Source organism: Aquarana catesbeiana, linkage group LG03, assembly GCF_042186555.1.
Source record: "Aquarana catesbeiana isolate 2022-GZ linkage group LG03, ASM4218655v1, whole genome shotgun sequence".
Classification (NCBI taxonomy): domain Eukaryota; kingdom Metazoa; phylum Chordata; class Amphibia; order Anura; family Ranidae; genus Aquarana; species Aquarana catesbeiana.
The window spans coordinates 671,105,887-671,250,065 of record NC_133326.1 but is presented as its reverse complement, the minus strand read 5'-3'; the positions used below and the strand labels follow the sequence as shown (position 1 = coordinate 671,250,065).

Below are 144,179 nucleotides of genomic sequence, written 5' to 3'. Positions count from 1 at the left end.
TTGTCGGAAATTCCGATCGTGTGTACACAATTCCAACGCACAAAATTCCACGCATGCTCAGAATCAAGCAGAAGAGCTGCACTGGCTATTGAACTTCATTTTTCTCGGCTCGTCGTACGTGTTGTACGTCACCGCGTTCATGACGTTCGGAATTTCCGACAACATTTGTGCGACCGTGTGTATGCAAGACAAGTTTAAGCCGACATTCCTCGGAAATAAATTCAGGATTTTGTTGTCGGAATGTCCGATCGTGTGTACACGGCATTAGTCTTGGTAATTATGCAAAAGGCCCTGCAATGCAAAGAAAATCACAATAAGTCAAACAGTAGTAACCAGTAGGTCCTGAAAGAACCTATGACCCCAGGTATAAAAAGGGAACAGAATGACCTTTTATGTCAGACTGTACCCTTCAAATCCTGGTTTCACGTGTCCAACAAACTTTGTGTCCCAAATATAAAACAAGTTACAAGAAATGCAATACTTAATCTCTGAGTTCCCCTTAAAGTGTGCAGATGTTGTGCACAAAGTCCTTTAAGTGGGGGGAAAATAGAAGAGTGGATGTAGATGTTCAGTGTCTTCAGTTAGTTCAACAAGGGCCCAGAAGGATTGCTGTGCAATGGCGACCAGCAAAAGAAAATAGCATGTGCACAGTGTTTCCTTTTTGAGGCTTTAACCAGTTGCCGACCGCCTACCGCATATTCACTGCGGCAGGGTGGCTCTATTGTGCAAAATCCCGTACCTATATGTGATTTTGTGCAATAGCCACTGGAGGGGCACGCAACCTGATTGGCCACAGGGGGAGCCAATCATGGGGGTCCAGCGGACCACAGGGGGAGCCAATCAGCTAGTCCGGTGGCCCCCTGTGGCCAATCAGGTCGCGAACGCGCCTCCGGCGGCCCGCGTGCCCCTCCAGTGGCTATTGCCACCCGCGATTGCTCCTCACAGAGGTAGAACGGCGGTCTGCCCATGTAAACAAGGCAGACCACTGTTCTGTCAGGCATGGACAATGTGAGCTTGTGTAACTGCTAATCAGAACACAGAACACTGTGTCCATGCAGTGAGCCCCCCAACAGGGAACACACTTAACCCTTTGATTGCGCCTGGTGTTAACCCCTTCCCTGCCATTTATACAGTGTCAGTGCATATTTTTAGCACTGATCACTGTAATAATGTCACTGGTTCCCAAAAAAGTGTCAATTAGGTGTCCGATCTGTGCGCCACAATGTCGCAGTCCCGCAAAAAAATCGCTGATCATCTCCATTAAACCACAAGTAAAAAAAAAAAAATAAATGAATAAAAATGCCATAAATATATCCCCTATTTTGTAGACGCTTTTGCGCAAACCAATCAATATACACTTATTGGGATTTTTTTTACCAAAAATATGTAGCAGAATACATATTGGCCTAAACTGATGAAGAAATTTGATTTTTAAAGTAACGCAGTGCCGTATATCAAAAAATGGCCTGGTAAGGAAGGGGGGTAAAACCTTCTGGGGCTGAAGTGGTTAATGTAAAGAGATGGGATAAAGGTGTATGCATGCAGTGTCTTTGTTGAGTGTACAAAAGGTAGGCTTCTGCCTGCTCACCAATCCTGATGATACTAATGCCACGTACACACAACCGGACTTTACGGCATACTTGGTTCGGCGGACCAGAGTCCGTCGGACAATTCGATCGTGTGTGGGCTCCAGCGGACTTTTTTTTCCCAAAAGTTCGACGGACCTGGAAATGAAACATGTTTCAAATCTTTTCGATGGACTCGAGTCCGGTCGAAAAGTCCGCTCGTCTGTATGCTAGTCCGACGGACAAAAAACGACGCTAGAGCAGCTATTGGCTACTGGCTATGAACTTCCTTGTTTTAGTCCGGTCGTACGTCATCACGTACGAATCCATCGGACTTTGGTTGATCGTGTGTAGGCAAGTCCGTTCATTCGGAAAGTCTGTCGTAAAGTCCGTCGAAAAGTCTGCAGGACAAAGTCTGTCGTAAAGTCCGCTCGTGTGTACGCAGCATAAGGTTCAAGGAAATAGGATGTCCCAGAACAGGCTCTTGAAAAATATGCAACCAGTGAAGGGTGCCTGGCCATGCACCTAGCGACGCTGGGATTCTGCTGTAACGGTGACGATGAGAGTTACCCCGACAGTCACCTGGCTGACAGGGAGCTGGCAATGGTGGATCTGCTCACTCACTCGCTGTAAACTCTCCATGCTGTCTAGGCCGCGACGCCTGCTCACATCCCCTGGAGCGGCCAGGTCTCTGCTCTCAGCTGAAGGCCCTGGTCCCAAGAGAAAGACTCCTCCCCGGAAAAGCCTTTTTATGTCTTCACCCAGCATTCTTTTCTCTCCCAGCTGGCTGGAACTTGTAGTCTGCAGCAGTCTGGCTCCAATGCAAATCCTGGCTCCTCGGACCACATATCCCATGATCCCTTGCTCTCAGCTGTGGTCTGCTTGCTCTGCATTCAGGAGATGATGACACATGTGTCCAGGCTGAGCACTAGAGGGAAACAGGCTCACTGCAGCTTATTTTACAGAATGTTCTATGACACAGGCAAAGTTAGCCAGCACCTGGCTACATGTAGTAGTAGCCAGTCATTCAAAGAGGTGTTAACTTGCAGGTAGCAGAGGGAAATAGACAAATAAATGTAAGCACCCTAGATGTGGGCCATGTGCACTCACTCCTACATCAGCAAGGGTGTAAGCACCCACAGTAACCCACAGACGCTGCAAAGATTAGCATGAATGGTTCTGGGACATCTAAAGCCTATGTCACATCTGAGAATTCTAGGTCAGGATTTTATGATGTCTCTGGAAGGGTGAGGGTTGGTAAGTGATGGGAGCAGGTTGGCAGACGATCAGACACTTGTAGGTGACAAAACAGAAGCATCATAATGGACACATGTTTCGTAAGTAAGCAGATGAGCTAAGCAGGTAAATGTGAATACAGTATAAAAGTGTAAAACAAATAAACAATAACCCAGGATGTTATTAGGTATGTATCAGGAACCATGAATCAGACCGAGACAGAAGTATAGTTAAATCACACTTGTTTAATAATAATAATAAGGTAAACAGAGTAAGCGTAGTCAAAACAAGCCAGAGTTCAGTAACCGGATTGCGTAGTCAGCCAAGCAAATGTCAGAGAGCCAGAGATAAACATAGTAGTACACCAAGCAGGATCAGGAGCCAGAAGGAACGTCAGCCGAGCAAGTCTTCAACAGGAACGCAGGAGAAAGTCTCTGTGATGTTGACAAAGGCGAAGGCAGAGATTAAGTGAGCTGGACGGCTTTAAGTAGGCAGGACTGACGAGCAGAATCAACAACAGCTGGGTAACTGTGGAGAAAGATGAGAGCTGGCAATTAGCCGACAGCTGAGCGGCCAGCTCAGAGAAGAAAGGGCTGAGCCCAGCCCTGACAGTATGTTGGCTTAGATGAGAGAGTGCGACAAATGTAATATCTGTGTGATTGCTGGTTACACTGTAGGTTGTATTGACAGTGCCAATAAAACTGAGAGGTGATGGTGCATATCAAGGTGCACTTGTAGCACATTGTAGCATATTGAACAGTGGGAGGAAACCTGACATGTGAGAGCTGCTGACCCATGGCCGGGCAATCTTCTGGGATCTGTGACGTGTCCCAGAAAATTGCAGGGAGGGAGGGGGAGAGGAGAACTTCGGCTCAAGTCACCTAGGTGGCCAGAGCAGAAGTGGGAGCTGGGTACCTGTCAAAACTAGGTACCCACTCCCTCCCGGTGGTGAGTGCAGACCTGGGTTTTTTTTTTTTGCTGCTTCCCTAAAAAGTTTAGCACCAGCCCCCACTGCCTCATACAGTATACTTTTTGTATAGTTTTATTGTGGTGCCTCCTTTATCTGTTGGGTCTTGTTACCTGTTTTGGTCATGGATGTATAGGAAGGATGTTTCTTGTGTCTGATTGCTTTGCTTACATCTTTGATTTTGCATTCCACCCTCTAGTGCCATCCTTGTCATCGTCACCAATAAAAGTGTCATTGTGTGTATTTATTTTAATTGTAGAGAGCTCCTGCTTATTAATAAATTGATGAATCCACAGGGGAGCAGATTGCTCTAGATGGCAAATGGTGTAGTTAATTGTTCCCTGTGGTTTTTGGTTTATTACGAGGATCACTGTTACAGTACAGATGGGGAATTTGTTCTTGTTTGAAAACAGATCCCCGTGAAGGTTTGCTATAGTAAACCTGTCACTACGCGAAGGGTGAAGGCAACATCATACACACATGCATCAAGGTGTGCTACATTGCAGCTGAACTATAACTTTAATGCCCTGTACACACAGTCGGACTTTCCGACGGAATATGTGCGATCGGAGCTTGTTGTCGGAGATTCCGACCGTGTGTGGGCTCCATCGGACTTTTTCCATCGGAATTTCTGACACACAAAGTTTGAGAGCAGGATATAAAATTTTCCCACAACAAAATCCGATCCTTTAAATTCCGATCGTGTGTACACAAATCCGACGGACAAAGTGCCACGCATGCTCAGAATAAATTAACCACTTCAGCCCCGGAAGGATTTACCCCCTTCCTGACCAGAGCGTTTTTTGCGATTCGGCACTGCGTCCCTTTAACTGACAATTGCGCGGTCGTGCAACATGGCTCCCAAACAAAATTGACGTCCTTTTTTTTCTCACAAATAGAGCTTTCTTTTGGTGGTATTTGATCGCCTCTGCGATTTTTATTTTTTGCACTATAAACAAAATAAGAGCGACAATTTTGAAAAAAACGCATTATTTTTTACATTTTGCTATAATAAATATCCCCCAAAAATATATAAAAAAAACATTTTTTTTGTTCAGTTTAGGCCGATCGTATTCTTCTACATATTTTTGGTAAAAAAAAATCGCAATAAGCGTTTATTAATTGGTTTGCGCAAACGTTATAGTGTTTACTAAATAGGGGATAGTTTTATGGCATTTTTATTAATAATTTTTTTTTTACTAGTAATGGCAGCGATCAGCGATTTTTATTGTGACTGCGACGTTATGGCGGACATGTCGGACATTTTTGACACATTTTTGGGACCATTGTCATTTATACAGCGATCAGTGCGATTAAAAATGCACTGATTACTGTGTAAATGACACTGGCAGTGAAGGGGTTAACCACTAGGGGGCGGGGAGGGGTTAAGTGTGTCCTAGGGAGTGATTACTAACTGTAGGGGGATGGGCTGTGTGGGTGACGTCACTGATCTCTGCTCCGATGACAGGGAGCAGAGATCGAGTGACACTTGTCACTAGGCAGAACGGGGAGATGCTGTTCACAACGGCATCTCCCCGTTCATCCGCTCCGTGAGGCGATCGCGGGTATCCCCGCGGCGATCGAGTCCGCGGGACCCGCGACCCAACTCACGGAGCTCCCAGCCGGCGCGCGCGCGCCGCCGGTGGCGCGCACACAATGGCACGGCGGGAAATTCAAATGGACGTACAGCCGTGCCGCTCTGCCGACGTACATCGGCGTGCGCCGGTCGGGAAGCGGTTAAGAGACGAAAGCTATTGGCTACTGCCCTGTTTATAGTCCCAACATACGTGTTTTACTTCACCGCGTTTGGAACGATCGGATTTTCCGACAACTTTGTGCGACCGTGTGTATGCAAGACAAGTTTGAGCCAACATCCGTCGGAAAAAATCCTAGGATTTTGTTGTCGGAATGTCCGATCAATGTCCGACCGTGTGTACAGGGCATAAGGCTGGGTTCACACTATTGTGAATTGGATGAGGGTTCCCCACATTAAATTCGCATAGGTCCGTTTCAGGTCCGAGTTCAGCCAAAAATTCGGACTGAAATCTGACCTGAAACTGTGAATAGAGACGCACCGGACCCCCTGCTGTGAGACGCTCTCTGCTGCAGTGTGAAGGGGATATAATGTTATTAATAACGTTCTTCTCCGGTGTCTCTGTTTTCAGAAAATATATGATGTCTGGGGGTTTAAGCTTATCTTCCGGCCTAAAATGTGCATTTTACCTTGAATGCAAAAAATGGGTCTGGTAGACAAGTGGTTAGAATCCATACCAGACCCCTATCTAAAATAAGGGCCTGCTATGGAGATTGTGGGAAACCCCAGAAAGATTTGTTTTTTTTTACTGAAATTCATGTGACCTTGTATAGTGCTGTTAAAAAGTTTTTACCTTCCTGATTTTTGATTTTTTTTTTTTGCAGATTTGTCACAGGGAGGTGACCTCTGGAACTTCACCTCATCCAATCAGAGAACGCTTTGCATTCATTGAGAAACTGCAGTGTTTTCTAAATGGCACCCGTGCCCAGCGAGTGACCTACCGTGTTCAATAAGCAGCAAGACAGCTGCTTGGCCTGGGATCCAGAAGCTAGTGGTGACCACTGTAGTAGCAGTGCCCATTGCAGTGATTTCCAGTTCCATGGGGATCCCACAGATTTGGCACATACGGTACATACTTACATTGGTCCAAAAGTATTTGCCCCCTTCCTGATTTTTAAATGTTTTTACATATTTGACCATCAAACAAATTTGAATACTACACAAAGATAATCCGAGTAATTACAAAATGCAGTTTTAAATGATGATTTCATTTAAAGAGAAAAAAAGCAGCGGACAGAAATTACACTAATGCCCCGTACACACGGTCGGATTTTCCGATGGGAAATGTTCGATGGGAGCTTGTTGTCGGAAATCCCGACCGTGTGTAGGCTCCATCGGACATTTTCCGTCGGAATTTCCGACAAACAAAATTTGAGATCTGGATCTCAAATTTTCCGACAACAAAATCTGTTGTCGGAAATTCCGATCGCGTGTACACAATTCCGACGCACAAAATTCCACTCATGCTCGGAATCAAGCAGAAGAGCCGAACTGGCTATTGAACTTAATTTTTCTCGGCTCGTCGTACATGTTGTACGTCACCGCGTTCTTGACGTTCGGAATTTCTGACAACATTTGTGTGAATGTGTGTATGCAAGACAAGTTTGAGCCAACATCCGTCGGAAAAAAACATGGGTTTTGTTGTCGGAATGTGCGATCGTGTGTACGCGGCATTAGTGTGGATTGCGACAAGTACACTATAGAGGGATAGGCTTGTTCACATTTCATGTCTGAGGTTTACAATCACTTTAACTTTGGTGAGATATGGATTTTAACCACCTCCCGCCCCCTGTATAGACAAATGATCGCGGGAGGGTGTCTCTCACATTCTGGAACGACATCATATGATGTTGTCCCAATCTTGTCGCGCGGGGACAGGCAGCGCGGCGAATTACACCATTCTGTGTCCCTGGGGTATGGCGCATCACCAATCTCGGTAAAGAGCCGATGACGAGGTTCCTTACCCATGTGATCAACTGTGTCCATTTACAGCTGATCACATGTAAACAAGGAAATGACGGTTATCGACATTCCTCTCCTCACACTGACAGCGTGAGAGGAGAGAAGAGCCGATCAGCGGCATTTTCCCACAGGGGAGACTTTCACAGGGCACTGATTATTAGTGCAGCCCCAACGATGCCAATCAGTGCCAGTCAGTGCTGCCTTTCAGTGCCCATCAGTGCCGCCTATCAGTGTTCTTCAGTTCTGCATTTTAGTGCCTCCTTATCAGTGCCACCTCTTAAGTGCCATCTCATCAGTGCAGCCTCATCAGCGCACATCGGTAAAGGAGAAAAATTTCTTTTTTAGAAAATTTTCTATCTATATTTTTTTTTAATTTTTTAGTTCATTTAGCAAAAAATTAAAAACCCAGCGGTGATTAAATACCACCAAAAGAAAGCTCTATCTGTCTCAAAAAAAATGTATTTGGGTACAGGATTGCATGACCGCGCAATTGTCATTCTAATGCCCCGTACACACGGTCGGATTTTCCGACGGAAAATGTGTGATAGGACCTTGTTGTCGGAAATTCCGACCGTGTGTAGGCTGCATCACACATTTTCCATCGGATTTTCCGACACACAAAGTTTGAGAGCAGGATATAAAATTTTCCGACAACAAAATCCGTTGTCGGAAATTCCGATCGTGTGTACACAAATCCGACGGACAAAGTGCCACGCGTGCTCAGAATAAATAAAGAGATGAAAGCTATTGGCTACTGCCCCGTTTATAGTCCCAACGTACGTGTTTTACGTCACCGTGTTCAGAATGATCGGATTTTCCGACAACTTTGTGTGACCATGTGTATGCAAGACAAGTTTGAGCCAACATCCGTCGGAAAAAATCCTAGGATTTTGTTGTCGGAATGTCCGAACAAAGTCCGACCGTGTGTACCGGGCATAAGTGTGACAGCGAAAGCTGAAAATTGGTCTGGTCAGGAAGGGGGGTGAAAGTGCCGGTATTGAAGTTGTTAAAGGGGGAATCCCAGGATAAAAAAAAAAAGAGTTCTGTCCAAAATAAACACCAAACTCCGTACACCATATCCGAGCATGCAGCCTAGCTCCACCTCAAATGGCTCCTTGTGATCTTTGTTTGACAACCCTTTACCTTTTAGCCTTGGCAATGAAGAGAATTTATTATATCTCTCATTAATTTCAAAGGGATTTGCATTAAAAGTTTGCAATTTGCGGATTAACCCCATACACTTATCAGATAATAATATTTTCCAAGATCTTTTAAATATTGAACTGGATCATGTATGGCACTGTTCACATCAGTTTGCTTTACTTTCAGATAAATGCTATACTGTATGTCTTTTTCCGCTGCAGTTGAACTGCTTTTATTCCTCTATACAGATCTATGGCAATGCAATGCAAAGACTTGTTAAAAGCATCATAAATGAATATCAAAAGGAATCAATTTTTCTCTAAAGGCAGCTAAAGGCATGCCTTTTCTTGCCCGTTTTTGATTTGATTCTGAGGATGATATCCAATTCCATTTCACATGCCTTCATTTACATTTTATCCACATTTATATGCAGTACGAACTGTCCAGCTAAAGTCACAACGACATCAGATTCTGGTTCAGATCCATAGGTGTGCGCAGCCTATTGCACTAGGGTGTGCACCCCAAAGCTCAAAAACACACTATTGATCACTCACCATGTTCATTCAGAAAGGGAAGGGGCCGGTAAAGTACATATTTACCAGCCCCTTCTCCTAGTCATCTTAAAACATCTCCTCATTAACAGCCAGTGGGAGGGGAGAGGGGGGAAGCCTGCAGTGCTGCGGTGGGAAGGGGGAAGGGAACCAGGGCAGTAGGGGGGATCTGTGCTGCACCGCGTGATTAGGGTGTGCCTGGGCACACCTGGCACACCCAGTGCTCACGCCTATGTTCAGATCTCTTTCCCAGATCCACCACCATTCCTTTCAAAGTGGAAACGGGAACTTAATGTATCTCCTGATGATATGGAATGGGGCAAAACACTGGCGCTTTCCTTTAACTTGTCTATCACATCTCATGCTCAAGAACGAAATTACCGAATTGTGTCCAGGTGGTATCGTTGCCCCACTATTCTACATATAATTGATCCTAACGTACCAGATACGTGCTGGAGATGCTTACAAGCCCCCGGCACCATGACACACATTTGGAGCACTTGCCCAAGAATTACTCCCTTTTGGGATAAAATCCTCCATCTCTATGACACACTTGTGGGGGACAAATTCCCAAATGAACCTCACATAATTATATGTCTATGTTGCCGGGCTCCTGTAAGCAAATCAAAAAGAGCTTAATTTGTCATTTTTTGATGGCTGCTCGATCAGTTATTGCTAGATTGTGGTGCCAAACGGCGATGCCTTTTTTAGCTGATTGAGCTTGTAAAATGAAAAAAGATCGAACACAATTTTTTTAGATGTTCACTCATCTTTAGATTTAAACCATGAAAAAAAAGGGGGACTCATCAAACTTTTTCTGCCACTGACATATGTAATAAGTCGGCAACAGCGGTGGATTTTACACACACTCCAAGCTGCTACAGCTGTTGGCTTTCAAATGGAAGCAATCTGGTGGCCTCACAGCCACTGAATTGCTTCCACGGAACCCAGAACCCTATCTCACCTTAAGACATGGAACCCGTATGGTGGGTGTTGCTGGGTAAAAAGGAAGGAAACCAGTGAACTTTTGTTTTCTGATCTCCTCTAGCTAGTAGGAACCTGGAAGCAACATATTACATGGCTGGTGAAGAAGCTAATGGAGTGCAATTTGTGCTTTAGTGGAGCACAAGGGAGACATTAAGGTAAAAAAATATTCTGCTAGCTGTTCCTCACCCCCCACCCCCCAAAAAAAAAAACACTTACTAAAGTCCCCTATCGATCCAGATCTGTGATCAGCTGCAGATCTTCGACCCCCCCCCCTTCCTGCTCCAGGCTACATTGTGAGCAGTGGTAGTCTTTGGCTCCTTCTGCTGTTAGTGAAATCCTTTGAAGAGGGAGCAGGGGACATGGCCAAGCCACGCTGTGTGTGTCCATGGATGCACAAAGCCTAGTTGGGGAGCATGCCTGCACGTGTGCCCCCATAGCGCACGGCTTGCTATGGGGGCACACGCCGTAGAGCCAAGGAGTGGACAGCTCCAGTGGGGGACTGGATAAGAGGAGGTAAGAGGCCAGTTGCACAGAGCAGGTAAGTATACCATCTTTTTTATTTTAATTTTAAGAAAAAAATTAAGTTACAAATGCTTTAAAGAGAACCTCCCATGTACCAGCATGCAGTTGCATGCTTTCCTATTTATTCCTAATCATCAGATGGTTTAGCGCTGAACATTATACCAATCTTGGTGTATGAGTTTGAAAAGAACCTGCCACTGTAACTATGGTATTACATAGGAAACTTTTAGACACCTATATAATAGTAATATAGTTAAGTGAAAAAAGCACCCAAACACCCCTATTGGGAACAAACTTTGAGTGGGTGGAGGCAGTTATAGCTGGAATTTTTCTTTTAATCTTACCGGTTCTCCGAGAAGTATATTCAAATCACTCCACTGTATGTCTCGGGTAACACACATTTTAGACTTATCATGGATGTACTGTAAGGGGGAATCCCCTGACCCTATGTTAAAGTGGAGTGGTGTACATTTTTAGCAGGTGTAGCTCTAAAGCCCATTGGAGAACCTTAGTTTATGTTATGGTGGGGGGGGGGGGGGGTATGGGGGATGTTGGGTGAAGTGTGTGTGCGTGCAGTTGATTGAGCAGACCAGGTATCCAGTACATTGTGGAAGCCCCCAGGTCAAGCTATTGAGATATGTTTGATAGACTGCGGAATTCTACAGATCCTGTGAAACGTATACCAGCAGGCCAAGACTTTATGGAATTTCGTCTGGGTCTCTCTCGCCTGGTGTACTAGCTCTTCCATTTCCAAAATCCTCCCTACTTGTTGAAGCCATTATGAGATGCTAGGGGGGGTGCTGTCTGAATGCCTATTTCTATTCTTGTTGGCAGTGTGAGTTAAAAGAGAAGTAAGGTTTTTTTTTTTCCCCTTTTATACTTACCTAAGTGGATCCAGCATGGGACCGATGCTGCATCTGTCCCCCGGCGTCTCTACACCACCAATGGCTCAGTTCTCACAGATCCCGAGAGGAGAGCTGCTGAGTGGCAATCAGCAGCTCTCCTCTCTGCTCCTCCACGCTCACTGGAGCGCTGAGCTGTGGAGGGGAGCGGCTGTCTCAGTCTCTCAGTGGCTCGCTGAGAGGCTGAGACAGGCATCAGTCCAGGCACCTGGTGGATCCAGACTTTATTGTTGTGATGACGCGGTGCCTGGACTGATTCCTGTGACATCAGCAGAGAGAGGACTTCAGCCCGCTCTCTGCTGAAAACGGGTCACAGGAGTGCAAAACGAATTGCACTCCTGTGACCCATAGGAGAAGCCCAGCCAAACAAGCTCAGGCTGGACTTATCTTTGAAATAGAAAAAAAACGCAGAGAACTTTGAATCTACAGTACAGGGGGATTGTTTGCAGATGCTTCTAACAGCATCCTATCAGCAGAGACAAATATTCCATAATTTATGACTCCATTATGGCTGGAGATGCTATAAAAAGATCTAGAGGTCTTCGCTGAGAAAACAGCTAGAATTATAAAGAGTCGCTCAAAGAATACCTGTCACCACACAATCTGGCCAGAAGAGAAGCTTTAAAGTGACCCTGTAAAATCTGTAAAGAAGAGACAAACTACTTATTGGCTCCCGTATTCCTGCACAGTCAGGCAACCCACATTTTCCACTAGCACCCCCACAAGAAGTCAGTTCCTTGGCTTTGGTTTTGTTAATTTATTAAAGGGGTAAGAACTTGGATGGGGTAGAGGAGTTTACAGGATGCCCAACTTGACAAAAACAACAGATGGGGGACAACTTCCTTCCTATGTACACACACAGTCCTTTGAGGATCAGTAGCAAAAGTCATTTCCAAACTAGGAGTCCTTAGCACCCTTTGGAAAATAGCACAAATGTTGAAAAATGCATGCAAGAGTATCTCTTCTCCTCGGTAGAACTGCTCCCAGTTCCACTGCTTGCAGGAACTACCAGCCCTCCTTGCTGTTGCACTGAAGATCTCCCAAGGCAAGGTAATATAGGGTTAAGCACAACACAGTCCTTTAGAAAGCTTGCGACATGTGGCAGTCTCTCCCCTGTAAATCCCTGGGTGTGCTGACATACTCACTCTGTGCTCCTTGCTCCTACTGCTCTCAATCAAGAATCCTGTTCAAACTGTGTTGCTGATTGGATGTTCCTAAGCCAGACCGAACCCAGCCTGGAGACAGAGTCCCCCCTGACCTAGGGGACCCCTTCCAGGTCACTGACAACCTCCTCAGCACTCCATCTTCCACTTGACTACTCTGCTGGCACGGCTCTCCCATATTTAAGGCCTGACCAGCCACCCTGTCAGACCCTCTGCTTGGGATTGGCCAATTTTCTTTAAGTATGAAGATCAGCCCTCCTGGCCTTCGCCCACTAACTTCTAGAAATTTCTCCAAAGCTCCAGCACCAGGGTGAGGTACCAGAAGCCTGCATCCGTGAGTCATCCAGCCTGACCCGCAGTAAACCATGACCAAAAGAGCAATTCACCAGACCACCAGACCTTCAAAAATATTCAGAGGTGAATATGGGTTTTGAATTATATGAATCCAAACAATGAGACTTCAATGTCAGGAGTGGAACTTGAAGTATAACTATGGGCAAAACATTTTTTTTCTAGTTTTGGATAGAGGGATTAAAGGGAAGAAAATCACAAATTTTGGGTTCTCTCCAGAAAAGTAATAGTAAGGAAATCTTACAATGGAGTCACTAGTTCTTGTGACCTAGGGGTCCCCAAGGAATTCCCTTAATTTGCGTGGATTTCCCCTCACTTCTTGTTTGGCTATGGGACAGGAAGTAAAGGGAAATCTTTGCAATGGTACACAGATGGTAAAAAAAAAACCTGACAGGGGTTATAACCCTCCCTAGCGCCATCCAAAATAAAAATACATAAAAACATTTTGCCTATAGTTTACTTAAACCATAGTGTGAACATAACCACCATGAACATACGGTATATGGAGGGCAACTCTCCAAATTGACTATAGGTCAATATAAGCTTATGTAGCACTATCTCTTGGTGGAGCTGCTGGTTTAAGCGGGCTTGTTACCTTCACTCTCGACACCTCTGTTTCACCGGCACCGGGTCTAAGGTTCCGTTGAGTTTACCTCTGGACTATGAAAACACCAACACTTTAGTAAGTTTTCAATGCTTTAATGAACCAAGTAACGAAGGAAGTAGCAGGAAAGAGGCAGGAGGGAAACTGTAGGGAAGCTCAAATACCTTTCTTTAGGATTCTTGAGAACGTCCTTTAAAGTTGAATATTGTAATCAGATGCAATCCCCTTGTGGGACACAATCTTTGCTCGCCTGGATAGGCCTCTCTCACTTGCCTAGCAGCCAGTACATAGCATGAACAAAAGTCTCTGCCACAGACTTAATTGAAATAAACCCGTACGATCCTCTGCCACAGGATGTATTGGTTTAGCGGTGAACGTCAGACACAGTACTTGGACCTCTGAGCCAACCCGGCAGTACTATGCTGTAGAACTATTTTAGGATACGTCCTCCAACCGAGTCACCAGGCCCCTCTCCAGACCAGCACTCTGCATGATCCTTCCATGACGGGTCCTCCCCTGGGATCTTCTCGGTTGTCCATCTTCTTCACTCTGGATAGACAGCTCAGGACCATTCCTCGGCTGCTGTGGTAGGCCCCAGACAGACTTCTGGGCCCACCCACACGCCGCAGCGATGCGGGCCCCCGGAACGGAGGACCGCGAGATAGCACTCTAATGCATACCTGTCGGCCAGGAGGGCCAGCAGGTGGCTGTAAAACGAACCCTAAAACATGGCGTCTGTCCCATAAATACCACCTCCACCGAGTTGTCACCGGGACAGAGGAGCACCCATACGCTTTGACACATTGCCCTTCCAACACCAGCCAATGGTAACAACGACACCCACTGGCTCAGTGTGGAACTACACGCAACGTCAGCCAAGCTGGAACAGAGGCAAATCTAACTCCCCCTAACGAGCAATTCACTAAATTTACCTAACAGATGGTAGATCATAGATCTACCAGCGCTACACTTATATACTGCATCATACTTCAATAGCTGTCATCCATAGGGCTATACTTTTCCCATGTACCGCAGTAGATCTTTGCTCAGCTTCAAAAACTCAAAGTCTGATGGTTAAACCCTCCAAGAATGTTTCTCACAGCAGGTAGTTAAAGTGTGATGGGTGATTCCCCCAAGTGCTTCTTGAGCAAGAAGCACTTGGAGGATTCATCTATCAGACTATAAGTTCTTGAGGCACAGTCAGGTCAGCAGGAGAAACCAGACATCATCCAAGATCAACATGATGAGCCAAGCATCATCCAGGGTCAGCAGGAGGAAATAGACATCATCCAGGGTGAGCAGGAGAAACCGGGCATCATCCAGATTCAGCAGGAGCAACCAGGCATCATCCAGGGTCAGCAGGAGCAACCAGGCATCATCCAGGGTCAGCAGGAAGAACCAAAGACTTGGGGGGCACATGCTAAAAAATGCATTCCATTAAAGATGGTACTGCTATAAGACCATATAAACAGAACAAAAGATTACAACGCACACCTACAAAAATGACATTTAAATCCTGCAAGGCTATTTAAAGCGCCTGTACATATTAAGCAAATAAGCAAAAATACAGGGATTTGGTCACACCATATGGCCATACAGTGCTTAAGCCCACTACTGCATCAAAGTACCCCATTATCAGTGGGTCCTACACTATTCATAGAATGAAAGATTCTACTTCTCAACCATGGAAAAAATACACTCCTCTTTATGGGAGTACTAAAAGGATTCCTCCTATAACTCAGGTGAACACTAATTAGAGGTAATGGTGAGGGGATGGTGTGCTCCAGCCCAAGGGATCTGGTCAGGACCCATATAACAGACAAACAAAGACTTGGGAGGCACACCCTAAAAAATGCATTCCATTAAAGACAGGCGCTTTAAATAGCCTTGCAGGATTTAAATGTCATTTTTGCATGTGTACGCTAAAATCTTTTGTTCAGCAGGAAGAACCAGGCACCATCCAGGGTCAGAAGGAGGAATCAGGCACCATCCAGGGTTAGAAGGAGGAACCAGGCACCATCCAGGGTCAGAAGGAGGAACCAGCCAGCATCCAGGGTCAGGAGGAACTAGGCATCATCCAGGGTCAGCAGGAAGAACCAGGCATCATCCAGGCTGAGCAGGAGGAACCGGCAACATTCTGGTTCAGCAGGAACAATCAGGCCTCAATAAGGGTCACCGGGGAGAACTAGGCATCATCCAGGGTCAGCAGGAAGAACTTGAAAAAGACTTGACATTTAAATCCTGCAAGGCTATTTGAAGCACCTTTACATATTAAGCAAATAAGCAAAAATACAGGAATATGGTCACACCATATGGCCATACAGTGCTTAAGCCCACTACTGCATCAAGTACCCCATTATCAGTGGGTCCTACACTACTACTTCTCAACCATGTAAAAAATACACTCCTCTTTATGGGAGAACTAAAAGGACTCCTATAACTCAGGTGGACACTGATTAGAGGTAATGGTGAGGGGATGGGGTGCTCCAGCCCAAGGGATCTGGTCAGGACCCATATAACAGGCAAACAAAGACTTGGGGGGCACACCCTAAAAATGCATTCCATTAAATACAGGTGCTTTAAATAGGCTTGCAGGATTTAAATGTCATTTTTGTATGTGTACGCTGTAATCTTTTGTTCAGCAGGAAAAAGCAGGCACCATCCAGGGTCAGCAATAGGAACCACGCATCATCCAGGGTCAGCAATAGGAACCACGCATCATCCAGGGTCAGCAATAGGAACCAGTCACCATCCAGGGTCAGAAGGAGGAACCAGGCACCATCCAGGGTCAGGAGGAACTACCCTGTTTCCCCGAAAATAAGACCTAGTTAAAGTCCTTGTAGGTCTTATTTTCAGGGTAGGGTTTATTTTTGGGGAAACAGGGTAGGGCTTATTTGGGGGGTAGGGCTTATATTGCAACCATCACTGACAATCACGCTAGGTCTTATTTTCGGGGAAACAGGGTAGGCATCATCCAGGGCAAGCAGGAGAAACCAGGCATCATATAGGGTCAGCAGGAGGAGCCAAACATCGTCCAGGGTCAGCAGGAAGAACCAGGCATCATAGAGGGTATGCAGGAGGAACCAGGCATCTTCCAGGTTCAGCAGGTGTAACCGGGCATTATCTGGGGTCAGCAGGATGAACCAGTCATTGTCCAAGGTCAGCATCAACTTTATGGACAGAAATGCTTGGCAGTGTTCACAGATCTGCTGTCATCTGCAGAATCCCCTCTTGCTACAATGTTACAATTTACAGATGACTGGTGGAGAGGAGAAATGATAAAATATGGGGCTTTTCTATAAAAATGTTACTGTTGCTGTCATAGGTGTGCGCAGCCCATTGCATTAGTGTGTACACCCCAAAAGTTCTAACACACATGAATGTCACCTACTGTCACAGGAAGGAGGCTCCGGTGGTGGGAGACAGTTGATTGGGAGCAAATTACGTTACCCCCGTATTTAGTGTTCCCAAAGTTAAACCTAGCCTTTAATATAATGGGGGCACTTACACTGGCACCCCCAACCACCCACCTGGTTCAGCCCTTGGATAATGCTTTTGGTCATGGGGTGATTAGGGAGTGCCCAGGCACATCGAGCAAACCCTGTGCACACACCTAAGGTTGATGTATATTGTGACAGGTTAGGAATGTAGGCAGGTGTAAAAGATTCCTATTTTATCCAGTTAACTGTTCAGTAATAATTACATGCTTTTTAGGCACTACTTCAATTTGTCTTCCTACTAAGCTAGTAACAGTATATGGGCCTGTGGAGCAAATAGGTAATGTGTTCTGTCGCTGCGGTCTCAGGCGATTTATTTCCCTGGTGCAGGCTTGGCCAGGGGTCATCATGGAGGACTTAAAGCAGACCTTCACTTTCAAAATAACTTTTATGCTTCTGGTTCCTCCCCCCCCCCCTTCCACAATTGGGGAACATTGGCTCATTTTTTAAAAGGTTTATTACCTTTTCTGTGCTGCAGCCCAGCAATTCCTCCTTTCTCACCTAGGCGAGAATGACGTAGGGAACCCCTTCCTACCCCACTGCCTTCTGGAATGTCCACATCACACATGCCAGGAGACAGTTTTACTGGGGAGCGTAATTGAATTTCGAGATTCTACAGCTGCTCTCTGCAAGGGTAATCAATTTCACACATGGCACAGACCTTTACAATGTCCCAGATGCCAGAAGCTAGTGTCCGCATGTACAAGAATCCCCCATACATGCTCAAACGTGCTGCAGTTCTCTGTCAGGTCCCAAACACTTGACAATGGTGGTGAGGAAGAGGAGTGGTGGGCTGAGACTATTACAGGGGTGAAGCTCCTCTTTAAAGCGGACCTTCACCCTCCCGTGGTACTTTCCTCCTCTCCATCCTGCTCCCCCTCCGCAGCACCGATATCGGGGTTATTTTTGCTTGTTTGTTTATTTACCTGTTTTTTTTTTTTTTTTTTTTTCATCAAAGGCAGAACTCCGCTTTAAATTTACATAGGGGGTTCACTTTAAGTACAGGAAGTGTTTTTGCATTCCCGTGTCTGTAAAGGTCTCCTTAGAAGCATCACATTTCTGCTGAATCAACTGAACTTTGAGCTGTCTATGGGGATCTTTACAGACACGGAATCTTCTCCTAATCGTACCATAAACCGCCTAACGACGCAAACGCTCCCGTTACTTAAAGTGAATCCCCCGTGTACAGTATTCTAAGTGCTTGTTCCAACAAAGCCCAGATCAGAAAGTTAAATGGCTGTGTCAGAGAGACAACAAATCCAGGAATCGTAGATGATACAGACGGATTTTCCGTTCCCCCCACCCCCCCAGGCTGCGGCGAGGACGCGGACTTCTCCGCTCCTCTCTGTTTGTTATGGCTTAATACCTTTTGCCGTCTTCCTCGGCACTTGAATCACTCATCTTGCCCACAGCAGAGCAGGCTGTGACTCATTCCGTATTAATGATCTGTATCGGAATTCTCACTCATCTGACTAATGTGTGTGATGTTTTTATTAACCGTGACATACAGATCATTTCTTGCCTGCCTGGGTATTAAAGAGGAACGTACGCTCCGCAAACATCAAATGGCCGTTAGATTAAAGCAAAACTCCGCCAGGCACTATTTGCATCTAAACTGGTCACGTAGCCGTCTGCTGGCAGACGAAAACGAGTTCTGCTTGGATGATCTGCCGCCGTTTTATCCTTGTCTGCTCGGTGTATGCTGTGCCATCCATCAGCGTGATGTGCTGGAGGGGGGTGGGCACAGACACAAAATTACTCTGGGTAATCAGGACTGTTGACTAGCACGCCGGTGAACTCCGGCCTGCCCTTCAGTTCTACCGGCTCCTTTCCTGTACTGACATCACTTACTCTGATCTCCATGCACACTGTGCATTAGAAGGTGCAGCGAGTCAGCTAGCGCCCACCTCATTTCTTGGCTGGGGATTGGCCAGCATCATTTATCTCATTCCTCCCCAGCCTGGCTGTCTCTGACCTACCCCTTTCTTTCATTTGATTTCAGTTCTTTTAATCATGGGGACTCAGCATCACATGTGGATGCTACCTAGGGTGGTCTGAATACAAATGTAGCTTGCCAAGGAACCCCCACTTCTTCACACAACATCCACCCATCAAGGCTTTTGATATTTGAACACCTCCTCCCAAGAGCCAGCCCACTGCTTACATCAAGGCATGAGAGTATGGCCCCTTCCACCAACCATGATCTGCCTGCATTGAATAGAGAAGCAGAGTGAGTGGTGATCAATGGCGGCTGGTGCTTAACTTTTTTTGGAGGGGGGTTGGGCGGCAAACAACCCCCCTAGGTCTGCACCCACTGTTCCATGGTCCTCCCGCACTCACCACTCCATGGAACCGTCCCCACATTTACTGCTCCAGGGTACGGTCCCTGCACTCACCGCTCCACAGCACAGTCCCCTCACTTACCACTCCAGGGCACAGTCCCCGCACTCACTGCTCCATGGCATGGTTCCCACACTTACCATTCCAGGGCACGGTCCCCGCACTCACCACTCCATGGCACAGTCCCCACACTTACTGCTCCAGGGCATGGTCCCTGCACTCACCGCTTCATGGCATGGTCCCCGCACTCACCGCTCCATGGCATGGTCCCCGCACTCACCGCTCCACGGCACGGTCCCCACACTTACCGCTCCAGGGCACGGTCCCCGCACTCACCACTCCATGGCACGGTCCCCACACTTACCGCTCCAGGGCACGGTCCCCACACTTACCACTCCAGGGCACGGTCCCCACACTAACCGCTCCAGGGCACGGTCCCCGCACTCACCATTCCACGGCACGGTCCCCGCACTCACCACTCCACAACATGGTCCCCCTCACCACTCCACGGCAGGGTCCCCGCACTCATCGCTCAATGCGACATGGTCCCCACACTCACCCCTCCACGCGACACAGTCCCCGCACTCACCGCTCCATGGCACAATCCCTGCAATCACCGCTCCATGTGGCACGGTCCCCACACTCACCGATCCACTGCACGATCCCTCTGCAGCTTCCTCAGCTTCTCCTCCCGGCCAACCTGATGTGCCTCCTGTGCTGACTTTTTTTGGAGGGGAGGTGGGCTCCCCCAGGTCCGCACTTACTGCTCCGTGGTCCCCCCACATTCACTGCTCCAGGCAGTACAGTCCCCGCACTCACTGCACAACGGTCCCCACACTCACCGCTCCACACAGCACGGTCCCAACACTTACCGCTCCAGGGCACCGCCCCCGCACTCACCGTTCCACGCGGCATAGTCCCCACACTCACTGCTTTATGGCATGGCCCCCGCACTCACCACTCCACGGCACGGTCCCCATACTCACCGCTCCACACGACCCGGTCCCCACACTCACCAATCCACCCACGGATCCTAAAAGAATTGAGCTCTGTAATTTCAAAGCTATTGTATCTAATTTTTAGGGACTCATTAATGAAGGGAATAGTACCACTGGATTGGCGCAGGGCGAACGTGGTGCCTATATTTAAAAAGGGATCAAAGTCTTTACCAAGTAACTATAGATCTGTTAGTTTAACTTCTATAGTCGGGAAGATACTGGAGCGTTTAATAAAAGACCACATAGACGAGTTCTTGCTGGAAAAAAGCATTTTAAGTAACAGACAGCATGGATTCATGAAAGACAGAAGTTGTCAGACAAACCTGATTTCTTTTTATGAAGAGGTAAGTAAAACCTTGGACAGAGGGGTGGCTGTGGACGTGGTATACTTGGATTTTGCAAAAGCGCTCGACACAGTTCCCCACACGCGGCTCATGTGTAAGGTAAAGTTTACAGGCTTGGATATATCAGTTTGTAAATGGATAGAAAACTGGCTAAAAGACAGAATTCAGAGAGTAGTGGTTAATGATTCTTACTCTGAATGGTCTAAGGTTATCAGTGGTGTACCCCAAGGTTCAATGCTGGGACCCTTACTTTTTAATATCTTTATAAATGATATTGGGTCTGGGATCGAAAGTAACATTTCTGTCTTTGCAGATGACACCAAGCTATGCAGTGGAATAACGTCCTTACAGGATGTCTCCAATTTACAAGCCGACCTCAATGCACTGTCTAATTGGGCAACTATGTGGCAGATGAGGTTTAATGTTGAGAAATGTAAAGTTATGCACTTGGGGGCTAAGAATATGCATGCATCATACATACTAGGGGGGGAGTACAACTGGGGAAATCCGTGGTGGAGAAGTATCTGGGGGTTTTGGTAGATCATAAGCTCAATAATAGCATGCAATGCCAAGCTGCGGTTTCCAAAGCGAGCAAAGTCCTTTCTTGTATTAGGTGAGGTATGGACTCCAGAGAGAGAGATATCATTTTGCCCCTGTACAAATCATTAGTAAGGCCTCATCTGGAATATGCAGTTCAGTTTTGGGCACCAGTTCTCAAAAAGGATATCGGGGGAACTGGAGAAAGTGCAGAGAAGGGCAACCAAACTGATAAGAGGCATGGAGGAGCTCAGCTATGAGGAAAGATTAGAGGAACTGAATTTATTCACTCTTGAGAAGAGGAGATTAAGGGGGGGGATATGATCAACATGTACAAATATATAAGGGGTCCATATAGTTAACTTGGTGTTGAGTTATTCACTTTACGGTCAACCCAGTGGACAAGGGGGCACTCTTTACGTCTAGAGGAAAAGAGATTTCATTTCCAAATACAGAAAGGTTTCTTCACAGTAAGAGCTGTGAAAATGTGGAATAGACTCCCTCCAGAGGTGGTTCTGGCCAGCTCAGTAGATTGCTTTAAGAAAGGCCTGGATACTTTCCTAAATGTACAGAATATAACTGGGTAATAGCATTTATAGGTAAAGTTGATCCGGGGAAAATCTGATTGCCTCTTGGGGGATCAGGAAGGAATTTTTTCCCCTGCTGGAGCAAATTGGAGCATGCTCTGCTGGGGTTTTTTGCCTTCCTCTGGATTAACTGAGGGTATAAAATTGGGTATATTGGATTGTACGATATTTTTTATTTTATTTATTTATTGTTTTTAAGGTTGAACTGGATGGATTTGTGTCTTTCTTCAACCTAACTATATAACTATGTAACTCACCGCTTCACGCGGCATGGTCCCTGCACTCACCGCTCCACGGCATGGTCCCCACACTCACCGCTCCACGGCACGGTCCCCACACTCACCGCTCCACGTGGCACGGTCCCCGCACTCACCGCTCCACGTGGCATGGTCCCCGCACTCACCGCTCTACGGCACGGTCCCTGCAATCACCGCTCCATGCGGCACAATCCTTACACTCACCGATCCACTGCACAGTCCCTCTGCAGCTTCTTCAGCTTCTCCTCCCAGCCAACCTGATCCACCTCCTGTCCTGATTGGCTGGGAGGAGAAGCCAGAAGAAAATAGCGAATATTGATTCGCTAGTGTCACAAGTGGGTGGGTTTAAGGCGCAGTGCTCTGCACCCTGAGCCCCACCTTTTTCAAGCCAATTAAAGTCTCAGGCTCTAATCATGTGCTTGGAAAAAAAAAAAAAACATGCAAACATATGAGTCTGGCGCCCTGCATGCCTCCCCGCATGCAAGCTATTGGGGCGGTGCCCCTGCACCCCTAATGGACCGGCTGCTCCTGCTGGTGATGTTGCTGGGTCTAAATTAGGAAATGTAATGAAAATGTAAAGTTTAAAAAATCCTCAATAGCATGTTGGTAAAGGGAGGAACCAGAGAAGGCAAAATATAAGCAAATTAAATTAAATCTTTAAGTGCAACTCTACCCCAGTTTCTCTTATGCAGGGTTTGATCCCCTCCCAGATCTATATTGTTGTTCATTAGCCACACTTGCCACGAGCCACCCCCCAATCTATGGGTCCTGAACTGAGCTCAGGACACTTATTTTAGTCTGCAATGCTTTGTGTCTCATGACGCTGCCCTGAACTTTGAGTATAGTGTTCAGGCCACCTTTTTCCGCTAATTTCATCCCCTTCCTAAAAGCATTTCCAGTGCATGTTGTATGGAACCAGTACTGGATGCTCTTATGCCTCCACCCTAACTGAATGATATTTTGGTGGCGCGATCTGTCACCGGCCACCAGACACAGTCCATGACTGATTACTACACCGGCCCACTACCGGTACCATGTGACCGCTGTAATCAATCACAGCAGGTCACATGACAGTTGTACACAAGGGATGGCTTCCTCCAAGCCATCCATTGTATACAACTGTGTTGCTAGCTGTGATTAGTCAGTGTGATCACATGGTACAGACTAGGCCAATCACAGCCCATCTGTACCATGTGACTAGCTCTGTCCAATCACAGCGAATCACAACAGAACATACTGAATTAATCAAATTGATTCAGTGAAATGCTTGATATAGCAATGAAATTCATTGCTATATGCAAACATAACGTGTAAAAAAAAAAAAAAACATCACTTCGCCAGAGTAGTACAGTATTACTATAGTAACATTATATTGCTCTGGTCAAAGTGTGGTTAAAAAAAAACAAAAAACATAATAAACAATAAAAAATTGAATTTTTTTTTTTTTCGTGCTGTCATCAGTCAGTGTCCCTAATCACCACCACACCTGTTATATGATGATGCTGTACTGCACTGGTGACAGTCTGTAAAAAAAAAAAAAATATATATATATATATATATATATATATATATATATATATATATATATATATATATATATATATATAAAATATGTTTTTTCAATTTAATTTTCCAAAAAATTATGACAAAAAAAATTACTACTTCAAAAAACTTACCATGCCTCTTACTAAATACCTTGGACTGTCTACTTTCCGAAAAAGAGTCATTTGAGGGATATCTGTAATGTCCTGATATTTTTGGGCCTCAAGAACATCAGTACATCAGGATTGATCAATTTTCAGATACAGGTATATACCATAGTTTGTAGACTCTATAACTTTCCTACAGACTAAATAATATACACTGATGTGGGTTATTTTCACCAAAGAAATGTAGCAGAATACATTTTGGCCTATATTCATGAAGAAAGATTATTAATTTGCAAAATTTTATTACAGAAACAAAGAAAAACGTGTTTATTTTTTTCAAAATTTTCTGTCTTTTTTCCATATATTTACCAAAAGAAAAAAAAAGAACCCAGTGGTAATTAAATACCACCAAAAGAAAGCTCTATTTGTGTGAACAGAATGATAAAAATTTAGTTTGGGTACAGTATTGCATGACCGCGCAATTGTCATTCAAAGTGTGACATCGCTGAAAGCTGAAAATTGGCCTTGGCAGGAAGGGGGTAAAAGTGCCCGATATTGAAGAGGTTAATGAATGCTGCACATTTAAAAAGACAATTAAATTTTAGTGATTTGGTTTACATCTACTTTATACATCTTGCAGGCATCATGAAATGTTCTGTTGTAGTTCTATGTGGGCAAAAAATGTCGCTCCAGAGAGGTCATAAAAGCAGCGGTCTGCAATTGAATTTGATATTTAGAAAAAAATGTACTTTACTTATAATCTAAATATGGTGTAAAATAGAATTTTTTGCACTTAGTGTAAAAATCCTTTTCTTTGAGTCCATTGAGGGTCACCGGGAACTTAGAGATTATACTGTCACTTACTGGAGCATTGGACACTGGCATTGGCAAAATTGTAGGCCAGCTCCAGGATAACGCCTCTTCTACCCTGCTTGTCTCAGTTTGAAGCAAGCAGTAGCAAAATAATGAACATAAACGAAGAGGTGTGGGACCAACGCCCTTCAATTAACACCAAGAAAATGGAAAATTGCTATTAAACACTTACCGCAATTTCATATGCTGCAATGGGTAGGCTTTGCCTTTGCTGCTTCCTCGTGGGACCCCTCTCCCATAATTATGAGGCTGATCCAGTCCACGTGTTCTTTAACTAAACTACTCAACAACTGGCAGGGATCTTATGCTGCCATGGAGTTAATCAACCCTTGCACACTGGGGCGGTTTGCAGGCACTATTGCGCTAATAATAGCGCCTGCAAACCGCCCCGAAAGTGCCGCTGCTGTCATCCCAGTGTGAAAGCCCCGAGGGCTTGCACACTGGAGCGATGCGCTGGCAGGACGGTAAAAAAAGTCCTGCCAGCAGCATCTTCGGAGCGGTGAAGGAGCGGTGTGTATACCGCTCCTTTACCGCTCCTGCCCATTGAAATCAATGGGACTGCGCGGCTATACCGCCGGCAATGCGCCTCTGCAGAGGCGCTTTGCGGTGGTATTTAACCCTTTCTCGCCCGCTAGCGGGGGGTAAAACCGCCCCACTAGCGGCCGCATACCGACGGTAAAACACCGCTAATAATAGCGGCATTTTACCGCCGATGCCGCCCCCCGCCCCAGTGTGCAAGGGCTCGAAAAGCAAATTGCGGTAAGTATTTGATCTCCAAACAAGGAAGGGATGCTTCAGCCAACAAAGTTTTAACACCAAAAAATGACCAGAAAAGTATGCTAACTTGCCACCAGTCGGCCATAAAAGGTATTAGTGGAGGACCATGATGCCCCACCCATTCTTGGAGATGGCCAATAATAAATAGATGCTGTAGCAATTTCAGCTAGAAACTGGTGACAACATCATTCAAAGCACTTATCATCAACACTTCATGGCTTCTGGTTGAGCGTGTTGCTATCGCTTCCATAAGAGTCAAACCTTAACCTTCTATCCAACGATAAATCTGGATATTGTTTTCTTCCCTCTGATTTTGAAAAAAAAAGTGATAAAGAAGGCCTAAATCTCTAATGAGGCCAAAGCTTGTGAGAAAGCTCAAAGCAGCTTGGCATCCTGTGAATAAATAGTCCTACACGCAGAGAGAAAAATACCTGAACTGGGAAAAACACGCAAAAGGAACAAAATGGGTTCCTTGTACAGTACCTGAAAGTGGATCTTCACCCTCCAGTCAATCTTCAATCCGATCTATGACTCCTGTCCTCCTCTCCTGAATTAGTGCTTTTTTTTTTTTTTAATGTTCAGTCCACCCCCAAGTTTACGTCATTCACCTAGGCAAATAACATGCACTGTGCTCCCTTTGCCTCTTGGCTCTCTATGAAGTCACAAGGCCCATACACACGATCAGACTTTTTGACAACAAACATGCAAATTAGCTGTTTTAAGGCAACATCTGACCATATGTATGCTCCATCGGACAAACTTTTTCGTTTTTTATCGGACAAATGTTGGCTGTGCGAAAAGACAAACTTGGCAGCAACAAAAATCCTACGTCAGCAAGTCCGATCGTGTGTACACAAAACCATCGGACTTTAGTACAAAGTACAAACACGCATGCTTAGAACCAATGCAAAAGATCAGACAACAATACAGAAGTTGACCAAAGGGTGACGTCGGAGAATTGAACGTCCTCTTTTGAAGTGTCGTCAGTACGTTGAAACGTCACTACGTTCGTGTTTGTTGCCTAAAAAGTCCTGCTGTGTGTATGCATACCAAGTTTACGGCCAACGCCCTTTGAACAGAAACCCACGGAAAAGTTTGTTTAAAGTCCGATCGTGTGTACGAGGCTTAAGACACAGCACCCTATTAAGGAATAGAATGTGCAAGTGGTAATTTACCCAAGAGACATTAAAAAAAGCCCAGAGAGCCAAGATCTAGACTCCAACAGAGCCAAAGATCAGCCCAATATTCAAGCTGGTCTCTAGGAATTTAAGAATGTATTGGACTTGAGGATTAAAACAGGAGAAGGCAGAAGCAGCCTAACTTTATGCACTTAGCTCAAATTCTGCTGTAAACTATATTAGTGCACAATCTAACTAGAGTATAGATACATCTATTAGTCAATAACTGGAGGAGATGAACAAGGGTGAAGTATTGCACCCTGCAACAGAATATCTCATCTGAGAGCTAGAGGGACTGGGTCCTGATAACTAAGTTCGAAATAGAAGAGGGAACCAATACTTGTGTGGCCAATAGAGAATCACTACGATGGTTTCCATTGTTTTTAACAGTAGTCTTAAGAAATTCAATATGGTGAAGACTGGAGAGAAAGCATACAGCTTAGGAAATCTCTCCTGATCTGTCAGAACATCCACTTCCAGGACTTGCTGGCCTAGGCCCCTTATGAAAAACTCTTGAATGCAATTGTAAAGAGATGCAAACATACCTAACTCTGGAATCCTGTGCAGAAAAAGAATCCACTTGAAGGAGCCTAGAAGTAGGGACCACTTGTTGTCCAAAAGAGACTAAGAACATGGAGTCCACCTAGTAGTTCTAAATCCTTGGCATGTAGATTGCTAAAATGTTGGAGAGATTCCTCTCAGTCCGGGTCAACTCTACCTCTCAGTAGACTAACGCTACAGGATCCAACTTGCTTCTTGATGTAGTACGCCACTGTCATGTTGTCCAGCCTCATCGAGACTGAAGAGCCTGAAGCCAAGTGACAAAAGTCAAGGGGAGCACAAACTGGCCGTAAATCTGGAATGTGTGTGATACAGGGAAGTTCTATTGACTTTTGAACCACTGTCAGGCAACTGAGGTGATTTTCTACTACGTCCACCACCATTGTCTGTAAGATATGAATACAGTGAACCTTGGTTACTGAGTAACGCGGTTAATGAGCGTTTTGAAAGACGAGCAACTTTTTTAAAAAAAATCTGAAGTGTTGTCTCGCAAAACAAGCAGAATTCAAGCTAATGGGGTGTGCAGTACGGCATTTGGCCAGAGGTGCGGGGGCGCCGGTGACACTCGGAACGGTTCAGAGCCGTTTGGAAATACTCAGAATCACTCGGAAATACAAGGTATCACTCGGAAATACTCTGTTCCCGAGTGTTTCCAAGCCTTTCCGAGTTCAGCAGAGCTGTCCCCGAGTATTTCCGAGGCTCTCCGGCGCCCTCCCACCTCTGGCCACATGCGGTATTGCATGCAATAGAAGTCAATGCGGAATGAATTATCTTCGTTTCCATCGACTTCTTTGAGGAAACTCACTTTGATATGCGAGTGCTTTGATTTACAAGCATTCTCCTGGAACAGATTATGCTCGTAATCCAAGGTTCCACTGTAGTTTGCCGCATGTCCATTGTTGGAGAAAAATCCTTCTGGAAAGGGTACTGCCTCCACAGAGCCTACTTAATACAGGGACAGGAAAGGCCATTGTCCTGATAATCATCAGGCATTCAGGTGCTGACAGGTGACGAGAGGACAATTTAGCACCTTACTATCGATATGTTCTTTAACCACTTGACGACCGCCTCACACAGATATACTGCGGCAGAATTTCACGGGCAGGCAAAATCACGTACCTGGTACGTGATTGCCTTCCCGCGGGCGGGGGGTCCGATCGGACCCCCCCGGTGCCCGAGGCGGTCGGCTTTGGCGGTCGGCTTTGGTCTGGGAGCCTTCAGAGATGAGGGGGAGGCCATCCATTCGTGCCCCCCCCTCGCGATCGCTCCCAGCCAATGAGAATCTTCCCCTGCCTCTGTGTAGTACACAGAGGCAGGAAATGTGATGTCATCTCTCCTCGGCACGGCAGTTTCCGTTCCGGCACCGAGGAGAGAAGACATCTGAGTGAGTTGCACAACACAACACACACAGTAGAACATGCCAGGCACACTTTACACCCCTCTTTACCCCCCGATCACCCCCCCCCTCCCCCCCTGTCACACTGACACCAAGCAGTTTTTTTTTTTTCTGATTACTGCATGGTGTCAGTTTGTGACATTTACTGTGTTAGGGCAGTTAGTATTAGCCCCCTTTAGGTCTAGGATACCCCCCTAACCCCCCCTAATAAAGTTTTAACCCCTTGATCACCCCCCATCGCCAGTGTCGCTAAGCGATCATTTTTCTGATCGCTGTATTAGTGTCACTGGTGATGCTAGTTAGGGAGGTAAATATTTAGGTTCGCCGTCAGCCTTTTATAGCGTCAGGGACCCCCATATACTACCAAATAAAGGTTTTAACCCCTTGATTGCCCCCTAGTTAACCCTTTCACCACTGATCACCGTATAAGTGTTACGGGTGACACTGGTTAGTTCGTTTATTTTTTATAGTGTCAGGGCACCCGCTGTTTATTACCGAATAAAGGTTTAGCCCCCTGATCGCCCAGCGGTGATATGCGTCACCCCAGGCAGCGTCAGATTAGCGCCAGTAGCGCTAACACCCACGCACGCAGCATACGCCTCCCTTAGTGGTATAGTATCTGAACGGATCAATATCTGATCCGATCAGATCTATACTAGCGTCCCCAGCAGTTTAGGGTTCCCAAAAACGCAGTGTTAGCGGGATCAGCCCAGATACCTGCTAGCACCTGCGTTTTGCCCCTCCTCCAGGCGCAGCCCAGCCCACCCAAGTGCAGTATTGATCGATCACTGTCACTTACAAAACACTAAACGCATAACTGCAGCGTTCGCAGAGTCAGGCCTGATCCCTGCGATCGCTAACAGTTTTTTTGGTAGCGTTTTGGTGAACTGGCAAGCACCAGCCCCAGGCAGCGTCAGGTTAGTGCCAGTACCGCTAACACCCATGCCGCACACACCGTACACCTCCCTTAGTGGTATAGTATCTGAACGGATCAATATCTGATCCGATCAGATCTATACTAGTGTCCCAAGCAGTTTAGGGTTCCCAAAAACGCAGTGTTAGCGGGATCAGCCCAGATACCTGCTAGCACCTGCGTTTTGCCCCTCCGCCCGGCCCAGCCCAGCCCACCCAAGTGCAGTATCGATCGATCACTGACACTTACAAAACACTAAACGCATAACTGCAGCGTTCGCAGAGTCAGGCCTGATCCCTGCGATCGCTAACAGTTTTTTTGGTAGCGTTTTGGTGAACTGGCAAGCACCAGCGGCCTAGTACACCCCGGTCGTAGTCAAACCAGCACTGCAGTAACACTTGGTGACGTGGCGAGTCCCATAAGTGCAGTTCAAGCTGGTGAGGTGGCAAGCACAAGTAGTGTCCCGCTGCCACCAAGAAGGAGACAAAAAGGCCCGTCGTGCCCATCATGCCCTTCCTGCTGCATTCGCCAATCCTAATTGGAGCGCCAATTTGCAGCGCCCGTACTTCCCCCATTCACATCCCCAACCAAATGCAGTCGGCTGCATGAGAGGCATTTTCTTTATGTCCTCCCGAGTACCCCTACCCAACGAACCCCCCCAAAAAAGATGTTGTGTCTGCAGCAAGCGCGGATATAGGCGTGACACCCGCTATTATTGTCCCTCCTGTCCTGACAATCCTGGTCTTTGCATTGGTGAATGTTTTGAACGCTACCATTCACTAGTTGAGTATTAGGGTAGGGTACAGCATTGCACAGACTAGGCACACTTTTACAGGGTCTCCCAAGATGCCATCGCATTTTGAGAGACCCAAACCTGGAACCGGTTACAGTTATAAAAGTTAGTTACAAAAAAAAGTGTAAAAAAAATATATATATATATAAAATTAAAAAAAAATAGTTGTTTTATTGTTCTCTCTCTCTCTATTCTCTCTCTATTGTTCTGCTCTTTTTTACTGTATTCTATTCTGCAATGTTTTATTGTTATTATGTTTTATCATGTTTGCTTTTCAGGTATGCAATTTTGTATACTTTACCGTTTACTGTGTTTTATCGTTAACCATTTTTTGTCTTCAGGTACGCCATTCACGACTTTGAGTGGTTATACCAGAATGATGCCTGCAGGTTTAGGTATCATCTTGGTATCATTCTTTTCAGCCAGCGGTCGGCTTTCATGTAAAAGCAATCCTAGCAGCTAATTAGCCTCTAGACTGCTTTTACAAGCAGTGGGAGGAAATGCCCCCCCCACCGTCTTTTGTGTTTTTCTCTGGCTCTCCTGTCCCAACAGTGAACCTGAGAATGCAGCCGGTAATTCAGCCAGCTCACCATAGAGCTGATCAGAGACCAGAGTGGCTCCAAACATCTCTATGGCCTAAGAAACCGGAAGCTACGAGCATTTCATGACTTAGATTTCGCCGGATGTAAACAGCGCCATTGGGAAATTGGGAAAGCATTTTATCACACCGATCTTGGTGTGGTCAGATGCTTTGAGGGCAGAGGAGAGATCTAGGGTCTAATAGACCCCAATTTTTTCAAAAAAGAGTACCTGTCACTACCTATTGCTATCATAGGGGATATTTACATTCCCTGAGATAACAATAAAAATGATAAAAAAAAAAAAAAAAAAAAGAAAGGAACAGTTTAAAAATAAGATAAAAAAGAAAAAAAAAGAAAAAAAAAAAAGAAGAAAAAAACCACCCCTGTCGCCCCCTGCTCTCGCGCTAAGGCGAACGCAAGCGGCGGTCTTTCGTCAAATGTAAATAGCAATTGCACCATGCATGTGAGGTATCACCGCGAAGGTCAGATCGAGGGCAGTAATTTTAGCAGTAGACCTCCTCTGTAAATCTAAAGTGGTAACCTGTAAAGGCTTTTAAAGACTTTTAAAAATGTATTTAGTTTGTCGCCACTGCACGTTTGTGCGCAATTTTAAAGCATGTTTGGTATCCATGTACTCGGCCTAAGATCATCTTTTTTATTTCCTCAAACATTTGGGCAATATAGTGTGTTTTAGTGCATTATAATTTAAAAAAGTGTGTTTTTTCCCCAAAAAATGCGTTTGAAAAATCGCTGCGCAAATACTGTGTGAAAAAAAAATGAAACACCCACCATTTTAATCTGTAGGGCATTTGCTTTAAAAAAATATATAATGTTTGGGGGTTCAAAGTAATTTTCTTGCAAAAAAAAATAATTTTTTCATGTAAACAAAAATGTCAGAAAGGGCTTTGTCTTCAAGTGGTTAGAAGAGTGGGTGATGTGTGACATAAGCTTCTAAATGTTGTGCATAAAATTCCAGTGCAGTTCAAACCCCCCCCAAATGACCCCATTTTGGAAAGTAGACACCCCAAGCTATTTGCTGAGAGTCATGTCGAGTCCATGGAATATTTTATATTGTGACACAAGTTGCGGAAAAGAGACAATTTTTTTTTTTTTTTTGCACAAAGTTGTCACTAAATGATATATTGCTCAAACATGCCATGAGAATATGTGAAATTACACCCCAAAATACATTCTGTTGCTTCTCTTGAGTACGGGGATACCACATGTGTGAGACTTTTTGGGAGCCTAGCCGCGTACGGGACCCTGAAAACCAAGCACTGCCTTCAGGCTTTCTAAGGGCGTAAATTTTTGATTTCACTCTTCACTGCCTATCACAGTTTCGGAGGCCATAGAATGCCCAGGTGGCACAAACCCCCCCCAAATGACCCCATTTTGGAAAGTAGACACCCCAAGCTATTTGCTGAGAGGTATAGTGAGTATTTTTCAGACCTCACTTTTTGTCACAAAGTTTTGAAAATTAAAAAAAGAAAAAAAAAAAAAGTTTTTTCTTGACTTTCTTCATTTTCAAAAACAAATGAGAGCTGCAAAATACTCACCATGCCTCTCAGCAAATAGCTTGGGGTGTCTACTTTCCAAAATAGGGTCATTTGGGGGGGGTTTGTGCCACCTGGGCATTCCATGGCCTCCGAAACTGTGATAGGCAGTGAAGAGTGAAATAAAAAATTTACACCCTTAGAAATCCTGAAGGCGGTGATTGGTTTTCGGGGCCCCCCGTACGCGGCTAGGCTCCCAAAAAGTCCCACACATGTGGTATCCCCATACTCAGGAGAAGCAGCTAAATGTATTTTGGGGTGCAATTCTACATATGCCCATGGCCTGTGTGAGCAATATATCATTTAGTGACAACTTTGTGCAAAAAAAAAAATTGTCACTTTCCCGCAACTTGTGTCAAAATATAAAATATTCCATGGACTCAACATGCCTCTCAGCAAATAGCTTGGGGTGTCTACTTTCCATGCCATCTGGGCATTTTATGGCCTTCAAAACTGTGACAGGTAGTGAGGAGTGAAATCAAAAATGTATCCCCTTAGAAATCCTGAAGGCGGTGATTGGTTTTCGGGGCCCCGTACGCGGCTAGGCTCCCAAAAAGTCCCACACATGTGGTATCCCTGTACTCAGGAGAAGCAGCTGAATGTATTTTGGGGTGCAATTCCACATATGCCCATGGCCTGTGTGAGCAATATATCATTTAGTGACAACTTTTTGTATTATTTTTTTTTTTTTGTCATTATTCAATCACTTGGGACAAAAAAAATAAATATTCAATGGGCTCAACATGCCTCTCAGCAATTTCCTTGGGGTGTCTACTTTCCAAAATGGGGTCATTTGGGGGGGGGGGGTTGTACTGCCCTGCCATTTTAGCACCTCAAGAAATTACATAGGCAGTCATAAACTAAAAGCTGTGTAAATTCCAGAAAATGTACCTTAGCTTGTAGACGCTATAAATTTTGCGCAAACCAGTAAATATACGCTTATTGACATTTTTTTTACCAAAGACATGTGGCCGAATACATTTTGGCCTAAATGTATGACTAAAATCGAGTTTATTGGATTTTTTTTATAACAAAAAGTAGAAAATATCATTTTCCTGACGCCTCCATGGCAGCACACACTGGGTTGTGACTCCGCCCCCACAACCTGACAGGATTGGTTAGCTATAAATTTGAAGGGGAGACACCCCGCTGCATTCTCTTTTTTATCCTCACCTGACAGATTGGGAAGCAAGCTGGCTCCTGTTGTCAAGATTAAGAAAAAGCCTCTTACCGCACTCGCCCCAGCAGGTTCAAGCCTCTCCTGTTTGGAAGTCCCTCCTGTATAGTCTCTAAAGGAGCTTCTATGGAGGGAACCCCCGGTCTGGTGGTCTCAGGGGGCGTCTGGACATCTGGCACAGTAAGCTTTAAAGAAGCTTCATATTTGCAGTGGTCTCCTTTCTTTTCGTTTTGCCTGTACCTTTCTTTCTGTATGTAGATTTGTTTCTCCTGCTCAGGGGGCTTGCTGGCACTTGCTGTCCACCGCTGTGGAACCGTCATGGCCGCCGGCGCTCCTCCTCTGCTCTGCAATTGGCCCCAGTGCTAGGTGCTGCCTTGGGAGGGCTATGCCCTTCTCCAAGATGGCGCCGAGGTGTTCGGGACACTCTGCGCATGCGCGGGAGCGTCATTTTGCCGCGACGGTGCGCCAAATTTAAAAACACAGGAAATTCTGTGTTCTTTGCTGAGGATTTTTACAAAACAAGCTGGATTTCGCCGTACGTTCCACTGCTTTGCAGAAAACAACTCAGCAAGCCCAGGTAAGTTGAATCATCTGATTTAGACTGTTTACAGATTTAAAAAAAAAAAAAAAAAAAGGTAATGGAATTTAAAAAAAAAAAAAAAAATTTTTTTTCTTATTACCCTTCAGTCTTACTGTCACTTTTACTATGGAGACCACTGCCCGCGCAGACCACCATCAGCAAACGAGGTAAGAGGCCATCCGTCATTGGTAAGTATTGAAGAAGGGGAGAGAAAAAGAGAGCCAACCACTAACGCTGCGTTTTTGGCAGCCCTACCAGGTCAAGAGCCGCAAGTTCCAGGCGTGAAGGGAGATCAAGTCACGTGTCAAGCAAGAAGTCTCGCAGAAGCCGTTCAAGGTCTTCTTCCCGCCAACGAAGACATAGCCGCTCACGTCACAGCCGCTCAAGACGCAGCCGCTCCCGTCATAGTCGGTCACACCGCAGACGGTCACCTTCATCACACCGCCAGAGCCGCCACACCCGTCCTGCAGCAAACGCTTGCTGGGTATGCGGCGCACCGGCCTTGCCAGAGAAATTAGTCTGCAGATCCTGCTTCAATGAAGCAGCAAAGGACAAGGAATTAGACGCAAGAGTCGCTACGGAGCTCATAAGAGAATCTGTGCGGGAATCCATAAGGGAGACAACAACACCACTAATGGATAGGCCTACGCCCAGCACATCGGTAACGGACGACCATCAACCCCAGGCATCAGAACCCTCCTCAGGAGATGAGGATCAGGACATGTCAGCAGGTTTTGATTTCTCCCTTGTACAGCCTTTCGCAAAGTCAGTTAAAGAGGCGATAGGCTGGGAAGAAGATAAAGCGGAACCGCAGAAAGTCCGGAAATATTTCCCAAATTTAAGGAAAGAACCAGAGAATTTTCCTTTTATAGGTGAACTGGAGGATCTAATTAAAGATGAGTGGGAGAGATCTGATAAGCGGACCAGTCTCACCAACAGACTGACAAAGATGTATCCTCTGAAGGAGTCAAAAGTCAATTCGTTGATGAACGCCCCAGTAGTTGACTCCTCCTTGATGCGTCTTGCACGGCATGTCACTCTGCCTATTGAAGACGCGGTTTCCTTTCGGGATGTTCTGGATCGGAAATTGGATCTGGAATTAAAAAAAGCATACTCCACTGCTGGGGGCACGTGCAGACCAGCAATTACCACAGCAGCAGTGGCTAAAGCCATATCAGGTTGGGCAACCAAGGTGGAGAAAGATCTGCAAGACGGTACGGAAGTAGACAAGATAATATCTTCTCTTCAGGAGATCAAGTTGGCAGGTGACTTCGTGGCAGAAGCTTCAGTGGATATTATAAAATCCTCGGCGAGATCAATGCTAGCCTCAGTCACGGCAAGAAGGGCCCTGTGGCTGAAACCATGGATGGCCGATACTGCATCGAAAACAAACTGGTGCAGAATTCCATATGATGGCTCAGACCTGTTCGGGTCTAAATTGGACACCGCTATCTCGAAGGTGACAGGAGGGAAGTCGGGATTAATTCCCTCAGACAGGAGACCCAAGGCCCAAAAGGGTCCGTCCTTCAGGCGCAACCTTCCTGAGAAATATAGGGAAGCTAGATCCTACCGTCCCGGTAGGGAGTTTAGAAACTGGACTGGAAAAACACAAGACCTTCCTTCCTTAGGATGCAAAAGTCCAAGACTAACCCGGCAGGGGAGCAGCAGAAGTCTTTTTGAAGGTTCGCCTGCCCACCCAGTACAGGTGGGCGCCAGGCTCAAGGACTTCGTACAGATTTGGTCAAGCCATATAAAGGACCTGTGGACTCTTTCCACAATCAAATTTGGACACAAGTGGAAGTTTATGGGCAAACTTCCGAAAAATCACTTCCAATCAACAAGACTGCCATCTTCTCCAATCAAGAGGAAGTTACTATTAAAATATATAGTGGAATTGAAGGAAAAAGGGGCAATCCTGGAGGTTCCATCAGATCAAAAGGGGAGGGGGTTCTATTCCCCACTATTTTTGGTAAAGAAGAAGACCGGAGACTTACGCCCTGTATTGGATTTAAAAAATCTCAACAAGAACATAAAAATAGAGGCCTTCAAAATGGAGAGTCTACAGTCCATACTTCTGGCTGTGAACCTGGGCGACTGGATGCTCTCTGTAGATTTATCGGACGCTTATCTACATATTCCAATTCATCCCGCCTTTCAAAAATTCCTCCGATTTGCCATCAACAAAAGCCACTTCCAATTCCAGTGCCTTCCTTTCGGCATTTCGTCGGCTCCCAGGACATTCACCAAGGTCCTCCTACCCGTGGTTGCATTCCTCAGGGAGAAGGGTCTGCGAGTCCACCATTATCTGGACGACATCCTGCTCTTGGCAGAAGATCAAAGAACCTTGCTATGTCATCAGAGAATCTTACTCACGACTCTCCAGGACTTCGGTTGGCTAATCAACTGGAAAAAGAGCAGTCTACGACCCACACAAAACATGGTATTTCTGGGAGCGGATCTGAACACCAAATTGAACAGGGTACAACTCCCTCAGGAGAAGATTCAGCCTCTAGTACAAAAGATGCGGAGATTACTATCAGCGAGGCATCTTCCAGCCAGAATCTGCTTGAGTGTGCTAGGGTCCATGGCTGCAACCCTGCCCATGGTGCAGTGGTCACAATGGCACATGAGAGTCCTGCAAAACTCCTTTCTGAGGCAGTGGGATGGAGTATCCATGCATCAGACCATTACCATCTCCAGACCAATGAAGCAATCAGTGTGGTGGTGGACACACTTGACCAACCTCAAGAAATACAAGCTGATAGTTCCCCTAGATCCGATAATAGTCACTTCGGATGCCTGTCAGAGCGGCTGGGGAGCCCACTGTCAAGATCGAGCAGCACAGGGCCGATGGCAGTTCCGGGCCCAGGGGATGGTATCGAATATACTGGAACTCAGGGCAGCCTTCCAGGCCCTCATGGCATTTGCACCAATCCTCAGAGGGAAGAACGTGCTTATCCGGATGGACAACAAGGTGGCAGTGTCCTACATCCAGAAGCAAGGGGGTACCAAGAGTCTCACACTGTTGGAGGAAGTCCGTCCTATCTTGGAATGGGCACAGGCACACCTAGCAGACTTAAAAGCAATATATGTTCCTGCGGCACAGAACATGTTAGCCGATTACTTGAGTCGAGAGACTCTTTCCAACAACGAATGGTCCCTGAGCCTCCAGGCCTTTTCTCTTCTTACGGAGACATGGGGAGTGCCAGAGATCGACCTAGCAGCCACTCCTGCGAATACGAAGTGTCGGAGGTTTCTGTCCAGAGCATCTTTCCCTTCAGCCGAAGGGATAGATTGTCTAATTCACCCATGGAACTTCAAGTTGGGGTACATATTCCCGCCAACTCCGTTAATTGCAAGATTCCTATCCAGGCTTCGGAGATCTTCAGCCACGGTAATCGCGGTAATCCCTCTTTGGCCGAGAAGACCATGGTTCACGACCCTATTGCAGCTCAGCCTTCAACCTCCAATCCTTCTTCCGGTAACTCCGGATTTACTATTTCAAGGCCAATTTCTACATCCAGCTCCAGAGAAGCTGCATCTGATGGCATGGAAGTTGAGAGGGTTAGGTTAAGGGAACAAGGCTGCTCACAGGAAGTAATATCAACCCTGATGCAAGCCAGGAAAAGTACCACCAACACCACCTATACAAGAATTTGGAACAAATTCTTTACAATGGCGCAGCAGAAGGGATGGGATCCTATTGCTCCAGAACCTTCTCAAATCCTAGAGTTCCTCCAGTCAGGAGTCAACAAAGGTCTAAGTTTAAGTACCCTTAAGGTACAAGTATCCGCCTTGTCGGCCAAAACAGGCACCAGATAGGCATTACATCCTCTGGTTATCCAATTCCTGAGAGCCTGTCTGAAAATCAAACCTCCTATGAAACCAGTTTTTCCATCATGGGATCTCTCAGTAGTTCTCGATGCCTTCACCAATCCTCCTTTTACTACATCCGAATCAATATCTCTGTGGGATCTGACCCTAAAACTGTCTTTTCTCATTGCAATTACATCAGCAAGGAGGGTATCTGAAATCCAAGCACTGATGGCATCAGAACCTTACTTAGTATTCTTCCCTGATAAGGTAGTACTAAGACCTTCAGACCACTTCATCCCGAAGGTAGCAACTTCCTTCCACTACAACCAAGATATTGTCTTACCATCCTTCACTAATGATCAGGGTGAACCTCATCCTCTGGATGTTAAAACTACCATAATTAGTTACCTGGCGGCTACAAATTCTTTTAGGAAGACGGATACCCTCATGGTCATTCCACATGGAAACAGACGAGGTCAAGCGGCTACTTCACGTACTATCGCCTCCTGGTTAGTCAAGTCCATCAAGAAGGCATACTCCATGCGGCATATGGCAATTCCTGAAGGCATCAGGGCTCACTCGACCAGGGCAGTGGCTACCTCCTGGGCAGCGTATTGCAGGGTTTCACCGGAGACTATTTGCAAAGCAGCAACTTGGTCCTCCAGACATACTTTCATTTCTCACTATAGAGTAGATTCTGCTCACTTGGCTATGGCAGACTTCGGTAGATCCGTTGTTAGAGCCAATTCTTCCGCATTATAAGGAATAAATATTATTTTCTTGCACCCACCCGACTGGCGAGTTATTTCCCAGTGTGTGCTGCCATGGAGGCGTCAGGAAAACGGAAAATTGTATACTCACCTTTCCGTAATTTTCCTTTCCTGACGCCTCTCCATGGCAGCACACAGATTCCCACCCTGTTTTATGGTGATATATTTACAGAGAATGCAGCGGGGTGTCTCCCCTTCAAATTTATAGCTAACCAATCCTGTCAGGTTGTGGGGGCGGAGTCACAACCCAGTGTGTGCTGCCATGGAGAGGCGCCAGGAAAGGAAAATTACGGAAAGGTGAGTATACAATTTTCCGTTTTTTTTCAAAATTTTCGGTCTTTTTCCGTTTATAGCGCAAAAAATAAAAACTGCAGAGGTGATCAAATACAATAAAAAAAGCTCTATTTGTGGGAAGAAAAAGACGCAAATTTCGTTTGGGTACAGCATTGCATGACCGCGCAATTAGCAGTTAAAGCGACGCAGTGCCAAATTGGAAAAAGTCCTCTGGTCTTTAGGCAGCCAAATGGTCCGGGGCTGAAGTGGTTAACAGCAAAAAAGGCATAATTCTGAACCATGATTAATTTGGCTCCAAAATACACAAGGAGGTTGATTTACTAAAACTAGAGAGTGCTAAGTCTGGTGCAGTTGTGCATGGTAGCCAATCAGCTGCTAACTTCAGCTTGTTCAATTAAGCCAGTGGTTCTCAACTCCTGTCCTCAGGACCCACCAACAGCCAAGGTTTGCAAGATAACTGAAATACATCACAGGTGATATCATTTGCTGCTCAGTGATTGCAGTATTCTAGTCTGCATCTCCCCAAGGTAATACATAAAATCTGGCCTGTTAGTGGGTCCTGAGGACAGGAGTTGAGAACCACTGAATTAAGCTTTGACAAAAAAAATGGAAGCTGATCGGTTTCTATGCAGAGCTGCACCAGATTTTGCACTCTTCAATTTTAGTAAATCAACCCCAAGGACTTGTGTAGTGGTCTTTATTCACTAACTAGCTGCATACTTGTAGTAGGCATGTAAACTGAATAATGACTCAAATTACAGAGAAACAGAGGTACTTCTGAAAAGAGACAACTTTGGAAAGGGAATAGATCAGTGTTTCTCAACTCCAGTCCTCAAGGCGCCCCAACAGGTCATGTTTTCAGGCCTTCCATTATTTTCACTGCCTTAGTAATTACCACAGCCGTTTCATCTGAGGGAAAACATGACCTGTTGGTGCGCCTTGAGGACTGGAGTTGAGAAACACTGGAGTAAATCACCCTATGAGTAACAATAGTACCTGTCCTAAAACCTTATCTGCTGGGATTGGAATTACCATCCCATAAGTAAGCAAGTCGATTTGTTTGACAAATTAGTAGAACTAATCTCTTGTTGCTGGAGCAACAAAATTATTTGTGGTACTATATGAGACGTGAAGGATGGATGATCTCCCAAACATGGCCTGAAGTGCTTGCCCTGAGGGCCCAAGCATCCGAGACCGAGGCTGTACCCTGTCAAAAGAAGATCAACCAAGCACCCATAAGACAAGAGTGGCACCATTCCCAAAATACCAGGAAGCATCTTGGCATGGAGCTCTTCGATGACTTCTTGGATGATGTATTGGCTTCCCAGTTTTTTCCTGAACTCCCAGCCAGAACTGCAGAAGCTAACCTCTCACGAGTAAGAGTGAAAATTGACTCTTGAACTGCGGGGGTCTCCTTTAACTCAACAGATGTTCTCTTGAGACAGAAAGCCAGACTAACCACAATCACAGACCCTTGCTGTCAATTTAAGCTACACCCTCTAAGATTAAGAACAATGCAGTGATTGAGTACTTCCTTGAAGAACACAACATCTTCTAATGGTAAAGTCATATATCTGGCCAATCTCATAAGGGACACGTACAAAGGGATGACTCCATAAATTGCACACCTTCCACTTCAATTTCAGTTTTTCGGCTTGCAAACCTTTTGTTGGTTTTATACCATGGATGGGTTTACACCCATATGTTGGGAATATATTTACTGTCTTTTTTTTTTAGCAAAAATTGAAAGAGCATTATTTGACATCCTGCTGTGAACACGTGCTTTTTTTTTTTGCTCCATTCTTCTAGAATGGGTTTTTTAAAGCAGTCACCATAGGAAAATTGCGAAGCCGTCTTTTGGAGGAACTTGAAATATTTCCACTGCTTTGCTTCTATTTAAAGGTATCTCATCAGCCTTAGAGAAAATTGAGTACTGTCCGTGATACTTTTTTTATTTGCACTAACATACAATTTTTCAGGACAAGCTTTCGGGGTATGTCCCCTTCTTCATCAGCCTTACAAAGGCAGGGATCAAAAACCTGGACAAAAGTCACCCTCATCCACCTATTTTTTGGAAGAGACTGAAGAGAGTTGATTGACCTGAGAAGGCTTTAAGACCAGTTTACTGGTTTTGGAAGGAAAACTGGACATTGCCAAGAATAGCTCTTTAGATTATAAACACCAAAGCCTCCTGTCTGCTAGGGTCTCTCTTGGTACACTCCACAATATCTCCAGATAATAAAGAGTGTGGTTCCTTTAAACCTCCTTAGTATTCATGGGGTAATTTTTGCCTTGCTCATATTTAAAGAAAGCAAATAGAAAAGTGTCCCATAGTGTAGTCTTTAAAATGCAGGTATTTGTTTTATTAAAATTGCACTTACACTAAAATGGCTTTAAACTTACAATAAAACATATAGGAATACTAGTACATGCTTTCTATTGCGTCACTTCAGGTTTGCCTCTACCTTTGTTCCGCCCTACGCATTACATCACGGTCATGTGACTTCTTCAGAACGTGGCTGTCCCCTGAGGAAGTCATGTGACTGTGACGTAACACAAATGACTGGCTATTTTTTTTAAACCTGCAAGACAATGTCATATTGTGCTACCCGTGTTTCACCGAAAATAAGACCGGGTCTTATATTAATTTTGGCTACAAAAACACACTAGGGCTTATTTTCAGGGGATGCCTTATTTATTTATGGTATGTACAATAATATATTCAAATACAGTCATGTCATCATGACGATCTAAACCACTTCAGCCCCGGAAGAATTTGCCCCCTTAATGACCAGAGCATTTTTTGCGATTCAGCACTGCGTTGCTTCAACTGACTATTGCGCGGTCGTGCGACATTGTACTCAAACAAAATTGACAAACTTTTTTGCCCACAAATAGGGCTTTCTTTTGGTGGTATTAATCACCTCTGCGGTTTTTATTTTTTGCACTATAAACAAGACAAAAAAAGACAGACAATTTAGAAAAAAAAGCAATATTTTTTACTTTTATATATAAATAAACTAATTTATTCATCAGTTTAGGCCGATATGTAGTCTTCTACATATTTTTGGTAAATGTATATTAATTGGTTTGCACAAAAGTTATAGCGTCTATAAAATAGGGGATATATTTATGGCATTTTTATTATTATTATTTTTTTAATAGTAATGGCGGTGATCTGTGATTTTTATCGGCACTGCGACATTGTGGTGGACAGATCGGACACTTTTAAGGGACCATTGATATTTATACAGCGATCAGAGCTTAAAATAGCCACTGAATTCTGTATAAATGTCACTGGCAGGGAAGGGGTTAACGCTAGGGGGCGATCAAGGGGTTAACTGTGTGTTCCCTGGGTGTGTTCTAACTGTAGGGGGGATGGGCTCACTAGAACATGACAGAGATCACTGCTCCCGATGACAGGGAACAGAAGATCCCTGTCATGTCACTAGGCAGAACAGGGAAATGCCTTGTTTCCCTGTTCTGCCTCTCCTCGCCACGACTGCTAGCCGGCTTTGAAGGAAGGACGTATGGGTACGCCCATTTGCACACCCGTGCCATTCTGCCGACGTATATCAGCATGCGGCAGTCGGGAGGTGGTTGTAACCCTAAAAAAAAAAAATAAGCAAATCCTGATTCTTTAACCCTTTCACTGCCAGGTCCGTACACCGCATGGAGCTACAGAAGTGCCCGCAGGTGGCCAAGTCCTCATTTCTCCCTCTGTTATAAGCTCATGGTCACTTCTCATGGTCGATTCAATGACCATAAACTTATAGCAAAATTGTTCAGCAGCCTCTGCTGAACAATTCTATAACTGATCAGCGAACTACAACCCACTGATCAGAGTTATTAACCCCTAATGTAAATTCCCCCCATTCATGCCGCCGCTTCCCTGTCCCCTGCCTCTCCACCTCCTGCAACTAACTTCCACCTAAAACTACTCCCCCCACTCCCCTTTACTATCCCCTTCACCCCCAGCACTAATTACCCCCCCTACACCCGATCTGACTCCTCCAGCTACCATCATAGTTGGCATCCCTCCTCTTCCACTCCCGCCGGCTTCAGGTCCTGCATGGGGCTTGGAGGGATCCAGATGTGTCCTCCCCATCACTCAGATCACCTCCCCCCCCCATACAGCCCCCGCACCCCCGATCCATGGCCGCTCAGAGCGGCATCCCTCCTTTCCTCCCGCCGCCTGCAGCTTCTCCCTGCACTGAGCTCCGGCGAGCTGTCAGGCTGGGGAGTGTGGCGGGAGGGGGAGCGGTGTGGGTAGGGGTGAAGTTGGGGCTTTGGTGGGATAGGTAAACATGTGTTTATCAAGTTCCCTCCTATAGTAGAGTGGGCACAGGCAGATGACAGGTCTGTGTCCGCTCTGCATCAGCCCGCTATTCTCTATGGGGCGGATGGATGGAAACAGACCGCCTGTCTAGTTCCATCGGATACCATCCCATTCAATCTGCTAGATGGATGGGGAATGGGATCCCCATCCGTCTGTTTTTAGCAGACTGGACTGGATAGGATGCAGGCGAGTGTAAACAGACACATGTCCATTTACATCAGCCTCTCCATAGAGAGCAATGGGTGGTACGATTGCTCCCTCCTAAAAAAATGGACAGGCAGATCCAATTGGTGTGCTTGTATGAAAGGTGCTAAAGGCCTTGTTCACACAGGGCATACACAGCGTACCTTTACAGGGATGCACAGGCGTTCCGTGGTTCTCTGTGCAGGCAGTCCCATTGATGTAATTTGGGATGTAGCATCTGCATGAACAAAGCGGTTGCTCCCAATTTTACATCCATGTAGGTCCACATGCATGTCCCTGAGCTCACATTGTCTGCGTTCGGGGTCATGTACTCACAACGAATGTCAGATTGGGAACAGCAGCTATGCCTGTGCAGTCATGGCATCCCAATTTTCATAAATGGGACTGCCTGTACGGGGATGCACAGAACACCTGTGCAGGTAAACATGGCCCCCCATGGGCATACACTTTAGTATGCCACATGTGAATGAGGCTTTAGTAGTAATTTAGCAGGAATTTTGTAAGTTATGTTTATGTGCACTATTAATGATTTTAATGTAATTTTAGCGAAAATGTAGTTTTTGTATACATTTACGCAAATATCGTGGGGCCCTGTAGCTAAGCAGGGGACAGTTAGCACCTGAACTATTTCTACACCACAGAGGCCTGAGGTACCTGCCCAGAAAAGGCAGTTCACTGAGGCCTGGCTGATTTAGTGTCAGGCCTTCCATGCGATTCTAGCTAGTCTGGTGGAGTAACAGTCTGCAGCAAGGGAAGTGCTGGAGGAGTGAAGGATAAGAGGACTTAGGCAAGAGTTTGTGCTGGAGAGAAGACTGGAGTGTATATACTGGAGTGTATATAGAAGTCCCAAGCAAGTTGCACTGAATATTCCTGGGCATCCCATAATTTCCCATCCAAGTTCAATCCCCTCAATAAAAAAAAAAAAAAAAACAAGAAACAAAGCTTTTGGACTGTTCTATGTCTGAGTGTCTGAGAGATGGATGCCGGGTTGGGCAGAGTGACAGGTGAACCACTACATTTAGCAACCCCCACAGGGGGCATGGCTACACGATGCGTACTACCCTGTTTTCCTGAAAATAAGCCCTACCCCGAAAATAAGACCTAGCTTTATTTTCGGGAATGGCTGCAATATAAGCCCTACCCCAAAAGTAAGCCCTAGTTAAAGTCGTAAAAACATGTAATCAGTTTTGTAAAAAGATTATATAATGTGCAGTGTGTTTGCTTTTGTAACTTCATTGTGGACAATACCTTATTTACAGCGCCGCTGGGCGCTCACGCGACCCGCTGGAGATCTTCGCCTCTCCTCCCGGGTGATGTCGGCTGCCCGTCCCTCTGCAGTGCTCGGAGTGGGGAAGAAGAGCTCCAGCGGATCAAGTGAGCACCCAGCGGCGCTATATATATAAAGTATTTTCCACATTATAGTTACAAAAAGCTGCTATAAAGCAAACAGGCTGAATTTTTTCTAGATGCTGTTAAACAAAAAAAAAAATCAGAGGGTTGTCTATACAACACTGGCTATTCTCCATAATGGTTTAGTACAGAACTTTTTTGCATCATTTTGGTCCTCCAAACTATTATCGGTGTGGAAAAACTTTGATTGCTCACCCATCTCCATACAAGCCAAGATTTCCATACACTGCACGAACAATGGCCAATAAGCCCAAAACACTTTGGACGAATTAGTACCAAGTTATATTTGTCAGTTTGTGATGCAGAGATGTCTCCTGGATCTAAATAAATGTTCTGCTAGGCTCTTCCCAAAGTGCTAAGAGAGCAAGTTCACACAAAAGTGATATTTTGGTTAAAAGGATGACTTATATATAGTCCATTTAAATCCACTAGTCCATCTAACACCACCTTCTGATGATCCTGCTGTTTAAACGAGGCTATGCTGGTCTTCCATAGATACAGTGGAGGAGTGAATGTAGCCGCCCAAAGACAGTAGGTATGTTACTTTCTGGTGGAAATAAAAGCTTAAAAAAAAGAAAAACAATGCAGCCACCACATCCATAGATTTGCAAGTTACCATATCCATTTTTTGTTTTTGGGCCTAGTTGGCCTTTAACTCTCCAGGAACTACCAAACACAAATGTGAGCTTTGGGTGATCGGGATCTTTAAAAAGGCACCCATAGACGGCTTGAATTTTGGAGTATTTCTGCTGAATATGTCGAACTTTGAGCCATGGGTAGCCCTGCAAACCAAGCTTGAGAAAAGCCAATATGAAAATTGACTGAGCCAGGTAAAAATTATAAACCCAACAGTGAGTGAATTCATATACTCGTGGAAGTTCGAACCATGTATGGTGGCCAGAAATAAATTCACCTCCGGTTTGTGATGAAAGCAATGAAAAGTGAGGATTTACAAAAACAATGTTGTGCTACACTTTATTTTATAAAGAGAGGACTGTGGGTTACCATTTTAAAAAGTAAAGACCCCCTTCATTTTGCATCACACATCAGGTAACGTATTCCGGATCCACTCGATGTTTTAGGTCTGTCAGGGAGAAGCACCATCTTTGGAGCCTGGAGTACCATCAGGGGAAACAGAAACTTATTTTAACCATTTAATAAACTGTCAACAAGGAGTGTAACTTTTCACCTTATTTGTCTTTATTACCAACTCTAATGCACCCCAGTTCACACAAGAACCCAAGAAACGGTATGAAAGTCTAATACCACCACAAAAATTAAAGCTGAACTCCAGCTGTTTAACCACTTAAGGACCGAGCCTCTTTTTGAGGTTTGTTGTTTACAAGTTAAAAACTGGTCTTTTTTTTGCTAGAAAATTACTTAGAACCCCCAAACATTATACAATTTTTTTTCTAACACCCTAAAGAATAAAATGGCGGTCGTTGCAATACTTTCTGTCACACCGTATTTGTGCAGCGCTCTTACAAGCGCACTTTTTAATTGGAAAAAATACACTTTTTTTGAATTAAAAAATAAGACAACGGTGAAGTTAGCCAAATTTTTTTTTTATATTGTGAAAGATGATGTTACGCCGAGTAAATTGATACCCAACATGTCACGCTTCAAAATTGCACCCGCTCGTGGAATGGCAACAAACTTTTACCCTTAAAAATCTCCATAGGCGACGTTTAAAAAATTCTACAGGTTGCATGTTTTAAGTTACAGAGGAGGTCTAGGGCTAGAATTATTGCGCTTGCTCTAACGATTGCGGTGATATCTCACATGTGCGGTTTGAACATCGTTTTCATATGCGTTCGCTTCTGCACGCGAGCTCGTCGGGACGCGTTTAAAAATTTTTTTTTCTTATTTATTTTACCTTTTATTTTTACACAGTTTAAAAAAAAATAAATTGTGTCACTTTTATTCCTATTACAAGGAATGTAAACATCCCTTGTAATAGAAAAAAAGCATGACAGGTCCTCTTAAATATGAGATTTGGGGTCAAAAAGACCTCAGATCTCATATTTACACTAAAATGCAATAAAAAAAATAAAAATAAGTCATTTAAAAAAATTTTGAAAATTTAAAATATATGGTTTGGGGGGGGGGGGTTCTTTTACAAACTGTGAAAGCTGTAAGTGAAAAATGAAAACCTCCAGATTTTTAGAGAAATTTTTGGGTAAGCTCGATTTTCACCATTTTGCAAAAAGGCGCAATTTAAAATGTACAAATATTTGTTATTTGTTAACTTCATACAGGTTAAGCTTTTATATTTAGTAGGGAAAAATTAGCTGTTTTTATCTGCTAATAATGGTTTTAGTGTATTTTTTGTGAATATATTGTTTTGATAAACATTTGCTCAAATACAAAAAAGACCTCAGATCTCATATTTACACTAAAATGCAATAAAAAAAATAAAAATAAGTCATTTAAAAAAATTTAGAAAATTTTAAATATATGGTTTGGGGGGGAGTTCTTTTACAAACTGTGAAAGCTGTAAGTGAAAAATGAAAACCTCTAGATTTTTAGAGAAATTTTTGGGTAAGCTCGATTTTCACCATTTTGCAAAAAGGCGCAATTTATAAAATGTCCCTTTAAGAGCTGCATTGTAATAGAGACGGGTGGGGGGCCATCTTCCCCTCACTTGTCTCCATGCCCAGCCAGGATGAAGATCTGATCGCCTCCACCGCTGCCTCCGGTAAGCGGTGGAGGGCATCAGAGCCTCCTCTCCCGCCGGAGATTAAAGTGATCTCACAGCGAATTCGCCGCCAAGACCACTCTTATCGGAAACCCGGACAAGAGGATTCCGGGGTTATGGCAGCTAGCTGCCGCCATAACGATATCCCCTTTCAAAGTAAGGACGTATATCGGCGTGTGGCGGTCTGGAAGTGGTTTGATGAAAGCAGTGTACGTAAATGAATTTGATTGCAGAATCAGCCTCTTGTAGTCTCTGTACAGCAGAGCTCAGCCTTGGACGGGGAGAAACAGAGAGTCATTTAGTTGTGCTGCGGTGCTCATATGCCAACAACGGACATGCTGATAGAAGAAAAGAGCAGAGTGTCGAGTTGTCCGTCTACTGCTGCTTCTTCCACAGGCTGGGAGAGAGGAACAAGACCTGTACTTAACTGCAGCAAAGGAAAAAACAGGTCTCCTACCTTCTCAGACAGGGCTGTGCTGTGCGTCAAAACCGTGTAAACCTCAGCTCCCCGTATATGTATTTTATCTCAGCATTTATCGGTTTGCCTGAACGTCAGCTTTAAATCTCCCTGTTTTGGTTGGATAGTGTTGGATTGAGTCACTCACCAGCTCCAATACTTAGATTTCTCTCCAGTAGATTAGGTCTCTGCACACAAGAGTGCTATGCAATTCAGATGTGACAAAGCTGTTCTCAAGGAAGGTGATGAATGTGTATTAGGCTGCCTGTATAGCTATGGAAACGCAAAGTTACTGACGTTTGTACAAAATACAATAAAGAAACGGCATTGCAAACAAACGCAGAATTTAATTGTGAGTGGTCTTTTGTATAAAGTTTAAGTATTGCATTTTTTTTTTTACATACTTACATTGGCCGAACTTGGATCGATTTAACCACTTCCATACCGGGTCTATTCTGGCACTCCTCTCCTACATGTAAAAATCATCATTTTTTTGCTAGAAAATTACTCAGAACCCTCAAACATTATATATATATTTATTTTTTAGCAGACACCCTAGGTAAATAAAATGGCGGTCGTTGCAATTTTTTATCTTGCACGGTATTTGCGCAACAATTTTTCAAATTTGGAAAAAAATATATATTTGTATAATGTGAAAGATGATGTTATGCTGAGCAAATAGATACCCAACATGTCACGCTTTAAAATTGCGCACACTCGTGGAATGTTGCCAAACTTCGGTACTTAAAAATCTCCATAGGTGACGCTTACATTTTATTTACAGGTTACATGTTTAGAGTTACAGATAAGCTCTAGTGCTAGAATTGTTGCTCGCGCTCTAACGCACCCGGTGATACCTCACATGTGTGGTTTGAACAGCATTTACATATATGGGTGGGACTTACGTGTGGGTTTGCTTCTGAGCGCGAGCTACCGGGGACAGGGGCATTTTAAATTATTTATTTATTTTTTACACTTTCTTTTTGATTACTTTTATTCCTATTACAAGGAATGTAAACATCCCTTGTAATAGGAATTATTCGTGACAGGTCCTCTTTATGGAGAGAGGCGGGGTCAATAAGACCCCACATCTATCCTCCAGGATGGAAAGCATGAGATCGGGAAAAAAAATCCACGATCTCATGCTTACAAGCCACGATCGCGGCTTTGTTTACATCTGCGGCCCGGACGTGACATCATAACGTCACGCCTGGGCCTGAGACGGTCATAGAGATACACGTAGAAGCACCGGATGGCGGCGGGGGGGTTGTCCCCTCCCGTCGCATGCAAGCGGTGGAACTGCCGCTATGATTGTTCTTATGGTGCACAGAATCACCTGCTGAAAACAAGGATATCTGAATGATGCCTGTAGCTGCAGGCATCATTCAGATATTCCCACTGAAAGTCAAAGACGTCATATGATGTCTTTGGGCAGGAAGTGGTTAAGCATGTACACTCACTGGCCACTTTATTAAGTACACCTTGCCAGTACCAGATTGGACCTCCTTTTGCCTTCATTCTTCGTGGCATAGCTGTTGGAAACATTCCTCAGAGATTTTGGTCTATAGTGACATGGTAGCATCACACAGTTGCTGCAGATTTGTCATCTGCACATCCCCCATTCCACCACATCCCAAAGGTGCTCTGTATTGGATGAGATCTGGTGAGTGTGGAGGCCATTGGAGTACAGTGACCTCATTGTCCAGTGGTGAGATGATTGGAGCTTTGTGACATGGTGCATTATCCTGCTGGAAGGAGCCATCAGAAGATGGGTACACTGTAGTCATAAAGGGATGGACATGGTCAGCAACAATACTCAGGTAATTTGTGGTGTTTAAATGATGTTCAATTGGTACTAAGGGGCCCAAAGTGTGCCAAGAAAATATCCCCCACACCATTACACCACCACCAGCCTGAACCATTGATACAAGGCAGGATGGATCCATGCTTTCATGTTGTTTACACCAAATTCTGACTCTACTATCTGAATGTCACAGCTGAAATCAAGACTCATCAGACCAGGCAACGTTTTTCCAATCTTCTATTGTCCAATTTTAGTGATCCTGTGCGAATTGTAGCCTCAGTTTCCTGTTCTTAGCTGACATGAGTGGCACCCGGTGTGGTCTTCTGCTGCTGTAACCCATTTGCTTCATGGTTCGATGTGTTGTGCGATCAGAAATGGTATTTTGCATACCTTGGTTGTAACGAGTGATTATTTGAATTACTGTTACCTTTTGATCATCTCTAACCAGTCTGCCCATTATCCTCTGACCTCTGATATCAACAAGGCATTTTCATCCACACAACTGCCGCTCACTGAATATTTTCTGTTTTTTTTGGACCATTCTCTGTAAACCCCAGAGATGGTTGTGTGTGAAAATCCCAGTAGATCAGCAGCTTTTAGAAATACTCAGACCAGCCCGTCTGGCACCAACAACCATGCCACGTTCAAAGTCACTTAAATCCCCTTTCTTCCCCATTCTGATGCTCGCTTTGAACTTTAGCAAGTTGTCTTCACCGTGTCTAGATGCCTAAATCCATCGAGTTGCTCCCATGTGATTGGCTGCTTAGCCATTTGTGTTTCCAAGCAATTGAACAGTTGTACCTAATAAAGTGGCCAATGAGTGTATATTCCGTAGCTGTGGGATCCACTATAGAAGGCACTACAACTCCAGTGATCTCCACTCGCTTCCAGGTCCCGCGCCGAGTGGCTGCTCTGCCGCACAGTGAACAGAGAAGGTCGCTTGCTTGGAACGGATTTGATTCAGGGAACACTTTAAATTTTCTCAATGAATGCATAGCTTTCTCTGATTAGAAGATGTGGAGAGGCAGGGAGATGACCAGTGGCGGCCGGTGGTTATTTTTTTTTTGGGGGGGGCGGCGAACAGTACCAGTCCCCAGTCGGTCGGCGGGTCTGGTGCATTGATTCACCCCATGGAATCAGCGCTTTGGCTCTTTCAGTGGCTGCGGCGGCTCTCCCTCCATTTCCTCCCTCCTTCCCCTGCTCTCCCTGCTCTCCAAGGGCAGCCAAGCAGGAGTCTTCTCTTTTCGGCCAATCAGAAAACAGATCTCAGACCTGCTTCTGATTGGCTGGATTGAGGATCACTGTTACGACGACGATCTAATATTTTCTATTGTAACACCCGGGTGGGCTCGTAGCGCAATGCTCTGCACCACGAGTCCACCTTTTTTTGAAGCCTATTAGAGCCTCTGGCTCTAATCAGGTGCTTCAAAAAATACACCCCCCACTGCTGTAATGCAGGCGCCCGGAAAGGGTAGCAGCGGCCATGGATAGATACATGCTATGCATGAATCTATCCATTAGGGGGGGGCTGGAGAGAGGGGGCGGCCAGCCACTGGAGAGGACATCAGGATCTTCACCTCATCCAATCAGAAAATGCTTTGCATTCATTGAGAAAATCCAGTGTTCTTTAAATGGCACCCATGCCCAGCGAGTGACCTACTGTGTTCAGTAAGGACAGCTGCTTGGCCTGGGACCAGGAAGCTAGTGGAGACCACTGTAGTAGCAGTGCCCATTGGAGTGATTTCCAGTTCCATGGGGATCCCACAGGTTTTGCACAGACACACTTATTCCCCGTACACACGGTCGGACATTGATCGGACATTCCGACAACAAAATCCTAGGATTTTTTCCGACGGATGTTGGCCCAAACTTGTCTTGCATACACACGGTCACACAAGGTTGTCGGAAAAGCCGATCATTCTGAACGCGGTGACGTAAAACACGTACGTCGGGACTATAAACGGGGCAGTAGCCAATAGCTTTCATCTCTTTATTTATTCTGAGCATGCGTGGCACTTTGTGCGTCGGATTTGTGTACACACGATCGCAAATTCCGACAACGGATTTTGTTGTCAGAAAATGTTATAGCCTGCTCTCAAACTTTGTGTGTCGGAAAATCCGATGGAAAATGTGTGATGGAGCCCACACACGGTCGGAACTTCCGACAACAAGGTCCTATCACACATTTTCCGTCGGAAAATCCAACCGTGTGTACTGGGCATGACAGTGGTCTACACTGGACCAATAGTAACTACAGTGCTGTGAAAAAGTATTTGCCCCTTCTTGATTTTTTTTTTTTTTTTTGCATATTTGTCACACTTAACTGATTCAGATAAAACAAATTTTAATATTACACTAAGATAACCAAAGTAAATACAAAATGCAGTTTTTAAAGGATTTCATTTATTAAAGGGGAAAAAAAGGATGTCCAAACCTGCCTGGCCATGTGTGAAAAAAGTAATTCCCCCCTTGCCGGCAACAACTGCAATCAAGCGTTTGCGATAATTGGCAATGAGTCTTTCACATGGCTGTGGAGGAATTTCGGCCCACTCTTCTTTGCAGAATTGTTTTAATTCAGCCACATTAGAGGGTCTTCCAGCAATAACAGCCTAATTAAGGTCAAACCACAGCATCTCAATCAGATTTAAGTTCAGACTTTTGACTAGGCCACTCCAAAACCTTATTTTTTTTTTTTTTTTTTGTCATTCAGGGGTGGAGTTGCTGGTGTGTTTTGGGTCATTGTCCTGCTGCATAACCCAACTGTACTTGAGCTTGAGGTCAGAAACCAATGGCCGGACATTCTCCTTTAGGATTTTCTGGTAGAGCTCAGAATTCATGGCTCCATCAATTATGGCAAGCCGTACAGGTCCTGAAGCTGCAAAGCGGCCCCAGACCACCACCATGTGTGACTGTTGGTATGATGTTCTTTTTATGAAATGCTGTGTTAGTTTTACGCCAGATTTCCAAAAAGGTCAACTTTTGTCTCATCAGTCCACAGAATATTTGTACTAAAGTTTTGGGGATAATCAAGATGTTTTTTGGCAAATATGAGACAAGCCTTTGTGCTCTTTTTGGTCAGCAGTGGCTTTTGCCGTTGAACTGTCCCATAGATGCCATTTTTGCCCAGTCTCTTCCTTATTGTCCAATCATGAACACTGACCTTATCTAAAGCAAGTGAGGCCTGCAGTTCTTTGTATGTTCTGGGTTTTTTTTTTTTTTTTTTATGATCTCCTGGATAAGTTGTCATTGTGCTCTTGGAGTAATTTTGGTAGGCCGGCCACCACTGTTCCAAGTTTTCTCCTCCATTTGTGGTTAATGGCTCTCACAACAGCTCGCTGGAGTCCCAAAGCCTTATGCCGCATACACCTGGGTGGACTTTGACGGACTAGGTCTGGCGGACTTTGATGGACTTTCCAAATGAACTGAATTGCCTACACATGATCAACCAAAGTCCGACGGATTCGTACGTGATGACGTACGACCGGACTGAAACAAGGAAGTTCATAGCCAGTAGTCAATAGCTGCCCTAGCATTGGTTTTTGTCCGTCGGACTAGCATACAGACGAACTGACTTTCTGACCGGACTCGAGTCCGTCGGAAAGATTTGAAACAGGTTTTATTTCTAGGTCCGTCGGACTTTTGGGGAAAAAAAAAAGTCCGCTGGAGCCCACACACGGTCGAATTGTCCGACAGAGTCCGGGCCGCTGGACCTAGTCCGACGAAAAGTCCGCTCGCGGCATTAGAAATGGCATTTACTTTTTCACATAGGGCAAGGCAGGTTTGAACAGCTTTTACCCCTTATTATATTAAATCATCATTTAAAACTGTATTTTAGTCGGGTTATCTTTATGTAATCTTAAGGCCGGGTTCACACTATCTTATGTGGCTCACAGCAGGGCCCGGTTCGTTCCCGTTCACCCCTTCAGGTCCAATTTCAGCCCGAATTTTTGGCTAAATTTAGACCTGAAACTGACCAAAAGACGCACAGGGCTCCTGTGCAAATCCACATCAGAGCCATAGCAGAGATATGTGAACGGCCTCCATAGAGAGCCGGTCAAAATCTCCTGCTGTTGCGAATTGGATGCGGGGAAACCCACATCCAATTCCCAAAAGTGTGAACCCAGTCTCAAATTTGTTTGATGAACTGAATCATTTAAGTGTAACACACATGCAAAGAAATGAATAAAAATCAGGAAGGGGGCAAATACTTTTTCACAGCACTGTATGGAAAAATTGCCACGCCTAAACTTCAGCTTTTGTTGACATGAACTGGCAATATGGGCAAAGTGAGGAGGTTTTCTTGACAGGCTATCACCCTTACTGATGCTTAACCCTCCCGGTGCTCCTACTCCAGTGTTTCTCATCCCCTTTACAAGCTTTGCATTGGAGCTTACACAGAGTTAGTGATGTTCTCTCCTTATGTGCAAAAGTGTTTTGTGATATTTAGGATCTTCAGCACTGCCAGATCACACTATAATGATCCTGACATCACTCACCCTTGTGCAAAAATCACATATAACACAAGTCTATTTTCTAGTTTTAATTTTTTATTTTTTTCTAGTATTAAAGTGGTTTTAAAACTCTTACATACACCCAGTGAAGTGACAGCCTCAGGTGATACACAGAGATTATATATAGAATCAAACATTCAGTGCTGTATTGCAATTGATAACCATAAATTATACAGGAAATACTTTGATACTTTTTGTACTTATTTATATGATTTAATATATCTCTGAGCCCTCCTGTATTGATTTGTATTGTTGGCGCTTTATAAATCATGCATAATAATATATCATTTATTGTCATCAATTGGCACGTCCAATTTTATATATGTATCTTGAGGCTTAGTATCACAAGCTTTATCTGTGCTAGCGTCTTTTTTTTTTTTTTTTTAGGAGACACTCCTGAGTGCAGAAATATGTAAAGATTTGTTTTTTATACACAGAGATTGAACAAATCCTCCTACATAAGTTACACTTCGTGCTTCCAGGTACAAGGGGTTTGGGATCTAATGTGCCACACCGTACAACTAAGAGCTGAGTGTAGGGAATGGACAGACACCCCCCCTTAGGCTGGATTCACACCTATGCAGTTTTACTGCTTTTTGCATTCTGCAGATTTGCACTACAGAACGTGTTCCATAGGAAACCATGTTAAATGGACTGTAAGGCAAATCTGCAAAATGCAAAAAGCACTAAAACTGCATAGGTGTGAATCCAGCCTTACACAATTTCAAAGGGAAACACGCACAGCTAAGGATGTCAATATCAGTTTGTGTGGTGGAGCTCCACTCCCATCTCCTTCGACCCCTTGGAGTCGGCACAACCTCTCAGAAATGACTCAGACAGCAGTGGAATGTAGCAGTAGAGCTGCACGATTAATCGGTAAAGAATCAAGATCGCGATTCAACTCTCCTCACGATCTTCAAAACAGCATTTCCTGATTCTATAAGTAATAAGTGTAGAGAGTTCTCTGCCCGTTTCTGACAGCTGACCAAAAAAACAACAGCTTTAAAACCAACAGACTCAATCTTCACCCTTCATGGTGGGTTCCGTTAAACTTTCAGGAAATGGGGACCCTCGGGGAACCCACAATCCTGGACCTGTAATAGCACCACCGCCAGTAAAACTTTATGGCCTTACTACCAAAAGTACTGGATCCCGGGGTCCAGCTCTCTAAAAAGAGAAGCATTTACAAGCAAAACCTTGTTTCTTCTGCCAGGGGCGTTGCTAGAGGGTGGCTTTTGGGGCTATAGCCCCAATCTGAGGCCAATAGCCCCAAGTCTCTGCAGGGGTCCCCAAGGGGAGGGGAGGCTCTCTGGGGAACCTTATGTAAGTGGGGAGCTCTCTGGGGACCCTGATAAAAGGGAGAGGCTCTCTGGGGACCCTGATTTTAAGGCCTAGGCTCTCTAGGGACCCAGATTTAAGGGAGAGGCTCTCTGGGGACCCTAATGTAAGGGGGCCTCTCTGGGAACACTGATGTAAGTGGGGGGCTCTCTGAGGACTCTGATGTAAGGAGGAGGCTCTCTGGGGACCCTGATGTAAGGTGATGTAAGGGGGGGGCTCTCTGGGGACCCTGATGTAAGTGGGGGGCTCTCTGGGAATATATATATACCCGCACGTATATTACTGTATATACATGTGTATGCCCGCCCAAGCGTATGACTTTCTTTACTACGCTGCTATGGGCTCTAGCCCCAGATCTTTTGTAGACCTAGCAACGCCCCTGTCTTCTGGTATGAAGCCCAGGCACCATTCAAATTTGGCCTAAAAGACACTTTGAATGGATCTGACTGCATAGCTAGCCCCAGCAAAGATTGCCCCAGTGGAGCTCAGCACATCTTCACTCGTGACCAACACCTTAGACACTGGCAAAAAAAACTGAGATTCTCCCGGTATGGTAGGGGTTATATAGGGAGGCAACTTCCTGTTTAGGGTGTGTCCAGCACCTGAAGGTGGACTAGAACTCACATAGTAATTACTATGGCTCTATGTCCCGTGATGTACGATTAAAGAGACCCAGGCAGCCTGCCAAGTTTATCACAACATTGGATATAAAGAGAAACATTGGAACATGTAGTTCTTTATATCAAAGGAATGAACTTCGGTCTGTAAATGAGGTCAGTTTAACCACTTAAAGACTAAACCCATTTCTGACACTTGTTGCTTACAAGTTAAAAATCTGTATTTTTTGCTAGAAAATTACTTGGAACCCCCAAATATTATATTTTTTTTTTTTAGCAGAGACCCTAGAGAATAAAATGGTGGTTGTTGCAATATTTTATCACACTGTATTTGCGCAGTGGTCTTTCAAACGCATTTTTTTGGGGGGAAAACACACTTTAATGAATTTAATAAAAAAAAAAAAAAAAAAAAAAAACAACAGTAAAGTAAGCCCAATTTTTTATATAATGTGTAACATGTTACGCCATGAGAATCGTGATCTTTATTCTAAGCAGAGAAATCGTAATTCTCATTTTAGCCAGAATCGTGCAGCTCTGCGTAGCAGCAGACAGGAATCATACTCAGTGCTTTGGATTGAGGCAAGTACACACTATAGAAGGATAACCTTTGTTCATTTTTATGACATTAGAGGTTCACCTGGTTTATTAAGTGTACCCTGCATTTTAGTGCAATGGCTGCTTTAAAGAATGCATTTATATATTTGCAGATGCAAGTGACCCAGCCTTGCCGATGGCAGCAGAAATCCTGGATCATACCTCCCAAAAATACCCCAGAATGCACACAAAAGGAAACATACAATGGCAGTTAGTAACTTAGCAGCACTCATGTTTTATTCCAGAAGTTTGAACAAAGGGAGGGAGGCCCTTGTAGCGGAGACTGATGGAGTAGTGGTAATCCTTGAACCAGACAGGACTGTGTGGTGGGAGTGTTCAGGAGAGACAAGCAAGTGCAGAAATATACAGATGAATGCCCACCACCATGTGTGAAAATCAGACTTAAAAGGGAGGGAAAGAGGTGAGCCCTGGCAACAGACAGCATACAAAATAGGACTGCGTAAAAGTGCCTCCATAGCATTAATTCATTAAAAAAAAATAATATATAAAATAAATTTATAATAAAAAAAAAATTAACAAAAAAAAAAAGTAAAGACAGAATGTGGCTGGGTGCTATTGGTCCCTTTTTAGAAAAAGTGAAGCAGACATTTTACCCATCAGGCAGCTAATACCTTATCCAGCTTGCTAGTATTCAGCGAATTTAAAAGGTTGCTCCTTTGGCAAGCTCAAAAGTTCAAATAAAACGATAAATTTCTTAAAGATTCTCCAGGGACAATTTTAGTTTTAGTACTAGTATGCTGGTAGGAAAGCCAGAGGCACGTGACAGTTGTGACACAGAGTTTTTGAGGACTGTGTTGGCACAGTCCATAGGCAAGAAGCCTCTATTATTCTGGAAAGCCAAAAAACTAGTCCGACTTCAGGAAAGCATGCTGTGGCAATCTTTTGAGGTCCAGACTGCCATTATGAGAAGCTATCCATGCAAAATCGGAACTGAAATTGTGGGTGGAGAACTTTAGAGAAAAAAAAAAAAAAGTGTGCAAGCTGCCATTGTTGATCTCCCGAAAATGCTAGTTGCCTTAGAACAAGAAAGCAACCACTGAAATCAGAATTGCCGGTCCGCATTCTTGCTTCAAAAGCACCTGAAATCAATGCAGCAGCCAAGAAACGTGCATTTTCAGAAGTGGGGATCAGCAAGTGACAGCGTTCGGTCTTTACAGGTTAAACTTTTAGAACAGAATTCACAGAATGGCTGCCTGTCTGTAGGTGGAAGGTCAAGCTGAACAGAAGCGACTACACACTGTGACATACACGGATACCTAGACAAAATCCTAGCTGGCACTGGTGTGTGTGTGTGTGCTGGTTATCTAGACGAGTCTCTGCAGTGACTGGGAAGAAGGGGAAATGGGGATTGGTGGGGGGGGGGGGGGGGGGGGTGCTGGATTTGGGTTTTAAAAGTATTCGGGGTGAAAGAAAATAGAAGGGAAGAAGAGGGTGTTGGTGGTCTTTGTCTATCAAGCTAGTCCCATTTCCTCTAGCACGCTGCGCGGTGACTCATCCTCCTGCAGAGAAAAGAGAGAGAGAGAGAGCAGGGGTCAGACGAGAAAGAAAAATACATTGCAGCACATTACAGAACGCAGTGGGCTTTAATAGCTTGACACAAAGAGCAGCGATGTGCAGTAACCCATAGCAACCAGATGTTCGCTTTTTCTAGCCAAACGCTACTAAACTGCTGAAATTTGATTTCCGATAGCTCGCTGCTGCTGATGACTCCAAACCATTTCTCCTTCTTTTGTACAGTAAAATGAAACCCATTTAATGTATGAATGAGAACACTTTCAAAAATACCTTCGTTCCTCTCATTTTCCAGCTGAACTCTGAAAATAATAAGATTTTGTACTCACCGTGAAATCCTTTTTTTCTTGGAATAAACTAAAAAGGGACACAAAACTGTCACGGGTATACTGTCACCTACATGATAATTGGACAATGGGCAACAAAAACAACTATAGACCGGCCTCGGATAACACCCCCCTTCTACCGGCATGCCTCACTTTATAGCAAAGCTTCAACAAGAGCATGATCATAACCATGTGTCCCTAAATGGACTCAAAGAAAACATTTTTTTTTTTACAGCGAGTACAAAAGTCTTATTTTCTTTTTATTGTCCATTGAGAAACACAGGAATTAATTGACTGTCGAGATGTCCAAAAGTTGTCTAAATAAGGGGTGGAAAACAGCAAACAAAACCATAACAGGACCACTAAAAATGGAAAACTGGGGACTGCCTGCAGATTAAAGCGAAGAAAACCCATTGATTTAACTGTTTAAAAAAAACCAACATTCTGGGCATGCTGGAAATGTAACTGTCACATTGGTTGTGCACTGTCAAACCATCCAATGGCTGGTGTCATAACTGATCACATGTGCATCATTTTGGCAGCTGAAGGTTAAACAGAGGCCGAGATGGCAGCTTCCATGGCTGAAAATAGGAGGGTTTGATTCCACTTTAAATTGCTACCTGAAGAACCTTATGCCTGAAGCTGAAATCAGATGAGGACAGAACATCCACCTGGAAGAACTTGGAAAATGCTTGAAGAGAACATGCACAAGTTGCCGCCTTGCGGATCTGGGAAGCAGTAGCCTGATGCTGAAGAGTTTGATATGCACTAACAGATCTAGTAGAATGTGCCTTAACAGGAATGGGTGGAACCTTTCTTTAAGACTATAAGCTTGGATAATGTTTTTTTAGAGCAACTGAAAAATAGTGGGAGGAGGAGCTGGGTTACCTTTGTGGAGAACATCCAGAATGACAGAGTCAGTCTTTCTGAAGGAAGCAGTGGCTTAGAGATAAACTCACAGATCCAACTACAACAGCGGATGCAAATCTCCTTCTGATAAACTGGTGAAGGCAAGAGAGAGATAGAATCATGGTGTTGAAGCTACATTAGGAAGAAAGTACATTCTGGGCCTGAACAGCACCTTGTCCTTGTGCAACATCAGAAAGGGTTTTTTGCAGGATAAGGATGTCAGGTCAAACACTCACCTCGCAGAGGTGATGGCTGCAAGAAACACCAACTTATGGGTATATCTCCATTTGGTTCAAAATGAGGTTTTTGAAGTACAGAGAGAACCAAATTCATATCCCATGGAGTCATAGGACGGTAAACAGGTCCACCCTGAACAAAAATTTTGATCAAGGAAAGAAAGATCAATGATCTTTGTGACAAGATAGCAAAAGCATATTAATAGTGTTGAGGGCCAAATGCTTCCCACTGAAAATGTCCTGGGGTAAAGCCTCACAGCAAATTGTGCCTTTCATGCACTGCTATCGACTTGCAAGAAGTAGACTTTCTAGTTTTTAGCATTGTTGGGATAACCAATTCAGAGATGCTCCTGTTCTCAGAACCTGGGGTTCAACAGCCATGTAGTTAAAGTCAGCAATTATGAACCAGCATGGAGGGGAAAAAAAAAAAAAAGAAGACCTTGAGAAAGAATATCCGGATTCTTATCAGGGTGGAGTACCACATCTGCCTGGGTCAAACTGATGCTATAAGAATAACCAGAATGTTCTCCATCTTGATCTTTCAAATCAGACAAAGGAGTTTTAGGGAAGAAAAAGCGTCAGAGTTTACTGGTCTACCTGGAGACAAACCTGGCCCAATTCTAGTTGAACCTGGAGTACTGAAGGCACACAACTTCTTCACATACAGTGGGGATGGAAAGTACTCAGACCCCCTTAAATTTTTCACTCTTTGTTATATTGCAGCCATTTGCTAAAATCATTTAAGTTAATTTTTTTCCTCATTAATGTACACACAGCACCCCATATTGACAGAAAAACACAGAATTGTTGACATTTTTGCAGATTTATTAAAAAAGAAAAACTGAAATATCACATGGTCCTAAGTATTCAGACCATTTGCTGTGACACGCATATAGTTAACTAAGGTGCTGTCCATTCCTTCTGATCATCCTTGAGATGGATCTACATCATCATTTAAGTCCAGCTGTGTGTGATTATACTGATTGGACTTGATTAGGAAAGCCACACACCTGTCTATATAAGACCTTACAGCTCACAGTGCATGTCAGAGCAAATGAGAATCATGAGGTCAAAAGGAACTGCCTGAAGAGCTCAGAGACAGAATTCTGGCAAGGCACAGATCTGGCCAAGGTTACAAAAAAAATTCTGCTGCACTTAAGGTTCCTAAGAGCACAGTGACCTCCATAATCCTTAAATGGAAGACTTTTGGGATGACCAGAACGTCCGGCCAAACTGAGCTATCGGGGGAGAAGAGCCTTGGTGAGAGAGGTAAAGAAGAACCCAAAGATCACTGTGGCTAAGCTCCAGAGATGCAGTCGGGAGATGGGAGAAAGTTGTAGAAAGTCAACCATCACTGCAGCCCTCCACCAGTCGGGGCTTTATGGCAGAGTGGCCCGACGGAAGCCTCTCTTCAGTGCAAGACACATGAAAGCCCACATGGAGTTTCCTAAAAAAAAAAAAAACACCTGAAGGACTCCAAGATGGTGAGAAATAAGATTCTTTGGTCTGATGAGACCAAGATAGAACTTTTTGGCCTTAATTCTAAGCGGTATGTGTGGAGAAAACCAGGCGCTGCTCATCACCTGTCCAATACAGTCCCAACATCATGCTGTGGGGGTGTTTTTCAGCTGCAGGGACAGGACGACTGGTTACATTCGAGGGAAAGATGAATGCGGCCAAGTACAGGGATATCCTGGACGAAAACCTTCTCCAGAGTGCTCAGGACCTCAGACTGGGCCGAAGGTTTACCTTCCAACAAGCCAATAACCCCAAGCACACAGCTAAAATAACAAAGGAGTGGTTTCACAACAACTCCGTGACTATTCTTGAATGGCCCAGCCAGAGCCCTGACTTAAACCCAATTGAGCATCTCTGGAAAGACCTAAAAATGGCTGTCCACCAATGTTTACCATCCAACCTGACAGAACTGAAGAGGATCTGCAAGGAGGAATGGCAGAGGATCCCCAAATTCAGGTGTGAAAAACTTGTTGCATCTTTCCCAAAAAGACTCATGGCTGTATTAGATCAAAGGGGTGCTTCTACTAAAGCAAAAGGGCTATTAGATCAAAACTGAGCAAAGGGTCTGAATACTTAGGACCATGTGATATTATAGGTTTTTCTTGTTTAATAAATCTGCAAAAATGTCAACAATTCTGTGTTTTTCTGTCAATATGGGGTGCTGTGGGTACATTAATGAGGAAAAAAAAATGAGCTAAAATGATTTTAGCAAATGGCTGCAATATAACAAAGAGTGAAAAATTTAAGGGGGTCTGAATACTTTCCGTCCCCACTGAATAACACAGGTACTAAACAACTCAGGTTGTTAGGACCAGCTGAGGAAGTCTCCTTCTGACTGTCCATGCATGCGATTTTAAATGGCAGAAATGGCTGGAAAGTAAAGTTCTGCTCAGAAAAGATCTGCTTCTGGCGCTTCAATGATGGTTGATGTAGACAACTGCTATGGCATTGTTTGACTGAATCTTAACAGGAAGATACTCCAGACAGGCAGGTCAGTGCTGTAGGGACAGCAAAAATCAGCTGAAGCTCCATCATTGGGAGAGGAGATTCCTGCAACATCCAATTTCCCTACAATGACAGAGTGCCCAGGACTCCTTTCTGGCCCAACATGCTAGCATATATTATGAGGATCTTGCAAAATACAGAAAGGCAGTACTTTCAACTCCAGAGCCGAATCCCTGAACCGCCAGGCTTGTGACAACCAGTTCCCCCTTGCCAGATGAATTGATCTAGTGTTTGCTAGTCAGTTCCAGTGCTGATCTCTGAACCTTCAGGATCCAACCAAAACAAAAACCTCTGCATGGTTTGGACGGTTAGGACTTAGTTTTCTCCCAGAACCTGTGCTGATTGCTCCCCCAACAAAGTTGTCTAGGTATCCCACAATGGGAAAACCCTGAGAGCACAGTAAAGCTAGCACTGGGTCCACAAATTTGGTAAACACCCAAAAAAAAAAAAAAAAAAAAAAAAGGCAAAATGGCAAATCACAAACTGAAAGTGCAGAGGACCCACAGCAAAATGTAAGAAACCACTAGTGTGAAGGTAAAATGGGAACATGAGGGTATATGTCCTTGATGTCCACAGAGGCAACCATCTCCCTGGTTAAGGGAGGCATTTGGAGACAGACATTCAAAGTCCTTTGAATAGGTTGGAGTAAAACCCAGAAACCATTCTGCCCCAGAAACTGGGGCAATGACACCCTGATTCAGAAGACCTGCTACAGATAGCCCCCTAGGGAATTTCTAATCTGTGCAGTGACACAAAGGTTGGAACTAATGAACCAAGTTGGGGTTGGGAGAGAACCTCTAGCTTGTAGTCCCCGGAAAACCACCTCCTGCACCCAAGTCGTTTAAATATCCGCAAAGGATATCAGACATTCCCCCACTTGAGAAAATGGGGGTGCACCTTTACATTAAAGATCTGTTCGAGTGTTTGGCAAACTTGGAGCTTCAGGACTTGAGGAAGGTCTGTGAACGTGGCTTGGATTTGAAATTGCAAAGTAACAAAAAGGGTTTTTGTTTTTTTGGTCTTTTTAATATTTTTAAGAACCTTCGCATACTTAGCCTTAAGCTTACTTGGAGGTGGTAAGAGCACCCATCTACCTCAGCCAGAGATGACCCATAAAGATGTCCCTTAAAAGGACATGCAGAGTAAGCGCTTTTTAGATGTGAGTTCAGCAGTCCAACACTTTATCCAAACTGTTCTCCAGTATGTGGACTGACAGGATACTTATGCAGATGAGAAACTTCCAACAGCCCATCTACAGCTGTAGTCCAGAGCTACAGCAGTCTGTTCAAATTTTCTACAACCAGTCAGTTCCCAGATCAGAGTCACAGCTAAAACAGGTTGCAAAGCAGGGCATGCCAGAGAGAACAAGGCAGGTGCATCCTCCACCAGCAGGCATCCCAATATCGTATATCGTATATGTATAACAAAAAATTGGAGATGCAATCTCAGTTTCTATTCAAAAGAATTTTACGACTGCACGCATGCAACTTGATGAAGGACAGAGTTCCTGTAACCGAAACTGTGCAGCCGTAAAATTCTTGTGAATAGAAACGGAGATTGCATCTCCAATTTTTTGTTACATATCTGGTGGAAGCAAGAGTACCACATCGGATGTGAATCTCTAAAGGAAGTGAAAGACACAGCAGAGGTGTCCCACCTTGAAAATATATTTTATTATATATATTTTACACACACACACACACACACACAGGAAAATTATTATTTGATGCCTTGCAGATTTTGTAAGTTTACCCACTTACAAAGAAACGAAGGGTCTATGATTTTCATCATAGGCGTATTTTAAATGATAGAGACAGAATATCAACCAAAAATCCAGAAAAAGCACATGTTATAAATTGAGTTGCAGTTTAGTGAGTAAAATAAGTATTTGATCCCCGAGCAAAACAGGACTTGCCAACAAGCGTTTCTCCACCAAGTACTGAGGTAAGACGTTTCTTGTAGTTGGTAACCAGGTTTGCACACATTTCATGAGAGATTTTGGTCCACTCTTCTTTACAGGTTTTCTCGAAATCCTTAAGGTTTCTTGGCTGTCTCTTGGCAACTCAAAGTTTCAGCTCTCTCCACACATTTTCTATAGGATTAAGGTCTGGAGACTGGCTAGGCCACACCATGACCTTAATCTGCTTCTTCTTGAGCCACTCCTTTGTTGCCTTGGCGGTATGTTTCGGGTCATTCATTGTCATGCTGAAAGACCCATCCATGACCCATCTTCAGTGTTCTGGGTGGGGGAAGAAGGTTCATATCCAAGATTTTACAATACATGGCCCCGTTCATTGACCTCTCAATGCAGCAAAGTCGGCCTGTACCTTTAGCAGAGAAATAGCCCCAAAGCATAATGTTTCTACCTCCGTGATGGACTGTAGGGATGGTGTTCTTAGGGTCATAGTCAGCATTTTTCTTCCTCCAAACACGGCAAGTCGAGTTAATGCCAAAGAGCTCAATTTTGGTCTCATCTGACCACAGCACTTTCTCACAATCCTTCTCTGAAGCATTTAGATGTATATTGGCAAACTTCAGACAGGCCTGTACATGTGCCTTCTTTAGTGGGACCTTGCAGATGCTGCAGGATTTCAATCCATGGCGGCGTATTGTTTTACCAATGGTTTGTTTGGTGACTGTGGTCCCAACTGCCTTGAGATCATTCACAAGCCCCAACCATGTAGTTCTGGATAAACTAAAATATATGTGATGACTGCGCTCAGGACAGTGAGTAGGTCTGATGCCTCCCTTAATGGAGCTCCCCTAGGGGTTCTCCAGTAGTTCTGGGCTGATCCCTCACTTTTCTCATGATCATCCTTACCTCATGAGTCAAAATCTTGCATGGAGTTCCAGACCGAGGGCAAATTGATGGTTATTTTGTATTTCTTCCATTTGCGAATAATCACTCCAACAGTTGTCTCCTTCTCTTTAAGCTGCTTGCTGATGGTCTTGTAGCCCATTTCAACCTTGTGCAGGTCTACAGTCTTGTCCCTGACATCCTTTGACAGCTGGACTGGGACATGTACCGTCAAATCTTGGGCGAGAGCTTCCTTCCCTCAGCTAGGGCATTGAAAATGGGTTGTGGATGGATATTCCAGCATGACAATGACCCAAAACACACGGCCAAGGCAACAAAGGAATGGCTCAAGATGGAGCACATTAAGGTCCTGGAATGGTCTAGCCAATCTCTAGATCTTAATCCTATAGAAAATATGTGGAGGGAGCTGAAGGTTCAAGTTACCAAATGTCAGCCTCCAAATCTTAAAGACTTGGAGAGGATCTGCAAAGAGGAGTGGGACAAAATCCCTCCTGAGATGTGCAAACCTGGTGGCCAACTACAAGAAACATCTGACCTCGGTGATTGCCAAGAAGATTTTTGCCACCAAGTACTAAGTCATGTTTTGTGAAGGGGTCAAATACTTATTTCATTTATTAAAATGCAAATCAATTTATAAAACTTTTTAGAAATGCGTTTTTCTGGATTTTCTTTTTTTTATTCTGTCTCTTGCTGTTAAAATAAACCTACCATTAAAATTATAGACTGATCATTTACTTGTCAGTGGGCAAACATACAAAATCAGCAAGGGATCAAATACTTTTTTCCCCTTAGTGCTTACAATCTAGATATGGGTGTTAACATGTAAACCAGATGTAACAGTTGAATTTAACCTTTAAGCTTAGAGCATAGGTCCACTTTACAAAAAGCCTGTGAGGATAAAAAGTGGAAGGCACCATTGCCATTAGCAATTCCTGGATTGTCTGCCTTTACTATGCCAGCTGCCGATGGCAGATCAGGACCACGGCCCCAGAGCCTTCACCTTTAATGAGAGTAGTCACTGCGTCCCGATGTTTTTCTTTAACATTACAGCAATAAAAATCATCAACTTAATAACAAAAGAGGAAAAAAGAAAGCCTTTGTGAGTGCAGACAGGTAAATTTTCATGTTAACATTTCAGCGCTTTCGCCAGGTGCTTTTATTACCCCAAATTCTCTGAACAGCTCTAATCTCTGCCCGCTCCCCCCCCCCCCGTATATAATTCAGCCCCCTCCTTTCCTCCATTCTGCCTTCTCATTACTCTCCCTTGTTACTTCGGCGCCTACCACCCATTCATCATTTCATTCAACCACTTTCTCCGTATCATTGAACTTCACAGTGTGCACCTGATCCCCCCCCCCCTCCACCTTCCCCAAATCTGTGCCCCCTCCGCTCAGACAGCCATAATCTCCCCGCCACACACGCGCTCCACCCACCCCCCCTCACCGCCCCCCTGCTCCAGTGTGGAAATTTCTTGTGATGAAAGTGAGTGGGTGGGAGTCACTGAGCTGTGACAGGACAAGAGATGTGTGATTCATCCACTGCAGAGAAAAGGAGGAGGGAGCAGGGGAGACACAAAGAGAATGGAAAGGAAAAGAAAAAACAGCCAACTGAACAGCTGAGCAGAGAGACTAATGGAGGCCGGGGATGTGAACAGAGAGAGAGAGAGAGAGAGAGAGAGAGAGAAGTCAGAAAACTTGTCACCTCTTGTAACATGTCTGACTGCTCGATCGCTTTCAGCACGCTCTTTTTCGATGTGTCTTGGATTTCGCCCCCCATCAGGAACTCGTCCAGGATAAAGTAGGCCTTCTCGAAGTTAAAGATGATATCCAACTCACACACCTGTAGGAAGAGTGGGGTACAAAGGTTAGAGGGTGATGAAAAGGAGCATTAAAAAAAAAAAAAAAAAAAAAAAAAAAAAAAAGCGAAGCTCAGGATTTAAGAAAAAAACAAGAAAATAAAAATAAACAAAACAAAATAAAAAAAAAACATCCATACTTCTCTAATAACAGTCCAATGTTGCATCTGTCCCCTGCCGCCTACAAGACTGAGAACTGAGCGATCAAAGACCGCTGATCGCTCAGTCATTGGTCTTCAATGATCAGAGAGTGGTGACTATCAGTCCCCGGCTCTATTCTCTTCCCCTCCAGCGCTCACTGGATTGTGAGGCTGTGCAGGTGGCGGGATTGGCTAGAGGTGGTGTCTCCCAGCGGCACACTAAGCCCCGGTTCACACAGGGGCGGCACGACTTGCAGGTCGCCTCACCGAGGCGACCTGCACACGACTTCAGCGGCGACTTGCAAAACGACTTCTGTATAAAAGTCAATGCAAGTCGCCTGAAGTCGCCCCAGAAATGCTACAGGAACCTTTTTCTAAGTCGGCTCCATAGTACAGAACGGGAGGAAACTTGTCAGGCGGCAAGGTCGCCTGACAAGTCGCCCCTGTGTGAACCGGCAGTAAGTGGCACAGCCAGCTGCTGTTCAGGCATCCAGTTGGATCCCGACACTAAAGTTGGGGTTCCCTCCAGAGTCTGGACTGGCTGAGTAAAGTCAGCCGACATTTGACTTCAGCCCACTGTCAGCTGAATACGGGTAAGGAGTGGGCAGAACGAAGTGCACTCTTGTGACCTACAGAAGTAGGGCCAAAAGAGCTTTGGCCCTACTTCTGCTTTAACCACTTGCTGCCCTCCCACCGTCATAGGACGGCGGGACGGTGCAGCTGTTATCCTGGGCCGCCGTCATATAACGTGACGGCCTTCCAGGCCCTCCAGGGGGCGCCGCGTCACTCGGGTCCCGGTGCACGTGCCCGGCGGCCGCGATGTCCGCCGGGCACCCGCGATTGCCCGGTAACTGAGCAGGACCGTGGATCTGTGTATGTAAACACACAGATCCACGTCCTGTCAGAGGAGAGGAGGCCGATGTTGTGTTCCTTGTACAGAGGAACACCAATCAGTCTCCTCTCCTTGTGAATCCCCCCCCCCCCCCAGTTAGAATCACTCTTTAGGAACATAATTAACCCCTACAGTGCCCCCTCCTGGTTAACCCCTTCATTGCAAGTCACATTTATACAGTAATCAGTGCATTTTTATAGCATGGATCGCTGTATAAATGTGAATGGTCCCAAAAATGTGTCAAAAGTGTCCGATGTGCCCGCCGCAATATCGCAGTCACGATAAAATTCGCAGATTGCTGCCATTACTAGTAAAAAAATAAATAAATAAAAATGCTATAAATCTATCCCCTATTTTTGAAGACGCTATAACTTTTGCGCAAACCAATAAATACTGGTATATGCTTATTGCGATATTTTTTACCAAAAATATGTAGAAAAATATGTATCGGCCTAAACTGAGGAAAAAATTAGTTTAAAAAAAAAAAAATTTGGATATATAGCAAAAAGTAAAAAATATTGTGTTTTTTTCAAACTTGTCACTATTGTTTTGTTTATATCGCAAGAAATAAAAACCGCAGGGGTGATCAAATAACACCAAAAGAAAGCTCTATTAGTGGGGAAAAACAATAAACAATGCAGACAATACCAGCTACAGATACATTGCTGCGCCAATCACCTTTGTACCTTCCTCATCTATCCAACTCAGGAACTACTTTAACCACTTGCTTACTGGGCACTTAAACCCCCTTCCTGCCCAGAACAAATTTTCAGCTTTCAGCGCTGTCACTCTTTAAATGACAATTGCGCAGTCATGCTACAGTTTACCGAAATGAAATTTTTATCATAGAGCTTTCTTTTGGTGGTATTTAATTGCTGCTGGGTTTTTAATTTTTTGCTAAACAAAACAAAAAAGGACCAAAAATTCTGAAAAAAACAAAAAAACAAAAAATGTTTCATAGTTTGTTATAAAATTTTGAAAACAGGTAATTTTTCTCCTTCACTGATGTGCGCTGATGAGGCTGCACTGATAGGCACTGATAAGGCGGCACCAACGGGCACTGATAAGGCGGCACTAATGGGCACTGATAAGGCGGCAGTAATGGGCACTGATAAGGCGGCAGTAATGGGCACTGATAAGGCGGCACTAATGGGCACTGATAAGGCGGCACTAATGGGCACTGATAAGGCAGCAGTAATGGGCACTGATAAGGCAGCAGTAATGGGCACTGATAAGGCAGCACCAACGGGCACTGATAAGGCAGCACCAACGGGCACTAATAAGGCAGCACCAACGGGCACTAATAAGGCAGCACCAACGGGCACTAATAAGGCAGCACCAACGGGCACTGATAAGGCGGCACTAATGGGCACTGATAAGGCAGCAGTAATGGGCACTGATAAGGCAGCAGTAATGGGCACTGATAAGGCGGCACTGATGGGTGGCACTGGTAGGTGACACGGATAGGCAGCACTGATCTGTGGCACTGATTATGAGACACTGATGGGCATTGACAGATGGCACTGTGGGCAATGGTGGGTACTGATAGCTGACACTGATGGGCACAGAAAATGCAGCCGCGGCTTTCTGTGTGAGGGACCAATGTCCCTCTGACAGAAGTCGGTGATTGGCCTTTCTTTCGCCTCAAGCTGATGGCATGAGGAAAAAAAAAAAAAAAAAAAAACAGATTACCGAGCTTCTGTTTACATCACATGATCAGCCGCCATTGGCTGACAGCTGATCACGTGGTAAGGGACGTTTTAGGTCAGTTGCAGCCGTCTTTCGCCTATAGCGCGGGCAGCAAGTGTTTAAAGGAACAAGAGAAATTAATACAAAAGTACAACCGATAACACAGAACCATGAAACAGCATCATTGGACCTTTCTGTAATGTATACATCTGCATGAAAATAGTCCCAACGTATCACAAGATACGGCAACAAAGTTCCACCTTTGAAAATGAAAATCTGTCCTTGAGCTCAGTGACTTTGCCTAGGCTGAGATGATGTCATGAGTCTGCTGCTACAGGCTGGAGGAAACACGTCCTCATTTCCCCCTCCCCAGTCTTTACTTAGTAGAAAGTCACAAAGTGACAGGGGCTGATAAGTGTGAGACATGTAAACACAGCCAGAAATTGCACAGATGCCATCTACATGCCTGAGTCCATATCTCAGTTCAGAAGTACATGCTGACCGGGAATGATGCCCGAACAAAGATGGCTTGGTCCTTCTGGACAGGAAAGCAGATAACGGCATTATTGGAGAGTATACTGTGATCTCTGGGAGAGGAAATAAATACGTTACACTCAAGTATTATATCCTTCACCCAAAAAAAGTTATATTGTAGCAGCGTGCATTGCACCGGGCCGTGGCGCAGCCCCATTCACTTGAATGGGTTGCATTCTGTGGTGGTACTGCCCCCCAAAAACGGAACCACAGCATGCTTACAACCCTCTCTGTTGGCTGTGTTGGGTAAAACCACAGCTCAACCGCCTATTTTTACTGACCCTTGGCTGCAAGTCCGAATGAGCCCTCTAAGGGTTTAGGCAGCCGTGTGCGTTTACAGCTACACTAGATTGTCAAAAGTATTGGGACACCTACCTTTACACACAAACGTTAATGGTGTCTTAGTCCGTAGGGTTCAATATTGAGTTGGCCCATCCTTTGTAGCTATAACAGCTTCAACTCTTCTGGGAAGGCTGTCCACAAGGTTTAGGAGTGTGTCTATGGGAATGTTTGACCATTCTTCCAGAAGCGCATTTGGGAGGTCAGGCACTGATGTTGGATGAGAAGGCCTGGCTTGCAGTCTCCACTCTAGTTCATTCCAAAGGTGTTCTATCGGGTTGAGGTCAGGACTCTGTGCAGGCCAGTCAAGTTACTCCACCCCAAATACACTCATTCACGTCTTTATGGACCTTGCTTTGTGCTCTGGTGCGCAGTCATGTTGGAACAGGAAGGGGCCGTCCCCAAACTGTTCCCACAAAGTTGGGAACATGAAATTGTCCAAAATGTCTTGGTATGCTGACGCCTTAAGAGTTCCCTTCACTGGAACTAAGGGGCCAAGCCCAACCCCACATCATAATCCCCCTCCACAAAATGATTTGGAGGGGTGGCCCAATACTTTTGGTAATATAGTGCATCTGGGGTGGAGGAACTTGACTGGTCATGTTGGAACGAACTGAACAAAGTTGGGAGCATTAAAATTGTCCAAAATGTCTTGATACTCCTGACAAAACAACCCGACACCATGATCCCCACTTCAGCAAATGATTTGGACCAGAGCACAAAGCAAGGTCCATAAAGACATGGATGAGCAGGTTTGGGGTGGAGGAACTTGATTGACCTGCACCTCAACCTGATAGAACACCTTTGGGATGAATTAGAGTGGAGACCTACGAGCCAGGCCTTCTCATCCAACATCAGTGTCTGACCTCACAAATGCTCTTCTGGAAGAATGGTCAAACATTCCCATAGACACACTCCTAAACCTTGTGGACAGCCTTCCCAGAAGAGTTGAAGCTGTTATAGCTGCAAAGGGTGGGCCAACTCAATATTGAACCCTACAGACTAAGACTGGGATGCCATTAAAGTTCATGTGCGTGTAAAGGCAGGCGTCACAATACTTTTGACAATATAGTGTATCTGAATGCACTAGATGGCAGAGGAGATGCCTCCATCCAGGCCATTTAGCCAGGATGGAGGAATCTATTGAGTGGATGTCGTTCAGCTAGCAGGCTAAATATGAGAATACAAAAAGGAACATTATGAGGACCCAGGACAAAAAGGTGGACGGCACCGTATTGAAGAGGACGGCACAATGAGTGGCAAACAGCGGCACGGGGAGAACGGAGAGCGAAGTTGTCAAGCACGATGGAGGGATTCAAGGACAAGCTGCAGAGATCTGCTGGCGGATGTATAAAAGACGAGGCGTTTTAATCACCACCTTCACTACAAAGAGCCCTTCTCAAACACCTGTGTATTATAAGATAAGTGGACTAATCCCTTTTGACCCCATTCCCCTGACCTGACCCAAATGTCATCGCTTCACCGGAGTCCATGTACACAGGAAGTGCCTTAAGAGGTTGCAGGAGATCAGCAGCACTAAGGATGACAATAAAGGATTGTATTAAAACGTATTTGTGTCTTTTACTTCAGCAAAACCTCAGATCTTTGCAAGCTGCTCATCCAGCCATTTCTTGTGGAGTACGCTTTTCTGCTCTTTCCTCAATGCAAGTCAGCTGGTTGATTAAAAATAAATGCACACCCCGTGTGGTCAATACCTTTCACAGGGTTTGAAGGAGTATCAAAACTCAACAGAACTACACTCACCGGACACTTTATTATTAGATACACCTTGCTAGTACCGGGTTGGACCTCCGTTTGCCTTCATTCTTCCTGGCACAAGGTGTTGGAAACATTCCTCAGAGATTTTGGTCCATAGTGACATGATAGCATCACACAGTTGCTTCAGATCCATGATGCGAATCAATCGTCCCTCCACATCCCAAAGGTGCTCTATTGGATTGAGATCTGGTGAGTGTGGAGGCCATTGGAGTACAGGGACCTCATTGTCCAGTGGTGAGATGATTGGAGCTTTGTGACATGGTGTATTATCCTGCTGGAAGGAGCCATCAGAAGATGGGTACACTGTAGTCATAAAGGGATGGACATGGTCAGCAACAATACTCAGGTAGGCCGTGGTGTTTAAACAATGCCCAATTGGTACTAAGGGGCCCAAAGTGTGCCAAGAAAATATCCCCCCCACACCATTACACCACCAGTCTGAACCATTGATGGATCCATGCGTTCATGTTGTTTACACCAAATTCTGACCCTACCATCTGAATGCTGAATCTGAACCAGCTGAAAACCAAGACTCATCAGACCAGGCAACGTTTTTTTCAATCTTCTATTGTCCAATGTTGGTGAGCCTGTGCTAATTGTAGCCTCAATTTCCTGTGCTTAGCTGACAGGAGTGGCACCCGGTGTGGTCTTCGACTGCTGCAGCCCATCTGCTTCAAAGTTCGATGTGTTGTGCATTCAGAAATGGTATTCTGCATACCTTGGTTGTAATGAGTGGTTATTTGAGTTACTGTTGTCCATGATCTCAAACCAGTCTGCCCATTCTCCACTGAAATAAACAAAGGATTTTCATCCACACAACTGCCGCTCACTGGATATTTTCTCTTTTGTGGACCATTCTCTGTAAACCTGAGAGATGGTTGTCTGTGAAAATCCCAGTAGATCAGCAGTTTTTGAAATACTCAGACCAGGTTGTCTGACACCAACAACCATGCCACGTTCAAAGTCACTTAAATCCTCTTTCTTCCCCATTCTGATGCTCGGTTTGAACTTCAGCAAGTTGTCTTCACCGCGTCTTGATGCCTAAATGCGTTGAGTTGCTGCCATGTGATTGGCCGATTAGCAATTTGTGTTGCCTAGCAAAAGAGGAGCTCCAGGCTCCTTCAGAAAAAAATAAAGTCAGCAGCTACAAATACTGTAGCTGCTGACTTTTAGTATAAGGACACTTCCCTGTCCAGGGATCCAGCGCTGTCCTCACCCAAGCCAAATCTTCAATCAGCTTCAGGTGCAGGTGTTGGAATCTTAACTAAGAGAAACAGGAAGTGAAGCCTGTTTCCTATAGAGCACGCACGAGTCGCGCTGCGCCTTGTGAATGGCCCCGTAGTCCTCTGGGACCTGTGAAGACTGCGAAGCAAGGAGGGGGGGGGCTGAACTTCCAGCTCAGATCGCCGCAGCAATCTGAGCAAAAAGAGGGAGCAGTGATCTGTCAAAACCAGGTACCTGCTCCTCCCTCCTCCCAAAAAGTTGCAAATGTGGCAGTGGAGGGGGGGGCAAACAAGCGGAGCTTTCCCTTTTGGGTGGAGGTCTGCTTTAAAATGTGGTGGCTGCATTTTTTTGTATTTTTTCAGGCTCTTTTTCACCTGGTGATCCTGCCAGTAAATGCCCGTTCGTAATACAAAAATGTCCTCAAGATCCGTTCGATGCGTTAATGCATTTCCGGATGCATTCCAGATGCTTTTTTTCTTGTTTCCCATTGTACTGGCATCCAGCACATTTTTGATGCTTTTTACCACGTTCCAGTACAGTTCTGTGCAGGAAAAAAGCAGCACGTTGTAATTTTTTTCTGGAACTAAAAACGCACTGTACTAGTGTGAACCTATGCCATTGGAACCCATATAACCTACTTTCCATGCTTTTTTTTATAATGTAGAAAAAAAAAAAGCATTGCACTGCATGTGGTGTGAACAGGCCCTAACACACTGAGTCCTAGGGTGACAAGGCTCACTCATCCACAGAGGAGTTTGGCTTACAGCACGAATACTGGGGTGGGGCTGCGGCTAGTATGCAGGGTATCCTCAGTTCTGATTGTGTGCCACAAGAAGCTCCGCCCTACGCGTTACGTCGATACTGACTTATTCATAGTGCTCCGATCCCCTTTCAAGAAGTCAGTAGTAGATTTGTGGAGTGGTATATTTGTGAAAGTTAATAACTTTGTGCTGCAACTTCTTTGCCCCCTTTTTCTTCTCATATATCAAACATATTACTTGAGCGTGAAGGGCTTTGTTTATAGTGCTGCATACTATAAGTAGCTAATGCTACTATAGTATGATAGGGTGCCAAAATAACTATTTGGCTAAATTATGGCTAGCTTGGCCCAAACTATTAAAAGTGAAAAGGAGGACTTCGGCTTTTAAAAAATGATATAATAAAAATGAATATATATATATATATATATATATATATATATATATATATATATATATATATATATATATATATATATATATATATATATATATATATTACACACACAAATATATACACAAACACACACATATATACACTCACCTAGATGGAGGGAACATCAATCCAACGATAGCTTTGCACTGAGCGATCAAAGACTGCTGATCACTCAGCTCTCAGCATTCTGTGAGTACGGACCTGGGGACTGTCAGTCTCCAGCTCTCTGCTCTGCCCCACCATGTTTACTAGAGTGCTGGGCTGTGGAGGGGGGTGGGTGAGGCTGGCTCAACCTCTCAACGGATCCAGACTGCGGTCCAGGCTGCTGGGCGGAGTTCCCTAATTAAGTAGCCAAGCCCAACCCCTGAAAAACAACCCAACACCGTAATCTCCCCTCCACCAAATGATTTAGACCAGTGCACAAAGCAAGGTCCATAAAGACATGGCTGAGCGAGTTTTGGGTGGAGGAACTTGACTGGCCTGAACTCAACTCAATAGAACACCTTTGGAATGAATTAGAGCGGGGACTGTGAGCCAGGCCTTCTCGTCCAACATCAGTGCGTGACCTCACAAATGTGCTTCTGGAAGAATGATCAAACATTCCCATAGACACACTCCTAAACCTTGTGGACAGCCTTCCCAGAAGAGTAGAAGCTGTTATAGCTGCAAAAGGGTGGGCCAACTCAATATTGAACCCTACGGACTAAGACGCCATTAAAGTTCATGTGCGTGTAAAGGCAGGTGTCACAATACTTTTGACAATCCAGTGTAGCTGTAAACACACACGGCTGCCTAATCCCTTAGAGGGTTAATTCAGACTTGCAGCCAAGGGTCAGTAAAAATAGGCGGTTGAGCTGCGGTTTTACCCAACATGTGCGTGTAAAGGCAGGCGTTCCAATACTTTTGACAATATAGTGTAGCTTTGGCTGTTCTTATCCTTTAAGGGTTTTCTTTATCTTCCCTCATTACTTGAATAGGTTTATTCAGCAGGTGACAGGTTGACTTTACCAAGCAACATCCACTAAATCCTCAACCTGATGAGAGCACTGGTGGCCGCGTTCAAACAAAGCCGAGTATGCTGCATTCAGTCATCTAGATGGCTCTTTCCTCAAAATAAGCAGGATCGCTGTAGGCGCTGATCAAAAGGTTGACTGAGAAGCACAGCGAGGGGAAAGCATCAAGAAAAAGGATGACAAGGGTACAACAGGTTTGCTGAAATGTACATTAAAAAACAAGAGGCATAGCAACATGTCACTGCTTCTAAACAAACACTTCTGTTTCATGTCACAGACAGACAAACAAGAGGAGTGCTCACAAAGAATTCCTATGAAGTATCTTAGCAGTCTCTCTATTATCACTACGCAACCTTGCTCGTTCAGACAGTGTAGTCATTAAGTGAGGCTGTCACCTTGTCCATCTGTGTCAAAATGACAGTGGGTTTGTGGGGGGGGGTTCAGCTTCTTGGTACAGGCACTGATACATCTCCTATAATCCCCCATCGCTCCTTCTTCTGGTACAGCTAGAGCAAAATATTCAGTGTGTCTGGATTTGGGGGAGAACATGGCCTTCTCTCATGTGGCAGTTATGGGGGCAGAGCTTGACCTTTTTCCATGTAGCAGTTATGGGGGGAGAACGTGACCTTCTCCCATGTGGCAGTTATGGGGGCAGAGCTTGACCTTCTCTCATGTGGCAGTTATGGGGGCAGAGCTTGACCTTCTCCCATGTGGCAGTTATGGGGGCAGAGCTTGACCTTCTCCCATGTGGCAGTTATGGGGGCAGAGCTTGACCTTCTCCCATGTGGCAGTTATGGGGGAAGAGCTTGACCTTCTCCCATGTGGCAGTTATGGGGGCAGAGCTTGACCTTCTCCCATGTGGCAGTTATGGGGGCAGAGCTTGACCTTCTCCCATGTGGCAGTTATGGGGGAAGAGCTTGACCTTCTCCCATGTGGCAGTTATGGGGGCAGAGCTTGACCTTCTCCCATATGGCAGTTATGGGGGGGGGGGACCTTGACCTTCTCTCATGTGGCAATTATGGGGGCAGAGCTTGACCTTCTCTCATGTGACAGTTATGGGGGCAGAGCTTGACCTTCTCTCATGTGGCAGTTATGGGGGGGGGGAGCTTGACCTTCTCCCATGTGGCAGTTATGGGGGGGGGAGCTTGACCTTCTCCCATGTGGCAGTTATTGGGGGGGGAGGGCTTGACCTTCTCCCATGTGGCAGTTATGGGGGGGGGGAGCTTGACCTTCTCCCATGTGGCAGAGCTTGACCCTCTCCCATGTGGCAGTTATGGGGCAGAGCTTGACCTTCTCTCATGTGGCAGTTATGGGGGCAGAGCTTGACCTTCTCCCATGTGGCAGTTATGGGGCAGAGCTTGACCTTCTCCCATGTGGTAGTGCTGGAATCTAGCAGGCATTCGCTATTCCCAGACACGGGCCCTTAAAGTGGATGATGTCACTGTTTCTTCAAGGCTCTAACACATTTTGACCACCAGGTATTTTGTTTTGGTGGTGGCTACTATTGAGGAAGGAGCTTTGGGGGAGCACTGATGAGGAGGGTATTAGTAGTTGGATGAGCTTTTAGTGAATGGAACAAGGTAACAGTGTTTCTTTAAAGCAGGGGTCTCAAACTGGTGGCCCTCCTCCAGCTGTTGTTGCGAAACTTCAAGTCCCATGAAGCATTTCAAGGCTGACAGTTACAAACATGATTCCCACAGGCAGAGGCACAATGGGACCTGTAGTTTCACAACAGCTGGAGGGCCAGCAGCTTAAGACCCCTGCTTTAAAGAGACACTGTTTACTTGTTTCATTAACTAAAAGCCCATCCAACTATTAATACCCTCCTCATCAGCGCTCCCCCAAAGCTCCTTCCTCCATAGTAGCCACCACCAAAACAAAATACCTGGTGGTCAAAATGTGTTCAAGCCTAGAAGAAACAGTGACATCGTTCGCTTTAAGGGATTTTACTTACCTTTTCCACCTCTGATGAATACAATCTTCACTTGCTTGCAAAGATAGAGGTTCTCCTAGGATCTTAAGTTTCTGACACTGCCTAGTGTGTCAGATGGCTGCACATCCCTGCTGTGGTTCTCCCTTCCCCTAAGTAACCAGCATGTCCATTCAGAGCTGTAGGGACACAGAAGTGACGTAGGAGACGGCGGGTAATACCACCATGTGCAAAAGGAAGATGTAGGCATCTGAGATACCTGAAAGTGATAGATGATGAAGATCTTCGCAATCCTTTTAGCTCTGCATTAAAGTGAAGACTAAAGCACTGGAAGTGTTATTAGAAAGCACATGCACCCCCAATGATACTCTTTAAAGCAAATGACCTGTTTGAAAGAAAAAAGTAATAGTTCTCTCTGCAAAACACACCCTGTTTCCAGCCCTGACCCCCCCCCCTTTTTTTTTCCAAATCTCCACTTTCCCGTTCTTCTACCAGGTTGACATGGCCACCAGCATCAGCGGTCATGGACACACCCTTTGGGGCGAGTCACCACATTGGCTTTAGTGTTCAGTACTATACAGCAGAATGCATTGCAGACATCATTAAAGTCATTAGCACTCTCTGTAGTACTGAGGATGGCATACTGCCACAGCACAGAAAGAAGACCCAATGATGTTCTGTGATCAGTCAGAAGATCCTAGGACAAGGAGACTTTTAAAAGACTACTGTGTCCACAGCAACCCCCGAGACTCCTGTGCTCACAACGATCCCAGTGTGTCCAGCATCATTCACTTACCCCTCAGAATCCTGTGTCATCCAGAGACTCCAGAGCATCCCGTGTTATCCAGTGCCTTCGGTGTGCCACCTGTGTCTCCATGCAACCTGGAAAGTGTATGTGTGCCGCTCAGGCTCGCTAAGGAGGGGGTATGTAGGTTGTGCATCCGCAGCTGCTGCTGCTAGAGTGTTGACGGGATGGAGCCCATCCTGGCTCTTGCGAAGGTTCAAGGAAGAATGGGAGAGACCCCTGGAAGTCGCACATCTATGGTGTCCTACAGAGATGAATGGAGTGGCAACCTCAGCCTGTACTGCAACCAGGCCACAACCCCAGCGTGTTACACTCCACCCCCTCAGAGCTTAGTTATGTGTCTCCATGTAGCCTGCACCATTAATGTAGGTGGGGCAAGTCCTTCTACTGACACCCACAAAGAGGAGCTATATCTTCTACTGACCCAAGTAATGGGGCGTTATTCCCACTGACACCAACAATGAAAAATAATTCCTCTCGGCATCAAAGACAATGCACTAGTTACTACACTGACACAAGCGACAGGGCATAATTCCTCCCACTAACAATCCCTCTCTCTAACCACGGGAACAGGGCAGTATTACTCCCATTGGCCACAAGAATAGGGCAATAGACCTCCCACTAACAAACAATAGGGAACAATTTCCTCCAATTGACAACTAAGGGGCGTTATTCTTTCTACTGAACTCAAGGGTGGGGCATTACTTGTTACACCGACAACAATGTGACATTATCCCTTCTGCCACTGACCAACAACCTTTGGGCATCTTTACTCCCACTAACCACCAAGCTGGGACATATTTACTCACTGACCACCAGTTATTGGGGCTGATTTTTTTTTTTTTACTCTCACTGACCACCAACCCTGGGGCATGCTTTTTTTTATGCTAACCACCAACCCTGGGGCATCCTTTTTATTGCTGCTGACCACCAACCCTGTGGCATTCTTTTTATTGCTGCTGACCACCAACCCTGGGGCATTCTTTTTAATGCTGCTGACCACCAACTCTAGGGCATTTTTTTTATTGTTGCTGACCACCAACAGTGGGGCATTTCTTACTCCCATCACCGCTTGATCAATCTTTCTTTTAGATTTGAGATAATTGAACAGCAGGCTGGAACACACAAAAGGTGGACAGAACACCCAAAAGTGCTGAAGGTGCCAGATTTCCAAGGGTACCCTCTTGCACATCTTTTGGACAAGTGGCAAAATTTCAACATTTTTATTCCACAGTTAGGTCTAGGACCGATTTTGATCTGGGTAAAGACCTGGCCAAATATTTGCTACACGTCTTCACCTGTCCAGGATACTCTACAAGACGACTAGGTTGATTCACTTGGTAAATGCTGTTAGGGCTTGCATCCTGGCCCTTTAGAAGCAGGAGACTACACCTCCCCCCACCCCGCCCATATGTTGTGGCTCTCCAAGGTTGCCAAAATTCGGGGCAGAACACCTTTATTGTCAACTTGCCCTGATACATACAATGATAGCTGTGAGCTTCGGGGTCCTGTTTAAACAACTTCTCCATTGAACACTGACCACAAACGAACAGGGGGATGCTTTCTGATGGGATGTGGGGAGACTGATGTCATCTACCCCCCCTTCTCTCCACCTTATCCAGAGATGACCCTTGTATGCATTTTAAAAATCCAAGGCTGAACAGTGGCGTTGCCAAACCAGTGACCCTTGTGTGCAGAGGAGAAACAGCATCCCAAAAATCTTGGCTATCACTGAATATAGTGATTTTCAGCCTCCCTTTGGATATCACATGTGGATAATTACATTGTGCCAAGCTGGACCCATGTTTTTTCGCAATAAAGATAATTCCTGGAGTTTGGCTTTATACAAATTGTGCATTGTGCTTTCAGCCCCGCTTAGTTCAATTGGAAAAAGGACATAAATAGCACCTTCTTGTTGCTAAAATAGATCAAAATTATGCTGGACAACTTATGCCCGAGCAGTCTTAGCCAAAATAATCAAAATTTTCCAGCCCATTCAACTGGTTTAATTTTTGATTCAAAAAAAGGTGCGAGATCGGGTGAAAGATCAATAGAACAATAAAAAGAAGACCTATATTAGCTAGATTTGACGATGATGTAGAAGCAGTTCTGCAGACAATGGTACTGATAACGCATTTAGCCAGGGTCAGTCTGGTTTTCATAAACCAACCCTGCGCGGTGACAATGCTTGTTCTTTCACCACCCCACCAAACCATATGGCGTTGGTCAGAGAGAAGGCGTCGTTCTAAAAACAAAAAAAAAAAAAAACAAAAAACAAAACAAAAAAAAAAAAACAACTACATTTGACAAGATTGGACAGGATGTCTGTGTCCTCCAAGATTAAATATGTGCGTAATGCTCAGATATGACTCATATTTTAATTATATGTTGCAGAGACATAAAACTGTCCATTACGGAGCAAGAATAACTCTGCAATACAATGAAAACTGCGTGGAAGCGCAATTACAAAACTATTGGCTAGGATCGGTAAAAGGACTTGCGAAAGAAGAACGAAGACGACATGGATGTGAAGCAGTTCTATTGGGTTATACAAAAAAAAAAAAAAAAGCAGTGAAGGAAACGCTTGTTGCCTGAAACGTCATCTTGCATTGGGTTAAATATTCCAAGTTCTAGGTGGCATAGCCTGTGGGTGTTGATGGTCAGTTGCCAAAGGTTTGTTGGGTGGCCATTGATACAGTCTGCTGTCACAGTTCAGCAGGAGATGGAACATGTTTTCTTTACTGCTGAATTATTTATTGAGCTCACAATGTAACTAAGGGGTGCACTGCAGCCGTCTTGGGAGGAGAGTTTGCGATTAATGCAGAATTGTGCGTTTTCCTGCAACTCCCTCTGTGCTCAGCCTTAAAGTGGTTGTAAAGGTAGAAGTTTTTTTTTTTACCTTAAAGTGGTTCTAAAGCTTTTTTTTTTTTTTTTTTACCTTCATGCATTCTATGTATTGAGGTTCAAAACCTTCGGTGTCTAGAATGCCCCTAGCCCCACTTATACTTACCTGAGCCCATTCTCGATCCAGCGCTTTGCACACCAGCAGCGCCTCTCGGTTATCTGTCCCTGCTGGGCAGACTGATACCAATGGCTTCTGCTGCTGTCAATCAAATGCTGTGAGGCCGAGTTACCCTGTCTGTGTCAATAACCCGCAGGAGTGTCCCCCACAGCAAGCAGCTTTCTATGGAGCACTCGCTGAAGTGGAGGAGCCAGGAGCGCCAAGCAGGGGACCCGAGGAGGATCAGGGCTGCTCTGTGCAAAACCATTGCACAGAGCAGGCAAGTATAACATTTTTGTTATTTTATTTTAACCCCTTGGCACCGGTGCCTTCTGGCACTTTAAAGGGTTTAGGATGCCGGAAGGCGGGGCTTATGATTGCCGTGATTGTCCGTACATGATTGGAAAGCTCCCGATTGCAAGCAGCGATCAGGAGCTTTCCGTTAGCCGCCGGTAACGTGCTCTTGGCACAGTTGTTTTTGCAATATTGCACACAAATATGCGGCTGCTTTGGGCCAAGGCCCATCCACCGAGAAGCTGTAACTAAAGCTTTAATATCACTTTAATGCATTCTCTGCATTAAGGGGAGAAAAAAAAAAAAAAAAAACACCTCCTGTGTGCAGCTTCCCTCCTCCAGCCCCAGCTTATACTTACCTGAGCCTGATCTGGATCCAGCAGCTCTCTCCTCACTGGATGTGGAGGTAGCAGAGTGAGCCACTGGCTTCTGCTGCTGTCAATCAAAGCCAGTGAGCAGAGAGCGGGGGGGGCCGCACGTGAGCTCTTAAAGCAAGCGCGGCTTGTTATCTAGGACATTCAGCATGGGGGGGGGGGGGGAGCGTCGGCAGAGAATCCCAGAAGAGGAGGATCAGGACTGCTCTGAGCAAAACCAGGAGCAGGCAAGTATAACATGTTTGTTATTAAAAAATAAATAAGTTTACCATTACTTTAAGCTAAGGATATCCTCTTCCATGAACCCTTCTCTTTGCTACCCTTTCCAAAAGTGAGGCCCGTGCAGCCAGTCTCCCTACAGAAGATATTACCCATCTCCAGCCAGCCTTACATAGATGTCAAACATCTTAAAAAGGAAGTACCAGGCTCCAAATGAAGCCAGTAATACAAAGAGCATTCACTACAAAAAGTCATAGGTTGTCTACCTTTAATGGTAACTTTCCTTTATTTTGCACTTTTTTCACTTTCCCCATTGACAACGTCAACTTATGACGAAACGTTTCTGGAGGAGGAAACGTGCTGATGTCACCACACTGTTTCACTAGGAGGACGGGATTTGATTTGCAGCCGGCCGGCTCTGTTTGTATTAGCGCGATTTTACTTTCATTTAAATGTAAGTGCATTACTGTTTTTTATTAAACATGTTGAAGCAATATTACGCTATGGTTGGTCTTTTCCCTTATACCCCGCTGAGCTACTGAGATCCATCGGAGTTCCACGGCACCGGGGCGTTTGGAGAATAATCCTTTATCCATACCTGTCCAAACGATCTTTCCATACAAGTTAAGGCCTTGGCTGGGCTATAGCCGTCTGCTGGGTTTTGCTTGCCATCTGGTAAGCAGGTTTTTTATACGGTGGTGGCACTTTATTGTGGATCAGTTTCACTTGGGTGTTTATTTGGAATCGTTTGAATTGTCACTTATCCATATCTCGTTACCCACAAGCTATTGTTGGATTGAACTTTCACACAGCGCAGCTTCTCTCTTATATTCTTTTTTAACTTTATTTTGCACTGCCGGTGCAGACTTCCCCATTCAGTCACAGGAAGAGTCAACCTCATTAAAAAAATGGTATGGGCACCCCAGCTTCTATACATACTCCACAATTCCCCGCAATGGATTCCTCGTAGATGGTTCACAGGTATTAACACTCTTATTTGGAAAAAGACGACAGCTAGAATCAAGCTATCTACAATACAGAAAGGATCAGGGTGGAATGGCAGTACCCAATAGACTTTACTTCATGGCTTCACAGCTTCAGCACCTGGGTGGTTGGGGGAGGTGGACCCGACTGACCCAATTCGTAATTTACAGATTTTCTTAACTATCAACTTACCCTGCTATTTCTCATCTTGGAGGCCGGCTTACCTCAGTACCCTACTTCGATGCCCACCATACTTTTACTAACAAAGCTATGGGCCTCTATCAAACATAGTCTGGGTATGACAGGCTTAATGGCATACAACGCCATTGCGGCGCAACCCTGGCTACACAGGACTATGTAAATTGGAGGGGTTTCAGTCCTGGGAGAGCTCGGGTATTCGCTAAATTCCCCAGTTATACAGTCAGACCATTTTTAAAGTCCTTCATGGACATAGAGGGAGTTTGAGCTGTCAAAGAAGCATTTTGACAGATCTCTCCAACTTCGACATGCTTTACAGCAGGGGTCTCAAACTGGTGGCCCTCAAGCTGTTGCAAAACTACAAGGCCCATCATGCCTCTGCCTGTGGGAGTCATGCTTGTAACTGTCAGCCTTGCAATGCCTCATGGGACTTGTAGTTTCACAACAGCTGGAGGACCACCAGTTTGAGACCCCTGATTTACAGACTCAGGTACAACAATCCAGACCCAGACTGGAACCCACAGAACATCCCTTAATAAGTGACATACTTGCCACACGGAATAAAAAGGGCATGATATTGCAGATAGAGACTACTCTCTCTTCACGGACACAGGATGCAGCTAGATTACCATGTAGACATAGGTGGGAACAAGACTTGGGCAACATTGGAGGTGAGGACTGTGAACTGTTTGCAGTCTATGCCAACCACCCCAGTCTCTCCTTCATACAGACTCTACCAGCTATTCAAATTGCATGGAACATACCGCACTCCGGTGCTGCTTCACAGGTGGGGTAGAAGGGAATCTACTTTGTGCTCCAAATGTGCGGGAGCCAACGGAGACCTTATACACCTGTTGTGGCGTTACCCAAAACTTTTCAGATACTGGAAAAATGTGACCGATATTATATCTACAGTTTATTAAACCACTGATCCGTTACATCCAGTGACTTGTTTACTAGGCGCAGCTGATGAGGAACTTTTTACCCCTCCAAATAATGTGGCAGTACTTAGATCACTGTATATTGCTCGCAAGCAAATCGCTTGTTCGTGGCCATCACCGCAGATTCCAACGACGAAACAGTGGATTGAACAGGTAAATGCCTTTCACATCAAAGAAAAAAAACGCTACTACCAATTTTTTTTAAAATATGGCAGCCATGGCTAGACACTTCGGGCTTAGCACCTTCCCAATTAGTCCTGTATCAACTTCTACAGATATAACTTCATAGTGTCTCTGAAACTATAACTATTCAATATCTTTATGGTTTACAATTTACAGGCTTCTTGCCTAACTAATGATTCAAGAATGGTTCTAGGTCTCTTTTTTCACTGGACGACTAACAGAGATAATTGTTGAAGACCCCAAGGGTCAATGTTACCGTATAATGTTTGGTTTGTTTACCTTCTTTTTAGAAGGTAGCTAGTTCACTTGATTACTTTTGCTTATAAATCATGGTTGTGTCCGCCACTCAGTTGGCTGTTCTCCCTGGGTATAATATATATGTGTGTGTGTATATGTGTGTGTATGTGTATATATATATATATATATATATATATATATATATATATATATATATATATATATATATATATATATATATATATATATATATATATATATATATATATATATGTGTGTGTGTGTGTGTGTGTACACACATATACACACATGATGGGGTATGTTAGTTATGTTTTCTTTTGTATGTGGAAATGGCAATTCTTGGTGTTTATTATGTACCATCTTTTTTATACTATATTGCTTTTACTGTATATACTGATGGAATTTTCTTTTGTGCTGTCTTTTTTGTACAACTGACCTTGTGACACAATAGAACAGTTTGGTGCGGCTTTAATTTGGCGATGTTCAGAGGCTGGCCGGCTCTCTTGTGGTGAAGGATATCACTTTTCAGGATGACAAGGTTGCAGCTTATAAGTGACAATGGCTGCTCGGTGTATTAGAGACAATTCACATTCACTTCTCTAGACTTTATATCAGAAATATGTTGCTCTCCTCTAGGAGTCCTTTGGAAGAATAGTCTGCGATTACCACGATTTAAACTAGACCTGCTTCTATCATAGTGGGTTGTGAAATGGACTGTTGATCTTGTCACATCTTTCAATTTCTCCTCTGCCTATATGGCCAAACTTAAAGCGATTGTAAAGTTATTTTTTTTTCTCTATAAAAAATAACAAACATGTTATACTTACCTGCTCTGTGTAGTGGATTTGCACTGAGCAGCCCGGATGCTCCTCTTCTTGGGTCCCTTTTCTGTTCTCCTGGCCCCTCCCTCCTGTTCAGTGCCCCTACAGCAAGCAGCTTGCTATGGGGGCACTGAAGCAGAGCTGCAGCTCCGTGTGTCCATTCAGACACGGAGCTGCGGTTCAACCCCATCCCCTCTCTCTCCCCCGATTGGCTGACTTTGATTGTAAGCAGCGGGTGCCAATGGTGCCGCTGCTGTGTCTCAGCCAATCAGGAGGGAGAGTGCCGGACAGCCGAGTCTCTAATGAAACATCTCTGGGTCGAGATGGGGCTCAGGTAAGTATTTAGGGGGCCAAATGGAGCTGCTGTACACAGAAGGCTTTTTATATCTTAATGCATAGAATGCATCAAGATAAAAAACCTTCTGACTTTACAACCCCTTTAAGCCGGCCATACACAGTTTGAATCTCTCCAGGTTCAGCAAGAACCGGCCAAGATTCAAACTGTTAATGGGCAGGCTGAATGTACCAAGTAGAAAGGCGACATTGCTGGAAGTGGCAGCAGAGGAGAGAAGTATAACTAGTGGAGACAACTTATGGGCATATGAAAAGCGAGCATAAAAATGTTCTGATCCGGTGAAGCACAGTGGAGATTACCAGAGAAAAACGGCTGTGGACATATGCAAAGCGAGCAGAACATCTTGGGTCTGGTGAGTGTGTAGGCAAAAGGATGTGAGCACAGGATGGTGACCTGCACACAGAGCACTTGATGTTTGAAGTTTACAGCACATAGTACTTTCCGAACCACAACGGATTGGGTCATACACTATATTGTGAAAAGTATTGGGACGCCTGCCTTTACACGCACATGAACTTTAATGGCATCCCAGTCTTAGTCTGTAGGGTTCAATATTGAGTTGACCCACCCTTTGCAGCTATAAGAGCTTCAACTCTTCTGGGAAGGCTGTCCACAAGGTTTAGGAGTGTGTCTATGGGAATGTTTGACCATTCTTCCAGTCTCCAATTCATCCCAAAGGTGTTCTATCGGGTTGAGGTCAGGACTTTGTGCAGGCCAGACAAGTTCCTCCACCCCGAACGCGCTCATCCATGTCCTTATGGAGCTTGCTTTGTGCACTGGTGTGCAGTCATGTTGGAATAGGAAGGGGCCAATACCAAACTGTTCCCACAAAGTTGGGAGCATGAAATTGTCCAAAATGTCTTGGTATTCTGATGCCTTAAGAGTTCCCTTCACTGGAACCAAGGGGCCAAGCCCAACCCCTGAAACACAACCCCAGACCCTAATCCCTCTACCAAAAAATGATTTGGACCAGACAAAGCAAGGTCCATAAAGACATGGATGAGCGAGTTTAGGGTGGAGGAACTTGACTGGCCTGCACAACCCAATGCAGTAAAACTTAGTGAATTGTCCCCCACATTGCATCTTACAGAGAATTTCAGTGCTGAAAATTGAAAAAGGTAAGGTAAATTTTTAGGACCCTTTCACACTGCCGCAACTTGAGTCGTGCAATTTTTTCCACGATTTCAGGGAATGCCTGTGTAAACTTGAGGTCTATGGACCTCAACTCGCATCAAAGTAGTAGAGGTGCGACTTGAAGTCGCACAGATATGAATGGTTATCATTGGAAATCATGGGGTACGACTTGTCATGCGACTCTCACAGGAAAAGTCACACTAGTGTGAAAGGGGCCTTAATAACATTCAATTACAATAGGACGTGTGTTGCAATTATATATGCTATATTATTTCATTTTTTTTTTTGCCAATTTTTTTTCCCCACGAAAGTGGAGTTCCCTTTTAAAGTAAATGGTTATGTTGAAGTTCAGTAAAGGACTGCAGCTTGTGGAATACATCAGAACTCTGTACACATATCCTTCATCCTTTTCTTTCTACTCCCACGTCTGGATACTGCTCTTATTCCCCCCTCCCCACCCTTTGGCATAGTGCGTCTCACAGATAACACTTACGCTGCCAAAATATTTGTCCAGCAGTTCCACGTATCGGTGGATTAGCTCCAGGGTCAGCAGCTCATTATCCTGATCTTCAACCGCACAACAGAAATACAGGCTGGCGTATCTAGGAGAGAAAGCTTGGATTTAAAGAAGGAGATAAACAGGGAGGTGGGGGTGGGGGAGAGAAGTGTGCCGGAGGTCAGTACATCTAGGACCGAATCATAATAAATGGTCATATAGAACATTCACAAAATGGTTTATAAGAAGCGAAACATCAATGAGAAGAAAATCAGTTTTCTGGAGCAAGCTAATGTGTTACACCGGCTTCCAGTATTTCATTAAGGAGGAAAAAATAAACCTTACAATAGTTATAAAAGTCACTAACAGTAAGTAATGCAGCAAAAAACAAAAAAAAAAAAAACAAAAACAAAACAAACAAACACACATAGTATAGAACCACTCTTAAAAGTGATTGTAAACTCCAGATATGAAAAATTAACAAAGCATATCCCTCTATGTGTACTAGCCTCAAACCAAAGCACCAAGTGCGATTTCTGTCTGCTGCCTCATTCCTCTGCTTGAGTCACTTGTGACACCACAGAACCTCAGGAGACAGCCCGTCCACCCTCCAGGAAACAGAAGGTGATTGACAGCCTCAGATGTGCACGTTTCTCTACGAGACTGTTGAGACTGTCTAGGCTGTTTCCCAACTAGGGTTCATCCAGAGTTTGCTGGGGTTCCCTAAGCGATGAGCAATAGTGCCCCATCGTTGGCGGCAACTGGGGGGGGGGGGGATTAGCGCCCCATCGTTGGCGGCAACTGGGGGGAGGGAGAAATCGCGCCCCATCGTTGGCGGCAACTGGGGGGAGGGAGAAATCGCGCCCCATCGTTGGCGGCAACTGGGCGGAGGGAGAAATCGCGCCCCATCGTTGGCGGCAACTGGGGGGAGGGAGAAATCGCGCCCCATCGTTGGCGGCAATGGGGGGGGGAGATAGCGCCCCACCGTTGGCGGCAACTGGGGGGGGGAATAGCGCCCCATTGTTGGCGGCAACGGGGGGGGGGGTGGAATAGCGCCCCATTGTTGGCGGCAACGGGGGGGGGGGGGGGGGGGAATAGCACCCCATTGTTGGCGGCAACGGGAGGGGGGGGGGAATAGCACCCCATTGTTGGCGGCAACGGGAGGGGGGGGGAATAGCACCCCATTGTTGGCGGCAACGGGGGGGGGAAGGGAATAGCGCCCCATTGTTGGCGGCAACGGGGGGGGGGGGGGTGGGGGGAGGGAATAGCGCCCCATTGTTGGCGGCAACGGGGGGGGGGGGGGATAGCGCCCCATTGTTGGCGGCAACGGGGGGGGGGGGAATAGCGCCCCATTGTTGGCGGCAACTGGGGGGGGGGGGAATAGCGCCCCATTGTTGGCGGCAACGGGGGGGGGGGGAAATAGCGCCCCATTGTTGGCGGCAACGGGGGGGGGGAATAGCGCCCCATTGTTGGCGGCAACGGGGGGGGGGAATAGCGCCCCATTGTTGGCGGCAACGGGGGGGAGGGAATAGCGCCCCATTGTTGGCGGCAACGGGGGGGGGGAATAGCGCCCCATTGTTGGCGGCAACAGGGGGGGAGAGAAATAGCCCCCCATCGTTGCTGTCAGTGGGAGGAATAGCGCCCATCGTTGCTGTCAGTGGGAGGAATAGCGCCCCATCGTTGCTGTCAGTGGGAGGAATAGTGCCTCTGTTAGTGTCAGTGCAGGAATTGTTGCACCATTGTTTGGTATCAGTGGGAGGAATAGTGCCTCATATCAGTGGGAGGAATAGGGCTCTAAGGGCCGCATAAAGGCATGTAAAAGGCTGCATTCAGCCCTCAGGGCACAGTTCGGAGACCGCTGGTGTAGAGGGTGGTGTGTCCTTTCCCTTAACTCAGGTCTCAGATTACACTCAGCTCCCTGCTATATGCTGTGCAGCGCGTGACATCAGATCCCTGCCCCCTGCCTGCTGGAGCTGAGAAATAGCCTTAGATCTTTGCGTTTTAGACAGCTGTGGAGGAGAGAGGGCTGCAGATAAACAGTTACAACTTAGCAGGAGGATATGTTTCATCTGAAGCCATATTGCTACAGGGGGTTTACAACCACTTTAATAAAGTATTTGTAAAGGTTGCTTCTATAATGGGAACAAGCTCAGGCGTGTTTAGATCATACTAGGGGAAATCCCAATAGGCAGCTGACATCTGAAGTGTGGCCAAGGCATTACCCATTCTGCAGCCACATGGGACATGTAAAAATGCAGCTGAAGGGCGGGGAATGCCTCGGCCACTTATGAGTGACAGCTTCCTGGTGGGATCAATCAGGTGGGTTGGGACTAGGATATGAACATGCCTCATCTTGAATCTTCAGTATAGGGTTGTTTATGGCACGTAATGGAAAAACAAAAAAGGACATACATGCAGTATATATATATATATATATATATATATATATACATACATACATACACACACACACACACATATACATACATACATACATACATACATGTCTTCTCCTTTATAGACCCTGCAAGTACAGAAAATTCCCTTATGGACCACTTATGTATTTGTACATATTGCTCATATCCCCCCTTATTCTCCTCTTCTCAAGAGAGAATAAATTCAGTTCCTCTAATCTTTCCTCATAGCTGAGCTCCTCCATGCCTCTTATCAGTTTGGTTGCTCTTCTCTGCACTTTCTCCAGTTCCCCGATATCCTTTTTGAGAACTGGTGCCCAAAACTGAACTGCATATTCCAGGTGAGGTCTTACTAACGATTTGTACAGGGGCAAAATGATATCTCTCTCCCTGGAGTCCATACCTCACCTAATACAAGAAAGGACTTTGCTCATTTTGGAAACCGCAGCTTGGCATTGCATGTTATTATTGAGCCTATGATCTACCGAAAGTTGCCGGCTCACTTCTCTAGGTTTAAAATTACAGCTACATTCCCCCCTCCCGAGCTTAGCTTTTACTGGTCTTAAACACGTTTTAACCATTTACTACACTATGCCAATTTTGCACCATTTCTCTTTTTTTTGTTTTGTTTTTTGAGACAAGTCTCATCATGACCGGAGTAAAAAGTGATTATACAACAGTTATTATTATCTCAGTTAACAGCGTCATATTCCACAATGCCATATGAAAAGCTGCTATTTGGCACTAGTCAGGCTATGGAGTGTAACATTTAATCAACATTGTCTATGTCTACTTCTGTTCAATATGTGCTACACAGATGGACTTCCTAAGTGAGTCAGCAGCAAATGTAGGAATGTCACAACGAGGCCCCTTCGGTCTTTATGTGAGCGTATTAGGGCCGAAACAACTAATCGATTATGAAATTAAATCGATTACTATTTTCATAATCGATTAATCGGACAGTAACATAAATGGGATTAAAAAAGCTAAAATTAGACCTTTAAAGTACAAAAAGAGCAAATAATCTCTACTATAAACATTACTTTCACTGTTTTTAACTCCATTATGTTACTAAATGTCTTAGGCCTGGTTCCCACCCATGTGTGTTTTTTTGGTGCTTTTTGCAGAAATGCACTACAGTTCACTTAACGTTCACATCGATGCTTTTTTCAGCTGCTGTGTATTTGGAAAGGGTCAAGGACCTTTTTCAATGCAAAACGGTGCTTTTTTTGGTTCAATATACTTCAAATGAAAAGCTGCAGAAAAGCATGTAATATTACAGTTTTGTTTGAAAATCTGCAAAACAGTCTAGAATTTTTTTTTTTCTTTAAATAAAAAAAATTTGATCTGAGTCTGATGATATTTACAGGATTCAACCTCTAATAGTACATAGAGTATATCTCTTCTGTCTGTTATTCTCAGAGTGGATTAAAGATTTTACTCCCTAACAATAATATAATAACAACAGTTGGTTATTTTATATTTACCCCTGCGTATAGTGATATTTAGGAATAAATGTCCTTTTTTTAAACTTTACATATTAACACCACACCACACTTTTTTTTTTAAGGTTAATAACCCGATTAATCGAAACAATAATTGGCCAACTAATCGATTATGAAAATAATCGTTAGTTGCAGCCCTAGAGTGTATTATGGTATGATGTCAGGGGCTACAGTAATGTTCAAGCATACAATCTCACACACCCTTATGCTATTTTTCAGCAGGATGGATTTATGCCTCGACTCCTAAGGGATGGTACAACTGATTGGAGCCCTTGTTTAACCCTTTCATGACTAAGCCTATTTTTGAAATTTGGTGTTTACAAGTTAAAATCCGTATTCTTTGCTAGAAAATGACTTAGAACCCCCAAACATTATATATATTTTTTTAGCAGAGAATCTAGAAAATAAAATGGCGATTGTTGCAATATTTTTTATCACACGGTATTTGTGCAGCGGTGTTTTAAACGCAAATTTTTGGAAAAGTGACACTTTCATGTATTTTAAAAAATCCAAACAGTAAAGTTACCCCAATTTTTTTGTATAATGTGAAAGATGATGTTACGCCGAGTAAATAGATACCAAACATGTCACCCTTTTTAATTGCACGCACTCGTGGAATGGCGACGAACTACGGTACCTTTGAATTTCCATAGGCGACGATTTAAAAATTTTTTTACGGTTACCAGATTTGAGCTACAGAGGAGGTCTAGGGCTAGAATTATTGCTCTCGCTCTGATGATCGCGGCGATACCTCACATGTGTGGTTTGAACACCGTTTACATATGCGGGCGCGACTTCCGTATGCGTTTTCTTCGCTGCGCGAGCTCGCGGGGACAGGGGCACTTTAAAAAAATTTTTTTTTTTTTTAATTTAATTTATTTATTTTTGTACTTTATAAATTGTGTTTAAAATTTATTTATTTTTTTTTTTTTTACTTTTATTGCTGTCACAAGCAATGTAAACATCCCTTGTGACAGTAATATGTGGTGACAGGTACTCTTTATGGAGGGATGGGGGGTCTAAAAGACCCCCCATCCCTCCTTTACACTTCAAAGTATTCAGATCGCCGAAAACGGCGATTCTGAATACTGTGTACTTTTTTAAATTCGGCGCCATTGGCAGCCGAGTAAACGGGAAGTGACGTCATGACGTCGCTTCCGCATTTACAAGAAGAAGGCTGGAACGAAGCCGCTCGCAGCTTCGTTCCAGTCCGCCCCCAGCTGCCGAAGGCAGCCGAACGGACACCGGTAACAGCGGTGGGAGGCGGCGGGAGGGGGGGGGGGGATGTCCCCTCCCGCTCCTCCGGTATAACAACCGAGCAGCTTTTAGCAGCCGCATCGGTTGTTATATTCGGGTAGCCGATCGCCCGCTGTAAACAACGGTAGCGGGATGATGCCTGCAGCTGCGGGCATCATCCCGGTATAACCCCGGAAAGCCGAGTACGCATATATGCGTTCGGTCGGCGGGAAGGGGTTAAAGTGATCACAAAGTCTTGTTTTTTTTTTCCCTATAAAAATAACAAACGTCATACTTACCTGCTCTGTGCAGAGCAGATCCTCCTCTTCCCGGGTCCCTCTTCTGTGATCCTGCCCCCTCCTGTTTAGTGCCCCCACAGCAAGCAGCTTTTTATGAGAGCACCCGAGCCGAGTCACAGCTCCCTGTGTCCATTCAGACATGGAGCTGTGGCCCCGCCCCCTAACTCTGATTGGCTGATTGACTTTGACAGCAGCGGGAGCCAATGGCGCCGCTGCTGTGTCTCAGACGATCAGGAGGAAGAGTCTCGGACGGCTGAGGCAATGGCAGACATCGCTAGACAGAGATGGGCTCAGGTAAGTATTAGGGGGGCTGCTGCACACATAAAAGACCTTCTGCCTTTACAACTCCTTTAAGGCAAAGCAAAAGAACAAGCAAATAATCAACCCCACAGAAAAAGTTACTAAAATTGGAGAATGCAAAACCTGTTGCAGCTTTGCACAGAAACCAATCAGCTTCCAGGTTTTATTGTCAAAGCTTAAATTGAACAAGCTGAAGTTAGAAGCCGATTGTCTACCATGCACAGCTGCACCAGATTTTGCACTCTCCAGTTTTACTAAATCAACCCCAGTATGTTCAATGTAGCTTCCTTGCAGAGTAATCGTCTTATCCAGTTGTTTCAAACGCTAAAGCCGACCATAGATGGATCAAATCTCGGTTGGTTCAGAAGAGACAGGCCGAGATTCAAACTATGGGCAGGCTGAATGCACCCATGTTGATTCATCGATCAACTCAGGTACAACCAGCATATCAGATTTTTACATGGTTACAGCCAATAGCTATAATCAGTGTGTTCGCCCAGCAGGGACGGCTCCCCGCACCTCACTTTAAGAAACACTTTCCAGTGCATGGAGTCCAATGTTGTCCTCCTTGTAGTCTTTCTCTGGGCTTCCGCCCTTCAAGGTTGCCATCTTGGATTTGGGAGCTGGCTGTGACCTCCCAATATTTCCCAGCCGGCTCCCCACTACATATGAAGCACAGCAGTCCCGTGGGACTGGCCTTGCAGCCTCCCGAGATGTGACCCAGGTGGCTGCGGGGTGAGGGGTGTCCCAAGCAGACATTCAGTCTAGGTGAGATTAGAGGAAGTGGGAGCGGGTACCTGTCAAAAAAGGTACCTATCAAAAAAAAAAAAAAAAAGCTAAAAAGCACTTTAAAGAGGTTAGGGTTGGGGAGGATGAGGAGCAGTACTTTCACTTCTGAGTAACTGTCAACTTTAATGTCTGTGTCCCATTGAGATTTTGCATCACTTACTGTTCCATAGATACAAAATGTGAAAGCCAAACTCTCTAAATAGAGGGGAAATCCCTTCTTAGATAGCTGTCGTGCGCAGTTGCGCCAGACGGGACGGGGGACTGCCTGGGGGGGGACACAGCTATCCGTGCCCCCCCAGAGTCTACACATCAAAAGATGTCGCCTACCCTACCTTCCCTTCACCCCCTAAACCGTGACATTGGCAGGGAGGAGTAGATTGGATTTTGCCTCATATATAAAAGGGGGACTTGCCAGTGGCATATGGTGACTTCTATCCCCAGACACTGTGTGATGACTACCTGGGTCCTTAGTACTCTGCCTCTCTAACCTCCCACATTGTTATCCGTTGCTTGTTCTCCACCAGCCATCCATGGTTTTATGCATGGTTGTGGCTGACACACAGAGTGATGACCCATGGAGGGTTTTTTTTTTTTTTCTGTTGTTACTTTTGTTACTCATTTTACTTTTAGATACGTGGTCGGATTGGTGGGTTCCATCCTTTATGGCGGTCCTTGTAGGCACTGGCATTAAAGCACTGCAGGCATCTACTCCCTTTCCCTTCTTATCCTACCCCTCCCTCTCTTCTCCGTCCCCCCTTTCCCACTGGTCGATACTAAGTGGTGGGGCATATCTGAGGGAAACTTGCTATACCGTTAAGACACAATTCCACATTGTCAGTATGATACATACAGTGCCTTGAAAAAGTATTTATATCCCTTAAAATTTTCCACATTTTGTCATGTTACAACCAAAAATGTAAACGTATTTTATTGAGAATTTATGTGATAGACCAACACAAAGTGGCACATAATTGTGAAGTGGAAGGGAAATGATAAATGGTTTTCAAATTTCTTTTACAAAATAAAATAAGTAAATTAAATATGTGAAAAGTGTGGGGTACATTTGTATTCAGCCCCCCTGAGTCAATACTTTGTAGAACCTCCTTTCACTGCAATTACAGCTGCAAGTCTTTTTGGGGATGTCTCTATCAGCTTTGCACATCTAGAGAGTGACATTTTTGCCCATTCTTCTTTGCAAAATAGCTCAAGCTCTGTCAGATTGGATGGAGAGCGTCTGTGAACAGCAATTTTCAAGTCTTGCCACAGATTCTCAATTGGATTTAGGTCTGGACTGGGCCATTCTAACACATGAATATGATTTGATCTAAACCATTCCATTGTAGCTCTGGCTGTATGTTTTTTGGGTTGTTGTCCTGCTGGAAGGTGAACCTTCGCCCAAGTCTGAAGTCTTTTGCAGACTCCAACAAGTTTTCTTCTAAGATTGACCTGTATTTGGCGCCATCCATCTTCCCATCAACTCTGACCAACTTCCCTGTCCCTGCTGAAGAAAAGCATCCCCACAACATGATGCTGCCACCACCATGTTTCATGGTGGGGATGGTGTGCTCAGGGTGATTTGCAGTGTTGGTTTTCTGCCACATATAGCGTTTTGCTTTTAGGCCACAAAGTTCAATTCTAGTCTCATCTGACCAGAGCACCGTCTTCCACATGTTTGCTGTGTCCCCCACATGGCTTCTTGCAAACAGCCATAAGAAGTCCTGTTTGCAGTCTTTCAACAATGGCTTTCTTCTTGCCACTCTTCCATAAAGGCCAGATTTGTGGAGAGCACGACTAATAATAGTTGTCCTGTGGACAGATTCTCCCACCTGAGCTGTGGATCTCTGCAGCTCCTCCAGAGTTACCATGGGCCTCTTGGCTGCTTCTCTGATTAATGCTCTCCTTGCCCGGCCTGTCAGTTTAGGTGGACGGCCATGTCTTGGTAGGTTTGCAGTTGTTTAGTAGGAAGTGGGTGGAAGGCGCGTGATCAGACGCTTACATAAAGAAATGTATGGTTTATTTATGTAAAAGAATACAGACATATAGTCATATAGATATAAAATCATACAAATACTACATAATATTAACCACCTGGCATCCGCGCTATAGCCAAATGACGGCTACAGCGCGGACCTACATTCCCGGGAGGACGTCATATGACGTCCTCCCCTGTGCACGCTCCCTGCGCGCACCCTGCAGGGTGCGCGCCGGGCGCGTTGTGATCACCGAGTCACTGAGACCCGGCCCCTTACCATGTGATCAGCTGTCAGCCAATGACAGCTGATCACATGATGTAAACAAAAGATCGGTAATCGGTTTTTTTTTTTACTCACGCTGACAGCGCGAGTAGAAAAAAAAGCCGATCACCGGATCGGATGTGAGGGACATCGGTCCCCAAGTGGAAGAGGCACATCTGCCTCATCAGTGCCCAATAAAAGTGCCACCTAATAGTGCCCACAGTGCCACCTAACAGTGCCCACAAGTGCCACCTATCAGTGCCCACAAGTGCCACCTATCAGTGCCCACAAGTGCCACCTATCAATGCCCACCTGTAGTGCCAATCAGTGCCACCTGCCAGTGCTGCCCATCACTGCCACCCATCAGTGCCCATCACTGCCACCCATCAGTGCCCATCACTGCCGCCTCATCAGCGTACATCAATGAAGGAGAAAAATTACCCGTTTAAAATTTTTTAAAACAAAATATAAAAAAATAAACTTTTTTTTAAAAAAAAAAAATCAGTTTTTTACATTTTTTTAATAAAAAGTAAAAACCGCAGAGGTGATCAAATACCACCAAAAGAAAGCTCTATTTGTGGTGAAAAAATGATAAAAATTTCATTTGGGTACAGTGTTATATGACCGCGCAATTGTCATTCAAAGTGCGTCAGCGCCGAAAGCTGAAAATTGGTCTGGATAGGAGGGGGTTTAAGTGCCCGGTAAGCAAGTGGTTAAAAAAAAAAAGGAAGAACAGGTAACAAAATAAGTACTAGGAAGTTGTTTTAGGTTTGCAGTTGTGCCATACTCTTTCCATTTTCAGATGATGGATTGAACAGTTCTCTGTGAGATGTTCAAAAGCTTGGGATATTTTTTTATAACCTAACCCTGCTTTAAACTTCTCCACAACTTTATCTCTGACCTGTCTGGTGTGTTCCTTGGCCTTCATGTTGCGTTTTGTTCACTAAGGTTCTCTAACAAACCTCTGAGGGCTTCACAGAACAGCTGTATTTATACTGAGAATAAATTACACACAGGTTGACTATTTACTAATTAGGTGACTTCTGAAGGCAATTGGTTCCACTAGATTTTAGTTAGGGGTATCAGAGTAAAGGGGGCTGAAAACAAATTTACGCCACACTTTTCACATATTTATTTGTAAAGAATTTACAAAACCATTTATCATTTTCCTTCCACTTCACAACTATGTGCCACTTTGTGTTGATCTATCACATAAAATACATTCACATTTTTGGTTGTAACATGACAAAATGTGGAAAATTTCAAGGGGTATGAATACTTCATGATGTATTCTTTTGCGCCCGTAACAAAAATAGGATTTTTTAAAACAGCTTACCTGTAAAATCCTTTTCTTTCGAAGGACATCACGGGACACAGAGCCACAGTAATTACTAATGGGTTATATAGGTATCACTGGTGATTGGACACTGGTCACACCCTATCAGGAAGTTCAACCCCCTATATAATCCCTCCCCCTTGCAGGGATACCTCAGTTTTGTAGCCAAGCAATATAGTGTATTAGATTAGATTAGTGTATTATAGTGTATTAGAAGAGGGGCGGGACCTCTGTGTCCCGTGATGTCCTTCGAAAGAAAAGGATTTTACAGGTAAGCTGTTTTAAAAAATCCTATTTTCTTTCTCGAACATCACGGGACACAGAGCCACAGTAATTACTGATGGGATGTCCCAGAGCAATGCTACCTGAGGGGGGGGGAACCACGACCAAGTAGGGTGCAATCAGACCTGAGGACCCTGTACTGCTGCCTGCAGCACACTACGCCCAAAGGCGATATCCTCATGCCTTCTCACATCCACCTGATAGAATCTGGTGAATGTATGAACTGAAGACCAGGTTGCGGCCTTGCACTGCCCAAGAAGCACCAATAGCCCTTGTGGAATGTGCCCTGATCTGAAACGGAGGAATCTTCTGTTTCAAACCGTAAGCTTGAATGATCAACTGTCGAATCCATTTAGAAATGGTAGCTTTTGACGCTGCCTGTCCTCTATTGGGACCCTCTGGCAGCACAAACAAAACATCCGTCTTGCGGATCTGAGTAGTTGCCCCTAGATAGGCCTTAACTGCTCTTACTACATCCAACGAATGTAGAGATCTCTCTTCCGGAGAACAGGGATCTGGAAAAAAGGAAGGTAGAACAATGTCTTGGTTTAAATGAAAATCAGAAACCACCTTCGGTAAAAAACTAGGATGAGGGCGTAGTACCACTCAATCCTTGTGTATAATCAAATAAGGCTCCTTACAGGAAAGAGCTGCTAATTCTAGCAGAAGAGATGGCCACCAGAAAAATTAATTTCCTTGTCAACAAGACCAAAGGAATCTGACTTATTGGTTCAAAAGGCCGTTTCTGTAACACAGCCAGGACCAAATTCAAGTCCCAGGGGTTTAGGGGCGCTTTAACCGGAGGATTAAGACGCATCACCCCCTGCATAAAGTTTCGGACCAAAGAATGCGAAGCAAGTGGCCGCTGAAATAATACTGATAAAGCAGAGACCTGGCCCTTGATGGTACTCAAGGCCAGCTTCATCTCTAATCCCATCTGTAGAAAATCAAGGATTCTACCTATGACATATTTCCTGGGATGCCAACCTCTGGATTCACACCAGGTTATATAAGCTTTCCAGACTCTATGATAAATCATCCTGGAAGCTGGCTTCCTTGCATTAATCAAGGTAGATATGACAGGACCTGAGAGCCCACGACTCTTCAGAACGTGGGTCTCAATAGCCAAACCGTCAAATTTATCGTTTGTAAGGCAGGATGGAACACTGGACCTTGAGATAACAGGTCTGGGCGTTCCGGTAGTGTCCACGGGGAACCTACCGTCATCCTTACTATTTCTGCATACCAAGTCCTTCTGGGCCAAGCGGGGGCCACCAGAAGTACCGACTTCCTTTCCTGCCTGATCCTGCGAAGGAGTCGTGGTAGTAGCAGAATAGGCGGGAATGCGTAAATCAGTGAGAACCGATGCCACGGAATCACCAACGCATCCGTCCCGCATGCAAGAGGATCTTTTGTCCTTGCCACAAATCTGTCTATCTTTTTGTTGAATCGGGATGCAAAGAGATCTACATCTGGAACCCCCATCTTTGGCATATGGCCCAAAAGACGTCGGGATGCAGAGACCATTCCCCTGGAAGTAACTGCTGGCGACTTAGATAGTCCGCCTGCCAATTCTCTATTCCCGGGATGAAAACTGCCGATATGCATGGCACATGCATCTCTGCCCAGACTAAGATCTGGTTCACCTCTTTTTGAGCAGCTCGGCTCCGGGTGCCTCCCTGATGATTGACATAAGCCACTGCTGTGGCATTGTCGGACTGGATCCTGACCGGACAACCCTGTAGCCTGATAGTCCAGGCTTTTAGAGCTAGATGTATCGCCCGGATCTCCAGAATGTTGATGGGTAAGGTCCTCTCTGTCTTGGACCATACTCCTTGGACCGCAGCCTGTTCCAGAACTGCTCCCCAACCTGACAGACTGGCATCTGTTGTTACCACCGTCCAGGTAACCGGTAGAAAGGATTTCCCCTTCTGCAGGTTTTCGGGTATGAGCCACCAATTGAGGCTCTGACGCACCGCATGCGACAGGTGCATCGGAAAGTCTAATGCCTGAACCTTCTTGTTCCAGGTCGACAGAATACTGTGTTGCAGCATTCTTGAGTGAAACTGAGCATAGGGAACTGCTTCGAATGAAGACACCATCTTCCCTAGTAGCCTCATACAAAGGTGGACTGAGGGACCCTTCTTGGTCCTTACTGTCAGAATCAGCTCTCTCAAAGCAGTGATCTTTGCCTGGGGTAGAAATATTTTCTCCTGGCTTGTATGTATAATCAGACCTAAATATTCCAGTCTTCTTACTGGTTTTAGGAAAGACTTTTCTAAGTTGAGGATCCAACCCAGGTGTTCTAGATACCTGACCGTGGTCCTCAAGTTTCCATTCAAAGAGGCTACCGACCGGTCTATCAAGAGCAGGTCGTCTAGGTATGCTATGACAGCTATACCCTGAGCCCTTAATCTGGCCAGAGGAGGAGCCAAGATCTTTGTGAACACTCGAGGTGCAGTGGCTATCCCAAAGGGCAGAGCCATAAACTGGAAATGGCGCCCTCCTACCTCGAAGCGCAGAAGCTTCTGATGAGCAGGAAAAATGGGCACATGCAGATATGCATCTCTGATGTCTATTGATGCCAGAAATTCTCCTCCCTGCAGGGTGGGAACTACTGTTCGAATTGATTCCATGCGGAAGGACTGAATCCTTAGGAATCGGTTCAGATCCCTTAAGTCCAAAATGGGCCTGACATCCCCATTTGGCTTTTGGACCGTAAAAAGGTTGGAATAGAAGCCCAATCCCTGGTCCTTTGCGGGAACTATCATAATGACCTCCTGCGACAAAAGTCGCTCTAACGCTAGAAGGAGCGACTGCTTCTTCTCTGGGTCTCTGGGAACATTTGATCTGAGGAACCGAGGAGAAGGGAATTCCTGAAACTCCAGCTTGTACCCTAAGGTTACCGTGGAGACTACCCATCTTGTCCTGGAAGTCCTCCTGCCAGAGCTCTGAGAATTGTCGCAGTCTTCCCCCCACTCGAGTGAGCGGGGGCGCCCCCTCATGCAGAGGTCTTAGTGTTTTTCCTAGTAGGCTTCTTTCCCCAGGACTTCTTTTGTCCCTGGGGTTGACTCTTGTCTCTGGACCCCGATGGAGGCGGCCGTCGAGACTGCCTGGAGGCTGAAGCCCCCGGCGCTGGGGAAAGAGTCCGTTTGAAAGAGGGACGCTTACTCTTCTTCTTGACAGGTAAGAGAGTGCTTTTCCCACAAGAGATTCTCTTGATATAGTTATCCAAGTCCTCTCCAAACAACCTTGCACCACGAAATGGAAACCCAGCCAGTAGCTTCTTACATGGTGCTTCGGCTGACCAATTTTTCAACCATAGGATTCTACGTATATGCACCAACCCCAGTGAAAGACGGGAGGTTTGCACGATAAAATCTCTAATGGCGTCAACCACAAAGCATAAGGCCGCTGGAAGGTTAGCAAACCCCTGGGCCTGCTGTTCAGGTAATACTTTGATGACCTGCTTAACATGGTATCTTAAGTATTGACAGACTCCAATCGCTGCTATTGCAGGTTGGGCCACTGATCCTGCTAAGGAGAAAACATCCTTCAATAGGGATTCCATCCTTTTATCTACAGGATCCCTGAGCATCTGAGCATTGTCTACAGGACAAGTCAGGCTATTATTTATTGAGGAAATGGCGGCATCAATAGCCGGAATTCCCCACATTTTAATAAACTTTTCTTCCATCGGATAAAGTGTTGAAAACTTTCTCGGCGGAAAAAACGTTTGTCTGGGTGATCCCACTCAGAATAAATAAGCTTTTCAAGTAAAGTATGAACAGGAAAAGCATGTGCTGCTTGGAAAGGTTTCAGTGACCCCAAAGCAGAAGAGGATTCTTTAGCAGTTTCAGGTATGGGCAACTTAAATGTGGAGCGGACCAATCCAGTGAGGATCTGCACTAAGACTTTCTCCTCTTGGGAAGTCGCAGAGGGTCCCTCTCCACCTGAATCCTCCGAAGAGGAATCATCCATCCCATCCCGATCCTCTGAAAGGGATTCATCTCCTTTATCCCAGAGCTCCTCTGTCTGAGGGTCTTGGGGAACAGAGGAAAGCCTAGTGCGTTTTCTTCCACTGAGTGAAGACGTAATCACGGCCATTAATCTTTCCTCTAGACCATTAATGGTTGAGGAAAAAACCTCTTGTGTAATATATACAGGGGCTGAAGTGCCAGAAGCAGGTGTAGCCCCTGACCCCGATGGCTCTCCCTGGCTAGCCGTCCCTGGCCCATCTTTAGGGGGGAAGGATGCTGCCGACAGGGGGCCCTCAGAACCTGAACGAGATCCCCTAGTGTCTCTGGTTCCTGGGGTGCTTGAACCTCTTCTACCCATAGTGCAAAGCAACAAGGTGTGAGGTATACAAATGAACACTGTCCGCTGAGCGATGTAGTCTGGCTAAAAGCCTTGCTACCCAATGCTCAGTCTGGTGTTACTTCAGTAAATGCTGCCTAGGAGAATGCCTGTGTCCCACCTTACATGCGACCGTCAGCTCTGTGTCTCTCAGAAGGCTGAGTGCACCTGTACAGAGTGCCTTTAATAGCCTGCAGCTGGCCTGAGTGGGAGTCTAAACACTCTGTGCTGACATCCCGCCCCCTCCTCTACCGCCCCCCCCCCCCCTCGAGTTTTGAAAAAAACGAGCGCTTCCCGCACTGCCGACTCTCCTGTCATGCTCTGGAGAAAAGGCTGGGGATGGGGGGGGGAGGGAGACTGGTAACAAGATTTGCCTGAACGGCTATCTTCAGAGATGGTGGCCATTAGGCCACAGAGCCCGGGTGGTATAACCACTTTCTAGACCCCTGTGGCCCCTCTCTAGCCTGGGGGGGAACATTCAAACATGAGAAATCCCCCCATCCACCTTACCTGCTTGCAGCCTGCTTGATACGCTGGGACATACACAGCGATTACAACACCTGAGACAGACATTCAGCATGTGTAGGTTTGTGCTCTTGGCAGCCCCCGGTGGTCACAATAGGCATAGCATGCATTTACCTTAAAGGAGAAAAGCCACTAGAACTCAAAAATTCTGTGGAATCTCCTCTTACCTTATCCAGCCGCAGGGTGCTGTTTACACAGACCCAATCTTCACCTCTCACGGTGGGCTCCGTTTGAAAAAACTGTCAGAGACTGGGGCCCCCATCAGTAGGGGGATCCAACAGTTCTGGGACCGTAAAGCACCTCGCCAGAAATTAGGAAGTTTAAAGCCATTTTCTGATCTGCGGGGTCCAGCTCTCTAAAAAGAGAAGCATTACGGGTAAAACCTCGTTTCTTCGGACACGAGGCCCGGGTACCATTCAATTCGGCCATGAAAAGACACTTTGAATGGATCCGGTTCGCCTGGCTTGCCCCAGTATAGGATCTTAGGATATTCCCTTTGGAGCTCAGCACAGGACATCTTTACACGTCCATCACCTAAGACACTGGCGTAAAAACTGAGGTATCCCTGGAAGGGGGAGGGATTATATAGGGGGTTGAACTTCCTGATAGGGTGTGCCAGTGTCCAATCACCAGTGATACCTATATAACCCATCAGTAATTACTGTGGCTCTGTGTCCCGTGATGTTCGAGAAAGAAATACCTTTTGTATAACCTTTAATACTATGTGTACTTATATTTGTGCCATTTTACTTTTAGATTATTGCACCCTATTTTCTTGTTCTCCCCCGAAGGAGGAATTTCTTTATATTCCAAAACACGTTGGGATTTCTCCTGTGACAATTATCCACGACTTGGTCCTATACCCTACAGCAGTGGTCATCAACTCCTGTCCTCAGGACCCACTAACAGGCCAGGTTTTATGTATTACCTTGGGGAGATGCAGACTAGAATACTGCAATCACTGAGCAGCAAATGATATCACCTGTGATGTGGTTCAGTTATCTTGCAAACCTGGCCTGTTAGTGAGCCCTGAGGACAGGGTTGATGACCACTGCCCTACAGGACTAGCCAGGTGTACCAGGTGTAAGAGCCTCAGGGGTTTTTTGTTAGTATAATTTACTGTCAATTTGGATTTAAACCTTCCTAATGTGATTGTAACTTTTTGGATCACTCTTGAATAAAGTTTTGATCATTTTACTCTACTTCACATTTATACGGTGTCAGGGTCTGCCTTCAAAGTCCCAATGGGGTTATTATTTATATTATTTTAAGCCTCGGTTCACACCAGAGGCAGCACGACTTGCAGGTCGCCTCACCGAGGCGACCTGCACACGACTGCCCGGGCGACTTGCAAAACGACTTCTGTATAGAAGTCTATGCAAGTCGCCCCAAGTCGCCCCCGAAGTCGTACAGGAACCTTTTTCTAAGTCGGAGCGACTTGCGTCGCTCCCCTTAGAACGGTTCCATAGCACAGAACGGGAGGCGACTTGTCAGGCGACTAAGTCGCCTGACAAGTCGTCCCTGTGTGAACCGAGCCTAAATGTTAACTCTACAAAATGTTATTTTAAATGTTAACTCTACAAATGCAAACAGCTCTAGGCTAGCATTTCGATCTCTCTGAATAGGAGGGGAAATACATTCTCAGGATAGCCGTTATGGAACAGGCATCCCCACTTGAAGATCGGCCTCACTTCCTGTTCCAACATATATGTGACTTTCCGTCACTTTTTCTCAATGGTCCAGAACAGATAGTGAAGGTGAATCACCAGCAGTAATAAAAGTGCTGACAAGAGCTGAATCTTTCCAAACTATCCAAAACTAAACCAAAAAAGTTTTGGGTAGAGAATGAGATGAATGAATTTTAAGTGGTTATAAAGTCAGAAGGTTTTTTTTTTTTTTTTTTTTTTTTATCTTAATGCATTCTATGTATTTAGATTAAAAAAAAAAAAAAAAAACTGTGTGCAGCAGCCCCCCCTAATACTTACCCGAGCCCCATCTCTACTCAGCGATGTTGCACGAGTGCCTTGGTCATCCGGGACTCCCCCTCCTGATTGGCTGAGACACAGCAGCAGTGCCATTGTCTCCCGCTGCTGTCAGTCAGTTAGCCAATCAGGAGAGAGAGGGGGTGGGGCCGACCCACAGATCTGTGCCTGAATGGACACACAGCAGCGGCTCGGGTGCCCCCATATCAAGCTGCTTGTTGTGGGGGCACTCGACAGGAGTGAGGGGCCAGGATAGCCACCGAGGGACCCGAGAAGAGGAGGATTGGGTCTGCTCTGTGCAAAACCATTACACGGCTAGTAGGCAAGAATAACATTTTTTTTTCTTTAAAAACAACAAGACTTTAGTATCACTTTAAATAAAAAGATATTTTTGAAACATATATTTGGAATTCTACCAGTCTATCCTCCAGGGACACCAAGGATTTTTCCTGGAGACACACAGTAATAGAGAGCCGATTGGAGAGGGTCCTCACCTTTTATAGACCACCTTCAAGTCCTTCCACTCCAGGAAGCTGCACATTTTAGGTTTGCGGCTGAGCACCGTCTGCATTAAATCTCGCACAAGCTTCTTCTTCTCCCGCTCTGAAGTGGCGACATACCATTTCTGCAGCCGCAGCTTCCCCTGCCGGCTGAACAGCAGCATAAATCGCATCTACGAGACAAGCACCAGAAATATCGCGTTACAACCATGACGGACGTTGGCTGAGCGATGAGCTCCCTCTACTGACCAACCTGATTATTGACAGTGGAAAGCTGGATTTTGTCATCTATAACCGCACAGAACAGACTCTCATTACTTCACACGTCCCAAAAGGATTATTCTTCATTTCAGGACACTGGCAAATCATTCCTGTACATCCCATCAGCCAAATGCATCTCTAAAAACCATTGTGTACATTGCCCAAACCCTACTCCATAGAAGACAGGCTTTCATATACTGCACTGATGAACAACAAGCCTGAAACATCTGTATGTAGTATGAAATAAATGGCTCTATAATACCCGGCTATTTTGCCTAATATTAGAGAGATATCACTGACTTATGTTAATGAAAACGCAGCCTGTCCATTCACTAGGCCATGATCTTCTTACATTGCATAGAAAAGCACAGAGATCCAGTGACAAAATAATTAGGACTGTAAGCTCTTACGAGCAGGGCCCCCTTAACCCGCTTGTATTATAACTGTACTCCCCCCTTTATATTGTAAAGCACTGCACAAACTGTTAATGCTATATAAATCCTGAATAATATTAGTAATAAATATTATTAATAATAATAATAAGGTGGCTGCAAACCTCAGACATGGAATATGAACAAAGCCTATCCCTCTATAGTGTGTACATGTCTCAGTCCAGAGCACTGAAATCTGCTGCCAAACTTGTGCTGTGTCCAATCACGGCACATGCATGCCCTGAACCCAGAAGAAAGGATGATTGTAGGACGATTGTGCCTGTACCTGACATCCACTTACCGTATATTTACTGTAAGTGGCGGTCAGGCAGGTGTTTAAAGCGGAGTTCCACACAAAAATGGAACTTCCGCTTTTCGGAACCCTCCCCCCCTCCGGTGTCACATTTGCCACCTTTCAGGGGGGAGGGGGGTGCAGATACCTGTCTAAGACAGGTATTTGCACCCACTTCCGGCATAGACTCCCACGGGAGTCTATGCCTCTTCCTGTCCCTCCGCGTTGTCTCCTGGGAAACACACAGGTCCCAGGAGAGAGCGGGGACCAGTTACGACGCGCAGCGCGACTCGCGCATGCGCAGTAGGGAGCCGGGAAGTGAAGCTGCAACGCTTCACTTCCTGATTCCCTCACCTAGGATGGCGGCGGCAGCTGCCGAGAGTCGAGCGATTTATCGGCGTCGGCTGCCGACATCGCTGGACCCTGGGACAGGTGCCGCCTCATCTTTTATATTTTATAAATCTATATTGGCTAATTTTCTTGTGTTTGTGCCCCCAAAATTAATTTTAGTATATTTTTACCTAAAGGAGAAGTCCAGCCCAAAGCTCGTTTGGCTGGGCTTCTCCTCTGGGTCACAGGAGTGGAAATTCGTTTTGCACTCCTGTGACCCGCTTTCAGTAGAGAGCGGTCTGTTGATGTCACAGGAATCAGTCCAGGCACTGCGACATCACGGCAATAAAGTCCGGGTCCACCAGACGCCTGGACTGACGCCCGTCTCAGCCCCTCAGTGAGCTGCTGAGAGCCTGAGACGGCCGCTCCCTGCCCCCTCCACAGCTCAGCGCTCCAACAAGCTCAGAAGAGCAGAATGGAGAGCTGCCGACTGACAGTCAACAGCTCTCTGCTTGGGGGGGAGCTATGAGAACCGAGCCCTTGGCGGTGTTCGGTGGCTCGGTTCTCAGTGTAGAGGCGCCGGGGGACAGGTTCAGCATCCACCTAAGTATGGTGGGGAAAAAAAAAAACCCCAAACCCCCAAACCCATACTTCTTTTAATGTAGATATGCACTTTATATACAATTATGGTGACATAAGAAAAAAAAAAAAATTGAAACCACCACAATTTTCTTCTCTAGGTTCTCCGCTTTCAGAAAATATATACGGTTTGAGAGATTTAACTATAAACATGTTCAATAAATGCCTAAACAAATAAAAAAAAAAAAAATTAAAAAAAATATTTCTGACAGCGAAAGGATTAAACAGTGATGGTGGGGTTGCGGAAGCAGGAACCAGGAGGACAAAATACAAACAGATTAAACTTCAGCTTTAGGCCCTACGCATACTAAATGTCTAAAACAGAGCGTGATTGGACAGTTTGCTGTCCATGACCCCTTCAACATATACATGTCACCAGCGCTCAGACACCCGTTTTGTGACAATACAGCGGCCAGGGAAGCCGCCTTCGCTGACTTGTTCCAGGCTGACTTCACCGCTGTCTGGCCTGCTGACAAGGCTCGTGGTGGAGTCATTTCTGGTCCTGCTGGTAGCACAGGTTGGACTTGTTCTTCCTCTTCCTCCTGGCAGGCTGCCTTCCCCAGAAGTCTATGCCATTTCCTCCTACTGGTCCCCTTATCCTCCTCCTCTCTTTCCTTGTGTCTGCTCCTGCTACTTCTTCCATATAAATCCCTATTAGAGGATCTGAAACATTACAGAATACGTAAACCCAACACTTCATATTCCTGACAGTGCCCTGAAAAAGTATTCATACCCCTTGACATTTTCCACATTTTGTCATGTTACAACCAAAAACATAAATGTGTTTTATTGGGATTTTATGTGATAGACCAACACAAAGTGGCACATAATTGTGAAGTGGAAGGAAAATGATAAATGGTTTTCAATTTTACAAATAAATATGTGAAAAGTGTGGTGTGCATTTGTATTCAGCCCCCTTTACTCTGATACCCCTAACTAAAATCTAGTGGAACCACTTTACTTTACCACACATCCTTACCCCAAATCGACCTACAAACGATCTCTTACCCTACACCTTATCAACACAGCCAAAGGGTTTATACCCTTACATTGGAAGGATAGCTCCCCTCCTAGTATCGCAGAATGGTTTAAATATGTACGGAGGATCGCTGCAATGGAAGACCTAATCCAACAGGCGAGAGATCCCCCGACGAAGTTCAGCAAAACTTGGGCATGCTGGACTCTCTTCACAGAAGTCTATCAAAAATGACCCCATAGCTTGACCAGTGGGCACCTACAAAAGCATAAGAAACCCAACCGGACCAACTAACTGCGCACTTCATTCCCTGTACCCCACTCCACCCCTACCCTCACCCCCAAAACAGAAACTAAGATTCCTTAAAGGGGTTGTAAACCCTTGTGTTTTTTTCACCTTAATGCATCCTATGCATTGAGGTGAAAAAACACCTGGCAGTGACCGGCTCCCCCATTTTACTTACCTGAGCCCCTTCATCTCCTCGGCAGGGACACGCTGTCTCTCTCTCCACAGGGTCACAACTCTCGATTGGATAGATTGATAGCAGCGCAGCCATTGTTTTCCATTGCTGTCAATCAAATCCAATGACGAAGGCGCTGGGCGGGGGGGGTCTGTGGACGCAAATGCTGGACTTGGGAGCGCGCCCACAAGGTAAACCTCTCAGGAGAACGCTTCTCCTAGGGAGGTTATCTGATGTGGGGAGGAGCCACCGAGGGACCCCAGAAGAGGAGGTTCGGGGGCCACACTGTGCAAAACAAGCTGCACAGTGGAGGAAAGTATATGTTTGTTATTTAAAAAAAAAATTTTTTAAAAATCTTTTACAATCACTTTAATAAAATCCTGAGCTATACCAGACAGAGTACACATTACTCTACTCCAATATACTAATAGGAGATTCTCCTCTGAAACCCATCCCTGACAGTGGGTTTGATACACGCTATCCAAGACTCACAGCGACTCACATATACGGCTCAGAGAACCGGTAAGATTACAAGATAAAACCCGGCTCTAAGCGCCCCACCCATTCACACTTTGCTCCCAATAGGGGTGTTTGGGTGCCTTTGTGGCTCGCCTGGATTCTCCACAAACTTTATATAGAGTCTCTCATATGTCTCACCTTATCACTCAATGGGCTCGACCAAGACAGGTCCTTCTGATTACTTAAATTGATATGTCTAACTGATGCTTACTAAAGACATCATTATTTTGGATGTATTCAAACTGTATTCTGACTGTACGTAGGTAATTTTCTCTCCATTTCATCTCATGTAGAATGAAAAACCTTAATAAAAATATTAAAAAAAAAAAATTAGTGGAACCAATTGCCTTCAGAAGCCACCTAATTAGTAAATAGAGTCCACCTGTGTGTAATTTAATCTCAGTATAAAATACAGCTGTTCTGTGAAGCCCTCAGAGGTTTGTTAGAGAACCTTAGTGAACAAACAGCATCATGGAGGCCAAGGAACACACCAGACAGGTCAGGGATAAAGTTGTGGAGAAGTATAAAGCAGGGTTAGGTTATAAAAAAATATACCAAGCTTTGAACATCTCACAGAGCACTGTTCAATCCATCATCCGAAAATGGAAAGAGCATGGCACTTGCAAACCCACCAAGACATGGCCGTCCAAGGAGATTATTAGTCAGAGAAGCAGCCAAGAGGCCCATGGTAACTCTGGGGGAGCTGCAGAGATCCACAGCTCAGGTGGGAGAATCTGTCCACAGGACAACTATTATTAGTCGTGTTCTCCACAAATCTGACCTTTATGGAAGAGTGGCAAGAAGAAAGCCATTGTTGAAAGAATGCAAACAGGACTTCTTATGGCTGTTTGCAAGAAGCCATGTGGGGGACAGAGCAAACATGTGGAAGAAGGTGCTCTGATCAGAGGAGACCAAAATTTACCTTTTTGGACTAAAAGCAAAATGCTAAACGTGGCAGAAAACTAACACTGCACATCACCCTGAACACACCATCCCCACCGTGAAACATGGTGGTGGCAGCATCATGTTGTGGGGATGCTTTTCTTCAGCAGGGACAGGGAAGCTTGTCAGAGTTGATGGGAAGATGGATGGAGCCAAGTACAAGGCAATCTTAGAAGAAAACTTGTTAAAGTCTGCAAAAGACTTGACTGGGGCAGAGGTCCACCTTCCAACAAGACAACGACCCTAAACATACAGCCAGAGCTACAATGGAATGGTTTAGATCAAAGCATATTCATGTGTTAGAATGGTCCAGTCAAAGTCCAGACCTAAATCCAATTGAGAATTTGTGGCAAGACTTGAAAATTGCTGTTCACAGACGCTCTCCATCCAATCTGACAGAGCTTGAGCTATTTTGCAAAGAAGAATGGGCAAAAATGTCACTCTCTAGATGTGCAAAGCTGGTAGAGACATCCCCAAAAAGACTTGCAGCTGTAATTGCAGTGAAAGGTGGTTCTACAAAGTATTGACTCAGGGGGGTGAATACAAATGTACCCCACACTTTTCACATATTTGTAAAAAAATTTGGAAAACCATTTATCATTTTCCTTCCACTTCACAATTATGTGCCACTTTGTGTTGGTCTATCACATAAAATGGCTGTAACATGACAAAATGTGGAAAATTTCAAGGGGTATGAATACTTTTTTAAGGCACTGTATGCGCTTGCTGCATGTACTTGTATGAGAAAGTATCCCGTTCTGTGTATTCCTTTCTTTGGGTGTCATCCCTTTTGTTCCTGCCAGTCCCTCTGCTTTCCTATTAAAAACTGACCACACTAATCACGAGAACACAGAGTGGTCAGTTCTCTAGCTGTGCTGGGAACTCAGCCTGCACTCTTTTCCAATGAACAGACTTGTCTGTGCACCCGTACAGCTGCTTCCAATTTGACAGCTGTGCTGGTACACAGCCCTGAAAGCTCACTGTATGTATATACACCATACCTGAGGGATCCCTCTCACACGGGTGTACGCTGCCAATACGCCCGTGTGAACGAGGCCTCAAAGAAAAATTTTTGCTACATGACGTCAAACACTTTGTATTCCAAGGCCTACAATAAAGATAGACATAATGCCCTCTTAACCAAATGACCACCTGGAAAATACAGTAGACCTCCTAAATTTAGAAAAGCTACACTTTGATGTTACATAATAAACATTATAGCCCCTTAATTTCTTCATAAGTGGGCAAACTTACAAAATCTGCAGGGGATCCAATAATTCTTTTCCCCACTGGAGGTGGATGCAGTATCGGTCCGATGCTGCATCTGTCCCCCGGCGCCTCTAACGCCGAGTGATCTAACACCGCCGATCGCTCGGTTCTCACAGCTCTCTGCTCTGCCCCCTGGAGCGCTGGGCTGTGGAGGGGACGGGAGCGGCCGGCTCAGGCTCTCAGAGAGGATGAACCGGGTGCCAGTCCAGGGACCTGGGCAGACCCCGACTCCATTGTCACGATCTTGGCTGAGCCTGGACCGGCTTTGTGATGTCAGTCGTCAGCAGGCTTTAGTCCGCTGAAAACAGGTCATAAGGAGTGCAGGTTGAACAGCACTCCTGTGATCCACGAGCTTTGGCTGTACTTCTTTATTGTAGTGTACACTCCATCGCAGCATTGTGTACAATACGCCTGTGTGGACTGACTTTAGCATTCTCATACAAGTCTATAGAGGAATGCCAAAATATTACTTTGTATGAGGCAATAGTGCTCAAGGTGAGCAGAGAGGAGAAAAAAAAGGGGGATAAAAAGCTACTAGAAAGATCCTTCTAAGAGCAGTGTTCAAATTGTATGTATGTGGGAAATATAGAAAAGAAAAAAAGTGTAGTAAGCGCACATTCATAAGGTTGCTAGATACCTCAGGGTCAAGCAACCTATTGAAGAACATGTGGGGAATATGACTGACTGTCTCCAGGCAGAACGTGGGCAGCGGCACTCAGTGCTTGTTGGGGGTTTTCCAAAGATTCCTAAACTATCCTAGGCTGTGGTCAGGCAAAAAACGGTAGAAGTGATGAGGCCCCAAAATGGAACCAAAGGGGGGTCAGCAGAGGTGCCCATTAAATAGGAAAAAGTTGCTTCTAAGTGGATGAGGCCCCCAGAATAGAACTAATGTGTGGTCAGTAGGGGTGTCCGTTAACCACTTCCCATGGGTGCCAGTCTGGAGGAATGGGCGTTCCTAGGCAGGCTGCATTTGCAGGTGAAGCATACTAATACTAATCAACTTATTCTTTGCTCCTGAAAGCTTTGGTGCTCTTCTCTTCTCTCCGATGCTTGGGGCTTTGGATGGGGGGGCAATGTACAATGCAGGACTATTGGCCCTTTATTATACTTGATGACATTGTCCAACCATGGCCCGGGGCCCCTTAGGGAAGAGGTATCGAGGGACCGGTCACAAAGAAGCAAGGAATACGGTAAGTATTACACCTTATTTCCTAATCCCCCAGACTTAAAGGGGTTGTAAACCCTCGTGTTTTTTCACCTTCATGCATTCAATGCATGAAGGTGAAAAAACACCTGGCAGTCACCAGCCCCCCCGATTTACTTTCCTGAGCCCTGGAATTTCACCTGGCGGAACCACGCTCTTCTTTTGCCTGGGGTTCTCGGCTCTTAATTGGATAGATTGATAACAGCGTAGCCATTGGCTCCCGCCGCTGTCAATCAAATCCAATGACGCGGGCACCAGGGCGGGGCCCGAGTCTGGCATTCGTGTGTATGGATCCAAATGTTGGACTCTGGAACCCGCCTGCAAGGTAACCCCCCCAGATCATCACGTCTCCTAGGGGGTTATCTTATAAAAGGAGGATCCGCAAGAGCCACCGAGGGACCCCAGAAGAGCATGTTTGGGGCCACTCTGTGCAAAACGAACTGCACAGTGGAGGTAAGTATAACAGGTTCGTTATTAAAAAAAAAAAAAAAAAAACGCGAACCTTTACAATCACTTTAAAACAGCTGTAAAGGCTTTTTACCTTAATGCATTCTCTGCATTAGGGTAAAAAAAAAAAAAAACCCTTCTACGCTTAGCTCTCCTCCTCAGCTCCCCAAAATACTTACCTGAGCCCGATCTTGGTCCAGCGACATGCACGAGAGCAGAGGCTCTCACCCTCCTGCCCTTGGCTCCTGCTGCTGTCAATCACAGCCCGTCAGGAAAGAGGGGGGGCGGGTCAACACACAGAGCGCAGCTCAGGAGCGAGCAAGCATGAGCGTCCCCATAGCAAGTGTCTTGCTATGGGGCACTCAGAAGGGCTGGCGAGGGGGCCCCCCCGAGAAGAGGCTGCCCTGTGCAAAACCATTATAAAGTGCAGGTAAGTATAATAGGTTTGGTATTTTTAACAAATAAAAATAAAACACCTTTTAGGTCCTTTCAGTCATGTTTTTTTCAAAGAAAAAAAAAAAACGGATCAGGTTCTCAGTTTTTTTTTTTTTTTTTTTTTTTTTAAATCCACTACCAATGCAAATACAGATACAAAATGGACCATTTGTCAGTTTACATCCATTTTTTGTCCATTCCAAAAAGGAAGCCCTTTGATCTCTTCCAAAAATGGATGATGACGGAAGGGGATGTAAACGGATGATCATCCGTTTACATCGAGGTGCATTGATGTCCGTTTCTCATCCGTCAACGGATGGATTAAAAAGGGAACGCTCGTGTGAAAGGGGCCTTTATGTGCAGCCCCCCCCCCATAGCCGCTCCTCCCAAAAGAAAAGAAAAGAAAAAAAAAAAAAAAAAACTTACCGGAGCCTGATCTCGGCCTGGCGCTACTCTCTTTCCTTCCTCACTGAACTTCATTGGCTCCCACTGCTGCCAATCAAATTCAATGAGTGGGGGGGGGCCTCAGTAGACGCACAGAGTGTGGCTAGGAAATGAGCCTGCATGAGAACTCCCCCAGGCAAGTACTCGAAGGCAGGAGGAGCCAGCAGCCAACTTCCTGTCCCTGCCGCCTAGGCGATGATGTCATTAGGCGATTCCCATTGGCTCCTGGGATATCCGCGTCATCTATCCCAGGAGTCTTCAGGAAGCCTAATAACCAAATCTCGCAATTGTGCAGACCAGAAATGACGTGATCGTGAGGAGCCTGTTGCCATTTTGGAAAATTTTGACTGCACTTGCCTTCTGGGTTGGAATGTGATTGACAGGTTGCCATAACAACAGAATGGGTACTTACCCCGGCGCCATTCCTATGGCAACCTGTAGTGAACAAACTGCGCAGGTACGAGAGCAGGACATGTATGCTGGGTAGCCAGCTGCACCGAATCCCCGAAATAGATACAAGTGGGCTTCAGATGCCCACATTCTAGATGTGGATCACATACTAGCACATTATGAGAGACTTGCTTTAACCACTTAAGGACCAGTCTCGTTTTGGATTTTAGGTGTTTACATGTTTAAAACAGGTTTTTCTGCTAGAAAATTACTTAGAACCCCCAAACATTATATATGTTTTTTCTTCTAACACCCTAGAGAATACAATGGCGGTCATTGCAATCCTTTTTTTTGCACCGTATTTGCGCAGCGGTCTTATAAGCGCACTTTCTTTGGAAAAAATTCACTTTTTTGAATAAAAAAAATAAAACAGTAAAGTTGTCCCAATTTTTTTTTATATTGTGAAATATAATGTTACGCCAAGTAAATTGATACCCAACATGTCATGCTTGAAAATTGCGCCCGCTCGTGGAATGGCGTCAAACTTTTACCCTCAAAAATCTCCATAGGCGACGTTTAACCAATTAAGGACCAGTCTCGTTTTGGATTTTAGGTGTTTACATGTTTAAAACAGGTTTTTCTGCTAGAAAATTACTTAGAACTAGGGCTGAAACAACTAATCGATTAATCGACAACTAATCGATTATGAAATTAATCGATTACTATTTTCATAATCGATTAATCGGCCAGTAACATAATGGGGTTAAAAAAAAACTAAAATGAGCTCTTTATAGTACAAATAGAGCAAATAATCTCTACTGTAAATAAATTATATAAATAAGTTTAGTTGGTCTACCTGACCGTGGTTTGGTTTCAACAGAAACCCTAATTTTCCACTTCTTGATTAGAGTTTGAACACTGCTGATTGGCATTCTCAATTCCTTGGATATCTTTTTATATCCCTTTCCTGTTTTTTTTTACAGTTCAACTACCTTTTCCCGCAGATCCTTTGACAATTCGATTTTGACCACACAATTAGAAAATCGAACAAACGTTCTTAAAATTACATTTTTTGTCATTTGTCGGGGAAGACATTGTTTGTTTTTTTAAATAAAAAATAGATCTCCGAGTCTGATGATATTTACCAGATTCACCCTTTAATAGTATATACAGTATATCTCTCCTAATAGCATATACAGTATATCTCCTCTAATAGTATATACAGTATATCTCCTCTAATAGTATATACAGTATATATCCTCTAATAGTATATACAGTATATCTCCTCTAATAGTATATACAGTATATCTCCTCTAATAGTATATACAGTATATCTCCTCTAATAGTATGTACAGAATATCTCTTCTGTCTGTTATTCTCAGAGTGGATTAGATATTTTGCTCCCTAACCATATAGTTGGTTACTTATATTCACCACTGCATAGAGATGTTTAAGAATAAATTGCCTTTTTTTTAAACTTTACATATTAACTAAATTATACACCATACTTTTTTTTAAGGTTATTAACCGATTAATCGATTAATCGAAACAATAATCGGCCAACTAATCGATTATGACAATAATCGTTAGTTGCAGCCCTACTTAGAACCCCCAAACATTATATATGGTTTTTCTTCTAACACCCTAGAGAATACAATGGCGGTCATTGCAATACCTTTTTTTGCATCGTATTTGCGCAGCGGTCTTATAAGCGCACTTTTTTTGGAAAAAATTCACTTTTTTGAATAAAAAAATAAAACAACAGTAAAGTTAGCCCAATTTTTTTTTATAATGTGAAATATAATGTTACGCCAAGTAAATTGATACCCAACATGTCATGCTTGAAAATTGCGCCTGCTCGTGGAATGGCGTCAAACTTTTACCCTCAAAAATCTCCATAGGCGACATTTAAAAAATTCTACAGGTTGCATATTTTGCGCTACAGAGGAGGTCTAGGGCTAGAATTATTGCTCTTGCTCTACCGGTCGCAGCGATACCTCACATGTGTGGTTTGACCACCGTTTTCATATGCGGGCACTACTCGGGTATGCGTTCGCTTCTGCACGCGAGCTCGTCGGGACAGAGGGGGGTTTTAAAATTTTTTTTTTTTTATTTTTATTATTTATTTTACAATATTTTATTTATTTTTACATTGTTTAAAAAAAAATAAAAAATTGTGTCACTTTTATTCCTATTACAAGGAATGTAAACATCCCTTGTAATAGAAAAAAGCATGACAGGTCCTCTTAAATATGAGATCTGGGGTCAAAAAGACCTCAGATCTCATATTTACACTAAAATGCAATAAAAAAAAAAAAAAAAAAAAGTCATTTAGAAAAATGACATTTGAAAAAATATGCCTTTAAGAGGCGTGGACGGAAGTGACGTTTTGACGTCGCTTCCGCCCAGCAGTGTCATGGAAACGAGTGAGCGCCATCTTGGCCTCACTCGTCTCCAGACAAACCACTGAGCAGGATGCGATCGCCTCCGCCGCTACCGACGGCTCTGGTAAGTGGCGGAGGGAACCGGATCGCGGCGGGAGGGGGGGGCCCCTCTCCCGCCACCGATAAGTGATCTTGCGGCGAATCCGCCGCAGGGACCACTTTTATCTGAAAGCCGGCCGCCGCACGAAAACGGGGATACCGGGGTTATGGCAGCTAACTGCTGCCATAACAACGATATCCCCGTTCAAAATTAGGACGTACATAGTCATGCGGCGGTCGGGAAGTGGTTAAAAAAATTCTACAGGTTGCATATTTTGCGCTACAGAGGAGGTCTAGGGCTAGAATTATTGCTCTCGCTCTACCGGTCGCGGAGATACCTCACATGTGTGGTTTGACCACCGTTTTCATATGCGGGCGCTACTCGCGTATGCGTTCGCTTCTGCGTGCGAGCTCGTCGGGACAGGGGGGTTTTTAAATTTTTTTTTTTATTTTTATTATTTATTTTACAATATTTTATTTATTTTTACACTGTTTAAAAAAAAAATAAAAAATTGTGTCACTTTTATTCCTATTACAAGGAATGTAAACATTCCTTGTAATAGAAAAAAGCATGACAGGACCTCTTAAATATGAGATCTGGGGTCAAAAAGACCTCATATCTCATATTTACACTAAAATGCAATAAAAAAAAAAAAAAAAAAAAAAGTCATTTAGAAAAATGACATTTGAAAAAATATGCCTTTAAGAGGCGTGGACGGAAGTGACGTTTTGACGTCGCTTCCGCCCAGCAGTGTCATGGAGACGAGTGAGCGCCATCTTGGCCTCACTCGTCTCCAGACACACCACGGCACAGGACGCGATCGCCTCCGCCGCTACCGACGGCTCCGGTAAGCGGCGGAGGGCACCGGATCGCGGCGGGAGGGGGGGGGGGGGGCCCTCTCCCGCCACCGATAAAAGTGATCTCGCGGCGAATCTGCCGCAGGGACCACTTTTATCTGAAAGCCGGCCGCCGCACGAAAACGGGGATACCGGGGTTATGGCAGCTAGCTGCTGCCATAACAACGATATCCCCGTTCAAACTTAGGACGTACATAGTCGTGCGGCGGTCGGGAAGTGGTTAAAAACTAAGCCCTCCAGTGGCGTGCTGTCACCGCCGAGAGGGCATTCATAATCACCCGGTCTTCCTTCCGGGTATGCGGCCTCCGGCTACACGACGTCATTCTGGCCCATGCACGGTATGCCGGATGTACAGAGCGCATGCGCCGGTGACGTCACGGGCTGCATGCACTCTGAATTTCTCCTAAACGGTGCAAGTTTAGGAAATATACACAGTGCCCACAGGTAAGCCTTATTATAGGCCTACCTGTAGGTATAAGTGGTAAAACAGAGTTCACTACCACTTTAAGCATGACATTTTTTTTGTTTGACCCCTCAGTGCCGACAGTACGTAAATACGTGGTCTCAGCAGGTGGGCCTTGGCTCCAAGCGGCTGCATATTTGTGTACCAATCTACAGACACAGCTGTGCTGAGAGCTTGTAACCTGGGTGCTTCCGGCGCAGTTACCGGCAGCTAAAGGAAAGCTACCAATTGCTTCTTGCAGTCGGGAGATTTCCGATCATGTGATCACCATGGCAGCCAATCACGGCAGTCACATGATCATTTTTGCTCTTGCTCTAACAATCACGACGATACCTCACGTGTGGTTTGAACACTGTTTATGTGGGCATGACTTACGTGTGCGTTTGCTTCTGCGCGCCAGCTCAGAGGGACAGGGCGCTTTCAATTTTTTTTTTTTTTTTTTTTTTATACTTTTTATTTAATTTTTAACACTGTCCCTTAAAAAAAAAAAAATGTGTCACTTTTATTTCTTCTTACAAGGAATGTAAACATCCCTTGTAATAGAAATAAGCACTACAGGACCTCTTTATTGTGAGATCTGGGGGTCAAAAAGACCTCAGATCTTACATTTACGCTTAAAAGTAATTTTATGTTTACAGTGATGCGATATACAAGTGTTTCGCAAGATAAACTATATTTTTTTCAAAATCGAGACTTGATTTGTGAGCGCGGTCTCACAAAACTAGCAGGACTCAAGCCGCTGGTGTATGTATTACCGTATGTGGCCAGAGGTCCGGGGGGGGCGCTGGAGAACTCAGACACTCCCAGCTGGGTGGAGTGGGCATAACGTGCATCGGAGCACCGGAAAGTGTCAACAGTTCCCGAGCGTCTCCAAGCGTTCCCAGCGCCCTGCAATTCTGGCCACATACAGTACTGGATACACCAGCAGTGGTTGTGGAACGAACCTTCTGAGTTTCCATTATTTCTTATGGGATAACTCGCTTTGATATACAAGTGCTTTGGATTAAAAGCATGCTTCTGGAACAAATTATCCTCATAATCCAAGGTATTACTGAACTTTAAAAAAAAAAAAAATTGTCCCTTTAAAGAGGAATTGCTCACATAATTTGTAATAAAAACATCTTTGCCATTCTGAAGCTTCCCTCCAACCACTTTGGATATTTTATCTATACTGCTATTCTGTACTTGCCAAATATGCTGCAGAAATCTCCCTCCACTGAGTCTGGCTGCATCCATTTTAACTGTGGGCAGCTGAAGCTGCTGCCTGTTCACTTCCTGGATTTGCATAGCAACACAGAGGCACACCTCCAGCTCTGCAGCTCTTATTGGCCCTCTTATGACTCATCCCCCCACGCTCCCTGGCAAACACTCATAGCTAATGACCAGACAAGAAACAGGAAGTGGGCTGTATAAGGTATTTACTGGCAGGAAGAAAAAAAAAAATGTACTATCCAAAAGGTAAAACAAGGGCAGAAGATGTAATAGATGGAAAGTTGAAAAAAATGTCTGAAGGTTCACTTTAAGGCCATTAGGCAGAAGTGATGTTGGAAGTCGCTCTGGTCCTCCAAGGGCATAGAGTCGAGTGGGGGCCATCTTGCCCTCATCTGACTTCCTGCCCATCACTCCAGGGCAGCCTTTGTCAACCTTTTCAACACAGAGGAACCCTTGAAATAACTTTTCAGTCTCCAGGAACCCCTGTTAAAAAAAACTATATCTTCAACTTGTGATACATTAGTGTGATGGTCGGTGGAAAGAATGCTCCTTACACTTGTGGTCACTGGGAAGATTTACCCCCCCCATTACAGATAGCTTAAAAGATCAATGGTGTCAGTGGGAACTTATCTGAGAGGCAGAAATTGTTCATTGCTCAAGGAACCCCTAACAACCTCTGGAGGAACCCTACAGTTCCATGGAACCCTGGTTGAGAAACTGCTCCAGGGGATCGACATCTCCGGTAAGCTGGGAAACTAACGGGAAGCGGCGGGAGGGGGGTCACCTCTCCCGCTGCCTATAAATGTGATTCTGCAGCGAATCCGCCGCCGAGACCACTTTTAAATCAAATGCCGTCTCGCCTGCTGTATAAAAAAAAAAAAAAAAAAAAAAAAAAAAAAAAAAAAAAAACTGAGGTTATGGCAGCTAGCGGCTACTATAACAACGGTATAGAACGTCAACGTAGTGACATTATATATGTGTATATATAGGCAGTCCGGAAGAGGCTGGTTATAAGCGGGGAGTTTCGGATTACCGTATATACTCGAGTATAAGTCGATCCGAATATAAGCCGAGGCACCTAATTTTACCAGAAAAAACTGGGAAAACTTATTGACTCGAGTATAAGCCTAGGGTGAGAAATGCGCAGCTACTGTAAGTAGAAAAGAGGGTCAACAATGCCCATTTGCAGCCATAGGTCCCCCGAACTTCAAACTCGGTAGTTAAGGGTTCCTAGATGCCCCCTAGCTGCAGCCAAAATTTGGGGTCTCTGGACCCAAAGGGTCCAGAAATCACATAGCTGCAGATGGACACAGTTGACCTATTTGGGGCCCCGTATCTCGGGGCCACTTGGTGCTAGGGACCCCAAATCTGGCGTGAAAACCCAGTGGAATTAGCACTACAACATATCCAAATGTGGGGTTCCTAACTCAAAGTGGCCCTGAGATATGGGGCCCCAAATGTCAGAGAATGACATTTTCCAAACAGATTTTAGGGCCCCGTATCTCGGGGCCACTTGGTGCTAGGAACCCCAGCTTTGGATATGTTGTAGTGCTAGTTCCACTGGGTTTGCACACCAAATTTGGGGTTCTAAGCACCAAGTGGCCCCGAAATACGGGGCCCCAAAGTCGGTTCGGAAAATGTCAAGCACTTTTCTGCAGCAGAGAATGACATTTTCCAAACAGACTTTAGGGCCCCGTATCTCAGGGCCACTTGGTGCTAGGAACTCCAGGTTTGGATATGTTGTAGTGCTAGTTCCACTGGGTTTGCACACCAAATTTGGGGTTCTAAGCACCAAGGGGCCCCAAATCGGTTCGGAAAATGTCATTCTCTGCTGCAGAAAAAAACGTGCTGAAAAACTCGGCTTATACTGAAGAATCCCTTTCAGGTGTTGGTTTCAATTCCTTACAAACAATGGTTTAAGACGACGGATGGAAATTTGCAGTAAATCTCACGGGTCTATTGGAGTTCTGTCTATCGGACAATTCCTTGGTGGTTGGAGAACATGAACGTTATCTTTGCCAACCAAATCACCGAGGGGCCTATCCACACTTAGGAGGAGTTTTCCCCACTGGTAGGATTTCTATTGAAATTCAAAAAAAAAAAAAAAAAAAAAGGGAAAAGCATCAAAATACGTCAGCGCACACCAACTTGTATTGTCTTGTTTTCAGTCGATGTGCTGATGTTCGCCATGACGCACGTTGACTGTTGTATTAATACATCCATTGACAAAACGTTTTGATGCATTTTCATTGATTTCGAAGGAAACTAACAGGCACTGAATGGTCTACAAGCAGAATTATGTGGATACAAAAGCTTTGCCGTTATTTTATTGCTGGCACGCGAATATTAAAAAGAGAACCTGTGATAAATGACACATGAAAGCAGTATTCAACCCAAAAGCAAAACATTCATTATATTACAGGCCTGCCAATTCTTAGTATGAGATGCATACTTGCACATATCGACATTGCCCTGCAGGTAAAGTTTTTTTTATTTTTATTTTATTTTTAACTGCAGTTTACTACCGCTTTAAAAAGGGATTGTAACCCTCAGACATGAAATCTGAATAAAGCATATCCCTCTATAGAGTGTACGTGTCTCGCCCAACTTCCGATCTGAGTTAATGTGACTTTTTATACACTCTACGGCGCATACATCAAACACAAGGCCCGGGGGCCGAACCTAGCGCACCCCCCCACCCCCCAGGCCATGTCATGTGGCCCTTGCATCCAGTTTTTCAGCTGGAACACGGCACTTCTGCGTTTACAGTGCCTTGCAAAAGTATTCACCCCCCTTGGCTTTTTACCTATTTTGTTACATTACAGCCTTTTAGTTCAATGTTTTTTTTAAATCTGAATTACCGTTTTTATCGGCATATACCACAGACCCCAAGTTTAGAAGGGAAGTTTAAGGGATGAAAAAAACCTTACATTTTAAATGCCCATCAATGCAGCCTTGCACAGCGACCATCTGCAGCCTTGCCCAAAATTGCAGCAGGTTTGGTTTTTAAATTTGCTGTGGCCGCCAAGATATTCGGCTGCTCTTGCCGCCGACATAGAGTGAACTGTGTACTCGGCTCCGCTCGCAGTCACGCCCCCGTCCTGCCCCTTGGCCCGACCCCTATGATGAACATAACACCCGTCCAATGGCAGGACGTAAAGGCTAGGAGGCGGGACTGGGAGTGACTGCGAGCGGAGCCGAGTAGACAGTACACTCGGCTCAGTCAATGTCGGCTGCGCACCCACGATTTTCACCTGATTTTAAAGGAAAAAAAGTGTGTGTTATACGCCGATAAATACGGTATATGTGATGGATCAGAACACAATAGTCTAAGTTGGTGAAGCAAAATTAGAAAAATATATACATAAAACTATTTTTCAGAAATTAAAAAACTGATAATTGGCATGTGTGTATGTATTCACCCCCTTTGTTATGAAGCCCATAAAAAGCTCTGGTGCAACCAATGACCTTCAGAAGTCACATAATTAGTGAAATGATGTCCACCTGTGTGCAATCTAAGTGTCACATGATCTGTCATTACATAGACACACCTTTTTGAAAGGCCCCAGAGGCTGCAACACCTAAGCAAGAGGCACCACTAACTAAACACTGCCATGAAGACCAAGGAACTCTCCAAACAAGTAAGGGACAATGTTGTTGAGAAGTACAAGTCAGGGGTAGGTTATAAAAAAATATCCAAATCTTTGATGATCCCTAGGAGCACCATCAAATCTATCATAACCAAATGGAAAGAACATGGCACAACCGCAAACCTGCCAAGAGACGGCCGCACACCAAAACTCATGGACCGGGCAAGGAGGGCATTAATCATAGAGGCAGCACAGAGACCTAAGGTAACCCTGGAGGAGCTGCAGAGTTCCACAGCAGAGACTGGAGTATCTGTACATAGGACGACAATAAGCCGTACGCTCCATAGAGCTGGGCTTTATGGTAGAGTGACCAAAAGAAAGGCATTACTTTCAGCAAAAAACAAAATGGCACGTTTTGAGTTTGCAAAAAGGCATGTGGGAGACTCCCAAAATGTATGGAGGAAGGTGCTCTGGTCTGATGAGACTAAAATTGAACTTTTTGGCCTTCAAAGAACACGCTCTGTCTGGGGCAAACCCAACACATCAGATCACCCAAAGAACACCATCCACACAGTGAAACATGGTGGTGGCAGCATCATGCTGTGGGGATGTTTTTTAGCAGTCAGGACTGGGAAACTGGTCAGGGTTGAGCGAAAGATGGATGGTGCTAAATACAGGGATATTCTTGAGCAAAACCTGTGTGTGATTTGAGGCTAGGATGGAGGTTCACCTTCCAGCAGGACAATGACCCCAAACACACTGCTAAAGCAACACTTGAGTGGTTTAAGGGGAAACATGTAAATGTGTTGGAATGGCCTAGTCAAAGCCCAGACCCCAATCCAATAGAAAATCTGTGGTCGGACTTAAAGATTGCTGTGCACAAGCGCAAACCATCCAACCTGAAGAAGCTGGAGCAGTTTTGCAAAGAGAAATGGGCAAAAATCCCAGTGGTAAGATGTGGCAATCTCATAGAGATTTATCCAAAGTAACTTGGAGCTGTGATAGCCGCAAAAGGAGTCTCTACAAAATATTGACTTTAGGGGGTGAATAGTTATGTACATTGACTTTTTCTGTTATTTTGTCCTATTTGTTGTTTGCTTCACAATGAAAAAAAAAAAAAAACACACATATCTTCAAAGTTGTGGGCATGTTCTGTAAATTAAATGATGCAAATCCTCAAACAATCCATGTTAATTCCAGGTTGTGAGGCAACAAACATGAAAAATGCCAATGGGGGGGTGAATATTTTTGCAAGGCACTGTACAAGAACAGCTTAGCCTTGGACGGCTTGTAGCTCAACAGATCCCTCAGGCTCTCCTCAACCCTGTACATAGCGCGCACCCCCAAACCCTGTACATAGCGCGCACCCCCAAACCCTGTACATAGCGCGCACCCCCAAACCCTGTACATAGCGCGCACCCCCAAACCCTGTACATAGCGCGCACCCCCAAACCCTGTACATAGCGCGCACCCCCAAACCCTGTACATAGCGCACTCCTAGTGCACAACAGGCCCTTTGAGGGAAACCATACTGCTGATGCGGCCTGAGATAAAATTAAGTTTGACATCCCTGCCCTATGGCATTGAAGTCGTATCAAAGTCAGGCCAAAGTAGTGCAGGAACCTTTTCTAAAGTCAGAGCGAATTGTGTCGGATCAGTTAAATTGGCTCTCATAGGGAAACGTTTAATTTGACAAGACGAATCCCACGTCTTAGAACAAAGCTAGATCAGAGAAAAAAAAAAAAAACACCCCACCACGTCGCACACTCTATGGACCACTTTTTTTTTTTCTGTCGTCACTCATCTATGTTTTAATGCACATTAGCTTGTCATACAGTGCATCAACCCCTCTCCTGACCGCCGCATGTCGATATACGTCGGCAGAATGGCACGGGTGGGCAAAAGGGCGTACAGGTACATCTCCTTTAAGATACGGCATTGTGGCCACGCGCACCCGCCGCATGCTCCGTGACTGCGGGTCCCGCAGACTCGATGTCCGCCGGGTGCCCGCGATCGTGTCACGGAGCGGAAGAATGGGAAGATGCCTATGTAAACAAGGCATTTCCCTGTTCTGCCTAGCAACATGACAGAGATCACTGCTCCCTGGCACATGGCAGTGATTGCTGCCATGTGAGTAGTAGCCCACCCCCCCCCATTGTTAGAATCACTCTCTAGGACACACTTAACCCCTTGATTGCCCCCTAGTGTTTAACCCCTTCCCTGCCAGTGTCATTTACACAGTAATCAGTGCATTTTTATAGCACGGATCACTGTATAAATGACAATGGTCTCAAAATAGTGTCAAAAGTGTACGATGTGTCCGCCATAATGTTGCAAAAAAAAAAATCTTAGATCGCCATTACTAATAATAAAAAAAATAAATAATAAAAATGCCAAAAAACTATCCCCTATTTTGTAGACGCTATAACTTTTGCACAAACCAATCAATATACGCTTATTGCGATTTTTTTCTAAAAATATGTAGAAGAATACAGATCGGCCTAAACTGAGGAAAAACATTTTTTTTTTTTTTTTTTAATATATTTTTGGGGGATATTTATTATAGCAAAAAGTAAAAAAAAAAAATTGCTTTTTTTTTCAAAATTGACACTTTTTTTGTCTATAGCGCAATAAAGAAAAACTGCAGAGGTGATCAAATACCACCAAGCGAAATCTCAATTTGTGGGGAAAAAAGGACATCAATTTTGTTTGGGTGCAGCGTCGCACGACCGCGCAATTGTCAGTTAAAGTGACGCAGTGCCGAATCGCAAAAATGGCTCTAGTCAGGAAGGAGGCAAATTCGTGGTTAACCCAAAGCAACAAAATGCTTTAGGGTGTTTCACAATAGAAAGGCACAGGAACAAGCAGGTTCAAACCAGTGCATCCCTGTGTGGTGTGATTTTGCAGCCCATTCATTTAAATGGGCTGCAAATTTAACCGGAACGCAGAAAAAGCAGTGCATGCAATACTTTAAAAAAAAAAAAAGTACCATGCCACACCAAATAAGAGTACCATGCGACTTGATACCCACAAAACGCACCGCTTCTGCGTTATGTTTGGGGAGCAATTGACATTACACTGGCACCAACAGCAGATCACAAAGGCAATGTGTACCAGCGCGGTGCAGGTAAGGGAGGGTTATATTCAGGGTTTTTTTTTTTTTGCCACCTGTGTCCCACAAGGGAGATTTCCCTCGACTTCCTGTCCCATAGCCAAAAAGGAAGTGAGAGAAAATCCCTGCAAAGAAATCCATGGTGCTAACCCATCAGAATTTTTTTTTTGTGTCCCTTTGCAGAGATTTGCCTTCACTTCCTGTCCCATAGCCAAAACAGGAAGTGGAAAGAAATCCCTGCAAATTAAAAGGGAATTCCTTTGGGGACCCCCGGGTTACCAGAACTGCTGTCCCCGTCCCCCCCCCCCCAATTGGAAGATTTCCCCTCTATTCCTTTTCTGGTCCCAAAATTTGGGATTTTCTTTCACTTTTGATGAGAACAGTAAAACAGGACAAATAGAGGAGGGCAAATCTCCATAAAGGGGGACACAACAATAAAAAACTGACAGATGATCCCTCTCCACTTTATGCAAAACTAAAAAGAAAAAAAAAAAAAAAAATTGCCAGTAGTTACTCTTCAAAGTAGAACTATGGGCAAAAATTTTTTTTGTTTTTTTATTACCAGAACAGTAACAGAGAAGAAATTTTCCAATGGGGACACTAGTTAGAGCCGGTTCACACAGGGGCAGCACGACTTACAGAGGCGACTTGCACACGACTCACAGAGGCGACCTGCACACGACTCACAGAGGCGACTTGCACACGACTCACAGAGGCGACCTGCACACGACTCACAGAGGCGACCTGCACACGACTCACAGAGGCGACCTGCACACGACTCACAGAGGCGACCTGCACACGACTCACAGAGGCGACCTGCACACGACTCACAGAGGCGACTTGCACACGACTCACAGAGGCGACTTGCACACGACTCACAGAGGCGACTTGCACACGACTCACAGAGGCGACTTGCACACGACTTACAGAGGCGACTTGCACACGACTCACAGAGGCGACCTGCACACGACTCACAGAGGCGACCTGCACACGACTCACAGAGGCGACCTGCACACGACTCACAGAGGCGACCTGCACACGACTCACAGAGGCAACCTGCACACGACTCACAGAGGCAACCTGCACACGACTCACAGAGGCAACCTGCACACGACTCACAGAGGCAACCTGCACACGACTCACAGAGGCAACCTGCACACGACTCACAGAGGCAACCTGCACACGACTCACAGAGGCAACCTGCACACGACTCACAGAGGCAACCTGCACACGACTCACAGAGGCAACCTGCACACGACTCACAGAGGCGACCTGCACACGACTCACAGAGGTGACCTGCAAAATGACTTCTGTATAGAAGTCAATGCAAGTTACCTGAAGTCACCCCCAAAAGTAGTACAGGAACCTTTTTCTAAGTCGGAGCGACTTGAGTCTCTCCTATTAGAACGGTTCCATAGTACAGAACGGAATGCGACTGGTCAGGCGGCTAAGTCGCCTGACAAGCCGCCCCTGCGTGAACCGGGTCTAAAGATATCTATATCCATCTCTATACACACACACACTATGATGCTTTGTGTAAACAATAAAATGACACTTTGGTGTTTTGTGTAAGCCTCTCAACAGATCCTGGAATTGATAAAGACTGGCGCAGGCAGATTTCCTGAAAGCGTATCCCATGCTTTCTAAGGCTGCGTTCACATCGGAGCGTTTTTCCAGTGTTTTTTGTACGTTCCTGTCGCATTTTTAAGTGCGATTTGCACGTTTTTAAACAGCGTTTTTGAGCTTTGGGATCTTTTTTTTTTTTATTAGCCAAATAGAGAAAACTATCATCTGTTGCCAGGTTTTTTTTTTTTTTTTTTTTAGCTATTCCATCAGCTTTTTTTTTTTTTTTTATTATTATTCATTTATTATTATTTTGTTAGGAGGTAAGGTTAGGGGTTACATTTATATAATAATAATAATATAAAATGTAAAAGAAATACACAAATAAAAATGTTATGTTACATTCTTTCAACTGAGCAGAAAACCTTGCAAAAATGTGCGACAAAATGCGCAAAAAAAAAAAACCCGCAAATGTCGGCTTTCCATTCATTTTTATGGGAATAAAAAACGAGCCAAAAAAAGCGCAAAACTGCAAAAAAAAAAAAAAATGCCCCAGAACTTTTTTGAGCTTTAGACGTTTGGCTCCAGGTGACTTGTAGTAGAGATGTGAACCTTCTTCAAAGAGCTTCAAGCTACAAAACACTGGAGGTGTGAATGAGGCCCCAAGTCCCCCTCTTCTGCCTTGTACACATGATGAGAACATAGGAGGAAAAATACCACTTTCTGATCGATCGTATGATAAGCTGATCATTAGTACACAGTTTTCGAGAGCCGATCAGGACAGCTCATCCGATATTATTAGGAACAAACATTTTTTTCTCCTGCAATACCAGATTTTCGTTTAGTCAGTACAGTATTCCTCCGAAAAAGAATAGTGTGACCGAGACCGCGCATGCTCGGAAATGAAAGAATACAGTACAACACATTACATCTCTTCCCAAGCCGTATTCTGTCAGAGAGCTCCACCATTCTGGATAAAACGAGAATCGCGATTTTTCTGCTTAGAATAAAGATCACGATTCTCACCGCGTAACATCATCTTTCACATTATACAAAAAAAAAATTGGGCCAACTTTACCTTTTCGATTTTTTTTTTTTAATTGAAGTGTATTTTTTTCCCCAAAAATTGCTTTTGAAAGACCCCTGTGCGAATGCAGTGCGACATAAAAAAAATGTAAAACGACCGCCATTTTATTCTCCAGGGTCTCTGCTAAAAATGTTATATAATGGTTGGGGGTTCTAAGTAATTTTCTAGCAAAAACAAAATACTGATTTTTTAATTGAAAGCAACAATTGTCAAAAAAAGGTTTAGTCTTTAAAGTGTAAGTTCACCTTTACAGAAAAATCACAGGATCCCCTCCCCTCCCCCCCCCCCACACCCCCAGTCCTGCTGACCTGCACGGCGGCGATTGCCCGTTCTGAGCCCCGGTATAGCTGCCTCATGGCTCAGGGGCTTAGAAGTTCCCGGAGCGTAATCTCCTAAACGTACCCCATCAGGGGGGTACGTTTAGGAGCATTCTAATTGGTCGGCGCCATCACGTGGGCAGCGCGGACCAATCAGAAGCCACGTAGCCCGTCCTCTCGGTGGGGAAGAAGAAGAGAGAAAGCTGAGAGGATTTCTAAGCGCCGGAGCCGTGAGGCGGCTATACCGGGGCTCAGAACGGGCGATCGCCGCCGTGCAGGTCAGCGGGACTGGGGGAGGGGGGTCCTGTGTAAATTCACCCGACAGATTTTTCTGTAAAGGTGAACTTACCCTTTAACCACTTCCATACCGCAGGCCGTCATATGAAGTCCTGGGCTTTCAGTGGCGATTCCTGGCATCATCCAGATAACATTTTGTTCCGCCGGCGAATCCCTATATCATAAGAACAATCATAGCGGCTATTCAGCCGCTTCATCATTCTTACCGGCGCCGCCGCCCTCCCATGCGATCGTGGACCCGGAGAAGGAATCCGCCGGCGCCGGGTGGCACAGAGATTTTCAAGGGATGGATGGTCCCCCCGGCAATCTCTACGACTCTCGGAGGCCCGGACGTGACGGATCCCGACTTTATTGTCATGACCTTGCCCCACCCTGGACCGGCTCTGTTACATAAGCCCGCTGTCACCTAAAAAAAAGGGGGGGCGCAGAAGTGTGGAACGATCTGCATGCCTGTGATCCATAGAAGTACAGCCAAATGGGCTGTACTTCTCCTTTAACAAGAGGGATTAAGGGTCGGTTCACACATGGGCAACACGACTTTAGCGCAACTTTGTACCGCGACTTCAACGCGGCTTCAGCGCGACTTCAGCGCGACTTCGGCAAATTACGAGGCGACTTGAAGTCGCCTCCATGACAGGCGACTTCGCCTGTGGCCAATCACGGGGCAATCAGCTCTCTGGGAGGGAGGGGGGGAGGGAGGGGTTTTCCCTGCAAAGTCGCTTGACTTTACAGAGAGATCCGACTTGGAGGCGACTTCCATTGATTTCTATGGTACAGGTCGCCTACCAAGTCGGATCCAAGTAGTACAGGGAGTACGCTCTGAAGTCGGAGCGACTTCAGTAGCGTCTATTAAGACGCTAGCGTTCACTCCCATTCAAACTATTTCTGGGGCGACTTGAGGGCGTACAAGTCGGATCCCAAGTCGCCCCAGTGTGAACCGAGCCTAAAAGAGAGAAGTTCACCTTTGTAAAAAAAAAAAAAAAAAAAAAAAAAAAAAAAAAAAAGACCTTAGATTGTAAGCTCCTTGAGGGTAGGGACTGATGTGAATGTACGATGTATATGTAAAGCGCTGCGTAAATTGATGGCGCTACATAAGTACCTGAAATAAATAAATTTGTATACAATCCCAATATGCTCTCAATTTGTATAGCATGGTGAACTATATCACTGAAAAAAAAAAAAAAAATTATATATATATATTTTTTTTTTATAACAACACACATTTACACAGCACAGAGAATTAGATGCCTAAATAATAACATATTTAAATAAAAATATACTAAGGTGGTTTTGTATAAAAAAAAAAAAAAATCAATATACTCTCATACAGCATAGACACCTCAATAACTAAATAATAAAACATTTAAATATATTACTTAATAAAAAAAAAAAAAAAAAAAATGGTGTTTTGCGCAAGAACTCAATATTCTCTCATACAGCATGGCGTGCTATCATAATTATATATATATTTTATTTTTTTTACGTTTTTATATAGTTCACCATACTATACAAGATGAGAGTATATTTGGTGTTTATACAAATTATTATTATTGCTATAAATGTTTAGAGATTCATTTTATTTAGTCATTGAGTCTTCTATTCTATAGAATAGAAGACTCAATGACTAAATAAAATGAATCTCTAAACATTTATAGCAATAATAATAATTTGTATAAACACCAAATATACTCTCATCTTGTATAGTATGGTGGACTATATAAAAAAATAATATATATATATATATATATATATATATATATATATATATATATATATATATATTTATTTATTATTATGCTATTTATTGTTTCAGTTATATATTGAAGACTATATAACTGAAAAAAAGTTAAATAATAAAGAGAAAGGATCTATAATACACATAGCGTCCCACAATGTGGTGGAATATGAATATATATGTATATCTATCTATCTCTATGATCCCAGGTTGCCCCCCCTGGTGTAGAATACATCCAGGTCCTCAGTGCTGTAATCAGACATTGTAGAGCCCCCTCCCCTCCCCCATAGAGGGTCTATTCTCTCCTCTCAGTCCTGTATGATCACATTCCTCCCCCCCCCCCTGACATGTGACAGGCAGACATGACGTCACCTCTCCAGGTATACAGGTAACCCCCCTCACCTGCACCCCTTCCCCCTCCTACACACACAGGGCTCCTCTCCCTCCCACTCTCACCATCTTGCTGCCCGTTCCCTGAGCCGCCTCTCCCCGTCTGAAGGCCTGCTCTCGGGCCTCGGTCCCCGGGCTCTCGTGGTTGCAGTGTCCGGACCCGGCACCTCCTCCCCCAGCCTCACCCCGCAAGGAGGAGAGAGGAGGGCTGGAAGGAAGAGCTGCGCATGCGCCCGTCCTCCACTCCGCTTACCACGCACGCGCGCAGCTCCCCCATTTCCGCTCTGCGCAGGCGCCGGGCACGGCCAGTCGGCCTCGGCTCGCTAAAGCGCGCAGGTGCCAAGTGTTCAACACGGAGCCTGTGAGGGCCAAACTTCCTACAGTACAAATGCGTGTTTGTAACTATGACAACGACTGGCACTTCTTTCCTACCTGGTAGAGTGCAGGCGGGGTTTTAGCTGAAGGGACACGTCACTGCACTAAGTGCACGCCCCTCCATGTGAAGATAGGGAATGGAGGGCGCCATCTTGTTGGTGGGTAAACACAGGCCCCCTGGAAAGCAAACGAGCTAAGAAAATACCAAGGCAGCCACATTTTTTTGAGGCAGGCTATTTCTTTTGAGAATGCATAATGTGGTTCAACGCTGTGAAGTAGAACTGCAACCAAAAATAGTATTTATGTGTTAGAAAATTTCTTATAACCCCCAAACGTTATACATTCTTTTTAGAAGAGAACCTAGGGAATAAAATGGCGATCGTTGCAATTTTCTATGTCAAATGGTATTTGCGCAGCAGTTTTTCAAGTGTCATTTTTTTGGGGAAAAAATAAATTTTAATAAATTAAAAAAAAAAAAAAAACACAATATATACCCCATTTTTTTGTATAATATGAAAAAAGATGTTACACCGAGTAAATAGATACCTAACATGTCGCACTTTAAAATTGCCCACGCTTGTGGAATGGTGACAAACTATGATACTTAAAAATCTCCATAGGTAACGTTTTAACCACTTAAAGTGGAGTTCCACCCACTTTTACAACTCTTCGGCATCCCTCACTAAACTGTGCACTGTAAACAAATTGGATATTTTTTTATTTTTTTCTCAGCACCTACTGTATATCTGCTGTATTCATTTTTCACTTCCTCCTCCCTGGCCGCGGCCCATCGCATCATTTCCTGTTTGCAATGCCTTCTGGGAAGGGGCGGCAACTTCCTCTGAAACTGCCGTTGCTATGGAAACCTGACCTGAAACCTATTACACTGCTTGTGCTGCACTGAGCATGTGCGAGATCTGCAAGGATGAGATCCAGGAAGAAATACAGTCTGGCTTCAGATGCCCACACTTAAGATGGCCACGGCCTGCTGTAAGTTTATAAAATAACAAACTACTGCTATAAACTAACAAAACAGACCTTAGTTTACAGACTTAACTTTACTAGAATACATTAAGCTTGTGTATTATAGGGGTATTTTTATTTAAAAAGTATAATTTCGGCCGGAACACCACTTTAAGGACCGAGGCTATTTTTTACACTTAGTGTTTACAAGTTAAAATCAGTTTTTTTTTTGCTAGAAAATTACTTAGAACCCCCAAACATTATATATATATATATATTTTTAGACACCCTAAAGAATAAAATGGCGGTCGTTGCAATACTTTATGTCACACTGTATTTGCGCAGCGGTTTTACAAACGCAATTTTTTGGGAAAAAATACACTTTTTTGAATTAAAAAAATAAGAAAACAGTAAAGTTAACCCCATTTTTTTTTTATTGTGAAAGATAATGTTACGAGTAAATTGATAATAATTGATAATGATAATTGATAATGTTACAAGTAAATTGATATAATTGTTACAAGTAAATTAATGTTATGAGTAAATTGATATCCAACATTGTCACGCTTCACAGTTGCGCCCGCTCATGGAATGGCGACAAACTTTGACACTTAAAAATCTCCATGGGCAAAATGTAAACACTTCTACAGTTTACTAGTTTTGAGTTAGAGGAGGTCTAGGGCTAGAATTATTACTCTCGCTCTAACGATCGCGGCCATACCTCATATGTGTGGTTTGAACACTTCTGCGCGCTAACACGGCAGGATGGGGCGCTTTAAATTTATTTATTTTTTCTTATTTATTTTACTTTTTATTTTTACACTGTCCCTTAAAAAATAATTTTTTGAATCACTTTTATTCCTTTTCCCCTTAGCCCCGACCGTACGCACATATGCGGCCTCGGCTTGAAGGGGTTAAACCGGGGTGATATGCAGCTGCAGGCATCACCCCGGTACCATTTTTTAGAGCGGGCGGTCGGCTCTTCAGGGATAACAACCGATGCGGCTAAAAGCCGCTCGTCTGTTATACCGGAGGAGCGAGAGGGGACTTCCCCCCCCTCCTCCCGTCGCCTTCCGTCGCTCTTCCCGGGCCTCCCGTCCCAAATATGCAATATTAGAGATTTCCCCCACAATACTTTTTCCTCTCTCTAGATGTCCTCAGTCTGATGGCCGGGAATCTTTCAGTCCACTTCCTCTGAGCCATGTCATCCCGGATGTGCCCCCCCAACCTGTGACTGGCCGGTGAAAGGAGAAGCAGCACAGTGATGAGCTTATTGCTCTGTCACTCTGTTTTCTCCTCCTGTCAGCTGACCAGCTCAATGTGTGCTCAACCTGTGGCCCTCCAGCTTTTGCAGAACTACAAGTCCGTTAAGGAATTGCAAGGCTGTCAGTTAAACGAGCATGACCCCCAAAGGCAGATGCATGATGGTACTTGTAGTTCCGCAACAGCTGGAGGGCCACAGGTAGAGCGCTCATGAAGCTAAGCACCTGAAGATGGATGGGCTGGTCAGCTTAGCTCTGAGGAAGGGGGTGTGCCCCCGAAACGCGTTAACCTGCCACTAAAGTGGGGTGTTGTTGGAGTAAACATATCCTGCACTGTATGGCATCTTCTGGTTTACACGCTCTTACATGTTGTACTTTTGTGAGTCTCCATTTTTATCAGTTTTATACTTTTTCCAAAACATTTTTGGTAATGCACTAGGTGCTTGCGCCTTCCAGTCTGTTCTTTTGTAGTTTCATATTGGATTCCCATATCTGAGGAGGGCTGCATCCGCCAAGCATTTTGGGTGTTTATCATACCTCCCAACTTTTTGAGATGGTAATGAGGGACACCTATCAGCAAAAGTATGCAGGAATAGGACACACCCCTGGCCACACCCTCTTAAAGGAGAATTGTACAAAAAAAACAAGATTATTTAAATCCACAAGTGCTTTTTTCACCACTACTATTCCTTTATATTGGCTTTTGGAATTTACAAATGCAGCAATTTAGAAATCAGATGAAAGGTTTAGTGCAGGCGGATGACAGGTCAGTGTCCGCTCACTGTGCAGAGCGGACACGGACACAGCCCCCCCCCCCCCCCAATGGGGAAATCGGGTGAAAACTGGATGTGGCAGACAGGATCAGATCAGATACAGTGGGTGTCAGCGGACATGTCACCACTGACATCCATCGCTCCATAGAGGTGATTGTAAGGTCAGATATAGTCCGCCTGAAAAACTGACAGGTGGACTTGATCAGACAGCTTGTGTGAAAGGGGCCTTAGTGTGCCCTGTGTGAATGAGGCCTTACACATCCTTGGCATTCTAAGGCCTTATGCCCACGAGCTGTAAAGCTAGTACCGGCGCCAGAAAAAAAGCGGCGTCAAAAATGCAATTTTATCAGCGTTTTGCATTGGCGTCAATGCGCGTTTAGCCGCGCTAGCTTTTAGCAGCGTTTCTCTGCCTCTATTCAAAAGCAGTGGTTCCCTATGGGAGCCCATTGATTTGAAAAGAAGTTGCATCAGAAATTGGATCATGATGATCCGACTTGCAGTGCGACTTGTGTGCTGAGGATCTTGAAGGGGAACCCCCTGCCAAAATGAAAGAAAAAAAATTGGCATGGGCCCCCCCCCCATGATGATACCAGACCCTTCAGTCTGGTACGCCATTTTTTTGGGTCCCCCCCAAGATCCATACCAGATCCTTATCCGAGCACACAGCCTGGCAGATCAGGAAAGGTGGGGGGGATGAGTGAGCGCCCCCCCCTCCTGGATCGTACCAGGCCACATTCCCTCAACATGGGGGACGGGTGCTTTGGGGGAGGGGGGCCCTGACTCCCCCACCCCAATAGACCTTGTCCCCATGTTGATGAGGACAAGGGCCCCATCATGCCCTGGGTGGTGATGTCACAAGGGGGCGGGGCCCCTGGGCGACGTCAGCGGGTGGCCCCATGCCATTATAAGTCATGGCACACGGCGGACTCAGCATTACACCGGGAGATGGCGTCAAGTCAACATTGGAAGAAGAACAGAGAGACGACCCGTGTTTATTCTTGACACTTTTTTGGGTGAAAAGGTAGGGGTACAATGTACTTCATACTCATTCACATAGGGTGGGGGGCGGGGATCTGGGGGCTCCCTTGTTCAAGGGGACTTCCAGATTCCGATAAGCCCTCCTTCTGTAGATCCCGACAACCACCGGCCAGGGTTGTCGGGAAGAGGCCCTTGTCCTCATCAACACGGGGACAAGGTGCTTTTGGGTGGGGGCGCAGGGCCACCCTGCCCCAAAGCACCCACTTCCCTATGTTGAGGGCATGTTGCCTGGTATCGTCGGGGAGGGGGCTCGCTCGTCTCACCCCCTTTCCTGACCTCCCAGGCTGCGGGCTTGGATAAGGGTCTGGTATGGATCTTGGGGGGAACCCCATGCCAGTTTTTTTTTTCATTTTGGCGGGGGGGTTCCCCTTCAAGATCCTCAGCACACAAGTCACACCGCAAGTCGGATCATCATGATCCAAGTTCAGGTGCGACTTCTATTCAAATCAATGGGCTCCCATAGGGAACCACTGATTTCGAATAGAGGCAGAGAAAAGCCTGATGAGGCTTAACACTCTGTATACAGTGTTAAACCACGTTTAAAAGCTGTTACCGGCGTCTGGCACTTTTACAGCTTTAGTGCTGGAGCCTCAGAACGCACTGGTCCTGGTTTTTTTTTTAGCTTAAAAATGTCTAGCCACTTACAGCTCCCTAATGTGTATGTGTGGGAATGAGGCAATAGAATAACATGGAGAGGCATTTTTAAGCTTTAAAAAACGTTCCTAAAAACGGCTGTAAAAACGCCTGTGGGCATGAGGCCTAAGGGTTAAGCAGAAGCTTTGCCTGAAAAAGGGGAAAAGTTGATAGCTATATCGGTGTGTTATCACCCACAACAATGAATGGGACTTGTTTACTAAATCCAAAGTTCACCAAAATTCTAATGCTGTCCAAAACACTAGATACAATAATTGCTATTAAGAATTTCCCAGTGATACTAGACCAGAAAAATTGTTCTGCAGGTATTTGCTATGGGCACTGCACTTTGCACTTTTTTTTCCTGCCATTATCCACTCAGTACCTAGAATCCACCCTTCCTCAACTGTCATTTTCTCAATACTTTCTCTTTTTTTATTACATTTTCCAACTGTCATTTTCTCAATACTTTCTACTTCTTATTACATTTGCCAACTGTCATTTTCTCAATCCTTTCTCTTTTTATTACTTTCTCCAACTGTCATTTTCTCAATACTTTTTCTTTTTTTTATTACTTTTTCCAGCTGTCATTTTATCAATCCTTTTTCTTTCTTATTACATTTGCCAACTGTCATTTTATCAATCCTTTCTTTTTCCTATGACATTTGCCAACTGCCATTTTCTCAATATTTTTTCTTTCCTATGGCCTCTTTGACACATGTGGACCATTTGTCTGTGTAGCGCACCCTCTAAGGAGCCGCAAGTGTAAAGGGATCCCCCACTCTACACAGCCAGGCATACCGCATCTTCACAGCACACTTGAGTTAGAAGAACAGTCCAGTGCTTTATTTTTTTATTTTATTGGGGGAATAAACTCGGATAGGGGTTGGGATATTATGGGATGCCCACTTGATCAAAGCAGTAGAACTCTTCAGAGGCACAACTATATACGGTCCGTATATACACTTCTCCTCTGCCTCCTTCACACAGCTTGATTGTAGAACTACAACTCCCAGGATCAGCTGGCACTGTTTGGATGATCTGACAAAGTCTCAGTCAGACAAATAGCAGGCAGGGACTGTGGGCCCCTTGTTTGTGTAGCAAAGTCCCAGTGCCCAGCTGTTCTCTTCCCCTCTGGCTACTGATCCCAGCACCACCACTTCATGCACTGCCAGCCCACCTAACTGCAGCTGCCCCTTTCTCTAGCTCTCCCGGCTAAGACTCCACAGTCCTCCTAGACTGACTCTACATCCATCCCAGACTGCTCTCAACCATGCATACTTGCCAACAGTCCCGATTTTCCCAGGACATTCACAGTATTCAGACCTAAATCCCAGTCTTACCATGTCCCGGGAAAATTCACGGGAAATTGGCTTTTTCCCAGTGTTCCATGATAAATTGCCCATTGCCGCCGCTAGAGATCAGGGGTTGCCGCCATTTTTGTGAAGAGCAGCTCTCCTTGAGGCTGAGGTGGGCAAGAAACAAGAGGTGGAGCCCGGGTTGTGGGCCAGGCCGCGGGGTGGGTGGGGGGGTTGGCGGCAGCTCCATATCTATTGGCAGCCACTTTCATTTGCACCCGGGCACCGCCTCTTGTCTGTTCCCCCTTAGCCTCCATGAGAGCTGCTCTTTGCAAAAATGGCAGTGGAGACAATATCACCAGTGCCGATCCCGGACCTCTAGCGGCGGCTCTGGTGGTACAGCAGTATGGAGGTCTCAGAATCTAATGGCAAGCTGCATCTCTGGTGGCAAGTAGCAAACTGCATCTTGCTGACAAGTGAGCTCTGCATCTCTGGTGACAAGTGAGCTCTGCATCTCTGGTGACAAGTGAGCTCTGCATCTTTGGTGACAAGTGAGCTCTGCATCTCTGGTGACAAGTGAGCTCTGCATCTTTGGTGACAAGTGAGCTCTGCATCTCTGGTGACAAGTGAACTCTGCATTTCTGGTGACAAGTGAACTCTGCATCTCTGGTGACAAGTGAACTCTGCATCTCTGGTGACAAGTGAACTCTGCATCTCTGGTGACAAGTGAGCTCTGCATTTCTGGTGACAAGTGAACTCTGCATTTCTGGTGACAAGTGAGCTCTGCATCTCTGGTGACAAGTGAGCTCTGCATCTTGGTGACAAGTGAGCACTGCATCTTGGTGACAAGTGAGCTCTGCATCTTATTTTTTTTAACCACTTCCCACCCGGCCTATAGCAGAATCATGGCGGTGGTTCAGTTATCCTGACTGGGCATTGTATGATGTCCAGCAGGATAACAAGCCAGAGCACACCCGGGGGTTCGCGCAGAGCAGAGATCGGTGGTGTGGTGTGTCAGTCTGACACACCGCATCTCCGATCTAGGTAAAAAGCCTCAGACGGAGGTGCTTTACCACGTGATCAGCTGTGTCCAATCACGGCTGATCACAGTGTAAACCGGAAAAGCCACATATTGGCTTTTCCTCTGCTCACCTTGACAGACGCCAGTAGAGGAGAGCCGATTGATTATCAGTGCAGCCCCCCCAAGGATGCCCACCAGGGACCACCAGGGATGCCCACCCATGGCCACCAGGGATGCCCACCCATGACCACCAGGTAAGCCCACTAGAGCCCACCAGGGATGGCAATCATTGCCCATTAGGGATGGCACACTGTGCCCATCAGTGATGCATGCCAGCGCATCTGATCAGTGCTGCCCACCAGTGCTGCCTATAAGTGCCCTCCAGTGCCACCTATCAGTGCCCATCAGTGTCGCCTATGAGTGCTTATCAGTGCCGCATATAAGTGCCACCTCATGAGTACCAATCAGTATTGCCTCATCAGTGCCAATCAATGCAGCCTCATCAGTGCCCATCAGTGAAGGAGAAAACATACTTATTTACAATGTTTTCTAACAGAAACAAATTTTTTTTCAAAATCCTTTTAATTTGTAGCGCAAAAAATAAAAACCCCAGAGGTGATCAAATACCACCAAAAGAAAGCGCTATTTGTGGGGAAAAAATTATAAAAAGTCTGTTGGGGTACAGCGTAATTGTCATTCAAAATGTGAGAGCGCTGAAAGCTGAAAATTGGCCTGGGCAGGAAGGTGTATAAGTGCCCTGCATTGAAATGGTTAAACATGTTTACAAAAAAATGCAAAACAACTACCCTGGCAGCGAAAGGGTTAAAGGCCTATTCACATATGTTACAGCAGCACGCTTATGCCCCGTACACACGATCGGACATTCCGACAACAAAATCCATGTGTTTTTTTTACGGATGTTGGCTCAAACTTTTCTTGCATACACACGGTCCACACAACTGTTGTCGGAAATTCCGAACGTCAAGAACGCGGTGACGTACAACACGTACGACGAGCCAAGAAAAATGAAGTCCAATAGCCAGTGTGGCTCTTCTGCTTGATTCTGAGCATGTATGGAATTTGGCGCGTCAGAATTGTGTGCACACGATCAGAATTTCCGACAACGGATTTTGTTGTCGGAAAATTTGAGATCCAAATCTCAAGTTTTTGTTGTCGGAAATTCCGACAGCAAGTGTCCGATGGAGCCTACACACGGTCGGAATTTCCGACAACAAGCTCACATCGAACATTTGTTGTCGGAAATTCCGACCGTGTGTACGCGGCATTAGTGTGAACCCCTATGAGGTCACAATGTTGAGTTTATAACTTTCACGGTCATGCAAATGTTTATCAATACTTTTTTTTTTTCCTTCCATTGATGATAATACACGTTACATACAAGGCTGGGGTAAAATATAAATAAATAGATTTATTAAATATACAAACAGTATAAAAATGTCATACTCAGCAATATAAATCTCATTAACAAATATAATCTTTTTTTTTTTAATAACTCACGATGACCCGCTCACACACTCCATACAGCGCGCTCATACTGCATTCACACTACCCGTGGCTCCCCATTTCCCCCCCCTTAGTAGTCCTTCAAGCTCCTCTAGAATCAAAGCTTCTCTCAGCCGTAGCGACTTTTCACTATTGCTGGTCAAAAGGTGATGGAGGTGAGGCACCGAATATTATCACTAGATGGCGCTAGACTCATGGCTCCATGACTTGTCCTATGAACAGCAGTGTACCTAAAAGAAAGAATAAGAGACATTGTATCTCAATGTGGTAAAGTACAATGCATATTTTACATCCACTCTATTACTAAAATGATTTTATAATAAAAAATAAATATACAATTAATAAATTAAAAATAAATGAATACATTTTTTTTTTTCTCTTGTAGTGAGCTATGAATGTCAGTTTCAGCTCTGTGCTTCTGCTAGGGCCATTGCAAGAGGGTCCTACACTCCTTGGGGGGGACTTTTTCCATTTATTTTGCATTTTTTGGACAATGACTGGAAAACCCCCAAAGCTAACTTGGAACACTTGAAGCTCTCACCACCGAAGCTGCCAAAATCTCTAATCAACTCCACCTACAACAGTCGACTTATGAGAAATGACCCTTCAAAGCTGATCTCCGGGCAGATATAAAAGACGGAAATTAATGCAGCTCTATATTAATAATTATTGAATCATAATTTTATTTTATTTATTTAATGCAAGCATTTGGCTTGGTATCAGCCTCTTGTAACCCCCTGTACAGCAGGAAAGAAGAATGTTATAGGAGGAGAGAGCAGAGAGAAGACCTGATCAGTTTGCTGCTTTGCCTTTCATTGCCCAGCCAAGGGAGGGACAAGACCTGTAAGTTTTACTTAGCGGCAGCAGATAAAAATCAGTAGACATTTGCAATTCGTTTCGTTCCATATTCGTTGTTTAACGAATTTCGACAAATTCGTTCATTTGGAAATATCCGAATGAATAAAAACTTGTTTAACAAATTTTCCTGAATATTCGTAAATTCATAAATTTGGAAATTCGGAAGATCGGAAATTCCAAAGTTCAGAAAGTCAAAATTCGAAAATCCAAAAATAAGAACGAAAATTCAAAAGAACTAAAACCCGAAGATAAGAACGAAAATTTGAAAACCCAAAAATATCTGAAATAATAACTAACTAATAATAACTCACTATTAAATTATAGGTATTGGAATTTCCTTTCAAAGTTAGTGAACGTAATGAATACAAATTTATCTGAAGTTGCGAATCATCCAAAATTATGAATGCTGTATCTAAACGAATAGAACATAACTAATTATTAATAATAAAAACATTTTATTATTATTTATTATTATTAATTAGTTCCGTTCCATTTGTTTAGATGCGGCATTCGTTATTTCGGACAATTCGTAACTTGGGCTAAATTCGTATTTGTTACATTTGACAACAGCCAAATTTGAAAGGAAATTCCAATACCTATAATTTAATAGTTTATTAGTTATTATTAGTTAGTTATTATTTGGAATTTTCGGATGCTTCTGGTCCCTCCCTCTTGCCCCCAAAGCATGCAGCTTGCTCACTCCCTGTATGTCTATGGGACACACAGAGTGTGGTTCAGTCCTGCCCCCCCACTCCCTCATCACTGCACTGCCAATGGCTCCCACTGCTGCGACTATGACAATGGGGAGGCAGAGACCCAGGAGAGCCTCAGCTCTCGTGCACAGCACTGGATCGAGATGGGGCTCAGGTAAGTATTAGGGGAACTGAAGGGAGAGCTGCACACTGAAGGTTTCTTACCTTCATGCATAGAATGCAGTAAGGTCAACAACCTTCAGCCTTTACAACCACTTTAAATGAAAGGACTGCTGTAGTCTTAGGGCATACAGCTTACACTAGTATGGAAATGAGAGCATGCCTCACCTGTTGGGTTGTGTCGGATGAGGAACAAGAAAGGATGGTCCATGATAACTTCAAGAGGAGCCATACGAGCCAGCAGAATCACAGCTGTGGAAACATTGACATATTGGTAACCATATCTGCACAGCCCTACTAGGGCAAATATATTGATGAGTTTTGTTTCATATGCTAGTTTGTAAAGGCCTTTATTCAACTTTATATATAACTTCTCTAATCCCGATGCTTTTTATTCTGCACTGGGGATCTATATTTACTTAGTCCCATTGATCTGTTAACTTTGCAACTATTGTCCAGTATCATCTAAAATTTACAGTCAGCATTAAAGTCCTGAAGAAGGGTGTTATGAGATCACAAAACGTGTCAGCTTTTTTACCTCTTGTTGTGAAAAATAATATTTAATTGGACTTATTCAAGTTTTTGTGGAGCTCTCATTTTTATTGTACTTTGGAATACTTCAGGACCATCTAGAACAGTGGTTCTCAACTAAAGGGTCGTGGCACGCTAGTGTTGCTGCCTCCAGCTATCTGCAGATCCTCTAACCTCCCACAGTGCCTCCTGACTCCCAAAGTGCCACTCAACCATAGTGGCCTACAGTGCTCTTCAATTGCTCACAGTGCCCTTAGGCCCCTAAGAGTCCCCACATTGCCTGCCAACTTCTCATGCTGCCCCCAGTCCCCACAGAGCCTCCAGCCCCTCATAGTGTCCCCAACAGTGTCCCACAGTGCTCCCAGGCCCCAAAGAGTCCCCACACTTCCTGCCAACTTCCCATAGCACCCCCCTCCCACAGAGCCTCCAGCCCCTCATAGTACCCCCAACAGTGTCCCACAGTGTGCCCAAGCCCCCCGCAGTGCTTTCCAGTCTCCCACAAAACCCCCAGCCTCCTGGAGAGACCCCAAGCCTGTCCATGCCTCACAGCTGCGCCCAGCTTTCTCCAGAAACCTCACCCCCTGCAGGGCCACCAAGTCTTCAGAATCTCCTAACACCCTGTAGACCTTCTATGCCCTCATAGTGACACCCAGCCCCATCCAGGGCCTTACAGAATTTCAGTACATATTTTGTATTCCTAAACATTTTTTTATTGTTGGGGCATGAAAGGTTTGGAAGTGAGTATTTACTGGACACTGGCCTCAACAAGGTTCAGAAACACTATTGTAGGGCACCATAGTTGAGAGTTGCTTATAAAAGTTGGATACTCACTTTGATATCTACCTATCCAAGGTTGCAGCACTCTACCACCATATATCTTGTTAAATTTCAGTATGCTTTATGTATTTAAAGTATTTTGCATGAATCTCTGCAATTTCCCTCTCTTGGCATACAGAGGCAGCGCTGGGAACAGTAAGACTGCATTCTCATATCCTGAAATTCAGGACCATTTTAAAAACTCTGATGAGATGAAGGTGGCCACACAACCCTCAATTGGAATGTACAATTTCCTTAAAATCTTGCTATGAGAGCCTGCCTAAACATTCCATTCACTTTATATTCAGATAAGCCCTCCTACTA

General features: G+C 44.9%; 2 protein-coding genes across 2 annotated transcripts in view; both read right to left on the bottom strand.

Moving 5' to 3' along the window:
- Positions 1 to 57,201: 57,201 nt before the first annotated feature.
- AP1S1 (adaptor related protein complex 1 subunit sigma 1) lies at positions 57,202 to 132,149 on the bottom strand. Its single transcript, XM_073622852.1, has 5 exons — positions 131,958 to 132,149; positions 105,740 to 105,918; positions 87,985 to 88,093; positions 67,037 to 67,174; positions 57,202 to 58,510 (listed from the first exon to the last, which is right to left on the bottom strand). The coding sequence occupies exons 1-5, from the start codon at positions 131,958 to 131,960 to the stop codon at positions 58,463 to 58,465; spliced, it is 477 nt and encodes a 158-aa protein (XP_073478953.1). The 5' UTR covers positions 131,961 to 132,149; the 3' UTR covers positions 57,202 to 58,462.
- An 8,553-nt stretch (positions 132,150 to 140,702) lies between these two features.
- The window catches only part of SERPINE1 (serpin family E member 1), a 12,356-nt gene continuing 8,879 nt past the window's right edge, over positions 140,703 to 144,179 (bottom strand). Inside the window, exons 8-9 of the mRNA XM_073622851.1 lie at positions 142,677 to 142,760; positions 140,703 to 141,008 (exon numbers count right to left, since the gene is read on the bottom strand). Of these exons, the coding sequence (XP_073478952.1) occupies positions 140,971 to 141,008; positions 142,677 to 142,760 (122 nt within the window). The 3' untranslated portion in view covers positions 140,703 to 140,970. The remainder of the gene's footprint in view (positions 141,009 to 142,676; positions 142,761 to 144,179) is intronic.

Excerpts from the sequence above, each read along its gene's own strand:
- AP1S1 (XM_073622852.1), bottom strand. Across the intron at positions 88,094-105,739 it reads TTGAAGGTGGTCTATAAAAG|ATACGCCAGCCTGTATTTCT; the intron begins GTGAGGACCCTC and ends TTTCTCTCCTAG. Across the intron at positions 67,175-87,984 it reads TGGACAAATATTTTGGCAGC|GTGTGTGAGTTGGATATCAT; the intron begins GTAAGTGTTATC and ends CTCTTCCTACAG.